The sequence below is a fragment of the Vigna unguiculata genome, chromosome 6, assembly GCF_037176805.1.
Source record: "Vigna unguiculata cultivar grain cowpea cultivar isolate G323 ecotype 2 chromosome 6, ASM3717680v1, whole genome shotgun sequence".
Lineage (NCBI taxonomy): Eukaryota > Viridiplantae > Streptophyta > Magnoliopsida > Fabales > Fabaceae > Vigna > Vigna unguiculata.
Genome location: NC_140797.1, coordinates 1879842 through 2024020, shown reverse-complemented (window position 1 = coordinate 2024020; position 144179 = coordinate 1879842). Strand labels below are relative to the sequence as shown.

Below are 144179 nucleotides of genomic sequence, written 5' to 3'. Positions count from 1 at the left end.
TTTGTCATAGTAACTTTTCTGCCTATCTTGAGAATTTTTCATCTTTTCCCTAATCATTTTAATCTTTTCAGTTGCTTGTTGAATTATTTTTGGATCCAAAACTAAGGAATTTCCATTCTCATACCAACACAACGGGGTTCTACATCTTCTCCCATATAGATCCTTATATGGGGCCATTCCTATGCTTGAGTGGAAACTGTTGTTATAAGTGAACTCTATAAGTGGTAGAAATTTCTCCCAACTTTCAGTTTGTTCTAAAACACATGCTCTCAACAAGTCTTCTAAAGATTGGATAGTCCTTTTCGATTATCCATCAGTTTGAGGGTGATAAGCTGAACTAAGCCTAACTTTTGTTCCCAAGGCTTTTTGTAAGCTATCCCAAAATCTAGATGTGAAACGAGGGTCTCTATCAGAAATTATACTAGAAGGTACTCCATGTAGCTTGATAATTTCTTTTATGTACAAATGAGCTAACTTTTCTAAAGAAAATCTAATATTAATAGGTAGAAAGTGAGCAGATTTTGTTAATCTATCGACAATGACCCAAATTGCATCATGACCAGACACAGCCTTTGGTAAACCTGTCACAAAATCCATGGATATGCTTTCGCATTTCCATTCTGGGACATCTAAGGATTGTAGTTCCCCATAAGGCTTTCTATGTTCAACTTTTGTTTTCTGACACACTAGACAACGTGCAACAAACTCCACCACTGCTTTCTTCATCCCAGACCACCAAAATATTTTCTTCAAGTCTTGATACATCTTTGTAGCACCCGGATGAATACTTAAGCTACTCTTATGAGCTTCTTCCATTATCAACTTTCTCAACTCTTCTTTTGCAGGTATGCAAATTCTATCTCTAAACTTGATGATTCCATTTGAATCCTTGTGGAATTCAGATTCCTTTCCTTCAACTTTTGCTATCAACTTTTCTTGCAAAAGTTGATCTCTTTCTTGAGCTCTCTTTATTTCTTCTAAAAATTCACTTGATATTTTTAACATTCCTAAGCATATGCTATTGGGTCTAAGCTTTACAGCTAAGTTCAAGTCTCTGAATGATTCTATGACATCCAATTCTTTCACCATCATCATAGATGCATGTATAGACTTTCGACTCAAAGCATCAGTAACAACATTTGCTTTCCCAAGGTGATATTACAGCTCAAAGTCGTAATCCTTAAGAAATTCTATCCATCTACGTTGTCTCATGTTTAGTTCTTTTTTATCAAAAAGGTATTTCAAACTTTTATGGTCACTGAAAACTTCAAACCTTGCTCCATACAAGTAATGTCTCCATATTTTCAATGCAAACACCACTACAGCTAATTCCAAATCATGTGTAGGATAATTAAGTTCATGTTGCTTGAGTTGTCGTGAAGCATAAGCTGCAACTTTTCTTTCTTGCATCAATACACATCCTAATCCTTGTCCACTTGCATCACAATACACCTCAAAAAATTTTGTAGGGTCAGGAAGGATTAAAACAGGTGCAGATGTTAATTTTTTTCTTCAACTCTTGAAAACTAAACTCACATGCTTCATTCCATTCGAAAGGTTGTCCCTTACATGTTAACTTAGTCAAAGGCAATGCTAATTTAGAAAATCGTTCAATGAATTTTCTATAGTAGCCTGCTAATCCTAAGAAACTACGTATTTCTGTGATATTCTTTGGTTGTTCCCAAAGCAATACCGCTTGAACCTTTGAGGAGTCAACTGCAATGCCATTTTGTGATATCACATGTCCTAAAAATTGAACTTCTTTCAACCAGAATTCACACTTTGACCATTTTCCATACAATTGTCTTTCTCTTAGAATTTGTAACACAATCCTCAAATGTCTCTCATGTTCTTCAAGATTTTTGGAATAAATTAAAATGTCGTCAATGAAAACAACCACAAATTTATCCAAAAATTCATGAAAAATACGGTTCATATAATCCATGAAAATGGCAGGAGCATTGGTTACCCCAAAAGGCATTACCAAGTACTCATAATGACAGTATCTTATCCTAAATGTTGTCTTTTGAATATCTTCCGCCTTGACTCGAATCTGATGATAGCCAGATTTTAAGTCAATTTTGGAATATACCACAGCTCCTCTCAATTGATCCATCAAATCATCAATCCTTGGTAGAGGGTATTTATTCTTAATGGTGAATTTGTTAAGCTGACGATAATCCACACACAACCTCATAGTGTCATCCTTCTTCTTGACTAACAATACTGGAGTACCCCAGGGGGAAACACTAGGTCTAATGAATTGTTTATCCAATAATTCTTCTATTTGTTTTTTCAACTCTGCTAACTTTAGAGGTGACATCCTGTAAGGGGCTATAAACACAGGCCTTGATCCTGGTACCAAGTCTATAGTGAATTCTATTTCTCTTTGTGGAGGTAACCCAGGAACATCCTCAGGGAAAACATCAAGATACTCACAAACAACAGGAAATTTATTAATGTCTGGAATTTTCTTGACTTTTAAAGAAGTTAAGATCATGTATACTTGAGATCCTTTTGGGATTTCATTGTGGTTGGTAGTACTCTAATTTAATTATTTTGAGTCAAAAGTTTCACCTATGTGTGATTCAAAAATTAAAGTCTTATCGTGACAATTTAGGAGAACATGGTTGGAAGATAACCAGTCCATTCCAAGAACAATATCCAAATGAGACAAGGGTAGACATATAAGATTTACAGAAAAAATTTTATTGCTTATACAAATATGATAATTTGTGCATGCAAGTGAAGTGGTGACGGGAACATTGGTAGGAGTAGACACAGTTAAATCATATGGCAATAAAGAGACTAGTAACTTTAAATGTTTGACACATTCATGTGATATGAAAGAATGAGTAGCACCTGAATCATATAGTACATTAACAAGGTGACCATTTATGATTCATTTACCTTGGATTAGATCTTCAGATTCAACAGCTTCAGTACCATTCTTCGTGAAGACTCTTCCGATTGTCTTTGGTCTTCCAAGTTGATTATTTCATTTGTTGTTGCTTCTCCCACTTCCTTGCTCCTTAATTAACTCTTTGCATTCATTACGATAATGACCCAACTTCCCACAATTGAAGCAAGTTATAGTCCTTGTGGTGCAATTTCTTGACAGATGGGGTCCTCCAGAGTGGAAACATTTGATATGGTTGGTTATGCCTGAATTATTGTTAGGAGAGGAATGTTTTTGCCCTGAAGAATTCCAGGAAGCATGAGATGGACGTTGGTAGGGTTTCTTATTATTAAAATCATTTCTTTTATGCCTTAAAGGCCCTCCTTGCCTCCACTGAGTTTGCCTTGCCTTAGTATCATCCTCATAAATCCTACAATGGTTTACAAGAGTAGGAAAGGAAGAAATCTCTAAATAACCAACTGCTTGTTTAATATCAGGTCTTAGTCCACTTTCAAACTTGGAACAACGGGAACGTTCATCAACTCTATCATGAAAGTAAGGAAAAAACTTTGACACTCGTCAAACTATGCTGCATATTCTCCTACAGACATGATTCTTTGACGAAGATTAAGGAATTCAACTTCTTTCCTCCTTCGAATATCCTCTGGAAAATATTTTTCCAGAAACTTTTGTTTGAAGACTTTCCAAGTAATTTGTTTCCCTTCATCCTCCAATTGTTGTTTTGTAAATCTCCATCAGTTCTCAACTTCTTCTACAAACGTAAATGTAGCAAATGTTACTCTATTTGCATCCGCACACGTCATTACGATGAAAAATTTCTCAATTTCTGCTATCCATGATTGAGCACCTTTAGGATTAAATCCTCCTTTAAATTTTTGTGGATTGTTCTTGCGAAAGGTTTATAATCCTTGATTTTCCATTGGTTCAACATTTTGTTTTTGGCTCATATTTTCCAGGACAATTGTCATTCTTTCCAATAATTCATTGGTAATGTTTGGTCCATTATCCATCTTTTCCTGAAAGAATGAACAATTTCCTTAGTTTTCTTTAGAATTTTTTTTTAACTATTGCTAAAATTTATCCTTACTACAAGTATTAATTTTTGTTATTACTTACTTTTATTAGTCTACTTATCTTGCATTTCTCTTTTACAAGAAAAATGTAAGAACAAACAACTTGCACCTCTACTTACTAGTAGAGACTACAAACATGGAAGACACCATACCCAAGGTCTTGACAGAAGGAACTACTCTGATACCACTAAATGTGACGCCCCGACTACTATACTAAATAATTATTATTTGATAAAAAGATATGGAATTAATTTTTTTTTTTACCATAAGATTATCCTTGAGGGAATATTAATAATAACATAACATCATATTCATATATACATTTTACATCTCCTTAATTGTTCATGAAATATTACAAAAATATATATTTGTAAAATATTAAGAGTCCTACATCAGAATAGAAGATTTATCTATATTTTTAATATCTCCTAAAGATATTAATAGAAATTATCCATGAGTCAATCTTCAGAAGATCCACCAATAATATCCCGAACAACTCTCATTGAGCAAGTTCCTCTTCTACTAATGCAACAGGTACATATGAAAGAAAAATATGAAAGGAGTGAGGTCTTTATAAGCCTTAAATATCAATCTTAATAAACTCAACAAACAATACAGACATCGGGGGCCTAGATTTGGACCTACAACCACAAAACTTGATCTTGTTTTACCAGACATATGGATCCATATTCCACTTCTGATGATCCAATCTGAACATCAAAAGTTACTTTGGGAAGTGATTAGGTAGTTGAGTATTTCTCATAAAACATTGGTACAATCATAATTATTTCTTTCTCAAGAATATTAGCCATTCATCGGCTCACAAAAGAGATATATACTCACTACCTAACCTTGGCGATGTCGAGCAAGTATCGGATAGTCCCAAGTTTGGCCTATGAATATCCTAGTCTAGTGCGCTATTCTGAACTATCCAGATATTCACCTACTTGGTAAAACTTTCTTAGACCCCACCATGGTCCCTGTCTTTCATCCCGTAGTGTACCAAACTGTGACTTCCCAAATACAAACACTTTGACACTAGTTTAATCTCAACTTATTGAAACCAGACTTAACTCTTACTTAACTGACATTTTCTTGGATATTTTCAAAGGTCATAAAATGTGATGACTATCAATTCATGTCATTGTATAAACTATACACAAAGAATATAAAACAACGATAAAATGTACATGCAATTTTCTTCTATCCAAGCTCACTGAATAACTGGATATAAATAACATAAAATAAATAAATAGAACCAGTGCGTAACTGGAGGTAAATAAAATAAAATAAATAAATAGGATCAGTGCAGAACTGGAGATAAATAAAATAAAATAAATAAATAGGACCAGTGCATAACTAGAGATTAAATCAAATAAAGTAAATAAATAGGACCAGTGCATAACTGGAGATTAAATAAAATAAAATAAAATAAATAGGACCAGTGCATAACTGGAGATTAAATAAAATAAAATAAATAAATAGGATCAGTGCATAACTAGAGATAAATTAAATAAAATAAATAAATAGGACCAGTGCATAACTGGAGATTAAATAAAATAAAATAAAATAAATAAATAGGACCAATGCGTAACTGGAGATAAATAAAATAAAATAAATAAACTGGACCAATGCATAATTGAAGATTAAATAAAATAAATAAATAAATAGGATTAGTGCATAATTGGAGATTAAATAAAATAAATATAAAAGGATAATAAATGAAAATAAGTTAAAGAAAAGTAAATAGAATAATATATGAGTCAAAATAAATAAAAGATTAATATAAAACCCATGAGTTTATCAAGCTTAATATAAAAGAGCTTAACCTCACTCCCCCTTACCTTATTGATTGAAGGGCACACTAATAATATTTGAAGAGGACTAAGATCTCTTTGAATCTTTTGCTCTAAACTTTCTTTCCCCACTTTTCTCTTCTTTCTCTTTCTCTTTCTCTCTCTTGTTCTCTCCTTTTTTTTTTATCTCTCCTTTCTTTCTTTTTTCTCTTTCATGTAACTTCACTTCATATATATATATATATATATATATATATATATATATATATATATATATATATATATATATATATATATATATATATATATATATATATATATATATATATATATATATATATATATAAGCCAAGTCATGTGCATGTGCTTGTTTTTATCCAAATCATCATGACTTTCATTAATTAAGAAATAATGTTTATCTCTTTTTTTTCTTTCCTTCTTATCTTTTCTCATAATCTTCTTATCTTCTTCATATCTCATTCATTTTTTTTTACACACACGTATTAATAATATTTTAATTTATATTTTTTTAACCTAATTTTTTTTAATATATATACATATTTTATTAGTTTTGTTTTCTTCTTATAATTATTTTTAATAAGTAAAAGGTACATCATGATAAAATATATTTTTAATGTTCAAACTATATCATAATAAAATACAAAACATTAGTAAAAATATAATATTTTCTAAGTGTTTTATTTAAAATAAATAATACAGTTTATTAAAAATAGAGATGTTACACACATGGGCTAAAGAAATCTACAAAATATGAGTTGATGCATTAAAGGTCGTCGATTAGATTTAAATTGGGTCATTTTTTAGGCTTTGCTTTCAATAAAAAGCTAGAACACTTTTGGATCAATTGAGTCGAGTCTAATTTGCTATCTTGGTCGAGAATCATTAGCTTCTCTACATTTGGATGCAAGCAAAGCATGAGCAAAGTAAGGAGCATGTGATGGTAGCATGGAGTGTGTCACTTTGGCAAGGAGAGTGTGACATGCCACTTGGCATCATCAAGACTCATCTCATACATCACATGGTCTCCAATCAAGCTTCTCCTCCAAGCTACATTTGCATTTCATCTTTGTTGCATTTTCTTCTCATTTGGTCGGCCATGTGCCTATAAATAGAGTCATTCAACTATTGTAATGGTAACTCTTGAATTGCTAATAGATGTTAGTGTTGAGATCACTCCACACTCCTATTAATTTGAGAGCATACATGGCTAACATTCTCCTTCATCTCCTCTAGCCACCTTCCATACCATAGCACCACTTCTACTCTTCGTCTTCACAAAAAACCTCCATTGCCGAGAGCTCTTCTTGTTCATATCATCAATTTTGCTGCACTTCATCTTCTTCTTGCTGTCCTCCATGGATTTCCTTCCAATTCTCCATCAAGGACGTCCATCAATAATGGAACAAGATGGTCAAAACAAGTTAAAATCTTAGGACTAGGGTTCCCAAATTGTTTCTAAGCTCTTCATGAATTGTTTTGTTTTTTACTAGTCCTAAGGACAACGTGATATGAAGCTAAGCAGACTTAGGAAGGTTCAAGGATGGATTAAAAAGGTGGTAGTTCTTAGTAATATTTTTTAGCCATTTTGAAAAACTTCAGATGGAGAACATATATTACAGGAAGAGACATGAAAAATGCACTACCTTTTAATGCATCTTCCAAAGGATAAGTGTAAGAAGGATTCACCACCTAAATTTTTTTTTCTAAATTAAGAACCAAAGCAAGAGCAGAACACTCTGAAGACACTTAATATCAACTTCCAATTTAAATTTGCATTCATTTACAAGTGTAATTTTTATATGAGGCTTAACACTTATTTATACAAAAAAGTTAAGACTACGAGCATGAAGAGTCATGATAAAATTCATGGATAAGACATGATAAAGGACCAAGAAAGAGACTTGATGTTAGAATTGAAATTTTGTATTTTTGTAGTAGGTCTTTATTGGGCCTTATAGTTGTTCTCCAAAAATCTTCACAATTAGAGTCTTTTTTAGAAATTATTTTTTTTAATAAGAGACTTATCAGGTAGGCAAGGTGACTATAATAGGATTTTCTTTAGGTCATGTATGGAGTCTTTGAGGGTTGTTGGGCCTTGGAAGTGTTTGTGACCAAAAGAGAGTTGGGCCTACCTTTGTAGGCCTTGTGGAGCGTTTCATTAAAGGATCTAGATCCTTCTTGCACAAGCTTGGACATAAAGCTACACCTTGGAGTGCCTAGATGCATGCTCCATGTGACTTGCTTAGTTCGCAAGTCAAGCCTTTCTCATGCTCTCTTTTTTGCTCTAATTACCACATTCTAGAACCTTTTTCCCTCCATTTTTCTAGCACACCTAGCTCCTTTTCAACTAAAGAGCTTAGGACCTTTTAAAAATCATTCATGAATATAGTAGAGAAACTATGTTGAGATTACTCCAGACACCTCTCATTTTGTGAATCAACTTAGACTAAAACTTCCCTTAGTGGCTTCCTCTAACCTCCTTCCTTGAGTGTTGGTCAAACCTCACTTGAAAGCATCCTCCAAACACCAAAGCTAAACATCTTCCTCCTCATTCTTTATAGCTTCCCTGCATCCAGACCTCCATGTATTCTACTCCATTCATTCTCTTAGTTTTATACTTGAAGATGGACTCATCAGATAATATATTGTAAAAATCACTTTTGAATTAAATGTATTTTCAAGCAATTGACTAGCTCTTATTGAATTTCACTTGAATGTACGTGCTTGTGTATATATAAAAGGTATGTCTTTTGTACCTAAGCTCAATATAAAATAGAAACAACATGCAAAACATGATATCACATAAAAAAAATTGCTTTATAGTTGCTTTAAATATATTATTTTACACAAAAATAGCATTCAAATATTATTAGTTTAAATAGAAAGTTTGAGTTCTGGATGCAATGTTTGAATGACAAATTAAATCCAAGTAATGTAATTTCTATTAATGGTTGATTTTATAAATAGAAATACGTTAATCTCCAAGTAATGTAATTCTTTATTATGAATGCTATGTTTGAATGACAAATTAAATCCAAGTAATGTAATTTCTATTAATGGTTGATTTTATAAATAGAAACACGTTAATCTCCAAGTAATGTAATTCTTTATTAATGACATAACGCATTATCGTGTTTATGGTCAATTATTAGATGCAATTAGATTAACATTCTATAAACAAATATGCATATGACTATCTCGAAAACAACATCTATATGATAAATAATCAATTCAATGCTCAATAATATTATATTTATTATGATGAAAACTCTATAAGCAAAGAGTTGTCGAATACTCTTAACACATTTAGACCATTCAAATCTTATCAAGAACAAGACTCACTCCTAGTCTCATCTCTCATTAAACAGCAAATGCCGAGTAAAATACCATTTACCACGTCATCAATGCTACTATCATCATCTAACCAGAGACAAAAAAACAGCATTTGCAAAATTAGAAACTAAAAAAACGAAAATTTTTAATTGGAGAAAAAGCAACATCACCAAACTAAAATCATATTTAAATCTTTAGAAAACTTTCAAAACATTATATTACTCAATTAACCATTACCTAATTCCAATGGCTAAAAATAGCCTTTTGAAAAATTGAAAGACAAAAAAAAAATAAAACTTATAATTGAACGACCAAAAAACTGAGCGCTTCCAATTTGAAAGAGTAAAAATATATCTAAACCAAGTAATTATTTCCGGCACCTCATCAAATTTCTACTCCTATCCCATCAAAATGCTTTCGGAAAATGTTTTGCGTTAAAGGAGGGTTTGATGGGCTTCCCGAAAAAAAATTCCGGAATTATTTATTATGTTCCGGAAAATAAATTCCGGAACTGGTAGGGTGCAGGAAGAAAATGGTAGGGTGTAGGAAGAAGCTGCATTAAACCAATTAATATTAATATCCTAGTTTAACATGCACTCTAGAAACTATATTAAAGATACAAGATCTACTCCAAAACAGTAATGAGATGTCAACTGATATCATTGCTTTACCAGCTTTCTCTCGAAAATGTGTTCCACTTCAACACGAAGACTCTCAACATCTATTGCATAGTCTCTCTTATACTCATCCTCCATCAAATCATGCAACAACTTCCTCATTTTGTTCAGTGCATCACCTAAAGCACAAAAGTCCTTGAAAATCTGAGCATCAGTGGTTCTTAGTTGCAAGAGACTCTTGATCGCAACAAGGGCCTGCTTAATACATCCCACAAACAAGGCCAAAAGTCAAACCAAAAGCTTAACATTAACCACAAAAAGGGTCAATCTGCCAATACAAGATTTGTCGACATTTTATTCGGATAAATTTTTCTGAGTATTTATTTATAGGAAAAATAATAAGGAAAAACGAACTAAATTTCTGCACAAGTTAATAACTTGTGCATTTTAACTTTATAGAATCTTTCACCTAAGTTCTCCAAAAAGTTGAGATGCATAACTAAAGTTTATTCATTTTTCCTTTTACTTTCCTATTCTATATCAGTGTTTAATTCAGATAAAGAACTGTACACAACCAATTTTAATCAATCCCTCACTCTTATTCCACTGAACATACTGCCTTGTATCAGATGCATAACTAAAATTTATTCATTTTTCCTTTTACTTTCCTGTTCTATATCAGTGTTTAATTCAGATAAAGAACTGTACACAACCAATTTTAATCAATCCCTCACTCTTATTCCACTGAACATACTACCTTGTATCAGATATAAATCTGAACAATTATTTCTAATTATTTCAACAAACATACCACCAAAACATTGTGGGTGAACTGAGAGAGCATAGATTGGAAAACAAAAAAGGCATCGAATGACCTCATCATCAATTTTATACGATATACTATAATGGAATAATGTTACAAAAGAGTGGCTCAAAATGAGATTTTATGACAGACATTGCACAGTGTTAGTCACAAAATAAAACAGGCCTTTCAAACACAATTTAACTACAGTGTCAAGAATCACCTTTTCCTGGATATCAAGGTCGGTTGATGCAGTTAAATCAACCACAGATTTCAAAAGATTCGTGTCATTGAAAAATGGTAGTTTGTCTTGATCTGCATTTTCTAATTGATACCCTGCTAGATCAGCCAATAGAAGTACAGCTTTCCTCCTTAGTTTGATATCGAGACTTGTATTGTTCAGAATATCCTAAAAATTTATCAGTGTTATTTGTCAATTCTGAAAATTTGTTTCAAAATAAAATTAACATAATAATAAACCTTAGGTAGTCCACCTGAAGCATCCATCCTCCAGCTTCAGCATAGAACAACTCTTGACTAGCCAAGTTATTCCGAGTCAAAGCTGAAACAGCATATAATGCTTTATTGGCTTCTTCTAGGGAATTAGAGTTTACCATTTTCATCAGTCTTGAGAGGACTCTAAGTTCCATGATCTGGGACAGTAAAAAATTTGTCAGCATTAATATATTGTTTAGGACTGTAAATGCCTAGAGCTAATGATATTCCATTAATCATAAAACAAGACCTGCTGCTGAACAATTGGATTATTTTGACTAGCTTTCCCAAGAACCCATGCAGCAATTGTCCTTATACCTGGATCAGAGTGATTAAGTTCTTTTGTAACTGCAACAAGTCCCCCAAGTTTGTTTAAATCTGACAGACATGGGAACATCTATCAGAAATGCACCATTACATAGGAAAAAACAATTCTAAGAGGTGGAAAAAAACCTAGAAAGCTCTTAACTAATGCTCGTTTGTACCACATATAAAGAACTTCACCATGTATTATACAAAGTGGTTGAACAAGTAATGCATAAAATAAAGAAGACATGCTACTGTCCGATCTTGACATATCAGTCAATCAATAGAAAAGCACATACAAAGTTAAAATCTTGCACTGTTGCTCTATTTGTTGTGCTAAATTTATGACCTGGTTTTCTTTTCAATTTGTTTTCAAAGTTTCGCAAAACAATATGAAAGAGGAAATCATATTAACAAGATTCCAGGGATAGCGTATATTGAATATAAAGGCAAATTTTGAGGCTTCTAAATTACAAAGAATATATTTGGAGATAACTACCTCGAGCAACACACTCTCTATTCGCTAACACTCTTTCCAATAGCCGGTCTTATTGGTTGAAGTTCTACTGAATTTCACTAATTTAGTTTGAGGAAGGGACCAAAATGAATTATATGAATTTGGCGCACAAGACCCACCTAATTATGGAATCCCATGTGAATTTCACCCAAATAAAAGAGTGTGTCGGAGAGACTGCTAATACAATTTTTATTTGGAGATAACTAAAAATAACTTTTCTACTGCATGCATCAAGTCCTTCAGAATTATAAGAAAGAAAAATCCTACAGCATACTAGCATTCAATTCCACCAAAATGATATGAACACTTATTGGAATGCAACTTGCAGCTGTTATACCATGGCCTGGAGGTCCCCACAACTGCATCAACACATCAAACACAGCCAATTCAGCTGCGCCTTCCGTTTTTATTCATGTGTAAGTGGTATGGTATTTGAAATAAATTCATATACACCTACCATTTGCATTATCTAACGACTCAACAAGCTCAAGAAGCTCCTGTAAAGCACGGCGCCTATCTTCTAGGGATGTAGACACATTATTCAAGTCCCCTATAGCGATCTTCATCAATTCAGCATCAGAAGGCATCTTTATTTTCTCCATTATTTCCTATTTAATCGCCAGCATAATCCCTCAGGTAAGTGAATAAAAACATACAAAGTACCACACACAAACGCACAGAAGAAAAATTAGTTGAATTAGTAGTTTCAGTGCAAGTGCCATGTACCTTGATTTTCAATGAACGTTTCTCTAGCTCCCTTGGTGAAAGCCGTTGCTGGGCTTCTGCTGATTCCTTTAGCTTTTCGGGATCAGAATGACCTTTGCAAAGATATTCAAAAAATGATTATTTAAATCAACGAATTTAAGGAAAACAAATTAATAACCGTTATCAAACCATAAGTTATTTTCTATACTTTAGAGTATCTAGAACGTGGTTGCTTGTGTGTTGGTTATGAATAAGACACTCCTTAACAATATTCGTCATTGGAGCATTTGACATAACTTTTCTTACACATGCACAATTGCTTAATAATTTATACACGAAAATGTACTTTTCCGGCCAAGAATCAATGGAAAAACAAGATAAACAACACCTTTTAAAAGTCACATAATTGATGTTTTGTAATTCGTTAAGAAGTTCTAGACTGAAAATTGAACTCATATTCAATGGAATCAAATTGCTCATCCAAATGAATTTTTGATAATTTTCCAATTATTTAAGGAATATAATAGCTACTTAAGTCTCCTTTAAACTGTTCATATAATTCATAAAGCGTGAAAAACAAGGCTTGAGATTCTGGAAGATGTATTTCCTCTGTCGAATTAATTCTTCCGTAATTAAATTATGGTTATAGATTATATTATGCGCGCGCCACTGTAAGTGAAAGAACTCAACCTTTTTTAATGTGACCAAAATAAATAAAATAAATAACTGAACTAAAAAGAAATAAGTAAACCTAGTTTTAAGTACGTACTTATAGCCCACTGCAGCATGCCGTCGAGTGAGGAAAACCCGCCGTCGGAGTCGTAGTCATCAGCCGCCGGGCGAAGATCGGACTCCTCTGTGGCAGGGGACCATAACAGCCCGCCTGAAGTGAGGTTGTGTTCAGCGCCGCCACTCGCTGCCGCTAACGCTGCGGTGAAGAGGAAGAGAAGAGAGAGGCAGAATGTTCGTTCCATTTAGAAAACGCTTGGTCAAGACAAACAGCGCCTTTACTTCACGTCCCTCCTGCTTTCTGCTGAGTATTTGTATGATTATTTTCTTACAGACACGTCATTTAGACGAATAACCGCCGTTGAGTTAAGATCCAACGGTTTCAAAGCTTTATGGATGCGTCTAGAAGGAAAATTCATAGGAAAAAGGAAATACGGGTTCAGTTACTAAACCCACCTCTGTAAATTAATTATGTGTAGGCTTAACTCTCCAATTTTTTCTTGTATGTATATGTTAAATTTGGTTCTATTTTTTGATTTACATTTTTATTTTCGTCAAATTTAGTAATTTGGATCATATATATATATTATAAATAATTAAATGTTTTAGCACTGTTATATTTTATAGTTAATTTATTAAAGTGATCTGTTAATTATATATATAGTTAATATCATGAAAATATTGAAAATATTAACTGTATAGATATATCTGATATTCTAATGTAATGAAAGAGACAAATTAGGAATATTACATTTTGTACCCGTCTAGAAACAACGCATTGATATATTATCGATGATAGGATGATGATCAACAAAGAACAGAGATGTAGAAGAATAGCATCGTCATAAGGTCAACATGGTGATGAAGAAATGTAGACATGGTGATGGAGAGATGTAGAAGAGTAGCATCGTCATAAAGTTGGCGTGGTGATGGAGAGATGTAGAAGAGTAGCATCGTCATAAAGCCGACGTGGTGATAAAGAGATGTAGTAGGGTAGCATCGTCATAAAGTCGGCCGGATCAGAACTAATAAGATTGTAAAGATGAGGCTCGTGATTGTTATAGATATTTTAGTTGTTATTTGGTTAGTTGTTATTTGGGCGGTTGATGTAATATTTTGGTTGAGATTTAGAAAGATATTGGTGATTATCTTTAAGGTTATTATTATGTATATCTACGATATTTGTAACTGATTACCTATTATAATAAGAATTTACTCCTATGGTCAAGGGACAGATTGTTTTTGACCTAAGCACATCTCAAGCTAAGGTTGAAAATATTTCCTTCTTTTTTGTTTTTGGTTAAGAATTATCCGGCACTTTTCTTGACCAGAACATTGGCGCCCACCGTGGGGTCCAGTATAACTCGATCCCAACTCCACAAAATTTCAATAGAAAAAAACAACTTCAACCACCAAGAAGAGAATGAGGACGACAACACTCTCATCAATGCAGCAGATTACGCCTTTGCAATACTCACAAGAAACTTTTGACATATACAAATCATGAGAAGATGGTGGATCTATGCTCAGTCTCCACTTACATATCAACAACTAATCATTGTGATCGAAACTTACGCTCTTTCTCGATACAAGTAGAAAAAAAAACAAAGTTCCATGTATGTTGCTATTTTTTGACATAAAAAAATTGGGCAAAAATTACAAACAGAAAATCTAAACAATTTCCTGACCATGGTCATAAATCATTCTATCCTTCTTGTATTATGTAGGGTTCACAAGCATAAATTTAATAGTTTTACAAATTTGATTAAATGATTTCTTTAAGGCACTAAAAATAAAAAGCTAAAATGATTAATTTAAAGAAAATATTAATTTTTTTTAATTTATAAAATATATGTTGTTATGTTGTTTTAACTTAAATATATTGTCGGATAATATGATCTTAATTATGCATACATGGATAATAAATTGATTTGCTAAAATATAATAAAATATATTTATATAACATAATTATTATTATCGGTTGTTCCTTTTATTATTAACCATCTTATTATCAAAAGAGAAAAATAGTGAAATTAATGAATAATACAAGTTTTATGAATTAATTACCCGTCGTCCTTTTCAATGCACAAAGCTAATGTCTTTTACATTAAAGTTTGTCTTTGAAATATTAAATGAAATATGTGTTAGTGTTATTTATATTAAAATATATGTTTCTCATGAATATTTTGTTTAGTATTATTAAATAAATAATTTGCAGTGTGAAGTATTTTATATTTGGAGGATTTTTAAGTAAGATTCTTAATAGAATAATATAGAAAGAACTATTATGGCATAAAGTAGTTTCAAAATGTCAATATAATTATTTTATATGGTGTTGGAATCATAAAATAAGATTGTTTAAATGTATATACTAAGATTTTGATACATATGGTAAAATGTGAGTATTTTAGTAAATATTGCTAGTTGTTATCTTTAAAATAAATTTATTGTTACTAGATATAAATATTTTCTAGATATAAATATTTTCTGGTACTACTTTATTCTAATAATAAACATAATTATTTTATAATAGTATGTTATTTTAATCAGCTTAAAATTTTTGATGATATCTAATAATTCATTCTTTATTTGGTATTTTTTTACAAGTGAAAATTATTTAATTAAAATTAAGATATTTATAAAATGTTTTACATATAAATATTACAATTGTCATATATATGCATGTTATATTATGTGAATTACTAACGAGGATTTCGTAGATATATTAAAAGTTCATTCATCATGTTTAAATCAATTAAGACTGGCTTCAGCATGGAAAAAGTTCAGGAAAATAGTGGAATAATCAAAACCATCAATCCAGGCCACGATGCTCGATGTCGAGCCACGATGCTCGATGTCGGGCCACGATGCTTGATGATAATTAATTCTGGGCCCCGATGCTCGAAGGCAATTTCGATACATGACGCTCGATGATAATTAATTTCTGACCCCGATGCTCGAAGGCAATTCCGAGCCGTGACGCTCGATGATAATTAATTCCGGACCCCGATGCTCGAAGGCAATTCCCAGATGCAACGCTCAATGATAATTAATTTCGGGCCCCGGTGCCCGATTCGAAACATAATATTTGATGATTTATGTAGGTAAATGAGAAGATCAATTCTATACTAGAGAGTACACGACTAAGTGAGATGATTTATGCAGGTAAATGAGAAGATCAATTTTATACTGGAGAGTGTGCGACTAAGTGAGAATATGCGAAACTGAGAACTCAGAGTTTTTCTGAGGATGTGTTGATTTACAGGTGTTGAGAAATTATAGTTGATTGTACAACACTGAGAGCTCGGTTCATGACCGAGTGATTAATTACTTTGAAGTTTTATAATGTGTTTGCAGGATTGAGAGCTCGGTTCATGACCGAGTGATTAATTACTTTTGAGTTTTATAATGTGTTTGTAGGATTGAGAGCTCAGTTCATGACCAAGTGATTAATTACTTTGGAGTTTTATAATGTGTTTGTAGGATTGAGAGCTCGGTTCATGACCGAGTGATTAATTACTTTGGAGTTTTATAATGTGTTTGTAGAATTGAGAGCTCGGTTCATGACCGAGTGATTAATTAATTTGGAGTTTTATAATGTGTTTGCAGGATTGAGAACTCGATTCATGGACGAGTGATTAATTACTTTGGAGTTTTATAATGTGTTTGTAGGATTGAGAACTCAGTTCATGAACGAGATTGAGAGCTCGTTTCATGACTGAGTGAAGATAAATAATCAACCAGCAGCAATGAAGATAAATAATCAGCAAAATAATGGGGAGTGAAAACAAAGGATTATACAAATATAATGAAAAATACCTGTGAGAGTGAAATCATGCATAGGAAGAAGAAGGATGGTGACAAGCAAAGAGTTAGATCGTGAGAGAAATATGGGAAATGAAAAGAGTAACTAGGGTCAAAAAGAAGATGGAGAGAGTGGGAAGTTGAGAAGTTGGTCGAAGGTTTTTAAAAGAGCCGTTGGAAAGTGGTGAATGACGGTTGATTTGACAACTTTTGAGTTTCTCATTTCGAGAAGAGGAACTTCAAAAAGTTTGAGAGCTATGTACCCGTCCAGAAACAACACGTCGATATATTACCGATAATAGGGTGATGATCAACAAAGAACAAAGAGATGTAGAAGAGTAGCATCGTCATAAGGCCGACGTGTGATGAAGAAATGTAAACATGGTGATGGAGAGATGTGGAAGAGTAGCATCGTCATAAAGTCGACGTGGTGATGGAGAGATGTAGAAGAGTAGCATCGTCATAAAGCTGACATGGTGATGGAGAGATATAGAAGAGTAGCATCGTCATAAAGCCGACGTGGTGATGAAGAGATGTAGAAGGGTAGCATCGTCATAAAGTTGGCCATATCAGAACTGATAAGATTGTAAAGATGAGGCTCGTGATTGTTATAGATATGTTAGTTGTTATTTGGTTAGTTGTTATTTGGGCTGGTTGATGTAATATTTTGGTTGAGATTTAAAAAGATATTGGTGATTATCTTTAAGGTTATTATTATGTATATCTACGATATTTGTAACTGATTACCTATTACAAATAAGAATATTACTACTATGGTCAAGGAACAAATTGTTTTGTACCTAAGCACATAAGCTAAGGTTGAAAATATTTCCTTCTTTTTTATTTTTGTTAAGAATTATCCGGTCCTTTTCTTGACAAGAACACCTTTAAAAAATAGTAATAATTAAAGGTTACAAAAAGGAGTGATAATCTCCGTCTCATATCTACATTAATATTATTATGTTTTTCTCTCTTTCTCCTCATTAAAGAAAAAATCAAGAGAAAACTAAGATGCTCTATAGGTTGAAGACAAACCAAAGCTCATCTTCCCAAACCTATCCTTATTTCAAGCTACACTTCGCTTTTAATTGAAAAATGTATATTTATCTATATTTATCTATGGTTTCATTCTATGTACGCTTTCATAAACCAATAATTGATATCAGAGCAGTTTATAACTAAGGTTTTAAGAATCCTAAATAAGTGAAATTGAGCCGTAATTTAGATGATCCCCAAATCTGATTTTCCAGGGTTTTAAAGAACTCTAAATCCCCAATTATTTTATATCTCTCGTCTCTCGCGTGGGTTTCAAACCCTTCTTCTTCTTCATTGTGCAGGCCAATCACGAGGAAAAAGATTGAACCCCTTTCTTGAAGTTGCATTCTCGTCTGGGGCGCTTTTGCTGGGTTCTTCTCGCGTCTGGAACGACGACGCATCATGACGATTCATTGTGGCTTCCGTTTGCGTGTGTTTGGCAAATGTTTCCTCCGTTGTTTGTGGTGGTCTGTCTAGTCCTGTTTTTCTGCAAGTGGCTTCGTCTTCTTCCCAGGTGGCAAGTGTCGAACTCTGTCGTTGAAGTAAAGCTCGTGCAGTGATGGCGCGCTTCCTCCGAACGCGCAGCAGCGACCTGGTTTCGCGATGGTTGTTTTCGTTTTCGCAGCAGCGGCGACGGCTACGAATTATGGCAGTGCTTCACCGTGGAGCTCCGATCAGGTGTCACTGGTTCATGTTGGGGATGCGTTCGCAGTGGAGGCATTCTCGTCGCACGCAATAGTTGTGGTTAGTGGTCACGATGATGGTTATAGATTTGGTTCCATGGTGGTTTCCTGTTCCCGCATCCAGGGCTCGCGATGGTAGTTTTGATTCACGATCATGGTGGCGCGATCTGGTGGTGCGTTGCTCTGACAATGGAGCTCTTGTTGCGTTGGCTCCGACAATCGGTTTACGTTCGCAGCGGAGGAGGTGTTCCGTGATAATGGTAGCTCACGGTGGAAATCATTGATGTCGCCTGGGGTTAGCTCATGCTCGTGAGAGAAGATGAAAACCCTAATAAGATTTTGTAATAAAATAAATAGTTATAAATATTTGGTTTTGGTATATAAATAAAATATTCAAATTTTTGGTAATTTAATACTTTTTTGTTAGCAAATTGAATCAAGAAGTCATCATAGTGATCTTTATTGAATAGATAGTTCGTATATATTTATGTGAGTATTAGTCGATCCAAAAGAAGATTAATATTTGACTGGATTACATACACATGTGATAATAAACATGTGATAATTATAAGCAGGGGCGGAACAAGGCTAGGAGTGAGGGGAGCCACGACTCCCCCAACCATTTTTTCTCTCTTTTTTTCTATTTATTTAAAAATAATATTTATATATTATTATTTTATTATATTAATTGATTTTTATTTTATTTTTTATATATTTAAAAAAAATATATTTATATATTATTACTTTATTTATATCTCACTACTTTATTTATATATTATTTTCTTATTTATATTAATTTAGTTTGAATTATTTTTCTTAAATTTAAAAATCATATTTCTTTTTTTTATTATAATTTCTTATATTTTTTTTATTTAGTTTTTCTCTTCCGTGCTTCCATCTTTTTCTCTCATTTTATTTCCATCTCAATTTTCACCATCATTTTCTTATTATTTTCAAGATCAAATTACACTACGACAAAATTGAAGAGTTAATAAACATTTTAGATTGAACAATTTCTTCTTTTGAGTAAGTTCATTTTTCCCTTCTTTTTTTAAAAACAATTTGTTTTCCTCTTGTATGTGACTTTTCTATGCTCTAGGCATATCTCTATTTGTTAGAGATTATAAAATCATACTTTAATTGTTTATCAAACTCTTCTTTGTGTAGATAAAACTATTTTAGGCTTTGAAGTTGTGTAAGGGAAGAACAAGATTAGGAATCTACTATAAGGTAAGGGAAGCTAATCATTTAGAAGTTATTAGTTTTCTTAAAATATTGAGTCTTGCTTTTAAGATTTAATTTGGAGTATTCATAATTTTATTTTTTTGTAAAAGAATTGACAAATTTATATTAAAAAAATTATGATAAAGAGTAAAAGAACTGATTCTTTTTTCAAAGGAAGACTTGTGATGAAGATCAAAAAAATGCTTCTACGTCATCTAAAATTGAGAAACTTCATGATAATCCAAATATTGAAGAAAACAAAAAACAACTCTCTAAGGTTCCTAAAGTTACATATAATGAATTTGAAAATACTTTAGAACGTGATCCGAGGAAGCGTCTTCAAATATGGCAATACCCACCAAATCAAATTGATGAGGTACAAAGAGCTTATCTAAAATGGGGGTCCATATTAAATGCATATAGAAAATTATCCGTTGTCTGGTAATGATAATCGCCATTAAAAGATGCTACATATTGCTTACCGTGCTATCTTTTTAGTAAAAAACCAAGGGGAGGACTTGACTCAAATGTTTTCATTCTTACATGTAATTGAGTTTATTTTCATTGAATTTTAATTTGCAATAAGTTGATTGTCATTAACATGTTTTAACTTTTTGAATATTTTTTTATAGGTTTTAAAAGTTGGAGAACTATTTTGACTAAAAGTAACTTTTGTTTTTTTTATATATATTATTGTTGACGATAAACTTTATGTTACTCTTTCATGTATATTATTTTTATATTGTTTGTATTATATTGTCATGAGTGCTTATTTTAAATAAAAAATGATGTAAAAAATTAATTTTTTTAATTAAAAAATAATAATTTATATATAACAAATATAATTTGGTCCCCCTAAAATTGTTGGTCAAGTTTCGCCACTGATTATAAGGTTTTGATTTGTCGATGATAAATCAATTCAAAGATGGGTTTGTTGTTGGACACGCTTTATTATCAATGGTTGATCATTACAACAAGATACCCTTAGCAGTTAATATTATTGTCCAAAGACTTGATATTGATGGTATATTAGGTGTCTTGAGATAGGTTAAATTAGGGATGTCAACGGAACGGGTAGGGTACAGGTAGTAGATCCCTCATGACCTACCCACTAGATAAATATTTACCTCGTACCCGTACCCATATCCGTGCGGGTATCCACATATTTTTTAAATATTCACGGGTACCTGCGAGTATTTACAAAAAAGATAATTTTAATATTTAATAACATATTTTAACCATAAATTCAAATAAAAATACAATGGATAATATTTATAAATTTCTCAAACATAGTGAAAAGAAATGAAATCTTTTAAAATTAATTGATAAAAAGTAACCTATTCAAAATCAATGTGTTAATGTTTTAATCATTTTTTTAATTTAAATTAAAATATAGCGGGCACATGTATTTGCGAGTACGGATACTATGATACCCGTACTCGCCCTGTTAACATACAGGTATAAAAAATACTCGTACTCGTTACCTGCCGGTATTCATTTACAATATTCACTTCCTACTCGTTGTAGGTTTTATCCGCGGATATTTGTGAGTACGGATATTTTTGACATCCCTAAGTTAAACCATTATTTGAATATATTTATAATTATTTATTTGGGTTAAGTATGTTTTTAGTTCCCAAACTTTGACTCAAAATTGGAATTCGTCCCTGTCTGAAACTTCGATACATTTTGGCCCCTAAACTTTAGAAATGAATGAATATAATCTTTTTAACCCAATTATGTTAACTTTTTTTTTACGTGTCGAACGCTTTTCATATTAGTATTGGAGTTTTTTTACATTGTTTGACACATTCTTGGTTCAATAACTAATGAGAAATATGTTCGACACTTCAAAAAAAGTTAACGTAATTGAGTTAAAAGGACTATATTCATTCATTTTTAAAGTTTAGGGACCAAAATCTATTGAAGTTTCAGACAAGGACGAATTCCAATTTTAGATCAAAGTTCAAGGACTAAAAACATACTTAACCCATTTTTATGATGTGAGCTTAGTTATTTTATTTCTCTTGTTCTAAATACAGCAATCGCTTTTATATCTGCTTATCTGAATTCAGATTTCTCTTGTTCTCAATTACACGAGTCTAAAGAACGGTCTTGTTATGGTTTGCTCAAAGGTCAATTAAGCTTCAATACCTACAAACACGTGGTGGTTAGATTCCAGTGCAACTTCTAACATTAGTGTTTCAGTGAAGGGTTGCATAAGGTACCGAAAGCCAATTGATTCTGAAAGATAGATATATGTTGGAGATGGCATATGAAGCATTTGTGACTGCTCCCCTGTCTGCTAGGTGGACTTTTCAATTGTGGGCAGTTCCTCTTCAAGTGCGCTCCCCCATATTGGAAACATTTAAAATCTCCTGAGGTGGTAGGAAGACGGCTATATGGCTTCTTCATCTGTCTAGCCTCGGCGACATTCTTCTGATGTCTAATAACGGGACCCGGACCCTTCTCTAGATGCTCAGTACTCTTGGCCTGTTCCACCAAGACCGGAAATCTTCTCTCCTTCAAAGGTGTCACCACCTTCTTCAGTTCATGTTTGAGTCCTCACTCAAACTTTAGGCACCTCCAATCTTCTGTAATATCCTGTGAGTAGTACCTCGCCAGGTGCTCAAACTTGTTCACATACTCATGCACTGTCATATCTCCTTGTTGTAGTGCGAGGAACTCAGCTTCCCTGTCTTGTCCTGCCTGGTCGTGTTAGGAAAGTATTTCTCTAGGAACCAAGTCCTGAAGTTAGTCCAATCCACCTGTTCTTCTCGAGTCTGCATCTGTTGTTGCATTCCCACCCACCAATACTCAACATCATCATTCAGCAGCAGATCTTTTCACATTTGCAGAGCCATGCATCCGCTTCATCAGGAGAGGCTTTGCTAGTGAAGTCTGCTAGCTTGTGATGCAGAAAGTCCTCTACAAGTGGCACCCTGACTGGCGCAATTGCGGTTCTAGGCTGCGTTGCTACAGGCGGCTGCATCGCATCCACCATCCGATGAATGGCCTCCGCGATGTCATCAGCTCTGTTTCCATTCCTTCTCCTCCTGTTAGCAGCCATAGCCTAAATACGCCACATTCAACTGTTAAGAATCAATCACTTAGTTAAACAAAGCCACTCATATCTTTCCAATCATTCAACTCAATCATACAACAATCAAACGATAAGCTCACTCCCCAAAAGCCCCAAAATATTTAAAATATTTTCAAAACTTTTGCTCTGATACCAATTATAACATCCCAGTAGGATATTACTTAGAAATAAATAAAATAAACGAGACAGAAATAAATTCCTCATTTATTAGTAAACAATTTCCCTAAAATGCGAGAAATTTAAAACTTTAAACATCCATAATAAAATATTAAGAGTCAAAATATTCCAAAATCCACCTTTACAATTTAAAGATCCAAGAAAACAGTAAAATTCCATAATTCAAATTACATGAAAATTAAATAACAGGCTTTATAAAATTCTCATGCCACTGATTCCCACTCTCCGCCACTATGTAGATCCTGGCTCACCTGCAACATCATCTGCTCCCGTATAACAAGTTACCCGATCATCGCCACACACAAACAGATAGGGTGAGCTATGCACAAAGATATAAGTACATATGAAAAATAAACCCACCCAACATTTCATAATAATCCATCCATTTAGAATAAAAACTCCCTTTTTCCCCACTCATAACCATTATGAGTCCATGCATGCACTCTATATCTTGGGATTTCATGTGCTTCCACGACCCTCCTCGCTCGTGGTCCAACCTACGAGCCTATCTCGCTCGTAGTCCTACTTCACGGACTCTCTCGTCCGTCATTCGAACCCTTTGTTAGGACCCGGACACGCATACCCGCCTTTCCTACTATGAACTCCTTCGCTCATAGTATTCTCAAGTTGAGCATGAGACGAAATCCCTCGCTCATTCATCCCCACGAGAGTACCTCCGGTGAACTAAACCGTTCACGTTCCGCATGCGGTCTACCCATCACAATCTCCTTACTCGTGACTCAAGCCAAGCACATCCCAAAATCCTATGGACTAAGTCCTTCTAGCCCAAACATCACAAACACATTCATAAAATCATTTAACTTAGGAAATATAAATCAACCAACCCAAACAGTGCATGAAAAACATGAATCCTTCCTGTTCTCGCTTAAGCTAGGAGCCTTCGCCCAAGCGAGTGGACCAGTCTCGCTCAAGCCAGTCCTCTTCGCCTGAACGAGAGCGAAAAATGGCCTAACACGAGCCCTCGCTTAGGCGAGTCCTTTTCGCTTGAGTGAGACTCTCGTTCGCTTAAACCCAAAACTCCTCACCCGGACGAGAAGTCGCGCTTAACAAGCACAGGTCTCATCGCGACCTCGCTTAGGCGAGCCAATCTCGCCTGAGTGAGAGACAATGTCACTCAACCCTAACAGTGGTCGCCTGAGCGAAAAGCTCGGACCAAAACCATGATCAATACTTTGCAACTTTCGCTTAGGCGAGAGTAACCCGCTTGGGCGAAATTAGCAGAGTTTCGTCTCTGTTCACGCGTCCAAAACACCAAAACCAACATCAAAACGCATCTAAACCATACCAAGAATAAAAATAATGTCAAACAACACTCAAAACATGTTACATAACCATTTGAAGTATCAATCCTCGAGATTTAATCAGCAGTGCCCATTCAATTTCAAAACCATCCTCCTACTCATATAAAGTATAGAAGGCTTTGCACCCAACATCAAACCAACCACAATTTTCAATCATATCATACATACTACGAAATTCACGTCATGCAGAATTCATTTAAGAATAACAATGCTCCAAAATCATACACACATCAGTTAATTTATATGCGCAAAGGACAACTCGCTTAACTTGGAATCCTTGCACAAAGATTGTAGCCTTTGAGGGTTCTTCACCAATTTCCCAGTCAACCTAATTCTTTCTCTAAAGTCTTCTCCCAATAGCACTCAATTCTCTCCTTACACTCTCAGAATTCGTGCTCCTCTCAAAAGTCAATTAACAGTATTGCCAAAACCCTTCTTTTCCCCCAAAATGGCCTTTTACAGGTGTCTTAATTAGGGGTTTAAGGGCTAAAACGAAATTTACCTTTTTTTACCTACTTAATGGTCACTTAATTGCAGTTTTATACTATATTTCCAGCCCCTTGGTTGTTCCTTATTCTAGGTTTACCTTTGCCCTTTCACATTCACTCCAAGCTAAATTTAGCAAAAATAAAGTCTAGTTTATGTCCATCAAGTGAACCCATGACCATATCAATGCCAATTCATTTCACAACCACTCAACCAACTCATATTCAGTGATAATTATCAAAATACTATGATTATACTATCACTCATTAGGCACAAATATATCATCAAAATAATAATAAAACAAATAACACACAAATGACATACATAGGACTTGAACCCAAGTCCTCTAACACAAATAAAGTATTCTCAACCACTTGAGCTAGTACTTTTCCACGTCATACCAATTGTCGCAACCGAGATCGCGGCAGGACGGCGAGAATAATTTAAAAAGGTACAGAGGAGTCGCCACCATAATTTATTATGGAAAACTATAGAAAAACCTTAAAAGAATGGTCTTCGAAACCAAATTTTGAGTCGGGAGTCGGTTACGTGTGGGAAAGGTATTAGCACCCCACAACGCCGTCTTAAGACGGTTCCCTCTTTAATTAAGTGTGTAAAGTAGAATTTGATGCTTAAGATATTTGTTATTCCCCAAAAAATCAAACAAAAAAAACACATACAAAATATTAAAGATTAAAACAAAAATATTTTTTTACTTTTTAGGCCCGACAAGGATTGTACCTAGCTCCTACGTATTTCCATTTGGAAAATCAGGGATAACGTAGTTCTTTGTACAAATATTTGTTGTTTGATATTATTATTATTTTTTTAATTTTAGATTTTAATATATATATATATATATATATATTATTAATATAATAAGAACCCGAGATTCTGCATGATAAAAGATTTAGTTACCAATCAAATCCGAGATTTGACATGATATTAAAAAGAATTTTATATTTTTATATTTATATTTTTTTATGGTTATTAATTTCTTTTTAAGAACAAAAAAAGCCTACGAAGAAATGTTTTGATTACCAAGCAAGTCCGACACTTGACATGGTATGCAATACTTATATCAAAAAAATAATATAATTTTTTTTATTTTTTTGTTTAGAGAGAATTAAAGCCTACAAAAGAAACCTTTTTATTTATCAAGATTAAAATAGAGGGAAAGAAATAATATAATTTTTTTATTTTTTATTTATTTTTGTTTAGAGAGAATTAAAGCCTACGAAAGAAACCTTTTTATTATCCAGATTAAAATAGAGGGAAAGAGAAAGGTTGAGCACATCAACGACAAACCCAAAATTATCTAACATGAGAACCCCAAACACATTTAATCATACAACAGTTCAAAATGATTATACATTTGATATTATAAGAGAATCATACATAGCATTAGGAGCAAAGAGAATTTACCTTAAGGTGACCCCTTTTGCACGTGCTCTGGTAATAATAAAGGAGAAGGGTTTTTCCATTTTTTTTCTGTGTCTTGCATTGGAGAAATTTTGTGCTTATATAGGCCCCTTGGGTACCACTGAGATCCTAGTCTTTAATTATAATAAGATATATGGGAAAGGAATTGGTCTGATTAAATTGTTGCATAATATCCACGATATTGATTATAATTATTAACGAAATATTGCCTGTAATTACTAGAATCATATTTTCTGTCACATAAATATCGATCATGATCAAATCATAACATATTATTCATATAATTGATTCTAATTATTACCAATAATATTTTCTTCTAAATATTAAAATCGTACCATTCTCTAAAAGCATTATTATCGGGAATATTTGCTTCTAATTAAAATAATACCTTCCCAGATTGACAAAGCAAAAGGACATATAAGTGTAAATGCAAGATATTTATTCAAATTATTATAAAAAAATATTGCTCCTAATATTATACCCTTCTCTAAAAACAGAAATTATGAAACGTCCTTTTCTGACATGTCATGTGGAGAGTGTAAATAGCAAACAATGGGGTGAAAATTTGTAAAACATTTGGGCTCATGAAAGGAGTGTGATAATTAAAAATAAATTAGATTCTCCTTCTCTTGGTTTTTTCTTTTTTTCTTTTTTTTTTCTTTTTTCCCATGGTAGAATTAAAGTTAAAAAAAACCTACCATCAATCAAAACATATTTTTTATTTTATTTTATTATTATTATATTATATATTATTTTTATTATTATTTTTTTTACCAAACAAATGCATTTATCCGGAGGAAATTGGGTGTTGACGGCTGCCCCTCTTTACTTAGATTTGACTAGATAATATGAAAGTGAAATTTTCATATTATCATAGTAAAAGATAAGTAAAGATAAAAACACCAATTTTGTTCGGGTTTCAAAAATGAAAAAAGAGAACTCGACCATGGCCAAAAGAAAACCTGCACTCGACCATTGCCTTGTAGAGGGCTGAGATACTAACAGAAAACTTGAACTCAACCATTGCCTCATAGAGGGCCGAGATACCAAAAGAATAATTGAACTCGACCATTGCCTCGTAGATGGCCGATATATCAAAATAAAACCTGGGCTTGACCATTGTCTCGTAGAGGGCCGAGATATCAAAAGAAAACTTGGGCTTGACCATTGCCTCGCAGAGGGCCGAGATACTAAAAGAAAATTCAGGCTCCACCATTGCTTCGCAGTGGGCCGAGATACCAAAAGAAAACCTGGGCTCGACCATTGCCTCGCAGAGGGCTGAGATACCAAAAGAAAACCTGGGCTCGACAATTGCCTCGTAGAGGGACGAGATACCAAAAGAAAACTTGGGCTCGATAATTGCCTTGCAGAGGGTCGATATTGAAATGAAAGTTTGTAACCATTATGTGAAGAGGGTTCTAATATGTGAAAGTCGAATTGAATTTTGTGAATGCATGAATGAATGAGAATCATATTTGTTCTTGACAAATCACGTGATAAGTGTATACTTGAATCTCTAGATGGACAAATAATATGAAACCCAAAAAGTTGCCCCAGGTTATATACATGAAGCAAAATAGATGACTCAAATGAATTGGTTTGGGAAATAAAAATGTGTATAAACAACGATGGCAATGTGTGAAAACTTTGACTAGGATAGAAACAATATGTAGAAACATTGGCAATGTGTGGAAACCTCGGCTGACTTAGAAACAAGGTGTAGAAACCTTGGCAAGGTGTAGAAACCTTGACTAACGTAGCTACAAGGTGTGGGAACCTTGGCAAGGTGTAGAAACCTTGACAGCAACAAGGTGTGGGAACCTTGGCAAGGTGTGGAAACATTGACTTATATAGAAACAAGGTGTAGGAACCTTGGCAAGGTGTGGAAACCTAGACTCACATAGAAACAAGGTATGGGAACCTTGGCAAGGTGTGGGAACCTTGGCAAGGTGGGGAAACCTTGACTCATATAGAAACAAGGTGTAGGAACCTTGGCAAAGTGTGGAAACCTTGACTGGCACAAGAGAACCATGATGATTAAAATTAGGTATATTACTATTTTTTCCATTTTTTTTTTGAAAAAGGAAGATTCGACGACCACTTATATAAATGAAGATAATTTCAATTCGCAAAAACATAAATGATACTCTTTGAAGTATTCAGAATTCATGACACAAGATAATGATGATAAATGTTATGAGATTTCTAATGCGGATTTTTTTTTTTGTGATATGTTGATGCATGTTTATGATTCGTGCTCTAATAATCCAAGTTATGTTCAATTAAGTATAGAGACGTAGAATAAACTTGTTTTTCTTTTTTTCATTTTTCTACAACAACACAAAGTTTAGTCAGGGTGTAGGAACCCGCATATGCATGAAAGCATGAATGCACGATGCATGTTATTTCTTTTCTTTCATTTTCCTTTTCTTTCTCTCTTATTTTGACAAAGTCAATTTGTTTTCTTTGAAATCATCAAATCCATGTGTTTTAGCTTTCTTCTTTTCTTTTTTCAAAAAAAGGGAAATGCCACAAATTCTAAAGTATAATAATGCTTAAATGCTTGACCTTTTTCCTTGGTAACACTAGTGCATACTGCTTGATTTCTTAGGTTGGTGAAAAGTATCAAAATTTGGAAAATTTTAGAGTACGAACAACCATGCAAGTATGTTGCTTCTCACAACCTCTCCTTTCTAGAGGTAAATTTTATGAATGTTAGAGTGAGACACTCGTGAGACACTCAACATTGTCCCAATTTGGTATATGGGGATATGAATCTATGCAAATTAAGCATGAGGAATTCATTTGAGAAAAGAGAGAGAAAAAAAAAGTTGCCCCAGTGTTGGTCTAAGTAGGAGAATTTGAATAGAGTATGACTTTTGTCCAGAAGATGTAATGAGTATGGAAAGGATTGCCCCAGTGATTTGTTTTTCTTTTACTTGCTTTTGGTTGGTTAAAAATGGTGCTCCCCTTCACCCAAGGTATTTTTTCTTCATTTTTTTCATTTTTTCTTCCAACTTTCCTTTTTATCTTTTTTTACTGTATTGTTAGTCACGTTATCTCATCACCAGATTAACCTTTATGAAAACCAAAACAATCATTTTTCAATCAGAGTGAACTTTATTAGGCTTGTAATGTGGTCAGGGGTTAAACGGGTTTAGAAAGAAAGGGTACAAAGACCCAAATAAAATATTTGTTGGTTTTCATTTTTGACACAAGGATTATCAGCATGATGTTATCTTTGATCATTTTTCTCATTTTTCAACTTTTTTTTTTTGTATATTTTCCTTCATATTGCCACCGCTTTATAACTCTTTTTTCATATTTCATTCTTTTCATAATTTTGACACTTTTTCACCTTTTGATTGATCTTTCTTTGCATTTGATCATTGTATCTTTAGGTGATCTCATCATGCTCTTAACCCTTGTAAAAGGATAATTTGAAAGAAAGTATTGCTTTTGGCCCAAAGAAGGTACGATGAATATCTTATTTTGTTGGAGAAGAAATATGGCCACTCATCATTTTGAATCTTGATTGCTTTATTTTTACAAAGATTAATCCTACAATGAGATCGATGACATCAAAACGAATCACCCTTTCTATTATTTCATCCATTTTTTCCTAAACCACCCTTTCGGGTTTTCAGTTTAGCGGACCTTTCATTTCTTCTTTTATTTTATTTTTTATTTACCTTGATGGATTCGGGGATAACCATCCAGCACAAGCGAGAAAAACTCAACAAATCTGCCCCAGTGGAAAACTCATGTTTATGCTAAGACAATGTCATTAAGACATATTCCTTTTATTTTAGGAATGACGGAAGACAAGGTTATCAAGCAATGCATACACAATTTGTTTCAAAAGAAAATGTCCGCCAATTATTTTTTATTTAAACATTATACCACGAGAAAAAATGTGACATCTTTTATTATTTCTTTCTTTTCTATTCATTTATTATTATTATTTTCTTTTTGAAAAAAACATGAATTTGATGATTTGCAATAAAAACAAATGACTCAAAATTTAGCGTTTTGTGTTCATTTATTTTTCTCTCTTTTTTACACGACACCCTTTTAAGACTTGCTTCATGTAAAAGATCAAAGACCTTGAGTGCTTGAAATTCATAAATGAAAACCATGAAAAAAATAATTCATCATTCTGAAAATTATATCAATCTTCAAGTATTTTCTTTGATTCTGGATGATTCTTCTGCAAAGGTCAATTGTCCCAAGTCAATTAAAAATTGCACCTTATGTATAAGACCTAGACATCTCTCAATGGAATGTTTGATAGCCCCTGCATGGTAATCACATTTCGCCTCTGGATCATAACTCTTTGGATATGGGGGTCGTACTAGTTTCATGGGACTAATAGCCACTAATTTTTTCTTGACCAGCCAGGGTAATAACTCAGTATACGATACATGAATGGGAATAAAAGGCTTTTGATTATTGGCTTGATTAGGGTTTTGACTCAGATTACGATTAGCATTAAGGTTGCATGGGGATTGTGTAACAAAGTAAGCTTTTCTTTCCTTCTTTTCCCTAGATTGAGACTCAAATTCATTAATATTGGCTATCATAGATGAGCATATTCTTCCACTCCTTATCCCAGCCTCAACTCTTTCTTCGATTATGACAATATTAGAAAATTTATATGAAACAATTCCTACCATATGTTCATAGAATGGATGTTGTAAGGTGCTTAAAAACATGGTTACCATTTCCTTATCACTAAGAGGAGGCTCCACTTGGGCTGCAAGTTCTCTCCATCGTTGAGCATACTCTTTGAAAGTCTCAACCTCTTTCTTTTCCATGCCTTGTAATTGCAATCTGTCAGGAGCCATGTCGAGATTATACTGATATTGCTTTATGAACGCATCCACCATATCCTTCCAAGAGTGAACACGAGTAGGCTCAAGGTGCATGTACCAGTTACAAGCCATTCTAGCCAAACTATCTTGAAAGAAGTGGATTAACATTTTATTATCATGAGCATGAGCCACCATCTTCCTACAATACATGGTTAAATGATTTTTGGGACAGGTAGCCCCCCTATACTTCTCAAACTCTGGCCCTTGGAATTTTGCTGGTATTACAACATCTGGTACCAGGCATAATCCTACAGCATCGCCTAAGCCATAATTCCCCACTCCTTCAATAGCCTTTAGTCTTTCTTCCAAGATATCTAGCTTATCCTTTGCTTTAACATCTTCCACTATTGCTTCTGAGTCCACGATATGAGTTCCATCTCCAGGTTTTACTCGATTTATCTTTGATGGAATAGTTCCCCGGGACCCCACCACCTTTCCATGATCTTCATTAATATTTGTGTGCGGCGCAACATTGTTCATGTGCCCAATACTAGGTATTACTTGAACTCCCTCTGAATATTCTATCGTTGGGGGAACATAGCCTGAGGGAAGGCCATATTGTGGAAAGACTTAGCCCTCGTGTTTCCCTATGTATTGACATTTTGGGCTTACACTTCATCTTTGTGAGGAACCCGTAGATAAGAAGAAACCCCTCCTTCAGTGAAGGAATTTGAGCTTTCCAATTTGCTTTTTATTAAGTTGAGAGCTTCCATCATTCCAACCATTTGCTCTTTCATAGAATACACACCAGTCTTTAGAGTCTCATGAGATTGTTCTAGATTCTCCATTTTCTTTACTGTTGTGTGAGTCTTGTAAGGGTGTCGTGAAATAAGTGTGTTTTTTTTTATCAAGACATTATTTTTTTTAACCACCAACTGTCAAATGCAAATAATATGAGTTTGCAAATGATGACAACACATACGTAGATGTTATATGCTGGCAAGATGATATGTGAATGCAAAGTAGGATTCTTTTGAAAACTAACTAAGTATATGCAAATATGGACAAAATGTGAATGCATCCTATGCATTTGACTTATGAACATGATTCCACCAATGAAAGACACAATACGAATGTAATGCATATTTGTGCCCCAAAGGGCACTTGTTTACCTGACATGTTGATTAAAATGCGATGTATTTATGCATAATATGCAACTAACTTATATCATAAGATGTGTATTTATGCTTTAAGAGGCCTTTATTTATACGTTGATGCAAATATGACACAATTGAAAATTAACTACTTAATTTTATAAAAAAAGAGAATATTAAAAAAATAAAGAAATAATGCATGCTCCCTTTGTGTCCTAGAATGTGTAAAGAAAATCTATTTTCTGGTCTATAGGCTTTTATATGATGCTTCCAAGGATAGCTCTAAATTATCTCACAGGCCTCTAGAGCTGAAGTCAACCTTAAGGCATAATCCACAGCGACCTAACAGATGTGGCATGTCAAGATGAAGCAAACTCTAGATGAAGTCTTCCCAATAGTCAAGTAGATTCGAGATCTAGCATAACAATCGTTGGACCTCCACTCCTTACGGCTAACTCAGGTCCGGGTATAGGACCCCAATATTAAAATAAATGCACTAGCCTAGCATGTGTAGTGTGTGGATGGAGCAACCTAAGACTACCCAAACCCACACATGCAAAATAACCAGAAAATTCCCAGACAGATATAGCAATTGTCTTCTACCCTAGGATTCAATAATTTCAACAATATAATCATATGAGGATATTAAAGAGTAAACATGACATCAAGACAAACAAAGATAATAAATATACATGAAATATAACAAAAGACAAGGGGAAAACGAATATATAAAAACAACATATATTTTGCACACTCAACTAATAGGATTGACTCTCAAACATGTCCCTAGTGAAGTCGCCATCTACCGCAACCGAGATCGCAACAAGATGGCGAGAATAATTTTAAAAGTTACAGAGGAGTCGCCACCATAGTTTATTATGGAAAACTATAGAAAAACCTTAAAATAATGGTCTTCGAAACCAAATTTGGATTCGGGAGTCGGTTACGTGTGGGGAAGGTATTAGCGCCCTACAACGCCCGTCTTAAGACGGTTCCCTCTTTAATTAAGTGTGCAAAGTAGAATTTGATGCTTAAGATATTTGTTATTCCCCAAAAACTCAAACAAAATAAAAAAAACACATACAAAATATTAAAGATTAAAACAAAATTATTTTTTATTTTTTGGGCCCGACAAGGATTGTACCTCGCTCCTACGTATTTCCATTTGGAAAATCAGTCATAACGTAGTTCTTTGTACAAATATTTGTTGTTTGATATTATTATTATTATTTTTTTTAATTTTATATTTTTCTATATATATATATATATGTATATATATATATATATATTTTATTAATATCAAGAGAACCCGAGATTCTACATGATAAAAGATTTAGTTACCAAGCAAATCCGAGATTTGACATGATATTAAAAATAATTTAATAATTTAATATTTTTATATTTTATTGTTATTAATTTCATTTTAAGAACAAAAAAAACCTACAAAGAAATGTTTTGATTACCAAGCAAGTCTGAGACGTGACATGGTATGCAATACTTATATCAAAGAAATAATATAATTTTTTTATTTTTTATTTTTTTGTTTAGAGAGAATTAAAGCCTACGAAAGAAACCTTTTTATTATCCAGATTAAAATAGAGGGAAAGAGAAAGGTTGAGCACATCAACGACAAACCCAAAATTATCTAACATGAGAACCCCAAACACATTTAATCATACAACAGTTCAAAATGATCATACATTTGATATTATAAGAGAATCATACATAGCATTAGGAGCAAAGAGAATTTAGCTTAAGGTGACCCTTTTGCGCGTGCTCTGGTAATTATAAAGGAGAGGGGTTTTTCCAATTTTTGTTCTGTGTCTTGCATTGGAGAAATTTTGTGCTTATATAGGCCCCTTGGGTACCACTGAGATCCTAGTCTTTAATTATAATAAGATATATGGGAAAGGAATTGGTCTGATTAAATTGTTGCATAATATCCACGATATTGATTATAATTATTAACGAAATATTGCCTGTAATTACTAGAATCATATTTTCTGTCACATAAAGATCGATCGTGATCAAATCATAACCTATTATTCATATAATTGATTCTAATTATTACCAAGAATATTTTCTTCTAAATATTAAAATCGTACCATTCTCTAAAAGCATTATTATCGGGAATATTTGCTTCTAATTAAAATAATACCTTCCCAGATTGACAACGCAAAAAGACACATAAGTGTAAATGGAAGATATTTATTCAAATTATTATAAAAAAATATTGCTCATAATATTATACCCTTCTCTACAAATAGAAATTATGAAACGTCCTTTTCTGACATGCCATGTGGAGAGTGTAAATAGCAAACAATGGGGTAAAAATATGTAAAACATTTGGACTCACGAAAGGAGTGTGATAATTAAAAATAAATTAGATTCTCCTTCTCTTGGTTTTTTCTTTTTTCTATTTTTTTTCTTTTTTCCCATGGTAGAATTAAAGTTAAAAAAAACCTACCATCAATCAAAACATATTTTTTATTTTATTTTTTTATTATTATTATTATATTATATATTATTTTTTTATTATTATTATTTTACCAAACAAATGCATTTACGCGGACGAAATTGAGTGTTGACACCAATTAACATTTAATGTCATTAAAGTTCCCCCCTCCCGCATTTATTAATTAATTAATTATTTAATTAATTAATTTTCACGGGTCTTACATTATGTACTGGGTTTTATTTGGATTTGAAAGACACTTTTTGTTGTGCCATCATTTAGACGCAATCTGGTTTTAGTTTCCTATTTGGACAAATTAGGTTATTTGTTGCAAATAATTGCAGGAATGGGATGTTACAATACGAAGAATGTGGACGACTAGATTTGTAAGTGGTGGGTTGAATTTTGTTGCTTTTTGGTGACTTTTGGTTGTTATAATTTAAGTTACAATCAATCATTAAGTAGCATGATCATTATTTGTTTAAGTGGATCATTACTAGCTTAAGTGGATCATTATTATGGTAAGAGTTACGTACCAAACAAGCAACAAAGGTAAAGCTGTCAAATTTCAAATTAACACCAAATAGTAGATTTTATGTAGAAAAAAATTTTCCTTTCATTCTACAGAATTTTCAGCAAAATTGTTCTACATAATTTCAAAGGATTGATGATTCTCTATTCTCCTCTGTGAGATCACTTTTGACTAGCACAAAACACATACTTTCATACAGAAAATGGAATATGTATCTCTTAAATTTACATCTTGTTTGAGATCTATGTGAAAGCAAATAAAAAAATGAAAATTAAGACTTTACAAAATGCAAAACTCATGCTATACAGATATGGTCTTTACAAGGTATTCACATATTCACAAAAAGAATGGTTAGAACTACCAAATACTTAAACTAAATCCCCGGCAGCAACGCCAAAAACTTGATGACTATTTCACAACAACCATTTCCCAGCAAGTGCACTGGTGCATAGTAGTATTAATAAGTGTCGTATCCACAAGGATTTAGCAAGTATATTGGTAGTTTGATTTTTGGGTTTTTGGTTTTGATAAAGAGTGCAAGTAAATATAAATAGTAGTAATTAGATAGAGTGAGTGGAGTAGGGGCTATGAATTGATTTCATGTCATATTCGTCCACTACTCCAATACCATCTTGTTTATTTACTATGCAAATCATTCAATGTCTTGGGAGTACTCTTTCTATGTAGATCTGGGTTCATCCCTGAATCACTAGAACCTAATGACTTCAAACCTAGTGTGATTCCTCAACTCTTGGTAGAATGAATCTTTGCTTTAATGTGCAAGACTCGTTGAATGAGCACCAATACATGTATGATGATTTGATAGGACTATAGTTTGAGACCAATTTCCTAACTCAATCCAAACTAGTTAAATAGATGATTGATCAAGTCATCATTAAGCATAATCAAACCACAAACAATTGAATGAAAGTAAAGATAAATACCTAAGAAGTATAAGTATATAGAATCAAAATTGATTAAATCAAACTTGGGCACGAGGAAGTTCAACTACTCATAGAATCAAGGTGTTTAAGCCACTTAAGAATCTAGAAATGGTAATGGCCTCTTCCTCAATTATCCCTGCCCTCATCATAAGTAACTCCATTTTTTGTTTATACTCTTCTACAAACAAATTTCTTTGTTGGAGTCTTTGGAGCTTGTTCATGAGCTCCCTGATGTAGTACGAGGGAATGTGCCTCCTCCTAAGGGCTAACTTGAGATCATTCCAATAATCAATTGAAGGCACATTACTTCTTAGCCTCTTTTGGACTATAGAAGTCCACCAATACATAGCATACCCTTGAAAGCTTAGGGTAGCTAGAGGCACTTTCCTTTCTTCACTTACTTGGTGGCAAGCAAAGAGTTGCTCCACCTTCATCTCCCAATCCAAATAAGCATCAACATCATCCTTGCCTTGAAAGTAAGGCAAGTCCACTTTAACTTCTTTAGGAGTAGGGTCTTTTCTTTGTCTCCTAATGTGGGAAGGTTGTTGGTAATATTCTCCTAATCTTAACCTTTCCTCTTCCTCATATATTGAAGCTCCACTTCTAGACCCTTTGTTAGAATTACTTATACATTTTAGCTTATTTTGAACTTTCTCATCTCTTTTCTTTAAAGCTTTGATTTGTTCCTCCAAAAGAGCAATTTGACCATCTCTTTCTAATTGATCTTTCACTTTGTAAATTGCCTCTTGTTGTCTCCATAGTTTAAGTGATTTGAGTTGTTGGGAAACATGTTTTAAACTATGAATTGAATCCTCATAATCACTTGCACTATGTAGGGAGGGTTGACTAGCCATGATTACTCTTTTTTTGGAATTTTTTATTTTTAAAAACTAAACTCTAGCTAAGAGATTCTAAAGAAGAAGTAGATAGCAAACTTCTTGAATTGTCTTCCAGGAAAGAGAGGTGAATCACTTGGATTGCTTACATACTAAGTCTTTCCTTGCCAAAGGAATTCAAAGAATGTTGCACAAAACTTCTAAAAAAGAATTAGACACACACTAAACAATTAAGCAAAAACAATAAATGGAATCTAAATTATGCAGCCTAATTTGGCGAGGCTTGATGTTGCAAGACACACTCATCGTTTACAAGCGCTTTTACTATTTTAAAGGTTCTGATTAAGAGATGAGAGAACACCTAAGGCTCCCCCAAAACACTTAATTAGTCCAAAGAGATACAAGAAATAAAACTTGAACAAATAAAACTCAAATGAATACAATCATAATTTTGCGCAAACTTTAAAAGTCTTCAAGTGTTTCACTCCACTCTTTTCTTTCTTCTTTTGGCTCACTCAAGTGTTTGCTTTGGATTTTCCTTTTGTGAACTTCACTTGTAGTTTGGAGTTCCATTTTGGTTTCCACCTCCTAAGATGCTACCTTGAGTATTTGGTTACCTCCAAAGAAAACTTCCACCAAGAATGTAACACCAAACCAAAGAAGCCAATAAGGAAAAACAAGAAAAGCTTAAATGAAAGAATAGCTAAACTCAAGTGAAATATAAATGAAACATACTCAAAGATTTAACAAAGAAAGACAAACTCGAAATAAGGTAAGAAACAAGATAAGCACTCAAATTAATGGCACTACAATGGATGAAAAATAATCAAAATAAACTAGAAAAGTTGCACTAGATTTAATTTTTCACTCATTGCTAGTCCATAAATGTGATTTTTAGCCTCTGCTTCAACTATTTATCACTTTTTTTTCTTTTTCGTCCATGTCTTAGCTAAAAGAGGCAAAAATCAGATTTGGATTTGCATCGGCCAATTTTTTGTGATAAATCAAATACAGAGAGTGTGCAATCAGACGAGAAAACTGAAACAACAATAACATGCACAAAATAATGCTCTCAAAGTTAAGTGATGGCAGTGATACTAGTGTACTTCCTTTGCCACTTTCTTTTGATCTTTTCTTTTGATTCTTTTTGGCACTTGCTTGTATTCTTTTTATGCTCTTTTTCCTTATAGCTCTTACAACAGCTAGTTTCCACCACAAACCAGAATCACCACCACACTATGCTTGATCATTTGCCTTTTAATGGAAACAAAAAACACAAAGGAGAAGGAAACTTAAAGGAATCAAAAGAAGATCATGAAACACAAACAACAGCAAAAAAAGAAGAAGAATGTAAACGCACAAAATGAAAGGCTAAACAAAGGAAATTAAGACATAATTGAACTACACATTACTCTAGACAAAACATATGGATGAGAAAATTAAAATGACTCAAAAAAGATGAAATAGAAGATGAACAAGACTCAAACGTAAATGTAAAAGGCACACAAATTCACCATGGTTGAGCTCTTAGGCACAATGGTCGAATGGTTCCAAAGGAACAATGGTAAGAACCATATAACTAATGAGGTGAAAAGAAGAAAAGCAACAAGACAAGCAAAGAAAGTAATGGACCACACGGAAATTGAAAGAAAAACAAGGAAGATGAACTTATCTCTTGACATCAAGCTTGATCAACCAAGGCTCTAGATACAACATGATGAGTCCATCTTCAAGAGAAAGGAAGCCAAGAGGGAGCCATGCGGAGTTGATGAGACTTCCATGGAGAAAGATGAAGTTGCGGAAGCTAGAAGATGAGTGAACAAGTGGTGCAGAAATGGTGTTCGGAGAAGCTCTCAAGTGAGGTTAGGACAACACTCAAGGAAGGAGGCTAGAGGAAACCAACAAGGAGAACTCTAGCCTAAGTTGATTCACAAAAAGAGAGGAGTCTGGAGTCATCTCAACATAGTCTCTACTATATTCATGAATGAATTTACAAGGGTCCTAAGCTCTCTATTTATAGGAGAAAATGAGAGCAAAATGGTCTAGAAAAATGGAGGGAAAAAGGATCTAGAATGAGGTATTTGGAGCCAAAAAGAGAGCATGAGGGACACTAGCAGACCTTAGTGTGGACAGAGGGGGGCCATGCCCCCTATTTTCTTTTTATATTTATATAATTTTATATACATTTTTTAAAAATTTAATATTTTAATATATATTAAATATTTATATTTTAATAATTTTTTATATATTTATATTTATAGATGAGGAGTAATTGACATAATCTTATTATAACTTTTGGTGAAAAATTCTTGTTCTGCTTTAAGAAATTTAACGAAAAAGATCAAATTGCATCAATTTTTAAAAAATAAAAACCAAATTGAGACTAAAAAACATTAGAAGACCAACTTGATATTTTTAGACGAAAAAATTGACCAAAAGAGTAATTCAACCAAATTTTGGGCACCCCTAACATATTGACTGAAGATCCGCCACTGATGAGGGAGGTGTAACTTGCCACTTAAGCAAGTCACATGGAACATGCATGGAGCCACTTAGGAGAAGCTTGGTTGCCAAGCTTTGCGCAAGAAGGATCTAGATTCTTGAGAAATGCGCTCTCCTTTTTGGTGGCCCAAATCCAAGCCCAACTCTCCTTTGGTCCAATTCATCTTCAAGGCCCCAAAACCCTCCAAGGCCCAATACATGGCCCAAAAAAAACCCTATTCTACTAGGCCTAAAATACAAGGCCCACAATTAAACCCTATTCTAATATTTACAAACAAAGAGTCCTAGACTAGGTCCTCACATCTTCCTTGGCCCATGTGAAGTTTATCTTGGGCCTTGCATGTGCATTTGAGGCCCATTCCTCTTGTATTTTTCCAGTCAATGCTTTTGTTGTAGGTCCCTTGGCTAGATGCATCTCATCAAGTAGGGAGAGGGAAGTGACGTCGTGCCAACGACCGGTCTCGAAGTAGGTGGTAAAGGATGCCATTAGTGCATCAAAGCAATCTATGGAGAAATGGGGCAAGTTGGCGAACCAATCTAGAGTTGGTCCTCGTAAGGTTGATGAGAAAGCCTTACATAAAAATGCATCGTTGGTAGAGTATAAGCTGATATGATTTGTGTACATAAACATGTACTCGCCAGGATCAACTATGTCGTTATAGCATACTGTCGGCAACTTCCATTGGTTGGAAGGGGAGTTTCTCTAATTCCGTCAACGAAAGGGTGACGACACCTGTTATGGGTGGCAGTGGAGTTGTTGATTACTCCCTGGGTATGTTGGGTCGGGTTGTATTCACTTTCTTCCTCAGTTTCATGGATTGTGGCATTTGGGCCTACATGCCCGGACTCGTCCACTCTTTTACCTTTGGTGATCTTGACTCTTTTTTTTTTCAACCTAGCGTTCTCCTCTCGTATGGCCTCTATTTCCTCATCATTTCTCTTTTTGTAATCAACAAACTTCTGTTGCATCTTGACTTGGGGCTCTAGTATAGCGACCAGGTCAGCGGAGGGCCGACTCCCCTAGCTTCCACAACCTTGCTTCTCGTGGACACCATCTTCAAAATCTCTCAAGTCTTCTAATGTTCAACATTCTCTCTTCATAGGATATTAATCGACCCCACGGCGGGCGCCAATTGTTCTTACATGGACAATATATATCCTACAAAGTCTTCTAAGTGATCCTTTTGTCTCCAAGGTCTTCGCTTCAAGGGTATCTCGTCCTCAACTCTCGAGTGCAAGAAGAAGAGGGTGCTTGCAAAAGAAACTTTGATGCTAAAGTCAATATGAGATATTGGGCTCTGATGTCAAAATAGTAACGTAAGCATATGTTTCAAAATGTGCCTTTTATAGTAGGATTCATAGGCCTTACATGTTTGGGCTTTGATCTAGCAGTCTTAATTACCTACTAATAGTAATTGGTTATGTAATTTGGGTCATTTTCCTTTGAGATGATTAGACTGACTTGATTTAGCTAACTAGTCCGAGTATAGTCGTTCTACTGAGCTGACATGTACCCGACTAGGTCGTGTGTTGGATGATTCTTCTAGATGGGTGGTCTTTAGTAGCCTTCCTAGGAACTATTTTCCCATGGAGGACAAGGACGATTAGTCTTTTGTCTAGGACGAGGATGAGTGTCTCATCAACTTTCTAGGATCACTTTTTGTGGTTGTCTGTCATAGGAGACAAGGACATGTAGTCTCTTGTTTAGGACAAGGACATGTAGTCCTTTATATGAAATGAGTAGTCTATTATCTCGAACCGTGTATTAGAATCGTGTAACCTAAGAGATGAGAACATGTAGTCTAAGAACTAAAATAAAGCTTTTTTTTTTTGCAATTGAAAAAAATAAAAATAATTAATTTTAATTTTGAAGGATACAAACAATTTATGTCAAATTTAAGAAAGTAAAGCAAATGTAACCTTTATAAAAATTCATTTCACACGAGTTTTTGTATTATGGAAAATATGACAGTGGGAATGTTCATCTTTATTTCCAGGAACATTACATCTCCTTAATTATACGACAAATTTATTCATCGTCTAAAGTAGTTATTCCGATTGAACTATTATTTTCTAATCTCTATTATAACTTTTATTATTTTATTTTTATTTTAAATAATTTAAAATTAAAAATATATTGAAAAACTTATCATAAATTATTCAAAACATATTTAAGAATAATTTTCCAATCATAGCATTGAATTAAAGAAAGGTTAAAATACCTTTTTGATCTCAATTTTTGTTAAGATTTGTCAAATCAGTTCTAATTTTGTTTTTGTGGTCAAATAAGTCTCAATTTTCGTTAATTTTATTCAATTGGGTATTTTTTGCTAACACTGTTTAAATCATTAACAACCATGAACAATGACAGTCATGTGTCACTTTGTGTTTTTTTTTAATCTTTTTAAATTTGTTTTTAATTTTTTAAAATCTTTTAAATTTTTTTAAAGTTTTCTAAATGTTCACGTGTCAACCCAACCGCGTGTCACGTGTTATAGTCAATGTTTTATATTCAATTTGGTCTCTATATTTGTTATTTTTGTTCAATCGAGTCCCAATTTTATTTAAAATTGAGCAATTTTGTCTATCTTCACCAAATTTACTTTTTATATTAAAATTCACATTTTTATTTAATATATTAAAATTTACATCATTATAACTCATATAAAAACTAAATTTGACTAGAAATAAAATTGTTCAATTTTAAATAAAATTAGGACTTAATTGATAAAAAATAAAAAAAATTAAAAAAAATCAAAAAATTTGTGAAATAATAAGGTCACTATTTATAACAGTTAATAATTTAAATTATATTTTAAAAAAATCAAATTAAATAAAATTAATAAAAATTAAAATTTATTTAAAAAAACAAAATTAAGATTAATTTAACAAAATTTCACGAAAATCAGAACACGAATATATTTTAACCTTAAAATATAAAATCATTAAAGAGTGAGTTCCCAATTTGTTAGGACGCAACAAGATATCACAAGTTCACTGTCACGACCAGAATAGTTGGTCACGGGTTTACTGCGGAGAACCGGCTTAATCGGTCATCCATTGCGTTAAAAAACACGGCTTTCCCTTTCAGCCTCTTGTCGAGTTAGGTTTCTTCTGTTTTCCTCCTTCAGATCATTGCTTTGTTGAATCAATCTCATCAATATTATTCGATCTGCCTTTTGGGTTCCTCAGGACAGTAAGCTCCTCTATTTCAAACTTCATTTCTTCTTTTAACTTTTGCATAGTCTGTTAGTTCCAAGCCTTGATTAAGGGGAAGCTAGTTTCAGCTGTTTAGGGTGTGATTCTTATATCTGTGTTCGCACGGGAACGACCAAATCTCGCAGTTATTTGATTGAGTAAGCAAATTTACTGATTTTCATATTAAGGAATTAATTGAGTAAGCAATTAGCTTCAGAGTTCATATGTTGGTGTTTGTAAGATGTCGAGCTAGATGAGAAGCATTTTATCTTAGTCTTGATTGCTAGCTTTATGAATTTATTTTATTATTGATAATTTACATTTGCAGTCGGATCTTCATCTATTGAATGGTAGCAAACGCTGATAGTTGACTAAATCCCCAAATTAATTCAACTAACGGAGGGTTTTTGTAAGCCCTAATTTTGGGTTTACTGAACAATGATTTCCCTAAACTGTGTTGTGTTTTATAAATGTCCATGTAATACCTTGCGCTAGTGATTGCATCAACAGTGTAGATCTTTTAAATGATATGATCTTCTTCTGTAGCATCGACCAGGGGTCCTCTCCAAAAATGCTCCCTCTGCGTTCGCAATCACAGGTTGGGGGACTACAAACATCACTGTCTCTTGTTTCTTCTGATCCTGTTCTGTCTCCTGATGAACCAAGATCAAACTCTGACAATCTCCGTCAATCTCCGGCTGAAAGTGCAAGTTCTCAAGAAACATGGCCTACAGCGGATGCAGCTACAACAAAGAAGACTGAGAATGGAAAAGCAGAGATTAATTGCCTTGAGCAGAATGTGATTCACCGTTTTTCTAGTGCAGACAAAGTTACTCTTCAGGACATTGCCAGAGAAAGTATCGGTACAATATGTGAAAAAATGCATCGTCTACCTGAGGAATATCTAGAAGAGTTGAAGAATGGGCTTCGAGTTATCCTTGATGGAGGGAATGGTTCGCAGCATAGAGAAGAATTTTTCATTTTACAGAAGTTTGTTCAGGGCAGAACTGATTTGACAGCCAAGACACTGGTCAGAGCACATCGGGTGCAACTTGAAATTCTTGTTGCAATAAATACTGGAATTCAGGGATTTTTGCATCCAAGCATCAGTCTTTCACAGAATTCCCTAATTGAGATCTTTGGCTATAAGAGATGCAGAAACATAGCGTGCCAAAACCAGCTTCCAGCTGATGATTGTACCTGTGAAATATGCAATGGCACTAATGGTTTCTGCAATCTTTGCATGTGTGTGATCTGCAACAAGTTTGACTTTGAGGTGAATACCTGCCGCTGGATTGGATGTGATTTGTGTTCTCATTGGACTCACACAGATTGTGCCATTCGTCAGCAACTTATTTTCATGGGCCCTTCTTCAAAGAGCGGGGCAGGACCCAGTGAAATGGTTTTCCGGTGTCAAGCTTGCAATAGGACTTCAGAACTTTTGGGTTGGGTAAAAGATGTCTTCCAGCACTGTGCGCCGTCATGGGATGGAGAGGCATTAATGAGGGAACTTGATTATGTTAGCAGGATCTTTCACGGGAGTAAAGACCCTCGTGGGAGAAAGTTGTTTTGGAAGTGTGATGATCTGAAGGAAAAATTGAAAACTAAAAAAATAGATTCAAAGGCTGCTTGCAGGGCAATTTTGATGTTTTTCCAAGGTACTGGAAATCTTGTTTTTATGTCCTTTTATATAAAAGATAAGGAACTATCATGCTTTTACAATTTTGTCTTCTTTATATCTATTGAATTCTATGTCTACATTTTTACAAGGTTGGTTAAAAAATAAATTGCACAAAGACTATAGTAGAACTGCTATGTTTCACAACACTGGATATTCTTCTGTATTGAACACGGGTTATTTTCTTATCAATGTGATAGGAAGAATGACCAAGAATACAACGTATGTTTACACGAGATACCACTCTAGAATTCTGAGAGACCTTCTCTCAGCACTTCCCAACACTTTACAAAACAACCGAACGACTAAAAACACCTAAGCCTCTAACACTTATACAAGTCTGTAACAATTATAATTTCTAACTTTTTCAATTGTCTGTTTTCTTCCTTCTTTTGTAAACAATACCATATCTATCATTATCCCCTCCATAAAGTTTCACCTTGTCCTCAATGTGAAATTTAGGAAATTCCTTAGAAATGCATTCCACCAATTCCCAGCTATTCTCGGTAAGTGGAAGTTCTGCCACTGAATTAGAACTTCTAAATCTCTATTGTTGGTAGTCCTAATATCCAGTAGTTCTTCTGGATAGACTGCTAAAACATATTTTTCAGTTAATGTTGGAGGCAAGGGCTGAGGCACATTAGGGGGTTGAATGGCCTTCTTCAACAAAGTAACATAGAAAACTAGGTGGATTTTGCTTTGAGGAGGTAACTCCAATCTGTAGGCAACCTGCCCAATACGATTGTTAGAATTATTACCTATTGTATCATTAACCCTATGTGTAGGGTGTTGAGTGTGGGAAACTATTTACTGCCGTATCTACTGTTGCATGTAATCATGCCTAGTATCTTAGAGTAGTCTTTTCATATGTACTTGCTTCATTATAAATAGAAGAGGAGGAGAGTGGTACTGTTGTCCAATACTCATATATTTTAAAGTCTCAGTCTCAAGTTGGTATCAGAGCGGGTCGATCCCGATCTGGTTTCTGTCTCATCTGGTCCGTCACCGCTGTCCGCGGTTGATCGCCGTTAGCCACCGCGTCCGCGGCTGTCCAAGTTCGTTTAACCTCGTTTCTGAACTACCCAACACTGTCAAACAACATTTCAACACTGTCCGCCACTGTCTGCAGTCCTCCGCCGCTGTCCGCCGCTGTCCGCCGCTGTCCGCTGCTGTCCGCCGCTGTCCGACGCTGTCCGCCGCCGTCCGCCACCGTCCGTCGCCGTCCGCCGCCGTCACCCACGCAGTTCCGTCCGGAAACCATCGGATCTGAACCGCCTCTCCGCGCGACAGCCAACCCCGCCGGTGTCGCAGGCAGCGCCGTCGCCACGCGCCTCCACGCGCGTCAACTCTGTTCGCTGCAGTCAGGCGCGTGCCGCCCACGCGCCGCCTTCCAGTCACCAGTTCGTCGTCGCGCCACCTCCGTCGCCATTGCCGGAGCCTCCTCTACCCGTTTTGACCCTCAAATCTCTGTTCCGGTGAAGTCCAGTAGCACCTCTTGTGGAAATCGACACCTTCAAATTCGAAATCATCACTGTTTCACTGTTTTCCGGGATCCTTTCTGTTTTTGTTTATTCTCTTGATCATATCATGGCCACTGGAGGTACTGGGAGTGCTATTTCATTCTCCGGAAGCCCCTGCATCACGTCCGAGAAACTAAATGGCCAAAATTACTTATCTTGGTCCGCTGTCGTCGAGATGTGGTTTCTCGGTCAAGGACACCACGAACACCTTGAGAAAGATGGCAGTCACGTACCTTCTGAAAAAGCTGAACAGTGGAAACAAGCAGATTTCCAACTATGTGCGCTATTGTGGCAGCCGGTGGAACCACGACTTTTGATGTCTCTACGGGCCTTCAAAACTTGCCACTCGTTTTGGAAGCGAACTCAGAATATCTATGCAAATGATATTCAACGCCTCTATGATTCGGCGAACAAGTTGGCATCTATGAAAATGACTAACCATGATATGATGTCATTCATGAATGACGCTCAAGCTGCTGTGGAAGAACTTCGAATGTTCTTGGAAGTCGACTCTCTAGATGAAATGAAGAAAAAGCTTGACAAGTACTATATGGTAATGATCCTCCGCGCTATACACCTAGACTTTAATCATATCCGAGATCAGCTTTTGACCTCTCATGAGGTTCCTTCCATGGAAACTTTGATCTCCCGCATGATACGTGTTCCAACTCTTCAAACTCCAGAAACTCTTGCTGTAATGGAACCATCTGTCATGGTCGCCACCCGAGGAAGAGGAGGTCGTGGAACTAGAGGAGGTGGACGTGGAGGTCGTGGGCGTCCTCAGTGTACGTATTGTAAAAGGATGGGTCATACCCAAGAAAACTGCTACACTTTACATGGATTTCCTGCCAAAACAGCCAATGTCTCCCAGGCAGAGACTACTGACTCCAAGTTCACTGAGGACGAGTATCAAGAGTACCTACGCCTCAAATCCAACAGCTTGGCACAGTCATCTCAAGCTCCAAGTACATCAACTGTTTGCATCTCTCAATCCATGGAAGGTCACAATTCATGGGTAATTGACTCTGGTGCTTCTGATCACATTTTTGGTAATACCTCCTTGTTCTCAACCATTTCATTCCAAGAAAAATCTCATTTTATAACCCTCGCAAATGGTTCTAAAACATCCTCAAAGGGAGTCGGTCAAGCCATCTTATCTCTGTCCTTAAATCTAAAATTTGTTCTTTTTGTCCCCAATTGTCCTTTCAATTTAATTTCCTTAAGTCAGTTAACCAAAACATTGAATTGCTCTGTAACCTTCGATAACAAATCTTTTGTTATACAGGAGCGTGGCTCGGGGAGACAGATTGGAGAAGGATATGAAGTAGGCGGATTATACCATTTTGGATCTCGTCCACGTGTGTCATGTGTTGCAGCTCCCAATCCTAAAATGTTACATGATCGGCTTGGTCACCCTCACCTGTCCAAGTTAAAGAAAATGTTTCCTGAACTTAGTCGTCTCCAGACTTTAGAATGTGAGTCATGTCAACTAGGAAAACATGTTAGATCTACCTTTCCTAAAAGGTCTCAATCAAAGTGTACTTCTAGTTTTTCTGTCTTCCATTCCGATATCTGGGGACCTAGTCGTGTCTCATCTTTTGGCTTTAGGTATTTTGTTACTTTCATTGATGAATATTCGAGATGTACTTGGGTTTATCTTATGAAAGATCGTTCTGAATTATTATCCCTCTTCACATCCTTTTTGAATGAAATCAAGAATCAATTTGGTCAAGTAATTAAAGTCTTAAGAAGTGACAATGCCAAAGAGTATTTTTCGTCTGCTCTATCTAATGTTTTGAGTTCCTATGGTATCCTGCACCAGTCTACTTGTCCTCATACGCCACAACAAAATGGTATAGCAGAAAGAAAAAATAGACACTTAGTTGAAACTGCTCGTACCCTTTTGCTTAGTGTCAACGTTCCTGTCCATCACTAGGGAGATGCCATCTTAACTGCAGGTTTTCTTATTAATCGGATGCCATCTTCCTCTCTCAATCATAAGGTCCCTTTCTCCATTCTGTTGCTAGAAAATCCTCTCTTTCACACTTCTCCTAGAGTTTTTGGTTGTGTATGTTTTGTTCATGACATGTCTCCCGGGTTAGACAAGCTTTCTGCTCGCTCTCTCAAATGTGTTTTCTTGGGCTATTCACGACTTCAAAAAGGGTATCGATGTTACTCTCCTGAAACCAAGAAATATTACATGTCTGCCAATGTTACATTTTTTGAATAGACCCCTTACTTCTCTCCATCTGTTCAAGATGTCCATGTCATACAGCAGGTTCTTCCTATTCCCGTGGTTGAGTACAATATTTCCAATGTCCCTGTCCCTCCGAGTCTCGACCAAAGTCCTCCTGAGCCATCATCTCCACCTATTGATTCTCTCCAACACAGGACGCCGACGAATAGTCCAGTTGTTCAAGAACATGGTGAATCCCCTACTTCAGATTCTTCTCTCTCGTCTCTTGATCCCACGACTCCTGGTGAAGGTGATTCAGGTTGGCCCATTGCTCTCAGAAAAGGTACTCGTTCCTCTCGAAATCCACATCCCATTTATAATTTTCTTAGCTATCACCGATTATCTCCTTCCTATTGTTCACTTTTATCCTCAGTGTCTTCTGTTGTTATTCCCAAAAATGTGAATGAAGTACTTGATCATCCTGGATGGCGACAAGCCATGATTGCAGAGATGCAGGCTCTTGAAAGCAATCATACTTGGGAGCTCGTGCCCCTCCCTTCGGGTAAGAAAGCTGTTGGTTGTCGATGGGTGTATGCACTTAAAGTTGGCCCCGATGGTCAGGTTGATCGGCTCAAAGCCCGATTGGTTGCAAAAGGGTACACTCAGGTTTATGGCCTTGACTATTGTGATACCTTTTCTCCCGTGGCCAAGATGACTACTATTCGCCTCTTCTTTGCCATGGCAGCAATTCGTCACTGGCCGCTTCATCAATTGGATATCAAAAATGCCTTCCTTCATGGTAATCTTGAGGAGGAAGTTTACATGGAGCAACCTCCTGGGTTTGTTGCTCAGGGGGAGTCTGGTATGGTATGCAAATTGCATCGATCTTTATATGGCCTCAAACAATCACCACGAGCTTGGTTTGGAAAATTCAGCTCCATTGTTCAGAAATTTGGGTTAAGACGCAGTGAGGCAGATCACTCAGTTTTTTACAAACACACCTCTCCTGGGAAATGTGTCTACCTAATAGTATATGTTGATGATATTGTTATTACAGGAAATGATACTACTGGAATATCTCAATTGAAGGAGCACTTGTGTAAACATTTTCAAACCAAGGATCTCGGAAGCCTCAAATACTTTTTGGGCATTGAAGTAGCTCAGTCAAAAGATGGAGTTGTAATCTCTCAAAGGAAATATGCTCTTGATATATTACAAGAAACAGGTATGATTGACTGCAGACCAGTAGAGAGTTCTATGGACCCAAATCAGAAGTTAACAACAGAAGAAGGCGAATTATTCTCCGATCCAGAGAGATATAGGAGGCTCGTTGGAAAGTTAATTTGTCTCACTATTACGAGGCCTGATCTATCTTTCGCAGTTGGAATTGTTAGCCAGTTTATGCAGACTCCATGTCTTGGACATTGGAATGCCATCATCTGTATTTTGAGGTACCTCAAGAAGGCTCCAGGACAAGGTTTGCTATATGGAGATAAAGGAAATGTTCAAATCTCTGGGTACTGTGATGCTGATTGGGCAGGCTCTCCTATTGACAGACGCTCTACTACGGGATATTGTGTCCTCCTTGGAGGAAATGTTATCTCTTGGAAAAGTAAGAAGCAAAATGTAGTGGCTCGATCCACCGCTGAAGCTGAATATCGGGCAATGGCGTCTCTCACGTGTGAACTCATATGGGTAAAGCAATTTCTTCGAGAGCTTAACTTCTGTGAAATTCAGACCATGAAGATGTACTGTGACAACCAGGCTGCTCTCCACATTGCATCAAATCCAGTGTTTCATGAGAGAACTAAACACATAGAAATTGACTGCCACTTTGTTCGAGAAAAAATGATGACCAAGGAAATTTGTACTGAGTTCGTTGGGTCAAATGACCAACTTGCAGATGTGTTGACCAAGTCATTAAGGGGACCTTGGATTGAGTTCATTTGTTCCAAGCTTGGTTCATACAATTTGTATGCTCCAGCTTGAGGGGGAGTGTTAGAATTATTACCTATTGTATCATTAACCCTATGTGTAGGGTGTTGAGTGTGGGAAACTATCTACTGCCGTATCTACTGTTGCATGTAATCATGCCTAGTATCTTAGAGTAGTCTTTTCATATGTACTTGCTTCATTATAAATAGAAGAGGAGGAGAGTGGTACTGTTGTCCACTACTCATATATTTTAAAGTCTCAGTCTCAAGTACGATCAAGCACCGGATAGTGGCCATAGAATCGAGGACCAAGCTTTTCATTGGTTCGTTTGGCTAAAGACTTAAGCCTATAGGGTTGTAGCTTAAGATATACCCTATCTCCCACCTTATACTCTACTTTCCTACGATGTTTACTCGCCTGTATTCGATTCTGGTCCTGGGCTTTACATAGATTAACTTTGAGGTCATTAAGGATATCATCCCTTTCTTGTTGCAGCTGATTGACACTATCAATCTTAGACGGAATGGTAGTCCCCTGAAGAAGGAGAGGAGGATCCCGACTATAGAGAGCTTTGAAAGGAGTCATTGTTGAGGAAGCATTATAAGTGGTGTTGAACCAAAATTCCGCCCACGGTAGCCAATGGGGTCATGTGTCTGGCCATCCGTTTGAGGATGGTAGGTTGAACTAAACTTCAATTTTGTCCCTGCTTGCTGAAACAATTCTTGGCAAAAAATTGCTCAAAAAGAGTTGATCTCGATCTGAGACAATAGTGGAAGGAAATTCATGAAGTTTGACCACCTTCTTAAGAAATAAATGAGCCACCTCTGCTGATGTGTAAGGGTGTGATAAAGGAAAGAAATGTGCATACTTCGTTAATCTATCAACTACTACAAAAATAATATCTTTTCCTTGGGCCTTAGGTAATCCCCTATGAAGTCCATGGAGATATTGGACCAGACTTGAGTGGGAATTGGTAGAGGTTGAAGTAACCATGCTGGAGCCAAGGTTTCTGTCTTATTCCTTTGACAAATTTCACATTGCATGACAAATTTTTTAATCATGCCTTCCCAATACACCACTCCCGCCACTCATTTGAAAGTTCTAAAGTATCCACTGTGGCCCCCAACTGGAGATTCATGCATATCCTTAATAATAAGGGGAATGCATGAATACCCTTTGGGTAACACCAATTTGTCTTGATAAAACAATCTGCCTTTCTTCCATTCGTACCCAGGGTGAGCTTTAGAATCTAAAATTAGATCCGGTATTAAAGAAGTGAGCTTGGAATCTTGCTGAACTTCTTCATTCCAAGCTTCTCATTCATCAATTTGGAAACTAGATAAAGCTAGAAAAATATCCTTTTCTAGATAAAGCATCTGCCACTGTATTTTCTTTCCCAGGTATCTACTGAATTTCAAAATCAAACCTAATCAATTTAGAGGCCCACTTAAATTGCTCCTCTGTTAATAATCTTTGGTCTTTGAGAAACCGTAGACTTTTCTGGTATGTAACCACTATGAAATGGCCCCCCATTAGATAATGATTCCATTTATGTATGGCCTGGACCACTGCCATCAACTCCCTTGCATAAATTGATTTTTTATTTTGGCCCCATTCTGACAGAGTTTGGCTCCAAAAGGCCAATGGTTTGCCCTCCTGTAACAACTCAACTCCCAAACCCTTGCTACATGCGTCTGTTTTGATGATGAATGGCTTGGGGAAATCTGGAACAACTAGGATAGGAAGTTGAGCACAACCCCTTTTAATTCCTCAAAAGATTGTTGAGCCTCTTTATTCTAGTGAAACCCCCCTCGTTTATTAATAGTTGGGTCAAAGGTTTAGCAATCTTCCCATAGCCTTGCACAAACCTTCGATAATACCTAGTCAACCCCAAAAATCCCTTTAAGGCCGTGACATCCTTAGGTACAGGCCAACTGCACATAGCATCCACTTTCCTGGGGTCTGCTGCAACTCCTTGACTTGAAATGATATGGCCCAAGTACTCCAGGCTTGGCTGTCCAAAACTACATTTTTTTCTATTTAACTTCAAGTGGTGGCCCTTTAGCACCTTCAGAACCTCCATTAAGTGCTGCACATGCATGTCCAAACTGGGGCAGTACACCAGAATATCATCAAAGAACACAAGCACAAACTTCCTTAAAAAAGGTTTAAGGATTTCATTCATTAAAGATTGGAAACTTGCTGCTGTATTAAGTCAGCCCAAAGGGCATGACATAAGTCAGCCCAAAGGGCATGACTAAGAACTCGTAATGGCTTTCATGAGTCCGAAAAATAGTTTTCTCAACATCACATTCCCGCAGAACTTGATGATACCCGGATTTCAAATCCAACTTCGAAAATATGGTCGCCCCTACTAATTCATCCAATAGTTCCTCAATTACTGTAATTGGAAATTTATTGGGTATGGTTATTTTGTTCAAGGCTTTGTAATCTACTCAAAATCGCCACCTTCCATCCTTCTTTCTAACCAATATTATCGGGCTTGAATAAGGGCTTATGCTAGTCCGAATGATCCCTGTGCGAAGCATGTCAATTACTAGTGTCTCAATCTCATTTTTCTGTTGATGAGAATATTTATAGGGTCTGAGGTTAGGGATAGAAGCTCCTTGTTGTAGGTGAATGGCATGGCTGCGGCTAGGAGGTAATCCCACTGGGTCATGGAAAACTGCATCATTCAACTCCAAGATGTTGAGTAATTCTGCAGGAATATTTTGAATGTTATGGACCTCCATCTCTTCTCCCCATTTGAGCAGGTAACAAGAACCTTCATTCCTCCTTTCTTTGCAAAACCTTTTTGAATGAAGTTTGTGATTTGGACAAAGTGGGATCTTCTGTTATATTCTATATCACCTTTGCTAATAGTTAATCTTAATTGACCAAACTTTGCCTTAACTTCCCCCAAACTTGCCAGCCTTTCAAGACCCAACCAAAACAATGTCAGCTCCACTCAAATCAAAAACAAAAGATTATTGTTGAATCCGAAGACCCTGCAGATCCAAGAGAAATCCCTGACATTTCCCTTGGCAGTGTACCTTGTGGCCATCACCAGCTTCCGCAACAAAAGGAGGTGTGTCTTCATGTTGCAGCCCACACCTAGAAATAAGGTTGGATGAAATAAAGTTGTGAGATGCCCCACAGTCCAACAAGAGCACCACCTTTTCTGACCCAATACTACTCCAGAGTTTCAAGATTTCTTTGTTGTCAACCCAACCATTGTGCACAAGGATAATTATAACACTTGCTCCCTCTCATCCCCATTTCCTTCACTGCCCCCTGCCTTATCTTGAATATCTTCTAACCCTGTGATCTCTTCCTCAGTCAGTAACAACATGTGTAGCTGTTTGTTTCTGCAAATATGGTTTGGACCATATTTCTCATCACACCTGAAACAGAGAGACTATGGTTTGGACCATATATCTTGCAACTCGGTCTCTCTGATAATTTTCTAAAGGGAGTGTGCCTCTAGAACGCTGACCTGCTTACCACACTGGCTGTCTCCATAGTTTTTCCTTTTCCTTCATTGAAATTGACCGATCCCCCGAACCTCCAGTTCCTCTGGAAAGACTTTTGGTGATTGTATAAGGCTTGTAGCTAGCTGTAGGGCGAGCAACACTAGATGATCCTCCTTTAGAATTAACACGAATCTTATCTTCTACCATTTGAGCTTTAAGCATCAAATCAGCAAGCGTATCAGGTTCGTATAACTTGACTTCTGCCTTAATTTCCTCCTTTAATCCATTGAAAAAAAGTCCCACTAAGTATTCTTCCTCAATCCCCTTCAAGAATCCCACATATTGCTCAAACTGTTATTGTTCCACGTTGTGTTAATCCGGTCAAGATTTCATAACATGTTTGGTTAAAACCTCTTTACCACCACCACCTTAAACGCCTCCCAAGAAGGATTCTGAGTGCATGTCTCCCACCATTGAAACCAATTCAGTGCTTTCCCCCCCAAGGCCACCCACAACTTGCATTTTTTTCATCTTCAGAAACTTCCTTTAATCTAAAATAACATTCCAGCCGATTTATCCACCCATAGGCTTCCTCACCTGCAAAAACTGGAATATCCAGTTTCCTCCACCGCAACTGACACAACCCTGATCTGTGTCCACCCGATTCCGTTCCTCTGTATGAGTATTCCTTATGGAAGATTGATCCTCTGTCTTTGCTCCACACGACAACTTTTCGACGACCCCTGTTAACCTCGCAACAAGTCCTCCAAACGTTGGAAGAGATCATGATTTTTGTTTATCAGTTCTATCACGATCTTGCGCCATTTCTTAGATCATCTTTTCCGACCCATCCAATTTAGCTTCCATCCTTCTATTGACCATACCCTGGCTTTACCCCTCCATTGTGCCAACCAGCTCTTGATAACAGTTTGATAGAACGCCTATGTTTCACAACACTGGATATTCTTCTGTATTGAACACGGATTATTTTCCTATCAATGTGACAGGAAGAATGACCAAGAATACAATATATGTTTACACGAGATACCACTCTAGAATTCTGAGAGACCTTCTCTCAGCTCTTCCCAAAACTTTACAAAACAACCGAACAACTAAAAACACCTAAGCCCCTAACAGACTTATATAAGTCTGTAACAGTTATAATTTCTATTCTAAGTGTTTCAACTGTTTGTTTTCCTCCTTTTGTAAACAATGCCATATCTATCAGACTATATATAGAACTGATAAATGACGCTGTTAGACTACAGCATTGTATATGTTTTCTTCGTTGCATGTTTTGAAATCATTTCTGCACCATCTAATTTTCTCTTTATTGAATCCCGAAGTCTAATTTATAACACCCATGGGAAGAAAATGGGTAGCAATAGCACGCTATCATTGTAATTATAAAAGCAGATATCATCAATAATGCCAATGCTACATCATCATTATATACTTTTTGTTTTTAAGCAAGGCTATTGTTTTTGTTTTTGTGTGTGTTTGACGTGGGGTGTGGGTGGGTGGGTGGGTGGAGGAGGGAGTTGGGAGGGTTGACATGCTATTACTGCCCTCTTGTTCTTGGGAGGGTTGACATGCTATTACTGCCCTCTTGTTCTAATCAATGTTTGTACTATTTGAAGAGCTTGAGGTAGACTCTAAAAAAGGCTTGGAAAATGGAGAAAACGGAAGATTGATTGCTCCACAAGATGCATGTAATAGAATTGCTGAAGTAGTGCAGGAGGCTATAAGAAAGATGGAAATAGTAGCGGATGAGAAGATGAGGATGTTCAAGAAGGCTCGCATGACCCTTGAAGCTTGCGATCGTGAATTAGCTGACAAATCCAGGGAAGTGGCAGAGCTCAAGATGGAGAGGCAGAAAAGGAAGCTGCAGATAGAAGAGTTGGAGAAAATTGTAAGGCTCAAAAATGCGGAGGCTGATATGTTCCAATTGAAGGCTAATGAGGCTAAACGAGAGGCTGAGAGGCTCCAGAGGATTGCTCTTGCCAAGCAAGATAAATCAGAGGAGGAATTTACTAGCAACTACCTGAAACAACGATTAAACGAAGCTGAGGCAGAGAAACAGTATCTTTACGAGAAGATCAAATTGCAGGAGAGTTCTCGTGCTTCACAGAGCAGTAGTGGTGGTGACCCCTCTCAGATGCTGATGTATTCCAAAATCCATGATCTGCTGTACAGTGCTCCTCCCAAACCAGACACTCAGGGACACCCTTTTCGGACAAATCCGTGAGACTGTTTGTGATTCCCTGTTATAGCTAAGTCATTCCCCTTGAACAATTATGGATGAGCCCCTTCCATGACAATGTAATCATCAATTTTATCTGCTCTTTGTACAAGGCTTGTTCTAAGCGTTATTATTATGCTTTTTGTAAGGAATTGTTGACTCTTGCATAATTTGTCAGTTACTAATTTCTCAGCAAGGATTTATAAAGGAAAGATAAAATGAATTAAGGCAATGTTAGTTACAATTAACTTAAGAATAAGTTGGGGAGATTTCTTTTATCTATTATTTTCAATATTCGATTTTCATTTATATATAAGATAATTTTAATTAAGTTTGGGGTCTTCCTAAATTTAGGTGTGTTTTTCAAGTTTAATTAAGTTCTAAAATTTAGATATTTTTGATTGAGATTTTGTTAAATTCTTTTTATCTAATTGTTAAATTTTTTATTTTTTTAATCGAGTCTTCATCACTTGATTTCTTTTGTTAATTAAATAATAGTATTCTTATTTTATTAATGAAAAATATTAAGCCATAAAAATTTAATTAAAAATATAAAAGTTTTTGAATACTTAAGAAACTCAAAAAGTTTAATTAAACATACCTGAAAGTTTTAAAACGATTAATTTTTTTGTTTTATTAACATTTATCTTATATGTCCAAACAATTAATGAGTGTAATCAATAGGAAATGTAACGTCCCGAAAAATTATAACATCAAATTTCTAAGGCGTTGCATACATAAATAATCAGAGAGTACAGAGTTTGAGATATGGAGATATATAATACTCCAAACATATCCATAACAAGTAAAAAGAGGCCCCACATGGCCCAAAACAAAGTACAGAGTCTCGTCCAGAACGAGAGGATCTTAAACTACTAAAACTCCATTAGTTGTGGGCTCCATAGTGAGCCCGATACTCGTCCATAACCATCAAGTTGCGGCATCCCTATTATCGTTATCACTGCCAAGGGTTCTCACACCTACTCACATCAATAAGATTGATGATCATCGCAATGGAGGAAACCACACACACAATCATACAAACAAGCAAAAGGGTAAGCTAGTGTAAAAGATTCTTATATCACAACACTCAACATGCAAGTTCAGAGTCAATCATAATTAACAGACATCTACACATGAGGTACCAAACCATATAAGACACCAATACTTCACTATTTGGATACGTATCATGAGGCACTACCACGAGATCCATGGAATTATGTCCTAGTAGTGAGACACCACCACGAGGCCTTCATGGAATTACGTCCGTTCATGAGGCACCACCATGAGGCCTTCATGGAATTACGTCCTGGCCTTGCGGTACCACCACGATACCCTCGTGGAATTACGTCCTAACATTGAGGCACCACCACAAAATCTCACTAGGAGGGTCCATGGAATTACGTCCATGTGATGAGGCACTACCATGAGTTCCCACTATAGGGGTCATGGGATTATGTCCTACCCAAACCTTATCCATGCCTTACCAACAAATCATGAATTTCCCATGCACACCAATAGCATGTCATTTCATATAAATAACCAATCATCAAACATATCTCATGCCAAGCTCACCACCAACTCATTAATTCCAACCCATAACATACGTAGTACATGCATATCCACCCTCTCTATGTTTAAAACCAAGCAAACCAGCCAATCAAACAACCAACAACATTCATATAAGGAAAAGAGCAAGAACCCGAGCTAGGTCTCGCTCAAGCTGGGAGCCTTCGCTCAGGCGAGAGGAGTGCTCTCGCTCAAGCTGTAGACTCTCGCTTAGGCGAGACTGCGACAGTGTCACGGCAAGATTTCGCGAGCTCTCACTTAGGCGAGGCTGTCTCGCCTGAGCGAGACAGTTCGTCGCTTAAAAACACAGCCCCTCGCCTGGGCGAGCACTCGAGCAAACTGCTATTCTCGCCTAGGCGAGATGAGCTCGCTTGGGCGAGAATATCAGTTCTCCCCCACTGTTCCACACATGTTCAACCATAAACTCATTCACAACAACACCCAAAGCATTTTCACGCTATCATAAGCAACATACTATCACCAGAAACATGAAATAGGACCAAAGCATGTAAAAAGTGAATTAAAAACATGAATCCTAACTTCCCTTATCTCGAGTGGGGTTAAAATGCTAGCATAGAAGTCCACTAAGAAGAGGGGAGTACGACGACTCAAACAGTGCAGTAAAACTGGAAACAAACGTACAATACTAAGCATAAGGTTTTAGATTCAACTCAAAACAAAGACTAAGGTACTGGAATGGAAAGGGAAGGGTAAAGTCCAAGTTCAACTTACCTGGATGAGACTTTAGAGTGAAACAATAGTTGCTCAAATGATGCCCTAGTAGAGCTCTACGTTTTCAACTACAAGGGAGTAGGGGAACAATCTTCTCTGAAAATTTGCAGAATGAAGGTGTTAGGGTTGGTTTAGGTGGTTTTGGGCACCTCATGGACCAGTCTTAGGCCCAACAGATTGGGACAACCCCTTGGTTATTAGGACAGAAAATTAATGGCCTTTACAGTAAACATGTAATGGTACCAATATGCAAGAAGATAAGAACATTACGAATATAATACAAACAATTAATATGAGTGTAATCAATAATAAACATGTGATGGTACGAATATGCAAAAGATGAGAATATTTTGAATATAATACGAAATAGTTAAAATATAATTTTTTTTCTAGAAGAAGTAGCCTTTGAAAATTTAAATAATTCTTTTTAATAATTATATTATAAATTTTCAATCTTAAATAAACAATGATTGAATGAAAAAAATAATAATCTAAGTAAAAAAAAAGTTTAATATTTATCTTTTTTTAATTACGGTTAAAAATTAAAGTTTTCTCTTAGATGTTATTTCAAATTATTAAAATATAAAATTTCTTATGTATTAAATGTTTAAAACAATTAAAATACTATTATGAAAATTGAATGATAAATATTAATAGAAGATTTTGTTTTTTAATTCTATGAATTTAGAAAGTAAATAATAAAATAAAAAAGTATATATTTTGTTTAATTTTTTACTTATTTTAATTTTATATATTATATTATTTCTCTTTGACATAAAATGAATGTATAGAAATTACTTTTATAATATATAAATATATCATTCAATTTATGGATATTTGACCTAAATATTTATATTAAAAATATTATTTTATAACTTTTTCACATGCACAAATATGAATTATTTTCCTCTTTCTATACATACATCTAATTAAATTTATAAATATTATACTTTTTATTACAGCTCATTATATAGTTAGATTTATTCGTTTTATAAATTATATATAAAATAAATTATTTGAATGAATAATGTATATAACATTTTTTATTTAAGTATATATCTTCTAAAAGAGATAAAATATATATATATATATATATATATATATATATATATATATATATATATAAAAGAAAAAAAAGAAAAAGAAGATAAGGTCATGAGAAAAGATAAGAAGGAAAAAAAAAGAAAACCTTACCTCCACCTTCCCCGTTATGATCAACCATCCCATCCCACCTTATCTGCTCCCTCGCCACCAGCCCAGACGTCGTCACCCCTTCACTGACTTTATCGCCAACACCCCCCTTCCTGCCCAGTGGGAACCCTTCACGTTGGACCGCTACACCGGCGAAATCGACCCTGATGAACACCTCAAAGTATACATCACCCATGTCGCCCTGTACACGTCCCAAGACGCAGTCTTCTGCAAAGCCTTTCCCACCACCCTCAAGGGCCCTGCTCTGGAATGGTTCACAACCTTTCCGCCTTACTCCATCGACAACTTCGACGTTCTTTCACACATGTTCTCCACCCATTTTGCTGGCAGTCGTCCACACCAAACTACCACAATCTCCCTCCTAGGCATTAGACAGGAACAAGGCGAACCACTTAAAGCGTTCACAGATCGCTTCAATAAGGCAGCTCTTCGCACCCCACACCTCAACCAAGAGATGATCCTCCAGTGCATGGCACTTACCCTACAACCCGGCCCCTTCGCCAACAACGTCTACCTCCATCCACCTGCCTTTATGCACGAACTTAAATTGTGCGCGGCCGACTATGTCCGCATGGAGGAGATGCAGACCCTCCATACCAAATTCTGCAGCGACTATGTAGCCACCATCGCCAACCCTACCCTGCAACCTCCCCGCCTTGATACCCGCCTACACGAGCCCCGCCAACCCCACTTCACCAGATACGCCCCTCTTACCGTAACCTGCTTCCGCATCCTTGATGAAGCCTTACAAGCTGACCTCATCCCTCCACCACGTAAGACAACCACACCTCCTAACGCTGATATGACCAAGTATTGTCGCTACCACCGCAACCATGGCCATACTACAGAAGACTGCAAAACACTCCAGGATAAGATAGAAGAACTGGTTTGTGCTGGTCATTTTCGCCGCTTCATCTGACGAGACGATCATTCCTCTCGATCCCGCCACCCCCTCGATCCGACCACAAACGCCCTCCACACGACTCCCGTCACGACAGACGCCTAGCTCAAACCGCTAACCAGGAACCCCAACCGGCCCGTACCGACATCACCCCCACAGATCCTCCACTACGTGCCACTATCAACACTATCTCTGGTGGCTTCGCTAGTGGAGGATCCACTTCTTCTGCCAGAAAGAAACACCTCTGCCATATTCAATCCATCAATCATATCACCCATTCCCACCACAGACGCTGTATGCCTCTCATCATCTTCACAGATGACGACTTTCATGGCCTCGACCATCACCAAGATGACCCCATGGTCATCACCGTTGAAATCGAGAACTACGCCGTTAAGAAAGTCCTTGTCAACCAAGGCAGCTCCGTTGATATTCTCTACTGGGCCACCTACCAAAAACTCCAACTCCCAGACACCGCTATGGTCCCGTATGACGAACCCATCTATGGCTTTTCTGGCGAACAAGTATCCACCCGCGGCTACATCGACCTTCACACCATGTTTCGCAAAGGAACCCAAACCAAAACCATTCCAATCCACTTCCTTATCGTCGACGCACCAACATCCTACAATGTCCTCCTGGGTCGTCCTTCCCTCAACACCCTTGGCGTTGTTGTCTCCACCCCTACTTTGGCCATGAAGTTCCCTTCTCCTTCCGGTGACATCCTCACTGTCCACTACAACCAACGCCTGGCACGCGAATGCTACATGGCCAGCCTGCGCCCACAACTCCCAATTCAACAAACCAACCACATTGAGCGACCACCTGGCTCCGGCATCGCCCTATCAGGCGAAGATCTCGACCCCAGAGTAGGCCGGGACTTTCGTCTCGAACCAGTTGAGGAGACCTCCCCTCTAGAGCTTCCTAACGGTCACTCCATCAACCTCATCCTCATCAGCAACACCGACCTTTTCGCCTGGTCAGCCGCTGACCTACCTGGGGTGGACCCTCTAGTAGCATCCCACAAGCCATTCATCTATAAAGAAGCCCGCTACATCTCCCAGAAGAAGCTAAAACTTGGCGAAGAACGTCGACTAGCGGCTAAGGTTGAAGCCGAAAAGTTACTAAACGCAGGATTCATAGAAAAAGCTCAGTACACCACTTTGCTTTCTAACGTAGTCTTGGTGAAGAAAGACAATGGCAAATGGCGGATGTGTGTAAACTACACGGATTTGAACAAAGCTTGCCCTCGCGATGCCTACCCCTTACCCAATATCGACCGACTTGTTGACGGCGCGGCAGGGAATAAAGTGCTTAGCTTTTTGGATGCATATTCTGGGTACAACCAAATCCCCATGGCCGTATCTGACATGAACAAGATCGCCTTCATCACGGATGATGCCAACTACTTCTATAGAGTTATGCCTTTTGGTCTTAAGAACGCTGGAGCAACCTACCAACGGTTAATGGACAAGGTTTTCATTCATCTAATGGGACAATGTGTCGAAGTATATGTTGAAGATATGATTGTCAAGTCTCCAAGCCACCACCAACATGCCGAGGACCTCTCAACGGTCTTCTCCACACTACGCCAATTCAACCTTCGCCTCAACCCTGACAAGTGTGTATTCGGCGTTGACCGTGGTAAATTTCTTGGGTTTATGTTGACCCAACGCGACATAGAGGCCAATCCCGAAAAATGCAAGGCAATTATCGAGATGCGCAGTCCCGCTACCATCAAAGAGGTCCAACGCCTCATAGGCCGCTTCACAGCCATTTCCTGCTTTCTACCCAAACTGGCTGAACAAACCCAACCCATAGTCCAACTCCTAAAGAAATCCACCTGATTCACGTGGATTGATGATTGTGAACAAATCTTTCAAAAACTAAAAACTACCCTAACCTCACCACCTATCCTCCACAAGCCGGACACCCGCCAATCCCTCATCGTATACATCACAGCCACCGATCACACCGTCAGCGCCGCGCTCGTTCAAGAGATAGAAGGCACGCAGCATCCTGTCTACTTCGTTAGCAAAACGCTGCAAGATCCTGAAACCAGATATCAAATGGTAGAGAAGTTGGCCCTATCCTTAGTCCACGCAGCTCGCCGCCTACGCCCACTCTTCGAAAACCACAGCATCATCGTCAAAACCGACTACCCCATCCAAAAAATATTGCAAAAACCATATCTACCCGGACGGATGTCATCCTGGGCCGTCGAGCTGTCGGAATTCAACATTCGCTACGAACCCCACGACCCCATTAAAGCCCAATGTCTCTTAGATTTTGTCAATGACCTCCAGCACACACCCACAGAGGACCAGTGGACACTTCATGTAGATGGTTCCTCAAATCCATAAGGTGCCGGTGCTGGCATTGTGTTAAAAGGGCCTAACGACATCCTCATCGAAAAATCCCTTCACTTTGCCTTCAAAACATCAAACAACCAGGCCGAATACGAAGCTATCCTCGTCAGCTTTACCCTTGCCCGCGAAGTAGGTGTCAAGACGCTAACGTGCAAAACCGACTCCAAGCTTACTGTAGGGCACCTAAATGACGAGTTCCAGATTAAAGACCCCATCCTTCTACAATATTATCATCTGGTCCATGCAGTCATTCAATCCGCCTTTGAACGAGTCCGCATCGAACGCATCCCAAGGACCGACAACATCAGAGCCTACATCCTCTCCAAATTGGCCAGCACCAAATTAAAAAGCCGCCACCGATCCCTATTACAGCAAACATTATCTACACCCTCCATCACACATACCTGTCAAAACCTAACCTACGCCCCAACTGACAACACCACCCCTTCCCAAAACCATAACTGGACCACCCCCTATATCCAATACCTAAAAACCGGTAACCCCCCACAAGATGCGGACAAAACTTGGCTGGCTAAGGCCGCCAGGTATACCATGATAGGCGATGACCTTTACAAACGCAGATACGGCCAACCTCTCCTCAAATGTGTCACGGTAGAGCAAGCACAATATATTATTAAAGAGCTACACGAAGGCATTTGTGGCTACCATTCCGGCGCACGTACCATGGCTACCAAAGTCCTTAGAGCCGGGTACTTCTGGCCGACTATAGAAGCAGATTGCCAAGACTATGTCAAAAAGTGCAAACCATGCCAAAAACATGGTAACCTCATCCACCAGAAGCAAGAACAACTCCATCACATACTATCCCCATGGCCCTTTGCTAGATGGTGAATGGACATCCTTTGCCCCTTCTCACCCGACAAGGGGTAAGTGAAATTCTTAATTGTAGTCGTCGACTACTTCACCAAATGGATAGAAGCCAAGCCACTAACCACCATCACGGCCCAACAAGTTCAGCAGTTTGTTTGGAAAGATATTATATGCAGATATGGTGTTCCACATACCATCATCACAGACAATGGTCGACAATTCATAGATAAGGAGCTAGCCAAGTTCTACACTGGTCTGGGCATCAAACACATCACAAGTTCTGTAGAACACCCACAAACTAATGGACAAGCAGAGGCGGCCAACAAGGTTATCCTAGTGGAACTGCGCAAGAGATTAGATAGCGCCAAAGGCTGGTGGCCCGAAGAGTTAGTAGAAGTACTATGGGCTTACAGGTGCACCCCTCAATCATCAACAAACGAATTCCCCTTCAGCCTAGTTTAAGGAGCAGACGCCATGATACCAGTCGAAATTGGCGAACCCTCCCTACGCCGAGAACTGTACGACCCAACCCACAACCACCAAAACATGGCCACCCATCTCGACCTCCTACCCGAACTCAGAGAAAAAGCCCAGATACGCAACTTAGCCGCCAAACAAAGAGCTGCCAAAAAATATAATGCAAACCTATGTCCACGATCATTCGTAGCCGGGGACTTAGTATGGAGAATGGCCAGCAGTGCAAGAAAGAAGGATGGCAAATTCTCCGCCAACTAGGACGGGCGATACCGCATACGTGAAGACGCGGGAGGAAGAGCTTATCGCCTTGAACACTTATCTGGGGAAGAGATACCCAACACCTGGAATGTGTCCCACCTCAAATTCTATTTCAGTTAAATGTATACTGCACTAAACCGAATACTTGTAACCCTGGGTGTACTCTTTTTCCTCACTTGGTCTTTTTTCCCTAAGGAGGGTTTTGGCCAGGGAGGTTTTAACGAGGCACCCCATATTCAATAAATAAAACGAAGGGTTCTCAACTATACGACTTTCCTATGTCTTTATTTTCATATTCGTTTAAGTTCCCCACCCTTACCACTAGTAAGCGGCCTGGGTCGAAAACCCTTTACTCGTGGTTAATTCGTTTAAGTTCCCCACCCTTACCACCAGTAAGCGGCCTGGGTCGAACACCCTTAACATACAATCAATCGCGCCATACATACACCACAACTCATCAAAACCCAACATACACAATAACATATAGAACAATAATCGCATTAAACACAAAGGAAAGAGTGTACGAACGTAACATAATGTACTGACTATTACAGACATAGGCTCAAATAATATTTTCGAATCAACAAAAATCAAAAGTCCTACTATGCTGCATCAGGGGCCACCTCCTCGTCATCACCCGCTTCCCTCTCCTCTTTAGTTGCCTTCTCCTCTACCTCCTCATCTGGACTGCTTCCATTTTCCTTAACAAGCTTCCCATCAATAACGTCCTTGTTCACATCAAACGTCGAGTCCGTAATGTCAACCTCCTGATGGAAAAAGGATGCTTGACATAGTCCCTTCTCAAATTCGTTGATGTGCTCTTGTATAATGCAATTCTTCAGGTCATCAAGCTCATCTACAGCACCATCATACTTGTCTTTCAGATCATTGTACTCTTCCTCCAACTCCCTTATTCTCTTGTTCAATTTTTCCTCTGAATCCAAACATCGAACCCTCCACGTTGCCAACCTCTTTCTCTCTTCCTCCCAACCCTCATTTTCCTTCTTCCACGCAGCCCTCTCTTCCTCAAACTTGTCGACTTTCCCCTGCAACTCTTCTACCTTTTCCTGACCTCCCTCATTCACCTCCCGCCGATATAAAGACCCCACACGGCGGCTTAATATCAAGGTTTTGCTTCCAAACTCCACCATTGTCCTCACTATATGATCCGCCTCAATGCTATCAATGGAGTTTATAATGGTATTTGGGAGATTGATCGCGATATCTTTCCTGACAGATATTTCCAGCAACTCAATCAACCCAGATTCCGGCCCCTTCACTTCGCTAACCGACCCCCACTGGCCGACCCCGCCCCGAGTAAGGTTGCCCTTACTTTCTTCACATCCTTCCCCTTGTCGTGGCGAGGCGGCAACTCGGTCTTCCTCTTCGTTCCGTCATGCACGTGTACTTCCACCACGGACTCTTTCAGGTTGGGAACATTAGTCTTCCCAACCGCCTTCGCTTTAGCGGCCATCTCCTTCCTCAACGACTGGAATAGCGCCAAATTCTTCTTCCCCGATTGCGCCATGTGCCCTACAATAACATATTAAACCCCGTTTAAAACAACTTAGAATCAATAACACATTTTAAGTAACAAACAGATACCTTCAATATCTATAATCGGATGCACCGAATTATAAACTCTAACTAGGCCCTTAGTGGGCAACTTATCAACAAACTTCATCAATGTCTTCACCACCTCCTTATCCCTTGCCGACAACTCATCGATCCCCATATCCTTGTACCGAGAAGGAGTGCCCGTCCAGTTAAATGGGAACTTTGTACTCCCATCTGTGTTCAAGAAATAGGGCTTTCCCTCTTCCTTCACCACGACTTTGAAGTACCCGTACTTAAAATGCTTGAAGGACTGGGAAAATGCGTCCAATCTACTAATGCTGGGACGACTTATCAGAGACAGCCAAGTTGTCGGATGGCGGGGTCTAGTATCATAGAAATATAGGAAGGCATAAGGCGAAGGCTCCAAATATAAAGATTGACACAAAATGCGAAAGGCTTGCATGTAAGCCCAACTGTTTGGGTGCAATGGCGTAGGTGCTACGTCCAGCACGCGCAACACACCCATAGTGAAATCATCTAACGGCAGCCGCACATGCAGCTGAGAAAAGTGACACATGTACATGTAGAAGAACTTCTCTGTTGCCCCCTCCTGCCCGTGACACACACGGTCAATGGCGCTAACCCTCTCCAAGGAAATGATACTTCTGCTTACACTCTTTGCGATGACAGGCGTACAATTCAGCCAAGAGTTCAGAAGGCGAGACCACCAGAATAAGGATGATTGATTACGGACATCAGCAACTACCCACCTGTAACCGCCCTTGGCCGGCCAATTACTCTCGGCCAGCTCCTCTAGGGGATCTTCTCGGACCTCCCTCACCGTTTCCATAGGGATTCCACTTACATTACCACTAGAACTGGTACACTCCTCGTCAACTTGTCTACCTATACTCCTCCCCGACTCTACACTCTCATTACTAAACGTAGATAACGACATGCTATCACTACTAGACATACCTTTACTCGTGTTTCTGGAAAGATGTCGGCTGGAATTGGGAACTAGTCGGACAAGAAAACGCACACAAGATCTCTGAATAGGAAATTCTCGCAAATGAACCAGTAAACCCTTACTTGTTTTGAAATCCATATTTATAGGCCAGAATTCCAAATGGCAAAAACCCCTTCCCACCAAAACAACAACCCATACCAATCGACACAATCATTACAAGAGACATAACTTTTAAAAACGATGGTGCCAAAACCCCCTAATTTGACCCCTAACACTTCTTCACCTACCATCAACCTTTCATCACCATTAGCCTTAACATTGTTCATCACACTTAAAGGCTGAGGGACTGATGTACCACACCCAGCCGATCCCGTTAACATACCAACATATATCACCCTTGACCGACACCTATATCGGCCAAGGCTGGGGGACTAGTGTACCACACCTAGCCAACTCGACCAAATAGTAATAAAACGATACATATATTCCAAAGCAGTCAAGTAATCAACCTAGGCTGAGTTGGCCTGAGCCTTACCAGCCTAAACCGATAACCTGAATGTCTAGAGGGACAACCTGCAAAAGACGACACATGACCAATGTAAACCGCCAACAAAAGTAGTCGGCCTAGGCCGGCTACTCCAAATATATTTAATAAAATCCAAGCCCCCCTAGTGTTCAGTAGGTCCTCCTAAGGGCCTGGGTTAGGGCCCAGGCCCACTTACAGCTCAAACTAAAGCCCAAGCTAGGGCCCGACCCATGACATAACCAAAAATGGTTAATGCTCTATAAATACATGTGGACCCCAGTAATTAAAGGTACGCATTCATTACTTCATTAATCACTAATTTGACCTTCTGAGAGCTTTGACTTACTTGAGCTTCAGAGTCTCTTTTGTAGGTAACCCCTCCTAGGTCCAAGCTGACATGTACCAACCGGGAAGAGGCCAACTGGGGAGATAGTGGACTACATGGTAAGGTGACACTTGTGCCTAACTCATCTTATTTGTTCTTTGTAGGAACAATGGTTATGTGAGAAGAAGTGAGAAGGAAAGAAAGAAAGAAAGAAAGGAGAGAGAGAGAGAGAGAGAGAGAGAGAGAGAGAAAGAAAGAGAAAGGAGGAAGAGGGAGAAAGAAAAGGAGAGTGTAAGACCCACAAAATTTAAATAATTAAATAAATAATTATTTAATAAAGGCAGGTAGGAGAAACCTTTATGGCATTAAATGTTAACTTTCATAACGTGGAAAAGTATTAGCTCAAATGGTTGAGAGTACTTTATTGTGTGAGAGGACTTGGGTTCGAGTCCTATGTATGCCATCTGTGTATTATTTTGATATGAGATTGTGATTAGAGCGTGATAGTAGGATATAACCTTTGAAGCATGAATTGTATCACGAAATATGATGTGGTTGAATTGGTTGTGCACTTGAAATTGAATTGTGTGGTGATGGGTTCAAACCTTGGCTTGGACAAAACCATAGACTTTCTTTTTATCAATTTTATTTTTGGGTAAGAATGTGAAGGGGCGGGAGAAACCTAGCTAGAGGAACAACCAAGGGTGCTGAAAATCAAATAGAATGGCAACTTGAAGGATCAAGGGGAGTTCATCAGGGATCCAAGGAAAAGCTTCAGTTTTCAAGCCTAAGCGAGGGAACCAGGTTAGGGGAGTTCCCATGATTGTTTGATATTGTATTTTATTCGTTATTGACTGGGTTATGATGTATGAGGGAATGGGGGTTGTTATTTTCGTGAAAATCAGAATGGAAAATCGGGTTTCTGGGATTTTTCCAGAAACCGCCTGACGGGTCGCGCGTGACCGCCAGGCGACACACGCACCAGACCCAGTTTTTGGGTATCAACGATGAACCGCCTGGCGGTAGAGGATGAACCGTTAGGCGACACGAACACAGTTTCACGATTTTTTGGTTATTTTTGATGCTTTTGGAATATCTGTGGGGTGGTCGTGATAATTGTATGTTCGGGTATGAACTTTGATGTTGATATACGCTACCTATGTGGATTTTGCGACAAGACATTACTTTTGATGTGAAATTGTGTAATTAGGGTTTATGTGGATGGTTGGAAACAATTATGCATGTTATGAATTCGTGATTCGATATGATGTTACGAAATCCGATTATCCTATGATTTACTGATGTTTGTTGATGAGTATGAATATGTGAATTGGTGTACCATGAGAATGGTTGATGTTTTGTTGAGTCCTCACTATGATTTCATGCCAAGAGAAGTATGAGGAATGTGTGAGTGTGTGTGAAATCTCGAGTAGGAACAGTACGAAGGGACAAACTTTTACTACAGGTTATAAAAGGGTGGGTGTGAAATGTGTGATATTGCATGTTGGTGTCATGTGTTAAAAGTAGATAAAGGTGGGAGTTATACGAAAGATATTGCATATGCGATATATATATATTACATTAATGAATGAAAGTACTTGCATGATAATATGTTACATTATGCTGGTAAGAAAACTGTTGTGGCATGAATCCTATAGGTAGTAAATGGTAGGACCAAAGCCAGTGAGCTTGTATGCATGATGTTGAGCATATTGGTTGGGTTGTGAATAGATGTGATGTAAATTAGTTAAAGGTTGGTGTTTGGAAAATCATACTATGATGCAATTCCCTGTGTTGAGTGTTTTGTTATCCTTTAGAACCAGTTTTAGTGTCAAAAACCAGTAGCATCGGGCTACTGGTATAGCGCCTGGCGGCGTAAGCGAGCTGCCAGGCGGACGAGAGTTAAATCAGGGACAGTAGTCACAGCGGACGCGGGGTGCCTGGCGGTGGGTGATGGTGGGGCTAGGCGGTGACAGCGGAACAGTGCGCCTGGCGGCGTGGTGATGTCCGCCAAGCGGTGGCGGTACTGAAAGGGTACTGCAGGCGCGTGGTGCTTGGCGGTGTGTGATGCCCGCCATGCGGTCTGGAGCTAAGTTTCGCCTAGCGGCGTGAGATGCGCGCCAGGCGGTTTGGGTCCAGTGATGGTGCGCGAGGAAGGTTTTCTACACTGCTTTAGGGGATGTTGTGATGCGATGCTTTGGCTGGGGGCCCAGTTACGAGTGTATCTTGTATTGGGGTAACACGTGACCACTCTAGGTTGTAGCCTGGTGGTTTAGGAAGTCCAGTGGAGTGTGCGAGTTGTGGCTCGTACGGCGAGGTTTCGGATGATTGCCCTCTTCAATGGATTCTGATAGAGATTTGGTAGTCTGGGAACAACTACAAACTTATGTTTGTTTTGGGGAACTCCACTTGGTGTCACGGTGAGATGTTGTTGCAAAGTCATTCCCACGTGTGGACTATCAGGTGGTGGCCTGTAGTCGGAGGGGCGAGTAGACACTCGTGCAGCAAAGATCGATCATTTATCTCACCTAAAGGGTATAGAAAAGATAGACGTCTAAAGGTAGTTGAAGGAAGTGAACTAGGAATAATAAGGAAAAGAGAAAACGGTACTAACCCGAGTTTACTTTTGTTAATATGGTATTGATTATGACATTGTTGTTTTTATTTAAATGAGCTCACCCTATCTGTGTGAGTGTGGCGATGATCATGTAACTTGTTACATGGGAGCAGATGTTGATGCAGGTGGATAGACTGAGACATAGAAACGGAGAGGGGATCCTATGGGAGTTTACTGATTTTTATTTTTTGTTATGATGTGGATTTGATGTAAAAAAATTTTATAGACATCTACTTTACATTTTGTTTTTGCCGCGCTGTATGGTTAATTGATTTGGCGCGTTGGACTTTGAATTTAAATCTACTCCCGCGTTTGGGAAATGTTTCATAATAAATGAGGTTGTTCAGATAAATATTATTGTTATTTATTTTATAAGTAATTTCCGACAAGGACGTTACAGAGAGAGAAAGAAAATAGAGAAAGAGAAAGAGAAAAAAAGAAAGAGAGAGAAAGATAAAATAGAGAGAAAGTTTAGAGCAAAGATTCAAAGAGATCTTAATTCTCTAACCCTATTATTAGTGTGCCCTTCAATCAATAAGGTAAGGGGGAGTGAGGTTAAACTCTTTTTATATTAATCTTGATAAACTCATGGGTGTTATGTTAATCTCTTATTTATTTTGAATCATATATTATTTTATTTACTTCCATTCAACTTATTTTCAGTTACTATCCTCTTATATTTATTTAATTTATCTCTAGTTATGTACTGATTTGTTCCTTTACTTTATTTAATTTATCTCCAGTTATACATTGATCTTGTTTATTTATTTTATTTAATCTTTACTTATGCATTGGTCCTGTTTATTTATTTATTTAATCTCCAGTTATGCACTAGTCCTGTTTATTTATTTTATTTAATTTATCTACAGTTATGCATTGGTCTTGTTTTTTTTTTTATTTTAGTTAATTTATCTCCAGTTATGCACTAGTCCTGATTATTTCTTTTATTTAATATCTAGTTATGTACTGATCCTGTTTATTTATTTAATTTATCTCCAGTTATGCATTGGTCCTGTTTATTTATTTTATTTAATCTCTAGTTATGTACTGGTCCTGTTTATTTATTTCATTTAATCTATCTTCTGTTATGCATTGGTCATGTTTATTTATTTCATTTAATATATTTCCAGTTACGCACTAGTCCTATTTAATTTATATTTTTGTTATTATATTTATTTATAACATTCTAATCCTTATCTTGTTATTTATTTAAAGTTCTTGCTTTGATTCTTATTTTATCATTATTTTATAATAAATAACTAAATAAATAAATGTAAAATAAAAGTAAATATTATTTTATTCAGTGAGCTTGGATAGAAGAAAATTACATGTACATTTTATTGTTATTTTATATTCTTTGTGTATAGTTTATACAATGACATGATTTGATAGTCATCACATTTTATGACCTTTGAAAATATCCAAGAGTATGTCAGTTAAGTAAGAGTTAAGTCTAGTTGCAATAAGTTGAGATTAAACTAGTGTCAAAGTGTTTGTATTTGGGAAGTCACAGTTTGGTACACTACGGGATGAAATGGATGAAAGGCAGGGATCACGGTGGGGTCTAAGCAAGTTTTACAAAGGAGGTGAATATCTGGATAGTTCAGAATAGCACACTGGACTAGGATATTGATTGGCCAAACTTGGGACTATCCGATACCTGTTCGGTATCGCCAATGTTAGGTAGTGAGTATATATCTCTTTTGTGGGCCGATAAATGGCTAATGTTCTCGAGAAAGAAATAATTATGATTGTACCAATGTTTTATGAGAGATACTCAACTACCTAATCACTTCCCAAAGTAACTTTTGATGTTCATAATGGATCATCAGAAGTGGAATATGAATTCATATGTCTCGTAAAACAAGATATCAAGTTTTGTTGTTGTAGGTTCAGATCTAGGCCCCTATGTCTGTATTGTTTGTTGAGTTTATTAAGATTGATATTTAAGGCTTATAAAGTCCTCATTCCTTTCATATTTTTCTTTCATATGTACCTGTTGCAGGAGTAGAAGAGGAAACTGCTTAGTGAGAGTTGTTCGGGATATAATTGACGGATTTTCTGAAGATTGACTCATGGATAATTTCTATTAATATCTTTAGGAGATATTAAAAATATAGATAATCTTCTATTCTGATGTAAGACTCTTAATATTATACAAATATATATTTTTGTAATATTTCATGAACAATTACAAAGATGTACACTATATATATATATATATATATATATATATATATATATATATATATATATATATATATATATATATATATATATATATAAATATAAAGTTATGTTATTATTAATGTTCTCTCAAGGAAAATCTTATGGTAACAAAAATTAATTTCATATCTTTTTATCAAATAATAATTATTTAATATAGTAGTCGAAACGTCATATTATGGGTCGGCCTTAGGTACAAAGAAGGCTAGACCCTTAAACATTAAGACAGAAAATAAAGCGAGTCTTACACACACAAAAGTAAATGAATCTTTATGATTTTCTTTTATATTTTATTATAAATGGATTATGTTACTATAAAATTTTACCAACATTATTAATATCATATAAACTATAACATTGTCATGCATTAAATTTTTTTATCAAACTTGAAATATATTAAGAAAATAAAAAAAACTACGGTTTCATCAATTTTTTTAGTACATTCAATAACACAACCAAAATCATATATATATATATATATATATATATATATATATATATATATATAAAACTCTGATAATTTCTTTTATTTAATATTTTAATTATTATTAATAGTATTATTTTGATTCAAAAATATAATATATTTAAAATCAATCAATTCTATCAAGTTTATTTTATTAATATTTAATATAATTAGAAAAATATTCATAGAGATTTATCGTAAAAATACTAGTTTTGTTCAATTGAAAATGAAAATACTAAAACATTTTTTGATTTTATGAATTTTTCTGATTAAAACATAAGACAGAATAGTAAGAAAGAATAGTATGAAATGAAAATGTCATGTTCCGTTCTTGAGTAGAAATTCTTTGAACCAATTGACGATAGTAATGCATGCAAGCAATCTAAAATATAACACCCCATTTAATTAATAAGGTTAATTAAAGGAATGTCACGTAGAACAGTATTAGAAGTAAGCTTCTGAAGTATAGACACTACTCCTTACAATTTTCAAAGAGGAATTCGAATAGGAAAAAGGTACACCACGATGCTAATAACATAGTAAAAAGATAACTCAATAGTAATCAAAAATAAAGTCCAAAGACAAGAAATACATGGGCCATAACCCTAATGAAAATCCCAAACAAACAAAATTCCAGTCCAAGCAGACTATGCAGCGAAACCTCCATCACCCTGATGATCACGGGGAGTTCTCACATCTGCTCACATCAACAAGTTGATGATCATTGCAAAAAGAGAAAACCACACAATAGAACATACACAAACAAGAGGGTAAGCTAGAGTAGAAAACAATTTTCCATACAGTTATATAAAATTTCACAATTCAAGATGCATATGCCAACCAATCATGTTATGACTCTTCAAACAATACACCAAGACTCAGACATGACACATCCAGATACATATAATTTAGTCGGATTCAGTGGATGCTTGCACTTATGGTGGATTTCCCTACTCACCCCCGAACTAAGTGTTACAATGTTTCAACCCCACACACAAGGTTAGCCCTTAATGAATTTCAGGCCTCCTGCTACTCTCACCAGAAGAGTCAGTCTGCTCTATGTGAGACTAACTAACTCTTTAGAGTGTCAGGATGCAACATTACCCTGAATCCTTACTAAATTATATAGATGGGGTACCACCATGAACTCCCACTAACAAGGGTCATGGAATTACATCCCGATCAACTGAGGCACCACCATGAAGTCTCACCTAGAGGCTCATGGAATTACGTCCTAACCAAATGAGGCACCACGACGAAACTATCGTGGAATTACGTCCTAACCAACCCAATCATCATGCTTCCAACAATCAATATATAATCATTTATCATGCCAAAACCAAGCCACTTTGATAACCAACCATCCCATACAAGTCCATTCCAAGGTCATGTTAAATTTATCAATCACAGACCATAAACCATTCTACTCATACCCATTCACCCAATTCATGCTTTTTAAAGTAATTGAATCAATCCACAAGTTCAAGTTATTAAAGTAAGGAATTAAAATTCTGCAGCAATTCTCGCTTAAGCTAGACTGGTCTCGCTTAAGCTATAAATTCTCGCTTAAGCTAGAAATTCTCGCTTAAGCTAGAAATTCTCGCTTAAGCTAGATTGATCTCGCTTAAGCTAGAAATTCTCGCTTAAGTTAAAATCCCTCGCTTAAGCTAAACTGACAGATTTTCACTGGTTTCAACATGTAAAAACACAAACTCCCAAACAACAAAAATTTAAGAAAACACAAGCATGTTGTATAAAATGTTGGCATCATATTTCATGCTTTAAAAGAGTAAACAAATCAATCATGGGAGCATACAAGCATTTAACAACTATCAATCTCGCTCAAGGTAAGGAGCTCTCGCTCAAGCGACAGGGGTCTCTCGCTCAAGCGAAAAGCTTTCGCTTAAGTGAGATTGAAAACAAAGAGTACTTCAAGTTCTCGCTCAAGCTAGCCCATCTCGCTCAAGCGAGAGGCCTTAGCTCAAGCGAGCACTCGAAACCAAAGGGGGCGAGTTACTGCCATTCTCGCTTAGGCGAGAGCTTCCTGTTTGGGCGAGAAACAACTTGCTTAGGCGAGCATAATAGATGTCACCTACTCTCACGCATGCAAAGCCAAAAAATTCATCCAGAAATAGTACACATATTATTTTCACACCATCAAAAGCACATCAAATCATCAAGAGCACCCCACAGTACCAAAACAGGCACATTATTTATAAAAGCATGAAAAATCTCAGCTTCCCTTACATGGACATATGTTAGTGGAAAGCACAGACACCTACGACAACGAACCCAACAGCTCCAGGAGCATACTCAAGAGTTGAGAACAGTGACATAGAATTAAAACAGGATTACTACGGTGAATCGTAATACGAACCACGAAAACAAGCTAGAAAATAAATAGCATGAGCGGAAGAACAACTTACGTGGATTAGAGAATGAGGTTAAGTTGACTTGAATCTAAATGAGCTTTGAACCCTAGCAGAGCACTGTTTGAGGGGAAAAGAGAAGAGGAGTAAGGTGGCTGATTTTGCAAAGTGGGCAGAACATGAGAGAGTTAGGCTAGTTTAGGGGTTTTGGGATGCCTTATGGACCAGCCTTAGGCCCAATTGACTAAGAGAGGCCCTTAAATTTTAGGACATAATTAAAGTGGATTTTACATAAAGAAAATTATGCAAAATGTTTACAGAATTATTAAAGGTTATTCGAACGAGAAACACAAATACATGTAATAGTATTAATTTGCTAACTAATTTTGAATTTAAAATAATATTACAAAATGCTGCACTTATAAAAAATTTACATTAAAAATTTAAAATGAAAACAAAATTGTAAATTAAACTTTTTATGATTATTTGTAATGTTTTTAAATAATTTTCACATATTTTCAATATTCATAATAGTTGATAAATAAAGTGAAAACAAAATTTACCAGTAAAATTAAAAAAAATTGTCCGTCCTTAAAAATATAAGAATATATTATAATAAATAATAATATTTAATAATAATGCGATAACATAATATTACTAATATTAATGAATTTATAATATTACATTAAAAAATAATTAAATATTGATATCACCATTAAATTAAATAATGAAATATTAAAAATAATATTATTTTGAATTATATTTATGATTGTTTAAAATATAATTTATATTTTTAATTTGTTTATTTACTTTTAATTCTTGTGGAAGCAATTCTTGTAGAAACATAATATTAAAAATAATTCCGTGCGATGGACTTGTGAAAATACTAGGTTTCCTACGAAATGGTGTCTCCTTAAAACCCTAAGTTTCCTCTCCCATATCGCTACCTATCCTTTTAAACTAAGAGAGCATGTCCTCCAACCGTGTGTTCCAGCTTAAGCTTCATCCCTTAACAGGTAACTCTGAATGGATAGTCATTGAAGACAATGACGAGAGCTTCGACCAGAATTTCCACAAGCCCTTCCTTGCCACGACATCGTATTTGGACATGCTTAATGACTCCACCAGAAACGAGGCATTTCGCCAAGCCATTCAGAAAACCATCACCAAACCTTGCCATGTCCTCGATATCGGGTACTCTACATTCATAAATAAAAATATAGGCGTAGCTTAATTTGATTTTAGTCGCTGCACTTATTTGTATAACTTGATACCATACGGTCAGTGCTGGAACTGGGTTGCTTTCGATGATGGCTGCACGTGCCATGGGTGACGAAGGGAAGGTCACAGCTTGTGAATCTTACCTTCCCATGGTGAAGCTGATGAAGAAGGTGTTGCGCCTTAATGGCATGGAGGGAAGAGTCAAAATCATCAACAAGCGCTCTGAGGAACTCCAAGTTGGTCTTGATATCCCTTCGCGAGCACATGTTCTTGTAAGTGTCATTTTCAAAATTCTCATCTTGATGAACTTGTTTAAGTGTCCTTTGCAATTCCCCTATCATCACTTGACACGTTTTGATTCTCGATAGCCAAATGAATAATAGGAATGTCTGGATACAAGTTAGAAGTGCTTATGAGAACTTTTGTGCTTAAAATTTTTTTCTCAGTACATAAGCTCTCAAGAATTCCTTTTTAAGGTATGAAAATAGATTCATAATCATTTAGAAAGTTAAACTTTAACAACCGAGCTTTCAAAACAACATATTGATTCACTCTTTTAGAGTCAGTAAGGGTAAAGTATGCAATCTAAGTTATTAGTGACCAAACCAATGCTTGACATTTATGTGAGTGTGCATAAATTATCAACCTTTGATTTCCTTATCAACGACTGATATTAATCTCACTTTATTGGAGAAGTGAGATCCTTTGAGCACAAGCTAGTGCCATTGATGTCATTCCTCCTTCAAAAATAAAAAAGTTGAATTGAGATAATTGTTATAGGTAAGCGAGATACTTGATTCAGAGCTACTGGGTGAGGGGCTCATACCGACCCTACAACATGCACATGACAATTTGTTGGTGGAAAATGCCATGACTGTGCCTTATCGAGCAACTATATATGGACAGGTAATCAGGGGACATGACATACTACATTCTTCTGGGTCATCATTTAGGTTTTTGTTTTATTGATATTCTGGTTAAAGATGATATTTTATATGCTTTTATCATTACAGAAATGTTAGTAACGCACCCCATACCATATTTTGTTTGAACAAATTTTTACTATAAAATTTATTATAAATCATCAATTTTTGTTGGTCTCACATATTATTTGATGAGTCTCATAATTTGTATTTTTCAATAAATTTAACCAATGATAGATAATGTTTTAGAAGCAGTAGGTTAGAGAGTATGTTGCTAACACTCTTCTTATCATTATGAAGATCATTTTCATTGTACTCTTTCCTTTCTTTTGAGTTTTGACTTGAGTCTAACAGAGATTTATGCCTCCTGTTCCTTTGTATCTTTTCTTCAGCTGGTTGAAAGCACATTCTTATGGAAGTTGCATGATTTTCATAACAACGAGGCTACTGTATCTGATAGCATTCGACTTACTCCTCCAGGACTCGATAGTGTGCTAAGTATCAAACGTCAGCAATATGCGATGCATGTCGATCCTATACAGGAAGAAATAACATTGGTATGTTTAATGACAATTCTGTTATTAAATTAAACATTATTAATAGTAGTATATTTCATGCTCAAATTAAGATCCTCTAGCTTTCAGAACCCTTCAAAATTTTTGAATTTGATTTTTGGAAACGGCCAGAGAGTTATGGAGAAACTGAGTTGTGTGTAAAGGCAACGAATGATGGGAGAGTTCATGTTGTGGTCTCTTGGTAATCATTTGTTTTTTAATTCTATTTTAATTATGTTATTTGAGTATTTTATTTCTTTCACAGTCCTGTGTGTGATTCAGGTGGGTACTCCAACTTGATCAGGAAGGGACTATCTATTATTCCACTACTCCAAGGTGGATAAGCTCACCGAAAATTACAAGTGAGAGTCTGTTATGATTTCGTTTATTAGTTAGGGTGCATTTACTTCAACGTTACAAACTACATTATTATCATACATTGGTTTGATATTGTTTGAAAGTTATATGAAATATAAAGTATATTATTGTTAATCATAGGATATCTTGTGAATATTTACAATTTTTATTGTTAATTGTTAATATTTTAGAGTCTTCATTAATGATGTTGCATTGGTTCTACCCTAGGTCCTGTTGGTTGGTGTGACCACTGGAAACAATGTGTTTGGTTTGTTCCAGGCAGTGGTATTTCCATACTCAAAGGGGAAGAAATTCATTTACTTGCTACTCATACTGAAACTAGTTTCTCATATAATTTTGATACCGTAGTACCAACTACTGAGACTTTGAACCATAGGTGCATGACAGGAGATTTTCAGCTTGTACTACCACCAGAAAGAGCTGCAATTTATGCAGATAAAGAATGGAGGTTTTCAATGTTGAAAGCAGTACAAAGCATGGTAAAGTTATTCAAACTCCTTCCCATGCCATATGATTGAGCTTTCACTTGTATAGGAAACAAATTATAGACTAAGACTTCTTTTAGCTCTTCATAATTCAAGTTAACATATTCTATTTACTTTACCATAACTGATTATGTTTGCAATTGCAGGGAAAAGATCGCTTGTTATGCTTGGTTGTAGATGATAGTGTCTTTTTACCACTTCTTGTAGCAAAGCTTTCAGAAGCAAGTGTAATGTCATTACTTCCTGGGTTGAGGGAAAGGGGCCTCCAATACCTGCAAGCAGTTGCCCATGCAAATGGTTTGTCACATAGTTGCATTGAAGTTCTTGAAAAAAACGTGCAACATTTAAACATGCATGATATACATCAGAAAAAGGTTGAATTTTCTTGATTCCGCTTGGTTAATTTATTATGTCTTCAATTAGAAACATATATCATAGATACTCCACTTATGTCTGATGGATAAGTCCTAAATTTGGAATAACTTTGCAATTGAACCGAGAGACTTGGAAGCAGTGAAATGGACATTAATTCAGAAAATATTGTTTTACTTTGCCTCTTTTATTTTTTATATGGAACTTTATTACTTAATTTTTGAGCTCGTGAACACTTACTCATCTTTTTAAAATTAGTAGTAAATGCATAGATTTTATTATGTGATTATTATATTTAAACAATATCTCCTATTTCCTCCTAGTAATAAACCTGATGTAAAGTGGACCACTTTCTTTTCTATTTATTTTTTTATGTTATCCAGAAATTTTCTGCCATTTCACGTTATCATATTTCAGCTTAGAGTATGTGTTGAGTTATGAAAAAAGATATTGAGTTTTGAAGAGATATTATCATTGTCATTATGAAACTTAGGATCTTGTAGGATCCTATAAGGGATACTGTAATCATTATTCTAAGGTGGTTGAGTTCCATATATGCCCTCTTGTACGGGTGTACAAAATACAATTTTTATCTTCCAATACCTATGTTTTCTTATTATTTTTTCTAGTGTATGACTTATTAGGGTGTTTGTCATTGTTGGGTCGATAAATAGATCTTCCGTGTAAGCATGTAGAACTCTCTTAGTTAATATATGGTAGTACTTGAAATAAGAATAGAGATTTAGAGTGAATATGAGAGTGTGTTAACCCCTCTCAAGAGTTTCATATTTATAATATTTTCATATACATCACATAAAATGAACATAAGAGAATTCTAGAAGACATTTTTAGGAACTAGGATCAACACAAAGTACATAGCACCTAATAATAAACCCTATTAAAGGTCATTTATTCTAACACTCCCCCTCAAGGTGGAGCATACAAATCGTATGTACCAAGCTTGGAGCAAATAAATTCTATCCAGGGATGGTGACGGTGACGGTGTCTGACGGCAGCTTTGGCAGTGGATCCAGTGACAGTGGCGACGAAAATTTTCCTTAACGAACCTTAAGCTCTAGATACCATATTAAATACACATAGGGAGTTGTATTTATAATAATGAATATATGGGCTAAGCCCAAAATACACATAAAGAGTAATAACAATAGAAACTGAAGATAGGGATAAGATATCTAATGATCTATCTAACAACTACTATCAAACACCACATCCCAGATTTCAACCTTGAGGACAAGTTGCTTGTGCAGGAGAGGGTAATGTTAGGAAATTAAATGTCAATGTAAGAAGGAAGAAAAGAAATAGATAGTTGGGGTAGTTGGTTGGTTAGGAAGGTAAGGATTGATAGTCATCCTTATTGGGAGACTATATATAGCGGGCCTTTGGTTTGTAAGGGGTATGTTTTTGATGTTGAGAGATAGTAACAGGATCATTAGTGTCCTGTGAGAAGGGAAACATTATCCCTTGGCAGTGTACATGTTGTGGGTGTGTTGAAGACCAAATAAAACGAAGTATATTCAGTCTTATCTGGTGTTGTTTGTGTTGTCTGTGAGTGGAAGGTTCTGTGAATCGGTTTCTTTAATCTAGAAACCTAACAGATTACAATAGGTTTTTCAAGGAAGCACCCTGCCAAGGGTACTATTCAGTTATCCTCCTACAAAACCTTATTATTTTTTAATCTTTTGGTACATATTCATTTCACCTTAAGAAAGTAGTTTGTCTAAACGTATGTTGGTTTCTGTAGAAAACAATATCTATGCTGTACATGTGACGTTGATTCCTTTTCTTTGAAAGTTTAAGCAATTTCTCCGTTTTGTGTAGGTTGATCTGTTAATAGCTGAACCTTTCTATGTAGGACACGATAGTATGCTGCCATGGCAGAACCTACGATTTTGGTATATTTTTTATTAACTTTTCTTGCAATGATCAATTCTGTTTTATTTTTATTTTTTATTTTTATTATTTATTTATTTTTATTTTAATATTAGTTGTGTTTTAACAATTATAAATGATCAATGACAATATGATTTTAATTTGGCATTTAGCATTCTGAAGTTACTTTTGCTCCTTTTAGGAGGGATCGCACTACACTTAATGATATACTCTCTGAAGATGCTCTGATAATTCCTAGTAAAGGAATATTGAGAGCCTGCGCCATGTCTCTTCCTGTAAGTTATTGGGCATTAATCAAAGCTCAAATTTGTAGCTTAGGAAATTTTCTTTTATTTATGCATTGGATTAAGAGAACATAAATACTCTTTTTTGGTTGGTAATGGAGCCGTATACATGGATTAATGGGACACAATTTGCAGGATCTTTGGAAAAGTCGTTGTTCTCTGAGTATTATTGAAGGTTTTGACCATTCGGTTGTAAATGCTACATTGGGGGCCTGCGGTCATCTACCGGAACTAGAAGAATGTCCCTGTCTCCCTTTTTTCATCTGGCAGTGTGGAGAATTTGATGTAATTCATGTTTAGCAATGAGCTGGTTCCCTCAGTGAAGAAAGAAAATTCCACTTATCAAATAACAATAGTTTACTAGTATCAATTTGCTCTTATTGTGCATACTGTTTCAGGTGCTCAGCGAGACATATGACGTGATGGAGTTTGATTTTTCAAAACAAATATGCGAATGTCAAGGAAAATCTCAGGTATTATGACATATCATCATGTAAGTTTTGGACGCATTGGCATTATCAGCAAGTTTGGTACTTGGCGTTGTCAGGGACTATGATGTCTAGTTATCAGATTTCAGTTTCCTTTCAACGAAGAATTGCACAATAGTTAGTCCCTGGTGTAGCTTACTAACTGATTAGCTCGAGAGAAGCATGCTCATAGGAAAAACTTGACCTAATTATTTACCAGTTATTAACTGGAGATTGCATTGGCGATTAATTGACTAATTATATGGCCTATATATATATATATATATATATATATTACAGAATAGTAATTTGCAAATACAAATCATTTTTACATAATGAATATTGAAAGTTGTCTGTTGCAGGTTAAGTTCACCAAGAGTGGGGTATGTCACGGATTTGTATTATGGATTGACTGGGTGATGGATTTGCAGAATTCTATTGTGATTTCAACTGGTCCAGGTCCCTCTCACTTACCTTTCTAATATTATCAAAGCCTATGAAGCTCCTCTCTTCCATAACACTGCCGAATTATAATTTATATATGAAACACTATATCTAGACCTAAGACTAAACTCATTCTTGTAAAGGATCTAAAACAATTCTATGTGCTGTACTTTATTGTTCCCATTTTAAGATTGCAGATAGGAAGTATTGGAAGCAGGGAGTTAAGCTTCTTGGAACACCTAGAACAGTAGACCCTCAAAGCTTGACAAGTGTCCAACCTTGTTCTGCAGTTGTCGAAGCTTGTTTTAGCCCATTAAAGGGGGAACTCAAAATTATACTTGATTTTTTATGAAACCTTTGCAATCAATGGCACAGAAAATGTGTGTAGGGAACCGTGACATTGACGTTTTAGACACACATAAACTTCAACGCTACTAAAAGTAGCTTTTTGCATAGTTTTATCTTTAAGTTAGAATGTTTCCATGCTTATGTTTTTAACGTAGTTCCATGATCGGATATATTATTTAATTACAACAATTTAATGGCTTAATACAGGAACAAATATCAAATATTATTTAAAAGACTAAAATTTAAGACTGTAAAAAGGCTGCTTATAATAGGAGACTTATTTCCTTTCAACTTAAATATCTTAGTTAATTGTCATTCATGTATGTTTATTTTTATTCTGATACTGCGAGTATTTGAATGTCATTACATTTGTTGAGTATCTTTAACATGTGAACTTCTATTTGGTTTTGTTCAATTCTTTATATAGTTAACACATGGACTTAAATTTAATGAGATAGAAGGATTGTTGTCTTACAAAGAGTTTGGCTCTAAGATTGTTGTCTTACACATGTACCAATACTCTACCCATGGTAATAACTTTGCCTAGTTTCGAGGAGAGTCTTAAGTGAAGCATCTTAAATACATTTCAAAGCATTGATTCAAAACTTCGGTGCCAAAATTTTGCTTGTAAAAACCTTATCTCTATCAAATCCAATTGTCTTTGGAATGTCATGTAATTTAACCACCATTGTCATGAAATTTTCAACCACTGGTTTACTTGTGTAATTAGTCTTCAAAGGACAAAAATGGGAATACTTGTATAATCTATCTATCACAACTAAGATAACTATATTGCCAGGTGAAGGAGGGAGTCGTGTTATGAAATCCATTGTCAAATCTTTCCATATTTGTTCTGGTGTAGGGAGTGACTGTAGTAACCAATCAAGCATGGTTGTGGCAATTTTAGCTTGCTGACATATCTTTTTGCATACTCTGCCAATAAAATTGACGGGTGATGTGGGTTTTGATTTTGGTGTAAATCGAATGTCTACCGATCAATGAAATGTGAAATTCATGTAAAATTTGTTGAACTAGGGAATGATGGGAAGAAATCTCCTATTTCCCTTTTTAGTATAAAAGCTTGTTTTGAGTTGTATAATTGGGATCTGGAGGCTAATTATTAGAGCAGTATTGCAAAATCTAGTTCAACTTTAAATCTTCCTTAACAACGGACTTTAAAAATAGAATAAGCTCAAACTTGGGTTGAGATTAGAGATGGCAAAATGAGTTTTAACCTGTGAGCCAACCTGGGTCACTATGGAGTCGGGTTGGGTTGAAAAAAATTCGGTTTTTCCAAAAGTGGGTTGAATTCAATCTAACTCACTTAATCCACGAGTTAAATGTGTTCGAGCTGGATTGAGGGTGGGTTGACTCACTTAACTAACCAATTTTTTTTTACAATTTTTTTTTAATAATTATTTACTACTACTAATTATATATGTTCACAATTTCATATTTTTAAATGTTAGAATGTTGTTCAATAATATTTGAATAGTTTGAATGTTTAATTAATTTGATTGTTAAGTTATATACGTTGATACTTTAATCTTTAACTATAATATTTATAGTAAATTACTCAAGCAACCATCTTATAAACAATTTTTTTCTAAATTAGCATGGCAAAAATGTGTAGTTTTTTATTTATATTTTGTTGAATAGCATAATAGAAAATATATAATATTAGCCATGTTTTCTTGGATTATATGGACACTTTCTTGGAAACAATTCATTATATATTGGTGGTGAGCATGATGAAAATATTGGCTCTTGATTTTACTGTGATTGTGATCTCATGGGTTGCTTAAAAATTATTTAAATATTTTAATGCTTAAAAATAAATACATAAATAATTTTTTTATGTGGGTTGGTGAGCCAACCCATTTAACCCAGCAACTTGTGGTGGGTTGAGCCAGGTTGCAAAATTTCTGGTTCACCATAAAGTGAGTCGGGTTGGGTTTACTCATTTTCAACCCGAGTCGTGGTGAGCCAATCCGTGTGAGTCGGATTGGCTCACTTTCACATGTCTAGTTGAGACCATGCCATGAAGAAGCAACAAAATAATGCATCAACAACTAAGTTATCTTTTCCTGGTTTGTACTCAACAATAAAGTCATAACCAAGTAACTTATGCAACAATGCTTGGTGTTTTGGGTTTTGTAGAGCTTGTTCTATGAAACTTTTCAAGCTCTTTTGGTCTGTTTTGATGACAAATTTGTGGCTTATCATATGGTGCCTAAATTTAGCATTAGCCTTTGTTATTGCATAAAACTCTACGTAGACTAATTGTTGCATTTGAGGTGTCAATTTTTTTGAAAAGAATGTAATGGGATGATTTTGCTAACTGATAACAGCTCCTATTCCATTTCCAAAAGCGTTTGTTTCCAACACAAATGGCTTGGAAAAATCAGGTAAGGCAAGTATATGTGCTTGTTTAATTGCATCCTTTAGAGCTTGAAAAGCAGACATATTAATAGGACCATGATGAAAATTTCCCTTCCTTAAAAGATCTTTAAGAGGTGCTACTATATAAGCATAACCCTTTGTAAATCTTCTATAATACTCGAAAAGTCTTCAAAAAACTCTCAATCGCTTGAGGTTAATATGTCATTGTGTGACTGCTTGTACCTTCCCTTGATCCATGAACACTCCTCTAGGTGAGAATTGATGTTGACCTTTTGTAATCCAAAAAAATATTTTGATAGCTTGGCAAACAATTGATGTTGTTGAAGTATTTGAAGAACTACTTGTAAATAATGCAAATGTGTAGACTAATAGGGGCTATAGATAAGTATGTCTTCGAAAAAAACAAGGACAAATTTCATTAAGAGTCCTTTGAATACTTCATTCATCAAACTTTGAAACGTTGCAGGGGCATTTGTAAAGGCGGATTTATACATGTTCGCTAGGTTCATCAAGATTTGAGCACCACATAATTCATCTACCAATTAATCAACTGTGGAAATAACAAAATTGTCCTCAATTGTAAAAACATTAAGGACTTGATAGCTAGTACAAAATCTGCATGTTCCATCTTTTTTATTGAGGAGAATGATTAGAGAGGAAAAATGGCTTGTGCTGGGTACAATAATCCCCTCTTCTAACATATTTTGCACCATTGTATCAATTTGGTGTTTCTAACTTAGTGGATACCTGTAGGGCCTGACTTTAACAAGTCTAGTACCATTCATCAAGGGGATATGATAATCATGGGATCCTTTAGGTGCTAACCCCTTAGGGACAAAAACATCTTCATAAGTATACATCAAAACAACCAATTTGGGTACCACAACAGTGGACAACTTTGCCCAATGAACCTTCTTTACATCTGGGTGTTGAAGTTGCATAGTGAAACTTTCTGCTATATCATGCATATTGCACATCTTCCTATATTGATTAAACTATGCTAGAGATGGATGTCCATGTCTCTCCTCTATAATATCACAAATTGATTTGCCAATTGATATTTCAATGTCATATTCCTATAATGGAAAATATGAGGTTCCAAAGTTGGTAACCAAGTAGCTCCAAGAACTAAATTAGCCCTAACAATGGGTAATAGGTGTCAACACTCAATTTTTTCCAAGTAAATACAGTTTATTTCAAAAAATTAATTAAAATGTGTTTAATTTATTTGAGAAATTAAAGACAAGTGAAATAAAAATAATAACAACTAAAATAAAAAGATAAAAAAATATATTACTTTCTACACCTATGTTTTCTATTTATATTCCTTTCTAAAATGGACTATTAGCTCAAAAGATATTTTCTACATCAATACTCCCTTATTTTTCTTTTGACACCACCTAAACTCCCAATCAGAAGATGACACTTGTCCCACCTTTTATTTGTTTCAACTCACTCATTTTTTTTCTTTCCCACTAAGGATGGCAAGAAGGTCTGGTAGGGATGAGTTTCACTCTTTCATACCCACCTCCATAGAAATAATTTATTCTCATCTCCATACCCAAACTCAATGGTATTAAAATTTTGTCTCACCCCCACTAGGCAACGATTATATTCTAGTACCCATACTCATTTTCTTACTTTCAATATTAATTAATTTTTATAAAATAATAAAAAATTACGATAAAGGAGACGTATTGTAAGAAAAGGATATTAAGAAGAGGATAGTTGTTCTTTGATATCAAATATTCAATATTAAGAAGAGGATAGTTGTTTCTTGGATATCAAATATTTAGAAAGAAATTATAATTGTATACATTTCAAATTAGAATACTAAATAAAATTTCATGAGAATCAAAACATTTATTAAATTTGCAAACATTAATAGAACCTAATTGATAAAATTATAAAATATTTTTACAAAGATATAAAAGAAAAACGAATATTCAAATTAAAATATATTTTAAACGTCTATTTACTCCAATTTTTTAAATTCTAATGAATATATTTTTTATACACTAATAATAAAAATTATAGTACATCATTTGATCAAAATCACAAAAAAAATAGATATTAAACTAATAATAATAAAACTTTAACATAGATTTTGTATCTTTTGAACTTCAATATATGTTGGATGATGATAAAGTAAAATTTAAGACAATTACATTATATTTTTATATTATAGTAAATAAAATTTATTTATATAATTATAGTGACAAATTACAATATGATTAATAATGAATATTAGAAAATAAAAAATACTTATATAAAATATATCAAAATAGTATTCTACAAAAAATAAACAACAAATAAAAATATTAAAAAATTATCAAATGTGTCTTAGAAATGTAACTTAGAAAAAATTTGAAATACTATTGAATGAGATCGTACAAAAGAAAATAAATGTATAATTAAAAGTATAATAAAATGAAAAATACCTTAGAGATTTAAAAAAACTTTTCAAATATAAAAATAGTCAATGGTTGAGTGTAACACCCCAGATGGATATTACTAGATAAAACTGATTTTTCACAAAATATACTTTAAGAAAATCAGACATTACAATAAATTCCCAAGCGCGGGAAATTTCAAACTTGTCTCGCTATAATCCATTCGTACTATCTCATCTTTATTACAAGTTCATAATGGATAAAACATCATAATGTCTATTACAAAAGGTAGGAAAGCATAACATAAAGAAAATCCCCCATCGGTAGCCCCGCTCTGTTGCTAAGCATCAGCATGATCACCTGAATTCACGTCTGCTCCCACGTAACAAGTCACGTGATCATCGCCAAACACAAACACACAAACAAGCAAGGGTGAGCTGAAAAGAAAAATAATACAAACAATAAAATAATAAGAATTGACCCTCACCCAGTCCAACTTAATCAATTTTAGATTATTGACCTTTCTATAACATTATACCCCAATCTCATAACCTATATGAGAAAGATCCATTCACAACCTTGGTCCTTAGGGATTATCATGCTCCCACGAACCTACCCGCTCGTGGTCCAACTCTACGGACCTCCCCGCCCGTAGTCCAACTCTACGAACCTGCCCGCTCGTAGTCCAACTCTATGAACCTGCCCGCTCGTAGTCCAACATGCGTGAACACCTACTATGAACCTCCCCGCTCATAGTAGCCTCAAGTGTGAGCACGGAACATACGAACCTCCCCGCTCGTATCCCCACACAAGAGTACCACAGATACGGACCTCCCCGCCCGCATCAATCACGCATCTCAAATCTCCGTTACGAACCTCCCCGCTCGTAACTAATCCAGCATATCCTGAACCCACTAAGAACTTAGTCCTTAAAGCCCAAAGGTTAGCACAACAACCTGCCGCAGCAGAAAATAAAACACCGACACTGCCTAGGCAATTGTCAAGTGGAACAACTTCACTGACCGCCTGGCGCCACACTCAGCGCTGCCAGGCGCCACATTACCATTTTGCCAAAACTGTCATATTGCGTGACTTCCGCCTAACGGGTCTATTTGCACCGCTAGACGCCACACCAGTAATGTGATACTACTGGTTTAAAGTGCTAAAATAGTGTACATATAACAATTAACCAAACAAGTTCTCCGCCAATCCGAAACATCATCTTCATAACCCAAAAATCTTCAGAGTATTATAATATAAATTTCTACAAAATATGCTTTGTATAATCGTCACCCCGCTAATCCGCAGCATACGCATATATATAAAACTCATGCTATCTATGGCAACACATATTCATACATAAATATTAAAATCATGTAAATTAAAATATTACACCAAAAAAAACATTAAATACACCTTATAAGGAATCTACGGCCCCGTAACTAGGGATGGCAACGGGGCGGGGCGGGTACGGGTATCATGATCCCATCCCCATCCCCATAATAAAAATTCATCCCCATCCCCATCCCCAAACTCAATGGGTATACAACTTTTGACCCATCCCCATCCCCACCGGGTAACGGGTATTTTCTTATACCCATACCCATACCCATTTTTTTATTGTTCCATATATCAATTAAATATTTTTTATAAAAAAAATTTAAAAATCACACCAACGGAATCATGATACTATCAAAATATTCAATATTAAAATAACATACTCTTTTTGATTTTCATGATGTCAAATATTAAGAAAAATATTATAATAGTATAAATCTCAAATTAAAGTATCAAATAACAACTAAATAAAATTCAAATAATTATATAAAAGCTAAAAAATTACACATTACTAAAATTTTATAATAACCAAAATATTTATTAATTTTACAAATGATCAGTGGTTTCATTTGCATTCGATCCACCTACATAGAAAAAAAATGAAAAATTAGATATGATATAATAATTGAAATTGAAAATTTTAATTACTAGAATATAATGTACCTTCTTCATCAGATTCATTTTCACTCATGAGAACATCTTTTCCTTTTAATTTTTTAACACCTACAAACACCAAATGTAGAATATTAGATGAGAATTCACAAAAAATACTAACAAAAAATATTAATAAATTTGAGTAACTTACCTAGATGGTTTGAGTTCCATATCCAACTTCTTGTACACATCAAAGCCTCTATAGTAATATGATGAAGTCGACTACGGTGAGAAGTTAATATCTGACCACCAGTACTAAAAGCAGATTCAGAAGCTACAGTTGTTATTGGAATAGCTAAAACATCCCTTGCAATTGCTTGAAGGGTTGGAAACTTTAACCCATTTGTTTTCCACCATGATAGGATATCAAATTCTTGTGTAACCGGCAAATTATCTTCTTCCAAGTAATAATCCAACTCTGTTTTCATAACTGTAGTTCTAGATTTTTTCTTTTTTGCCATAAACTCTAAAAATTCATTCGCATCATTATCAACATCCTTTCCCAACTCCAATGATGTAGCTCTATAAGAAGAAGTTTCATTCTTTTTTGATTGATATTCCAAAACCAAATCATAGCATATTTGACGAATCCTACTAAGTTTCAGATCAAAATCATTACCATACAATTTATAAAAATAATATTCTAACATGTCCATCTTGTACCTTGGATCTAAAACTGAAGCAATTGCCAATATGTTATATAACAAAAAACAAAGAGAATGAGAAATATGTTATATATATATATATTATATATATAAAAAAGTATATTTTATTTATATGTATATATACTATATTATATTATATTATATTATATTATATTTTATGTGTAAATATATTATTTATTTATATATATTTTTTAGATTATTTAATAAATTATAAATAATTTAGTAATTTAAGCGGGGACGGGTATTTGGGCGGGTATATATATATCCCCATCCCCATCCCCATCCCCAGTTGAAAATTTCGGGTATTACCCATACCCATACCCATACCCAGTCAAAGCGGGGATTCCCCGTCAAAACGGGGACGGGTTCGGGTGATACCCACGGGCACGGGTTTATTTGCCATCTCTACCCGTAACCAAACTTTTCTAGAAATTCCATTCGTGCATTAATTCACAATTTAAAACATTCAAGGATACTCATTCCATATATATATATATATATATATATATATATATATATATATAGCCCGCTGCATATATAACACCAATATAATTCTTCAAACTCAAACTATTTCCTTATTTATTTCACAACATCATAACCCCTGGACTCTCGAACATTAACTTATTCCATTTAATTTTGATAAAAAAAAATAAAAGGAATTATTAGAATTGTGAATGCGGTTATAATATTAGCACAACCCATATGTTTCAATACATCTTTAACTAAAATGAAACAACACATAATAATTTCCACATGATGAAATATAAAGAATCCAAAATTTCTCTATAATGCCAAGACATCCAATGAAAATTACTAATCCCGTAAAAATTTGCATTCATACCATACATTTTTGAAAGAGAACCAAATCCGCACTTATACTTATAATAACGCCACTGCAATCTATTTGGCCACACATCAACTCAGAAAACAATCACCATTTACCATCCAATCAAATGAGTTTATTGTACATCTTTTACCCAAAACTCCAGCCACAAAGGAAACATTGGTAAACTAGAATAATATTACTTAAATATTAAGGTGTATTCAATCTGCCATGTTAAAAGCAATTCCCCATTTCATTAGAATCTTCACGGCCTCGGAACATAAAACTTAAATGTCCCAACCCCTAAAGAAAAATCCCCTTTTGTATCTTTTCATAAAAAAATGGAAAAGAAACAAAATAAAAATAACAACACAATAACACATCAATTCTGCACGTTTATTGATAAGAACCCACTCGTAAATCTATTCGTAATAACCCGAGAATAAAACCAAATTACCAATCTTCTCATGGCAATATGCTTTTAAACTTTAATAACGAAACCCATTCCAGAAAAAAATATGGTAGCTCCTTTACGCCCAACAATATTTGAACCAACAATACGAAATCTAAAAAAAACCATACGAAATATGGAGTAGGTATCTTATTGACAAAAAGTGCAGTAAAACTACACCAGTATCACCATATAAAATCACAATAACTCCTCTTACCGGTTCACACAGAAAATAAAAGATATTCAAACATTTTGAATGTATTCATACAAAGAGCAAACAACAAGAATCATTGCATCAAACCACAAAAGAGAAAAGAAACAAATTCAGTTTCCCTTAACACAAATAATCTAACTCAAAAAGTAAATTTCACAAATTTACCATCCCATAATCACTTTGAAATCTTAATTTGAACACAGTCAAACAATAACAAAAAGAAGGTTTAGCCCCCCTTACCTCTGATCCTCGCTCCAATTGAAATTTAATGAATTGTGCTTGTTGTTCCAGGCCCCCTCTATAGGTATCTTCTTCAATTCCTTCAACCCTCACTCACTCCCTCTAGACCACGAAAATTCCCAATCTCTTCTCTGTTTTCCTTTGCTATCACTCACTCTCACTCTTGGCCTTCTCACACACTCCTTTCCCCCTCCCCAACTCAGCCCAATTTAATAAATTAAAAGAAAAACGAATTAAATTTATTTTTAAGTTTTATAACCATTATTCTTGTTTAGTGCACCTAAACTGACACCCCTCTGTTTTCTCATGGAATTCCTATAGTTTTTCAGATTTTCCATCACCTAGCAAAACAAAAATATAAATAAAGTCCATTTCCTTTAACACAAGGTTCAAAACCCAAGACCTCCCAACTACCAAGTTCTTGCCCAACCACCAAACTAATTCATGTTCCCTGTCAATTTACTCCTTCGTATGGATTTAAATCATGCTTTCACATTCACAATATAGTAGCAAAGTAAAACAAAATTAAATAAATCTACTAATGACATACTCAGGACTTGAACCCAAGTCCCTTCAGCCTAATTAAGTACTCTAAACCACTTAGGTTCACGTTGTTTCTTGTCTAGGATTTATCAAAGAACTCTCCTAAGGTAGTCCCAACCTTTTATTTCTTATATTCTTTTAATTATTTATTTTTATGAATTTCCTGGATCTCACATTGAGAAATAACGAAAATTATTTTGGCAAAATAAAAGATTTCTTCAAATGAAACAAAAGTTAATAATAATAGAGTAGAGGAGATAAATTTTTTATATTACCTAGTAAATAAAAGATTTATGCTATTAAATACTTAAATTGAGAATTGTGCCCTCCTGGATGGAGAAGATCTCCAATAAACCGTGGTATTCAATAGGCCAAGGAATAAGGCGAAAATTCAAGTAAAAAACCACATCTCCATAGAGTCGAGGTCATTGTAGGAATCTAGAAGGATGTCTCCACAAAGCCGAGGTCATTGTAGAAATCCAGAAGGATGTCTCCACAGAGTTAAGGTCATTGCATGAATATAAAAGGATGTCTCCACAAAGTCGAGGTCATTGCAGGAATCCAGAAAGATGTCTCCATATAGATGAGGTCATTGTAAAAAACCAGAAGGATGTCTTCCTAGGACCGACGCCCCTTAGGGTAGCTGGTTGATGGTTCAAGATTTACGAGGATGTCACCCTAAGACCGATCTCTCTGTAAGAAGCTAGGATTGAGGAGATGGTGCACGTGAAGATAGAATTTTAGATTATATAAAGTGATTATTTTGGTTAAGAAAATATTTAAAAGAAGGTAATTTAGTTATTATTTAGGGAAATATTCTAGTTGTTATTTAGAGGAATATTTTAGATTATCTCTAAGGCTATTATTATGCTTAATTAATTATGTATATCTATAATATTTGTAACTGATTTACCTTCTATAAATAAGAATGTTACTCCAATCGTCAAGGGACAAATTTATTTTGGCCTAAGCAAGTCTTTAAACTAAGGTTAAATTATTTCTTTCTTTTTGTTTCGATTAAAGGTTATTTTACACTTTTTTCTAGACCGGGACATTGGCACCCACCGTGGGGCTCGGTAAACGAGATCCCAACCACACTTACCATAAGAAACTTACCACCGTGAGGAATAGAAAAAAAAACCCCAACGACCAAGACGAGAAGGAGAACGATAATACTTCTAACAATGTAGCAGATCTTGCCTCCGCAATACTCACAAGAAACTTTTTACATATGCAAGTCATGAGAAGATGATCGATCTATGCTCAATCTCCGCTTACAGATGAACAATCAATCCTTACGATCGAAGCTTACACTCTCTCAATACAGGAAAAAAAATCCAAAGTTCCAAGTATGTTTCTATTCTGGTCAAGAAAAATGCCAGATAATTCTTAACCAAAAACAAAAAGAAAGAAATATTTTTAACCCTAGCTTAAGACTTGCTTAGGTAAAAAAACAATTTGTCCTTGACCATGGGAGTAAAAATCTTATTTATAGAGCAATCAGTTAAAAATATTAGCTTGTAGATACTACATAATACTTAAAGATAATCTAAAATATCCCCACAAAATAGCAACAAAAAAAACCACCCTCAAAGTAATCACTCGAATATTAAAGATATTCCTCAAATCTTCCAAAATTCAGATCTCTCCCGAATATCGGATATTTCTTACCTTGAAATCATATCCTAAATCCTCTACGAAAGCCTCAAATTTATATTGAACATATACGATCTCGTCCTCACACCGATCCCTTTCAACTCATCTTCATGTCGTTCTCTTCCAACTCATCTTCATGCCATATTGCATCAGTCCCCCAATCCATACACAATTCATGTATTCCAAGATAATAATCTCTATGTACTCGGTTTATGGGCGAGAATATTCTCCACCTATCCGGTAGGATGACGAACCGCTCCTTCCAGACTGGTAGATAGCTCTCCAACTTTTGAGCTTCTTCTTCTTAAGAACGAGGAACCCAGAAGTTGTCTTATCACCAACTATCTTTCACCACTTCCCATACAATCATCATTGTTTCTCAACTACCCCCTGCCACATGTCAACCATCAGACGACTTCTTTTCAAATCATGATCTGCATAACCTTCTTCCCTCTTTTATCTCCTTAACGTATAACCCTAAAACAACTATTCAACTTCCCACTTCCCACGACCCTTCTGCTTCTTCCTCGTTGCTTCCATTTCCTTTGCGACATTTTCTTCTCCAAGTACCCCTTCTCTCCTTTCTCTTACTTCATTTTGATTTTTGTAATTACTTTGTTTTATTGTTTATTGATATACCTCCATCAATTTTTTTCTGTTGATTGTCTTCGCCTTTGCTGATTGTCGAATGCCCTTGCTTTTGTTAGTTGTTAAGTACTGTGACTGCTATTTTTCCCCATGTTTGCTCCTAACTTATTCTGAGAAAAATCCTCTACCATATGCCCTATTTTTTCATCGCACACAATGTCTACCTATTACGACTCCCTTTACTCTTGGGTTCCTCTGGCTTTGCAAAGGGAAACCTCCTCCATGACCACCTTGACTAGAATTAGGGCGTTTAGACGCCATCAAACCTTGTGCAAAAGTAACAAAGCTGACGTAGCTATTACTACTTGCGACAATGATGAACCTATTTGTAGAGATGGTATTTTGTTTCCACTACCCCCACAGAAATTCAACTATATGTACCTTACTTTGTTTGAAAAATTAGGGTTAAGACTCCCCTTTAACACCTTTGAGAAAGAACTCCTCACAACCTTAAACGTACCCCCTTGTCAGCTACACCCCAACAGTTGGGCCTTCATCCGTGCCTTCCAAGTGATATGCACTCACTTCGGCATTACGCCCTCGGCCAACATGTTCCTTTATTTCTTCGAGTTAAGAGCCCCACCCAAGCAACTGTGGGCATCCCTTAGTGGGGTCAGTGGCTGAGGCTTATTGACTCCATTCAACTCATTCTACAAGGGTTTTAAGGGGGTCTTTGCAAAAATAGTAGCTCCCGATCATAATCCTTCCCTCTTAGAAGGCTTTCCCTTATATTGGTGTTAATCCCCAAATTTACAAACCCCTCGACAGTTAGGCGACCTGGATCCTTCCGAGAAAAGAGACTGCCTGATGCTAGAACAACTGGATATTATTTTTGATACTCAAAAACTTTTAGAGCTCGAATTCCGAGTAGTGGATACTTTTGATCGGTACATACTTTTACTTCTAATTTCCTTCCAATTTTATGTTTCTGCCTTCTTTAACCTTTTAATTCTTGTTTTCACAAAGAGCTTAATGGCGATGTCACAAGAGGATATGCTGAAACGAGCTCGACAATTGAAAAAACAAAAAACCACCACACTTGGTGCCAGCCCCTCAGTACTTCTTCCTCACACTGAGGTCCATGAAGAGGTATCTGAACCCGATCCCGAGCCCTTGACCCAGAAATTTAAATCCCGAGGAAAGAAAATAGTCAAGGCTACCTCTCAAAATTCTATTTCCCAAGCCCAACTTGCTCCCCCACAAACAGTGGATGACATATAAATAAGGTTTTGGCATCCCCAATTCCTACATTCTCAACACAGTCGAAAAGACAACCTCCTTCGCCATGATGTTGATCTCCTGAAAACCCAAGACCTCAAAACTCTTCATGAAAGCGCTTTAGCCAATCTTAATAAGGCCAAACGTATACTTTTATGTTAATGAAGCAATTTAACAACCTCTCTGCTCAGAAAACGAAGGATCTAGAACAGAAAGAAAAGTCACTTGACTCCTCTCGAGCTGAGATCTCTCGCCTGGTCACCGAGGTGGCCGAGCTGAAGTCCCAAGTGAAAGAAAGAGATGAACAGCTGTTTGATATGAACACCCAACTGAAAGACCTCGAAACCGCAAGAAAATCCTGGATTTCCAAAGAAAAAGATCTACTTAACAATTAAAAGGTTCTTAAAGATTAGATCGGTTCCTCTCTCAACAAAGGCTTTCAACTAGCGCTTGACCAAGTCTGCATCCTTTGTCCCGATGCTGATTTATCTCAAGCAGACATCTCCAAATCCATTGTTGATGGGTGACTTATGGAGACCGAGGATTAAAAACCTTTTATTAACTTAGACTTTTTGCAATTTTACCTTTCTAGTTGGCTTGTACTCTGAACCTCTTTATTTATTTTTGTTCCATTTTGAATGTTTATTTACTTAAAACCGACTATCTATTAATTACTACCTTATCTCGTTTCTTCAAAAAATTTTATCTTCATTATACTTTTTACCACTACTTCCCACGCTTCCCTTGATCTCATTACTCAACACCACCGCCTATCATGCTTAACATCCTTATATACTCACCCCTCATAATCGATCGCACACCAAACTCTCAATTCTTAACACAATTTAATTTAAAACACTCGATCACACACTAAGCTCTCAATTCTTAATACTTAATTTGATTTTAAAATACTCTACACACTCGGTCACGCATTGAGCTCTCAATTCTTAATGCTTAATTTGATTAAAATACTCTACACACTCGGTCATGCACCGAGCTCTCAATTCTTAATACTTAATTTGATTTAAAATACTCTACACACTCGGTCACGCACCGAGCTCTCAACCCTTAATACTTTATTTGATTTAAAATACTCTACACACTCGTCACGCACCGAGCTCTCAACCCTTAATACTTAATTTGATTTAAAATACTCTACACCCTCGGTCACACAGCAAGCTCTCATCCCTTAATACTTAATTTGATTTAAAATACTCTACACCCTCGGTCACACACGGAGCTCTCAACATGGAATAGAACATGAAAATTCTTCATCAAGCACTTCAGCTTGAAATAGAACACGAAGGCTCTTCATCAAGCAACTCGGCTTGGAATAGAACACAAAGGCTCTTCATCAAGCAACTCAGCTTGGAATAGAACACGAAGGCTCTTCATCAAGCAACTCGGCTTGGAATAGAACACGAAGGCTCTTCATCAAGCAGCTCGGCCTAGAATAGAACACGAAGGCTCTTCATCAAGCAATTCAGCTTGGAATAGAATACAAAGGCTCTTCATCAAGCAACTCGGCTTGGAATAGAACATGAAGGCTCTTCATCAAGCAACTCGGCTTGGAATAGAACACGAAGGCTCTTTTTAACATCAAATAACTAATGATTTATATAAAAGCAAAGTACAAATAACTTAAAGAATAAAAAACAATGTCACCTTTTTAACTAAAATAAAAACGCAAATTTTATGCATTCCATGTTCGTGGTATCTCTTTGCCATCCAATGTTTCCAACTTATATGCTCCTTCTCCCAATACCTCTTTGACATGGTAGGGTCCAGTCCATTTCGGTGCTAATTTGTTATCTACCTGAATCAGCTGGGCTTTTCTTAACACCAAGTCCTCTTCTTGAAAACTTCTAGGTACCACCTTGGTTTTATACTTTCTTTCTAATCTTCTCTTAATTGCCTCTCCCGAAATCCGAGCTAGTTCCCTAACATCCTCAATGGTGTCGAGATTTGCACGAAGTCTAGTCTTAGAAGCTGTAGCCACAAATGATCTGACCCTCTCGGTATTTTCAGCAACTTCCACAAGTATCACAACATCCATACCATACACCAAGCTAAAAGGAGTTTCACTTGTGGATGACTGAGGAGTGGTATGATAGGCGCACAATACTCAGTGTATCTCATTCGGCCATTCTCCTTTTGCTGTTACCAACCTCTATTTCACTCCACTAAGTATTACCTTGTTAGCTGCCTCTGCTTGACCATTTGTCTGAGGATGTTCCATAGAGGAAAAAACCTATTTAATCCCGATTTCATCGCATAATTGTCTTACCTGTGAACACGTAAATTGAGTCCCATTATCTGAAATAATACGCTGAGGAACACCAAACCTACATATTATATTCTTCCAAATAAAATCTCTAACTTTGTTTCCCGAAATCAGAACCACGGGCTCAACTTCAATCCATTTTGTGAAATACTCAACAACAACAATCAAGAACTTAAGTTGCCTTACTCCCCTAGGAAATGGACCCAAAATATCTATCCCCCAAGTATGAAACGACCATGGTGTATTAATGGAATGTAATACCTTAGGTGGCGCATTACTCTAATCAGCATGTTTCTGACATTGCTCACACTTCCTTACATACTCCATACAATCATGCTTCATAATTGGCCAGAAAAATCCTCCACACACAATTCTTAATATTAATGCCCTTCCACCAATATGACTTGCACATAATCCTTCATACAACTCGGTCATAATCCGAGCAGCCTCCCTCACATCCACACAAATTAACAAAGGATGAGAAAAGCCATACCTAAACAAATTGCCATCAATCAACGTATATCGACTCGAGTTCCTCTTTATTCACTTTGCCTCCTCTACATCACTAGGTAATTGATTATCAGGAAGATACATCTTTATCGGTGTCATCCAGGATTCCTGAGCTGTTTGAATCTCCATAATCTGATGCTTTTCTCGTACATCCACATGAGGGGACATCAATGTTTCCTTATCACCGACTTGTGCTGACCTGGCTTTGTGAAACTCGCTAATTTTGATAACAAATCTACTCGACAATTTTGCTCCCTGGGTACATGCACAAACTCAAAAACCATAAAATTCTTTGCTATGGCCTGAACAACCTCCAAATACCTGGCTAACTATGGATCTCTAGCTTGAAACTCGCCTTTTACTTGTCCTGCCACTAACGTAGAGTCACTTTTGACCAGCAACTTGGAAACCCCCATCTCTTTAGCTAAAAACATACCAGCTATTAAAGCCTATACTCTGCTTGATTGTTGCTAGCCTTAAATGCAAACCTCAATGATTGGTCAATCAAAACCCCTTCAGGTCCCTCCAACACTACCCCAGCTCCACTTCCCTTTAAGTTAGAAGCCCCATCCATAGATAAAATCCATGACCATTCTCCACTTTGACGATCGCTAATCGGATCAGAAAGTTCTACTAAAAAGTCAACCAAAAATTAAGCTGTAATCGGTCCTCTAGACTCATACTGTAAGCCATATTCCGAGAGTCCTATCGCCCATTTGACCAATCTGCCTGATATATCAGGCTTTTGTAATATATACCTAATAGGTAGGTCTGTCATCACCTTTATGTGATGATTTTGAAAATAATACCTCAAACGTCGTGTTGACACAACTATAGCCAATGCAGCTTTTTCTATCATCGGATATCGTACCTCAGCCTCATGAAGTACCTTACTTATAAAATATACTGGCTTTTGTTCTTCCCTTGATTCTCGTACTAATACCAAGTTGACCGCTTATTCGGTAATCGAGATGTATAACGTCAAATCACTATTCCTTTCTAGTTTGCACAACACTAGAGGCTTACTCAAGTATTCCTTTAATTTCTGAAAAGCTTCTTCACATTGATTAGTCCATTAAAATTTATCATTTTTTTCGCAAACATTGAAAATATGGAAAACCCTTATCTCCACTTTTAGCAAGAAAACGAGATAGTGTCGCCATTCTTCCTTTTAACCTCTACACCTCTTTCACATTGCTCGGACTCCTCATATTTATAATAGCTTGACATTTGTCTAGATTAGCCTCTATCCCTCTCTTAGTAAGTAAAAATCCTAAAAACTTTTCAACTTTCACACCAAAAACACATTTCTCAGGATTCAGTTTGAGTTGATATTTGTTGATGGTAACAAATAATTCTGCCAAATCTTCTTGATCTTGCCTTTCTTCTACCGAGGTCACTACCATGTCATCCACATAGGCTTGTACATTACGTCCCATCACTGACACCAATATTCAATCCATTAACCTCTGATAAGTGGCCCTGCATTCTTTAGCTCAAATGGCATCACTTTATAACAATAATTTGAAGTTTCCCCCATGAATGCGGTCTTGTCTTCATCCTGTGAATGCATCTTTATCTGATTATATTTTGAATAAGCATCAAGAAAACTCAGCAAAGCGCAACCTGACGCACTATCCACCAATGCATCTATGTTAGGCAAAGGATAAGAATCCTTCAGACATGCATTATTCAAATCAGTGAAATCAACACACATCCTCCATTTGACGTTCGATTTTTTGACCATTACTACATTTGCTAGCCATGTAGGATACTAAATCTCCCTTATATGAGCTGCTTTTAAGAGTTTCTATACCTCCTCTGCAACAGCTTAAGCACGTTCCCCACTTAAAATCGTCTATGTCTTTGAACCTTGGGTTTGGCCGAGGGATTTATATTGAGCCTATGACATAAAAAATCAGGATCTATCCCCACCATATCTGAAGTAGTCCAGGCAAATGAAGAAAGATTATTCTTTAATACTTATGTGATCCTTTGCTCTTGGTCTAACTTCAAATCTCCCCCTATCTTCAGTTTTCTACCCTCTATTAATATCTCTTTCACCTCTCCCACAGGCCGATGTCTCCTTTCTGGATGCACCAATCTAGGATCCATTTCAGATTCGACAGGTGCCCCTGTCGTAGTCACAATGTAAGTGACCTTTCACCTCGCCTTGAGACTATCTTCATAACATTTACGATCTATTTCTTGATTCACTGCCATTGTAACTACCATCCCATCATCCGTAGGGAATTTCATCTTTAGATGAACAGTAGATATCACGGCCCCCAATTTGTTGGTAGAAGGTCCGCCTAACAACAAATTATATGAAAGTGGAGCGTTTACAAGGATATATCTTACAAAAATTGTTTTAGTAACCTCTTTGTCTCTGAAAGTTGTCCACAAATCCACATATCCTCTGACCTCCACCTGATCTCCCGAGAACCCAACGAGCACCCCATCAAAGGGTTGTAGATGATCGATGGGAATTTGCAACCCTACAAAGGCATTCCAAAAGATCACATTTGCCAAACTCCCCTTATCCACCAAGACCCTAAGAACATTCCTTCCCATTGTAATGACAAATAACACTATCAGATCATCTTCATGGGGTACTACTCCTTTTAAATCTTCGCTTAAGAACATATTATCAGGGACTTTCTTTGGTCGTTCAATTTTAGTTGTCGTCATAATACTCCTCACATATCTCTTTCGAGCTAAACTAGTTTGTCCACCTCTAGCGAATCCTCCCGCAATTATATTGAAATCTCCCAGAATAGGTTCTTCATGGAGCTCGGTTGCCGAGGACAGAATAGGCTTTTCTTTAATGTTTATCTTGACATATTTTTTCATTAACCCCCTATCCAGTAAAGTAGATAATTGATTAGCCAAAGTATAACAAGAATCTGTATCATGTCCCCCAACCTGATGAAATCTGCACCAAGAGTTCGGTCGAGAGTTGAGAATCTTTCCTGTATTACTAGGATAACGTAAGTGCTTAGTTATCTCAACATATTCTAGTACCTCAGACGGAGCAACCTTAAGAGTGGGCATCCTCCGAACCCTATGAAGCTCATTTCTTTTTTGTGCTAAATAGGAAACAAATTTCCTATCTAGCATTTTCCGAGGAGGAGTTCTTTCTTTTCTGAATGGCCTAACAGTTCTTTCATTCTCATTATTGATCAATAGCCTCTTATCTCCCGATCTTTTGTGTCGCAAAGCTTCCTCAATTTCGATCTCCACTGCTGCCCTTTGCCGAATCTCCATTAGAGTTTTTGGCGAAATCCGATATAGTGATTCACTAAAAGGGCTAGCATGAAGCTCCTTTACAAAGGCTTTCACAAGCAATCCTTCATTCGGATCCACTATCTTCATTCTGATATGGAAAAAATCGATTGAGAAATTGTTTCAGTGACTCTTCCATATTATGACGTATGTCAAACATGTCTGCCATCTCCAAGGGTTTAGCCTTATTGGTCGATAACCTTTCCAAGAATGCGCGTGAGAATTCAGCAAACAATTTGATTGTGGCATTGGGAATAATACTGAACCACTTGAGGGCGATCTCCGTTAACGTGCCTACGAACATCTTACATCGTATCGCGTCAGTTCCACCTGAAATTAGCATTCGCGCTTGAAATGTCTCCAGGTGCAATTCAGGGTCCAAATTTCCCGAGAAAGGTGTGATCTTGGGAATCACAAAGTTTTGGGGGATCAGTTCATCCATGATCTCCTTTGATAACAGGTGGACTTCATTCACATCAGTGGTTAGACGACTAGTATCTCAATAACCGATCCTGGTTGCGTCTATTCTACTCCGCATCTCCTCATTTGATTTCCTCAACAGTTCTTGTTGTTGGAGAGCCTCTTCTAATCGCTGATGTGTTTCCTCAGCTTCTTTTTGAAGACGTTCTCTTTCTCCCAGCACCTAGTCTCGGAGGAGTTGAAGATCCTCTTCAGCCTTCTTGCGAGCTTCTTCCCTTTCTTTTTCTAACTGCGTTTGATCTTCCTCCGCTTTCAGCTTTATTTCTTCATTCTGCTGTCGTAGTTCCATAATGCTCTGCATAATCTGCTGCCTGTTGGTGCTTCTTGTGCTGCTTTTTTGTTCCTGTTCATTGTCACTACTTCTAACGATCTTTGCCTTTTGTCTGTTGAAGTGGAGTCAATATCGAGTTTTACCGTACCCCACGGTGGGCGCCAATATTATGGTCAAGAAAAGTGCCAGATAATTCTTAACCAAAAGCAAAACGAAAGAAATATTTTTAACCCTAGCTTAAGACTTGCTTTGGTAAAAAAACAATTTGTCCCCTAACCATGGGAGTAAAATTCTTATTTGTAGAGCAATCAGTTACAAATATTAGCTTGTAGGAATGGAATTTGGAGTGGTGAAAGAAGACTAGACTAGAAACTAGACTAGTGGAAGGTGGCTAGAGGAAATGTTGGAAACCCCTAGCTTAGGTGCTCTCAAAATAATATAAGAGTGGAGTGATCTCAACATAAGCATTCTATTAGCAATTTCAAGAGTAACCTTACAAAGAGTGTGGAGTCTCTCATTTATAGTAGAGAGCATATCCGAAAATGAAAACCAAATACAAGACTAAATGAAAAGCAAATGCAAGGTGGCCATGTGAAGCACATGTGTTTAGATCTAGATCTAGATCTAAGATCCACAAAAAGTGGATCACATGCCATGTGGCATGTCACACTTTCCTCATTTAAGACATGTGCTAAATGTGCAACTCATGGCTAAGGCTAGATGCAAACTTGGTCTAGATTTTTGTAACTGGGCTTGAATGAACCCAATTGCAAAAGCTAGATCAATTTTGACCCAAAACTACTTCTAGTAATATTACAATTTATTTTTAAATCATGGCCTAAACAATGGGCCCAACAATAAAGTCTAATTTTATGTCTTGCCATGTCTCTTGTTATTGGACCTTTGATTGGACTTGGGCATTGAGGTGCATGTGGGCCATGGAATGGGCCTTGACGTTGGCCTAAGCTATAAGCCTTGTTGGGATCACATTAGTAAGTCCCCTTCGCAGCTAGGACCTGATCAAGTCAAGTGGCTAAGACTTCCTACATTTCTTCACGACATAACTTACTCTACTCTATTTGAGTATGAGCGGTTATTAGAGAAAGGATATCACCATAAAGAATCCTTATGCCAATGCATACACTAATAACTACTTCCACCTAGAATTTCTCCTTGAAATTGTATGATTCACATCTCATTCCATGCTCTCATAAACACTAGTAAAATCGACTTATTTTCATTAATCATGTGTAGAAAACATATCAATCATTCTATTCAATTTAACTGATAAGTGTGCAGAACCTAAGACACTTGCCCAACAAACACATCCTCTCATTGGGCAAAACACACATTTCGACCAATGACCAAGTTGTTGGCTCAACGAGTGTTTCGTTGGGAGTCCAAGGAAATAAATCTTGAATAATTCCTCTGGCAAGAAATACTCGCCCAACGACTCCCAAATCAGGGGTATCACTGTTTTGGAATTCACCCAGCGAGAATTATTCGCTCAGCGACTCCCAAATCAGAGGTATCTCTGTTTTGGAATTCGCCTAGCGAGTCCCAAATCAAAGGTATCCTTGGTTCATAATTCGCCCAGCGAAAATTTGCTCGTCCAGCGAGTTTGCATAATTTTGCAAAACAATAATTCTGTAGAATTTTGCAGTCTCAACCACACCATACGGCCTAAGGATCTTCACAAATATCAGTTTGCATACAAAATCTTATTTCATCATTAACATTAGTGGAATTTGAACTAACAGAACACATTAGTTTCACAACATTTCTAAGTAATTCACATTACAATTAACATATCGATTCATACACACAAATCAACACAAAACCACTCAATTTTACAAACCAAAAATCCAATTCAGTCATGCAATCCATCAATTAAACAATTTCACATGTTCTAAACAGTCTAATTAGCTTCCCTTACCTGTACATGACTCAAATGACCTAAAGAGTTCCAAAATCCCCTTTTCGCTCACGAAACTCACAACTCAACCCAATAGAAACATAAACACGATCAGGAAACATCATCGGAACTGTTGATCAACGAAGATTCATCTGAAAAACTAAGAAGTCACATGCGATTCAAGATTGATCACATGTAGACATAATGACAATTGACCAAGAAATGAGTAGAAAATCCACTTACTCAAATGAGGAAACTAATAGGACAAGGTTAGAGAACTCGCCACCAACATCATCCTAATGATCTTTGATCGTCAAACAGATTAATATATAGTAAGATACTATAGGGAGAAGGGAGAGAACTCCTAAAAAAGTGTTTCTAGAGGGATGAAATATTTTTAAGTAATGGAATCTTTTTATGAAATTATTTTTTACAGAAACCTTTTTATTATTAAAATAATAATAGGATATCATTATTTAAAATATTGTTATTCTTAAAACAAGATTTTCTATGTTGTTACCATTGATCTTGGTTAATGTTATTTTTCGGTCAAAGTTTATTAATTTATTTTATTGATTTTTGTAAAACTTTACTCGATTGACTTTAACCGATATTCTTTTCACTTGATGCCGAATACAATTATTTAAAGTAACACCAATCAAAGTTATTTTTACGATATCGATGATTGAGAGTTTTTGCCAACTTTTTCTTTTATCAATGTTGATTGGAAAATATTTTCAATAGAAAATGATAAAAAAAAATCCTAACTAATTTTGGTCGAAAATTTTCATATTCAAACACAACGTATTTGTTAGTGATAAAAAAAACCTAAATATACATTTGGTCCCTATTTTTGTTGATTTTATTCAATTTGGACCCTATTTTGGTTTTATGTTCAATTAGGTCCTCATTTTCGTTAAATTATGGTCAATTTGGTCCTTTTCACTAAAGGTGTTTAAATAGTTAACGTTTTTGAACAGTACATGCCACGTGTCAGCTCCTTGTTTTTTTTTGATTCCTTTTTAATTTTTTTTTTAAATTTTTTTAAACTTTTTTTAAATTTTTTTTAAATTTTTTTAATTTCAAAAAAATGGTCCACGTGTCAAGTCACAGTTGTGTCACGTATCAATGCTAGTGCCACGTGTCAGCTTGTGGTAGTATTATTTTTTTTTGTTCAATTTAGTCCCTATATTCGTTATTTTTGTTCAATTTAGTCCCAATTTTTGTTCAAATAAATCAATTTTGTCCCTTTGAAATTGACACTAAATTTAATATCTTTTATACAAATTATATTAATATCTTTTATAAAATTGACATTTGAATTTATTATCTTTGAAATTTAATTATAAATTATATAAATTCTTATATTTAACTGCTAAATAGAATATAATTATTTAAAATATTATAAGAATATAATTATTTTTTTTCTAATATTTGTATTCTAAAATATTTTTAAAATTGATATATACAAATATTTTAAATATTCAAAATATTTTAGAAAAATAAACTAATATTTGTAAAAATAACATTTACATATAAAATATTTTAGATTTTAATATCTAAAATGCAATAAAAATATTAAATATTTTAAATTTAAATGTGAATTTTACAAATGTTAGTATATATTTTTAAAATTTTAATAATTATATTTTAATAATATTTAAATAATTATATTCTATTTAACAATTGAATCTAAGAATTATATTCAATTAATAATTAAATATTATAATTTATAATTAAATTTAAAAAATAACTAATAATAATGTCAATTTTAAAAATTAAATGGTTTTATTTTAATAAATTTTGGGACTAAATTAAACAAAAATAACGAATATAGGGACTAAATTGAACAAAAATAACGAATATCGGGACTAAATTGAACAAAAGTAAATGATACAACTACAAACTGACACATGACACTAGTATTGACACGTGGCACAATTGTGACTTGATTTCAAAAAAAAAAAGTTTCAAAAAAATTTCAAAAAAAATTTAAAAAAAAATTTAAAAAAATTTAAAAAAATTAAAAAAAACCAGGAGCTGACACGTGGCATGTACTGTTCAAAAACGTTAACTATTTAAACACCGTTAGTGAAAAGAACCAAATTGACCACAATTTGACGAAAATGAGGACCTAATTGAACATAAAACGAAAATAAGGACCAAATTGAATAAAATAAAAAAAAAATAGAGACCAAATGTATATTTAAACCTAAAAAAAAGTTATTGTAGATCGATAAAAGAATAATCATGATAAATATCAATTAAGAAAAAAATAATATACATCTACGAAAAAAATACTTTTCAATATTGACATAAAAGAAAATTTAACTAATATTGAAAAAAATAACGGTCTAAAAAGAATTTAACAACTATTAACTCAATAAAAAAAACCAGTCGACATCAACTGAAAAGTAATCCTCTCGACGGTATCTCGATCTTAATTAAGTCCATGATGTCCAAAACAAAAATCGAACTAAGAAAGAATAAAATATAAATTTAAAAATATGAAAAATTCTAAATTTTTACGTTTCAAGAAAAGTTGAAAATTCTCTAATCACAATAAATCCAACTACTTGAATAAAATTATAATATTTTAATTCTTTATAAAATTATTTATCTAAACATTATATTTTACCATTAAACATTTCAAATTATCAAAACTAAATAAACTGTCCTATTAAAACATTAAGATTAACAACTAAGAAGAGTGTGAATAACAAATCTAAGATATAACTTGGACTGGGCTGGACTATCGTGGATGGTCCAATTCCAAAAGAAGTACTGAATTAGGGTTTTAGGGGAAGAACATAGCTGAGGGGTTATTTAATAATTGTTTGGCTTGAGACATACATGTTAACTCTGTTTGGCGGCAGACATAGTGTAATCATAACTTACTGATAAGCATACAACTGAGTGGAAAGCAATGGATTCGTTCTCAAATCCATCGACTGGGTCGTCGCAGCAGTTATCTGCGCAGGATATCAGAAAACAATTGAAGAATCAACTCGCCTTGGAGTATGCTCAACAATTTCTTGAGGTATCTACATTCCCCTTTTACCTGCTTATATGCATTTCATTGCACGATTCTCGGCCCCCCATTCTGTTCATGGGGTTGGCTTTGTTAATATAGCGGAAGGCACTCTCGGACAGAACTCGTAAGAATCTGACTCATAAGCTAATAGTCAGATTCGTTTTCAATGAAAGCAGTTCGAGTGTGAGGAGAGTAGGAAGGACGTTGCGAGAAAGGAGAAAAAAAATCAGTGCCAGGAAAGAATAAACAACATGTGCATATGGTTGAGAGAATTGGTCCGATGTGGGGACTAGAAGATTGACATAAGAATTCAGGAGTGTATACGTGGATTATGCTATGAAAGGCACAGACTCTGGATCTCTTAGTATTCTTCTTTTTTCTTTTATAATTTGTGTTCTAGCATGCGTTTCTGTTTGTTATGCAGTCTTTTCTCATGTAAAAAATGTTTCTTTCTCGAGTTCTATACTTACTTTTAGTACTAACGCCAGCTCCTATTATAAAGAAAGTAACCACTTTAATAAAAATCCAAATTATAGTTTTTATCAGTTCAATTTGGCTAATGTCAAAAGTTCGATCTTTATATATCTTTCAACCTACCATACAGGAACAACGACAAAAGAAACATGTAAGAAGCAAATTGGGTAAAATTCAATTATGTAGGTCAATAAGAGGCAATTAATTGTGAAATTTCAGTTAATGCAGGTCGATTATGATTTTCTCATTTCGTAGAAAGATGCAATTGAATTTAGTGATATATGTGTTTCTTGTTCATGAGTCGTTTTTCTTTCTATTTTTTTTTTCTCAACACCGGAGAATTGATGCCTTAAATTATTCGTGCAATTGATTTGTTCTGTTCATGGTTTGCCTCTGCCAATTGAAAATTCTTGGAAATATATTCTAGATTGGAAATGGTAGGGGATTGCCATTTATTGTTAACAGGGTTAGGATAAGGTTTCAAATGTGGGACTTGAACTCATTTTAATTCCTAACACTTATTAGTCAATTCAGTTTGTTATTTACTATTAATAAAGCCCCGAATATTAGGGACATCTCCACGAGTAATTTAGGGGTTGGTAAACGTTGTTGCTTAATCTTTTCACCCTAGTTATTAAAAGGCTTATGTGAGTCCCAGTATGTTAATAAAGAATGTGTACTGTTCTGCAATTTCTGTGACATTAGTTTAGTAGCTAACAAACACTGCTTAATTAGTACTCTTTTGTTCAGTGTCTTAATTTCCAGTTGTACTCATCTTCCAGATTGACATTTATTTTGCAGACAGTGGGAAGAAAGTGTTTTGAGAAGTGTATCACGAAACCAGGTTCAAGTCTTGGTGGAAGTGAAAGCAGTTGCATCTCTAGGTGCGTAGATCGATATATTGAAGCCACCGGCATAATTAGCAAAGCGTTATTTACTTCGCAATGAATTTCTCAGTATAATTGCTCTCAACATTTTGATTACCAATTTATAGGCGTTGGAGATTACGTGTCTTCAGGTTCTTTTCTTTTTTTGTCGACAATCATGCATTTTAATATATTATACAACTAAAGCATGTATGACTCGTGAAGTTCAGGCTTATTTTCAAATCTGTTTTCTTAATAATTGTGTATATTACTTCTACCTTCATCAAAGACATCGCATGAAGCTGTCCGGTATCTAAAATAAGTTTTAAAATAGTTAAAACATGTCATTGTGGAGAAAATCAGAGATTTTGTCTCTTGGTTCCACTTCGCAAATAGAGGGCGGGCTTATAAAGTTGTGGTTGATAATTGATGTATGATTCTCGTAGATTGGGTGATGATTTGTTGGATTGTTTAATGGTATTTCTTTTATTTCTTACCCTTAAAATTCAATTATAAATATAGTGGTGGTTAAAGCTAGTTACTATCTGAACTTGAAAACTCCCACGGGCTATGAATCTAACTTTTTTAGCCCTCTTAGACATAAATGGCCGTTAGTAATTTTTTAAAATTAAGGAAGTTCATTAAATTTTCTATTAAAAGTGAAATTGAATTGAATAAAATGAATTAATAAATAAATATGTATGTAATTTAGTCCACAAGAGCAAATAATTTAATTTAGACATGCGCAAAGGTCACTTTGGGCGTAAGTGTTCGTTCGTTTTCAATATTTTGAAATGATTTAGTCGTTGGAGACGTGTGAATAATATATATAGTCTTTCAATCTATTATGATGTATAAACTATATATTTAACAAATTATTCATCTATAAATTTATATAACAACATTTTGTAGGTATACTTTATATTTATTTTGACTATTTTTTATTTTAAATAATATTTAGACCAGCATGCATATTTTGTAGGTATACTTTATACTTTTAGTTGGCCTGCCTGGACTAAGATTTTTTTGATGCGATCAAATTAATACTATTAAGAAAGAAAGGGTAAAATTAACCTTAAGTCGTCTTCCAATGAACGCGAAATTTATTCTTGACAAATTATTTATTATAAAAAGGTTAAAATATCTTCTTGGTCCCAATTTTCGTCAAGTTTTGTCAAACGAGTCATAATTTTGTTTTTGTGTTCAAATAGGTCCCAATTTTTGTCAATTCTGTTCAATTTGGTCCCTTTTTACTAATACCGTTTCAATCATTGATGATAATGAACAATGATTGTCATATGTCACTTCGTGTTTTTTTATTATATATATACATTTTTTTGTACTTTGTAATTTTTTTAAATGTCTACGTGTCAACTCAGCAGCGTGTCAGAGTCAATGTTTTATATTCAATTTATTCCTTACATTTTTTTTTATTTTTATTCAATTTAGTATCAATTTTGTTTAAAATTGAATAATTTTGTCTCTCTCGAAATTGAGACCAAGTTTAATTTTTTTATATAAAAGTTATAATGATGTTTTATTTTAAAATTCACATTTTTATAAAAAATTTATAATCATGTTTTTGTTACAATTAGTTTAAAATTAAAATGAAAATTTTAAGGATGAAAACTAATATCATTGATATAAAATTAGAGTTGTCAAAATGGGTTGGAACCCGCGAGCCAACTTGGCTCACCACGGGTTCGGGTTGGGTTGAAATTTTTTTACAAATTTCAATACAGGTTGATTTTTGACCCAACTCATTTAGAACTCGTGGTGAGCCAGGTTGGTGAGCCAACTCGCAGATAAAAGGGTCACACAAATATTTTTATTTATTTTTATTAAGTTGGGCTTTACATTTGGGTCATGTTAGGTTGTTTTTTTATCCAACATAAATAATTTGTATTATTTTATTTTGGTTTGTATTTGGATTGTATTAAAGTTTATTTAGATTTTAATTAGAATTACAATTTAGTTTTGACTGAAAAAAATAAAAAAAAATAAAATATTTTTTTAATTAAGTGAACCTGTGAGCCAACCCGTTTAACCCGCTAACCTGTCAACCCGTGGTGGGTCGGGTTAGGTTCAAATTTTTTTGACTTGCTAAAACGTGAGCCGGGTTGGGTTGACTCACTAAATCATCAACCCGTGGTGAGTCGGGTCGGGCCGGGTTACCCGTTTTGACAGCTCTATATAAAATTTTAAAATTCATCTTTATCTTTAAAATTTTTGTTATAATTTTCAACTAATTGTATCCTAAACAAAAATATTTAATAAAAATTCACATTTTTATTAAAAAGTATATTTGGTCTCAATTTGAAAAGGGACAAAGTTGCTTCATTTTTAAAAAAATTAAGAGTAAATTGAACAAAAATAAATAATATAAGAACCAAATTGAATATAAAACATTAATTTTGACATATTGTCAACATCCAATTTCGTCCGGATGAAGAAATTTATTTTCAAAAAAAAAAATGAAATGTTTTTTAGTTAATGGTAAATAAAAAAAGGTGAAATAATTTTTTTTTCAAAGATTTTCAAACTTTAATTTTAGTAAAAAAAGAAAAAAATGAGAGGAAAAAAAAAAGAAAAAAGAAGAAGAAAAAGTCCAGTTTGTTTTTAATTATCACACCCCTTCTCATGAACCCAATAACTCAACATATCATATCATCTACCTTTGTCTCCTGTCCTAATAGAGAAAATAGTGATATGATTCTAATAAGTAGAAGCAATATCTCTTATAATTGATAGAGAAAATAGTGATATGATTTGAATAAGTAGAAGCAATATCTCTTATAATGATTAGAATCAATATTATTAATGATGATTGATAATGTGCTCTGAGTTGATACGATCTGATTCTCATAATGTACTGCTATCATGACCAATCTCTTTCTTAAATTGTTCATTACAATTAAGGGTAAGATTGCATTGATATTGCAATGTGTGAATATAAATACGCAGTCTGTCATGGAAAAAAGGAAAGAAAATATTCTTTACTCTTGCTCTCTCCTTCTCATTACCACCCATACATACACACCTCTTTTATTTTCTCTCTTGAAAAAAAAAATAGAAAAGGAGGCAAGAATAAAAAGGAAAGAAAAGGTAGTTATAATATACAAAATGAGAGGGTGAGATTGATACAAGAGAAGAGGAATTGAAAGTGTAGAAGGTATGTCACTGTCATTATCTTTTTTTATTTATTCATTCCCTTTTTCTTATAATATTATTTTAATATTGAACGCGTTTTTGTTTTACACATAACTTCTTCCTTTTGCTTAAGGGATATTATTTTCTATTGTTCATAAATATTTTATTTTAAAAATCATAAAAAATAGTTTTCTTCATTTCTTTTAGTATTTGTCCGGTCGTTCGTGTCACATGACACCAATTTTTCAAATTTCTTTTCCTAAAATTTAAAAAATATAAAGAACTACGTAACTCTGATTCTCCATCGTGAATGGAGATACGTAGGAGTGAGGATTAATCCTGGTCGGGCCCAAAAGACCAAAATAAATTATTTTTGTTTATTTAGTAAATTCATTTATTATTATTTTTGGGGAAAATAAATATTTTTAAAAACTACATCCTTTTGCACGTTTAGTTAAAGGTACTGTCTTAGGACGGGTGTTGTGGGGGTGCTAATACCTTCCCCACGCGTAACCGACTTCCGGACCCAAAATCTCATTTTTTGCAGACCTTGTCTTATCTTTTTGGTTTTCCGTAGTTTTCCAAAATAAACTATGGTGGCAACTCTAAATTCAGTTTTTTCAAATTTTATTTTTGGTTTGTCATCCCGTCGCGATTTTGATCGCGACACATGTGGCACGTTGTTGGATTGACACATGAACATTTTAAAAAAAATTTAAAAATTAAAAAAAAAAAAACCAAAAAAATCACGTCACACGTGGTAATCACTGTTCATTACTGTTAATGATTTAAATGGTTTTAGCAAAAAAAGACCAAATTGAACAAAATTGACAAAAATTGACACCTATTTAAACACAAAAACAATTAGGACTAATTTGACAAAACTTGACGAAAATTGGGACCAAAAAGGTATTTTAACCTTATAAAAACTATACAAAAGGGGTTAATCAAATAAAATAATATTGGAAAATGATAAAAGGATATAAAAACAATTATAAAGAAAATAGATTTATTCCACTCATGTTTTTAAAATAGATTCATTATCGATTATCTAAAGATTATTGCTCAATTAATTATGATTGTAGATTTGCAAATTAATCAATGTAAAACCTCAATCAAAGTAAAGTCTTGACTAATTTTAGTTAGAGTAAATACCTTTAACCAAAGTAAAGTCTCAATTATTGGTAAAAACTTATTTAATCACATGAAAGTTTCTAAACAAAATCAAAGTAAAGTCTCAATTAAATTTAAAAACCATTAAACTCATACGATTAACATGCATATATATATATATATATATATATATATATATATATATATATATATATATATATATATATATATATATATATAAACACTTTGCTAATTAGCTAGCATGCAAAATCATCAGTTTTTTTACGTGATTTAAAGATAAAAGACATAGATGAATGAAAAACACAACAATAATAAAAAGAACAAAAAATAAATTATTTCATTCTAACCTCATACTCCAAAATGAAATTACCGTGGAACTAACCCTCGAAGCTTAGCACTTCATGGAATCAAAATATTTTAAAAATAAAAGAAGAGAGGGTGGAAAGTGAGAAGGAAATTAGGCCCCATAGGGGTTCCTAAACTCTGAAGTTTCGAGCTTCCCTTTTCTGTTTCCCCTTGGTCTCTTTATATAGGACTTGGACCAGGTTTTTTTATTGTTGAAATCTCTTAAATATCTTTTAAAATAAAGGTAAAGATAAATATAATTTATCTTTATAGTGATTATGAATATCTAAACATATTTTGAAAGATGTTCTTGCAGAGAACAAACAAGATATGTCAGACACAAGTATTACCTTACCTTGGTCCGCCATCTCCTCAGTAGGCTTCTTCCCGGTTGATATATATCGCTTATGGGTATCTCAGAGTGATCAGTTTGGACCTGGGAGGGGTTACCTGCAGAAGGGACTCCGAAGTTCAAGTCAGCGAAATCTCTTAGAAAGTCAAATCTGGTGATTAGGGAAGTAATGAATGCGTACCTTTAATTCATGGGGTCCATGCATATTTATAGATTATTAATTATGTCTGGCCACGCCATGGGCTGGGCCCTTGTTTGGGCTGTAGGTGGGCCTAGGCCCTAGCCTAGGCCCTTAGTTCGATTATTGTGGGCTTGGTGAATCTTATTGAAACGTTCTATTTTTGCCAAGTCCTTGGTTAGTTTCGTGGAGTTATAGGCCTAGGCCGGTTACCCTTTAGCGGCTTAGGCCGCTATTATTGTTTTGGTTTGTTTGATTAATGTCGCTTCTTAGCGGTTTAGTCCGGGTACCCTAGCATGTGTATGGTAATTGTTATTTATTCGGCTAGGCCGAATAGGTGTGGTACAAGAGATATAACTAGTTTTAAAATTATTTGACAAATATAGTTGGTTAAATATTTCTAATATAATTAATTAAATTAATTATTTAAAGATATCTAAGAAATTATCGCCAACTAATATTTGCATTAATTTTCCAAATTTGCAATTTGTAATATCATCCATTTAGCTTCTAAATAATCCAATATCCTCAAGATATATTTGTTTGTTGTGGAGATCTAAAAAGATTTAAGAAGATCTTGTCATATTTAAAATTTTTTGATAGTTATTATCTTTTGATATTTGTACTATACTAGTCCTTCTACCCGTGCAACGCACAGGTTTTTTTTATATGTAATAATTGTGGTAATAGCAATGGGTTTTTGGATATTTAATAATCTATATGATGATAATCTAATGTTTTAAAAAGATGTTGACGTGTATCAATGGAATAGATCAATTTAGAATGTAATTAAAGTTGTATGTCAAGTTAAGATTTGATTTCATTGAATATTGTCGTCAAGCACCAACAACAAAAATATGACTAATACACTACTTTGTTAATATAAGAATTAAAAAAGAATAAATTACATACCTAGAATGTATCCTTTGGTATTGAAGTTCATAAATTCCTTTTGTACATAATTTCCTTTTGTACACAATGACTTCTTTGTTCAACTTTTTCAGTACAATGATTTTCCTACATGGCAGAAAATAACATAAATCAATTGATATATATTTATAACAGTTTTGAAATGAAAAATAAAATTCGAAATGACATACCTATAATTGATTTCTTTTCAAAGAGTTTCAAAAATTTCTTTGTACACAACGTTTTTAGTTGTGTTTGTTACCTTTCCATCTTCATCCAATATAAGTATTTTCAATCCTCTTTTGGTTTTGACTCTAGAAATAGCAACATATAGTTGGCCATGTGTGAATACAGGTTGTGGAAGATAAAGGCCGACTCTAGAAAGTGTTTGTCCTTGACTTTTGTTAATCGTCATTGCAAAGCATAAAGATATCGGAAATTGTCTTCTTTGAAATTTGAAAGGCAACCCTGAATCAGATGGCACTAAATCCATTCTTGGTATAAAAATGCTGTCACCAATGTTTTTTCCAGTAATTACAGTTGCACATATTACATTCTTGCCTAAATGTTTGACTTGCAATCTTGTGCCATTGCATAAACCTTTTGCTTGATCAATGTTTCTCAAGAGCATAATTGGAACACCTGTTTTCAACTGCAGTTTATGATTTGGTATCCCTGAACATTTGATATCATTTAAAAATTCAGATGTAAACCATTTAGATTGCACTTCATCTTGTTCATCAGATTGGCAAGGTGTATCTGAACTTAAATAAGTCACCTCATCACCACCAATTAAGGACAACATGAAATCATTTACTTGCTCTACAGAATCATTTGTTGGGCACAAAATTGCTCCATCATCAAAATAATTAGGATTCAACATGTTAACCACAAATTGAGGATACACAAATTCAACCAATGACAATAAAGGTAAATCTGTGTTTCTAATCAGGATCTGTTCGGGAATTTCAACCATGCACTCACCATTCTCATTTAGATCCATTTTTGCGTCTCCAATCTTCAAAATCCAATCAGCAAATTCTTGAATATCATTGGCTGTTTCAGTATTTGATGTAGTACTTAATCTCATGTTCTTGGATAACTTTAGCACTTTACAACAATTCCATAACTCTGAATAGTTGATTGATGATTTTATGATATCAAACCTAGATCCTTTTTTGATAACTGGTAGAATTTGTCTAAAGTCACCTCCTAACACAACTGCTTTGCCACCAAATGGTTTGTCTTTATTGGCATCATCAACATTTCGCATAATATCTCTTAGTGTTCTATCAAATGCCTCAAAACACATTCTATTCATCATTGGTGCTTCATCCCAGATAATCAAACTGGTAGCCATAAGAAGTTTTGCCCTAAGACTACCTTGTGCTATGTTGCAAGTTGATTCTTCATTAATTAATAGTGGGATGCAAAAGGTAGAGTGTGCTGTTTTTCCACCAGGAAGTAATAAAGAAGCAATTCCACTTGATGCTACGTTCAAAACAATCATGCCTTTGCTTCTTAGACCAGCCGACAATGTCTTCCACATAAAAGTCTTACCTGTACCACCATAGCCATATAAGAAAAAGAATCCTCCCTTCTTTGAAAGAACTGCTGTCATGATATCTTGATATACATCAATTTGTTCATCATTCAGTGCTTTAAACAAACTGTCATGTTCTTTCGCCATGTCTTGTTTATTATATTGCAACTCATCAACAATAAATCTATTATTGAATGTATGTACATCTGAAAGATCAAGTTGAGGTAATGAAGGATAATCTTTCAAACTTCTACCATTTGACATTAGCATTTCCTCTATTTCCAGCAGACATAGTTTTTGTAATTCAGCAGTCTCCATTTGAAGACCTGCAAATACAGATATATAATAATCATATACATATATATAATATAATAATAAACAACTAAACTTGAGAAGATCTGTAAATAAGTAAACAACAAAAAATACAGATTATCAATCTGTAAAGTAATATTGTTTATAGATTGAGAAGACCTGCAATAAGTAAATAATACAATTAAAATATATATGTATACGAAATTAAAAGAAAAAATATGAAGTACCTGGTAAGTTCATCTCCTTCCTTTTTTGGTACAAAATTCCATCACATAAGATACTCCAAGTAAAATTCCAAACTATATCTGGTTTAGAAATTGTATTCATGGACAACAAAGTAACAAATAATCTTCTAAGTTGATACCCACAAGCAAATTCACTTGCTTCTTTGATTGCATCAATATATTCTTTGTCGTCAGCCAACAATCCCAAAACATAGCAAGCTTCTTGGTATGTTTCATAATACTTTCCATCAATTGTCTTAATGCTTTCATAATCAATACAACCTTTTTGAATGGTCAGTAATATCCTCAAATAATAAAGTTCTCCAGACCCAGGAGGAATATAAGTAAGTCTACCAATGTTGTAGCCTTTCTTCCTTGGTTTCCATTCTTTTTCTTTTGCAAACCACACAAATTTGCTTGGAAATTCTGAATAAGTCAATTGTTTTCCTTCCTCATAAACTTTGTTAGCCTCAAACCAAGCTAGAAACATTGTGTTAGCATTTTCGTATCTGTTGAAGACCACATTAATATCATCATCATCTTTAAATAAAGCTGATTGTTGGCCAGGAAGATGAAAGGTCAATCTCTGAACAGGAGGCCATCTGTGATGGATGTCAAAAGCAAATATTCTCCAAGCAGCTTCACATGGTGATAGATACCTACAGTCGTAATAGCTTTTGATCTCATCAATAATGGTTGATTTTTCAGACTGTGCAGAGTTGTTGCTTATTTTAAGAGTAGCTCTGTCCGGACCTTTGTTCACATATTTGAACAAATATTTGATTGAATTGGTCTTGTTGCAATACTCTGTATTGACGTGTGCTTGATACCTCATTAGAAGTGGTGGATTGTAGGGAACAACACTTCTATTGTCCAGCTTAATTCCATTCTTCTCAACAAATCTACCATTATCAAGTCTTCTATAGCATGGATATCCGTCTTCATCAATTGAAGTCGAAGATGTGAATTTTTTTGGATAAAATTTAGAACATCTTCCTTCCTTCATGCAAGGTGAATTATGTCTTGCATGTCCGCATGGTCCATGAATCATGTAACTTGGGACAACTTTTTCCAATTTGGGGTACAAATCAGAATTTGGCAATTCAGCTGATATTACTTTATCAATATCAGTTGAATTCTTCAACTTGCTTTCTCCATCCAACCATAAAAGTATATGTGCATGAGGTAGACCTCTTTTTTGGAATTCTACTGTGTACATTCCTGCATATATAAATAAAAAGTAAATATAGTTGTGAGAATTTAATTTAAGATAAAATTATATAATGTATATAACTTCATATATAACATACCTGCAGTGCTTTTTCCAAAGAAGTCCTTTTTCTTAAAATCTGTCATCATTTCATCCAGCTTCATTTTGAACACTCTACATACAATATCAGGTCTATCCGAAGCTGATAAGCCTTTTGCTAAGACAAATTCTTTTATTTCACTCCAATTGACATTGCATGTTATAGTAATGAACAAATAAGGATATCCAAATTTTTTACAAATTGCCATAGCATCTTGACAATTGTTGAACATGTATCTGGTACCACCAGTGAAAGAAGCAGGCAAGACAATACGTCTTCCAATTAAAGAAGGATCTGTCTCTCCTCTATTAACAGCTTCTTGTAATCCATTAAGAATATCACAGCGAATTAACTTCTGATTCGCTCTGATGAATGACAACCTTTGCGCTTCAACCATTGTATAGCAATCCACCAGAAACTGTTGGAACAATCTGCATGCATTCACAATATTTCCTGCTTCTACAGCTCTTTGTTGTATTCTAAAGGCAATAAATTCTCGCAAAGAAATTCTAACTCTTACCCTGGATTTTGTTTTTGAATGACATTCTCTTATTGGTATATCCTCTTGATAACCATCTTCTCCATATGGAAACATGAGAGGATATTGTAGTGGAATGAAAGCTGTGTGAGTTTCGTGCAGTCTGGTTAATTCACTAGAACATTTTTTGACCACTATATCTCTGCCTACATCCATATTGCCAAAATCACCAACTATAAGTGCAGCTATTTCATCACATGAAGGTGTATTGTAGACTCTAGGGTCTTTGTTTCTGCCTCTAAATAGTCTTAGCGTGAAATCTGATTCCATATGTTCCAGTGACAAATCTCTTACTCTTCTAAAAGTTTTCGTAAGAACATTGTGATTGTCAAATATTTGAATCAAATCAGCAACCAATGATTCATCTATAACAGATTCCTTTGTGTTTGAACTAAAAAATAATAAAGAGAAAGCATGTCAACACATTTATTTAAATATTTCATATAATGAAATTATTTAATATATTGACTGACCTGAAATGCTTGACTCTGTTAGTCATTTCATTTTCGGTATCATATATGTAGAGTTGTGCAAACTTTGGCTTTGATCCATGCTCTGGCAATAAACTGCCAATACGGTGATAGTTTTGTCCATTCAGAATAAATTGTGGAGGAGCAGAACCATTGTTCATTGAATTATCAATCTTACCACTAATTGAAGTAAATGAAAACATGCTATTGTATACTCTTATGTTTTGTAAAAATGATTTGCTTCTCTGATCTTCACCATTTAACAAACCTTCAAGAAGATTAGGTGGTCTTTTTAATAGTGGAATTTGTACTTTTCCCTTTTGACAACACAATGAGAATTCAACTCCCTTTCATGTGTTACATTTTTCTGCTCTTTCTTCATACCAAAGTTGAGCTTTACAGTATTGGCATTCCAAGCAAGGTTCTCCAATATTGAGCAATTCTGAAAATCAATATAAAACATTAGAATGAAGCTGCGAATATTTTAATCTGCAGTTATATACAATTGTGTTGGACATTATGTACCTTGTAACTCTCCTTTGCAATACAATTCGTTTGTAGTTGTAGTACTTGTATGATGTTCTTCAATATTAGTAAGATGAAAACTAATTAATGATTTAAAAGGAATTTATATTAACATCAATAAGTTTAATATCAGAATTACCATCATCTGTTATTGTTGCTGAATCATCGTTTGTTGTGTCTGAATAATTATGTTCTCTTGTTGTTTCATCATCAAGATTGAATCTGTTTTGAAGTGATTGTATGACTTGAAAAGGATATTTCACTACTTTATTCTTAGAAACAGAATGCGACCCAGTTACAACATCTGATCTCCCACCTATGAAAAACAACGAAAAACAATTGTCCTACCTGCATTGGCATTGTGAGTATGAATCCAAATGTAATTACCTGCACTGGAATTGTTCTTATTTTGTCCATAATTTCTCTGACTGTTATTGTTAAAAGCTGCAGTCATTCAAAAACATTGATATAAAATCTAAATTTGTCATCTCAACATGTATATAAGAAATTAAGAATAATGTACAAATATACCGAAAGGACTATGGTAAGTTAAAGTAGAAGTTGCAGATTGTGAAGTGATTTGTTGTTCAACTAAAGTACTTGAAAAACTTGAGAATTTGTTGACAGTTTCTGCATTGAAACGAAGGTTAGTTTAAAGTGGTACGAAATTAATATTATTCATAAACAATGTTAAAATTAAGTATTGGAAGAACTTCACAACTGACCAATTTGTCTGTGAAATAATGAATTCATATTGTGAAGGTTGTTGTTGTTGTTGTCAACATCTGGAAAAGGATTATTGTAGAAGCATTGTTATTAAAGAAATAAAAAAAAAAGACTTCATTGATTCATTTAACAACATTCTTTAAAGATATAGATTAGAAAGAAAAGAACTTACTAATATCCAACTGTTGTAATGGATTCCTGTCTATATTTTGGTGAAATGATGTTTGTGATACAGTTGGTTTATCTGTGAGTAAAACAACAAAGATGATTGAGTATGCATCTGTGTTGTGAATTTAAAATCCAAAACATACTGAGATTTATTTACTTTGAGACGTATGGTTTGCAAATTTAGTTTTCTTTCTTGCATTCTCTTCTTTGTCATCTACAACATAAAAAAACATAGAAACATACAAGTGCATCATTTATAAATAAATGATTGATGAAGAATTAGAAAACATAAATGGATTAAGTAAGATGTTAATGACTTACATGAATGTTTATGATTTTTTGCATTGAACCTCTGTTGTAGCAGCAGTTTCCTTCTCAGCCTTGCATTTTTACAGTCGTTATGCTCCATTACAGTACAGAAATGTTATGGAATAGTTTCAAAGGTTACAATGGAAGAAGCAAAAATAAAGGTAAGTTGACTCAATGGATGAAAAAGTGTTTACTGTTTTATTCCTATATTGGTGAATGTCTTTGTTAAACTTTTTTGTGTAGCTTGTACCTCTAATCACAATTGTGGAAACAGAAATATATGTAATTATAGTACGAAGCAGTTTTTTCAGAAGAGAAAAAGATAAAAATAGAAGACAAACATAAAAAATAGAAAGAGCATGCAGTACTGAGTGTTACTATATCAGAATCATTCATATATATAGCACTATTTCAGAGTTGATTTGTTCTTGCAAATAAGAAAACATTTCCTTTTTATGTAGGTACAATCAGACATTTTTTTTATGCAGTACTATATATAGTAAAACAAAGAGAACTTTTTCAAAGGAATTATGTACAATCTTAACCTCATTATGTATAAAAATGATAACTTACAGTGAGTGTATGCACATACTAAAGCAACATACATCCATACATATGATTATAGACATGATAACTTTTCATTATTCGTCCAACTATATATGTTTCAATTTCATCATATATATTTCATTTCAATTATAGAACAAAATAATTTTATTTCTGAATATGATACCATAACATGTATGAATTTTCATCTTTCAGAGTAATTCAGAGAAGCTTCAAAGGGATTTCATTGATAAGAAGGTAGAACTATACATATGCATTGCTGAAAATAAAAGAACTTGTAGGTTGAAAACTACATAAGTGGCAAAAATAAAAACAAAACTATTTATTGTAACTGTAAATTAAAAATTACAATATGTTAGCACTTTGACATTCTGATTGCTTTTCATGTGGTCCACTTCAAACACCAAGTCAATAGTTTGATGAAATCCATGAGCAGTACAAAATTCCTTCCAGCCACTTCTAATTTTGCTAGACTTCTTAGGATGATTTCTCAACAGTAGTTTGCACTTCACTGTTTTACGCCGTCCATAAAGATAAATGTATTTAAAACTTCCTTGACGAAGATAATTGCCAAAATCAGCTGGCAAATCCTAAAAAAATACATAAAGTATTAATGAAATTAGTATATGGATTAAATTTTAAAAATAATTTCGAAATATAAATCAAAATATGATACAAAAATCCATTTAGTAAAAAATATGAAATTAATCTCACCAGATGGCTAGCATTGCATTGATTTGGATTCAGAAATATTTTGAAATGCAACTTCGGTCCATTGAAAAGGGGTTGATCTGCGTGAATTCTTTTAAGAAAACGTGCAATAGACAAAGGTTTGCATTTACTGGGAAAAATAGTGATGTGGAAGCAAGAATCACCAACATATCCAAAATAAATAGTGTGAAAATCGTGAAGATCATATATGTGCCTTAATTCAGTCCATCCTCCAATTAGCATTGGTTTTTGTAAATTCTTGTTATAAGCAACCACATGTCTATTGCCTTCTTCATCTCTTAAAGTCCATTGACGCTCAAGATCGTCATCATAAAGAATGGCGAATGCACGATCAACAAAACCAACAACCTCGAAACACAGAATTTGTTTAAGAAAAAATTGGATTAGTTAAGGTTAAAAACAGGATATTGTAAAAGAGAAGAAGAAATCCGTCTACGAAATAGAAAGAGTAGAAGAAATCTTGTAAAAGAAAATATGTCTGAAAAATTTGACAATGAACTTACCTCGTCCTGAAGGTGAATAATAGAGAACTGGTACCTACTCATTCTATTAATAACATCATCTTCATTGAAGTTGTTTTCCATTTGCTTGGACTTTGAGAGAGATAGTACAGTAAAAGTTTGAAGAATGTAGAATATCCTTGAACTGATCTTGCCGTTTAATGTTCATGGTAGAATGGAGATGAATATTTATTTATAGAAGACAAATGACAGATGAAAAGACGGGACGATTACAAATAGATTCTTCAACAGTAATGTAATTATTACTGCATTGGAAAACTGGAAGAAGATAATAACAGAATAAAACATTAAAAATATATAACGTTATTAAAGATATATTAAATTATTCTATTATGCTACAAATATAATAATATAATATATGTAATATAAACCAATAACAAATTTCCAAAAATAAACTTCTGTAATGTATAATATTATACGTAAAAATATAATATTTCATTCCTACTTATTGTATAAAAAAATGTCAAATATATCGTAGAAGGTTTAAAAGTTAGTAATTAACAGAAGATAAGCCAAAAAAAATATACAATAAAAAATGTATATGGCATCCAATTCTGTTGTCAAAACTTTAAATCTGTCAACAGATAATTCCTTTGCCATATTTATATTATTTATGAAAAGTAAATATTATGAAAAATAGACATTTAAAAATAATGTTATGAGAAAAAATATAGATATGTTATTTATTAGTGGCACAAGTTTAAAGAAGAATTCTTTTACACAAAAAAGAGGTTATTTACGACTTCCATTACATGATGCTACAAAATGAAATCAATTTCAGTAAGTTTTGATGTAGCTGGTAGTCATCTTTGTTGACAAAAATTGAAAAATGTCAACAATATCTTGTGCACCAGCATATAAAATAATTTAAATTCTAAATAATTTAACTCAAAAGCGCATAATATTGTTATCATGAAATTGAACATAGAAGTTGAGGTTCAGATGAAATTAAAGATGAAATTTAACATAGAAGTTGATGTTCAGATGAATTTAAAGACAACAAATAACGTAGACATATTACATCCCCAAAATGAAAGCCATAAAAATAATAGTATTGAAATAGAATAACTAAAAGTGGATCTCAAATCGCTGATTTTTCCTTCTTAATATTTCTTTTTAAAAGCTTCAATGGAACATTGTCTTCTTCGATGGATTCAAGTGATGCAGTCTTCTTTCCAGATTCTCTCTTATGTGAACTGCTAGCATCATCGTTGGTTGGATTATCTTGGATTAGTTCAGGTGATTGGGATCCAGACTCAATTGTTTCTTTGGTAAATCGGACTAATAAATCCTACAGTATTAAAAGTAAATTTATTAAAACAAAATCCACATACCAAAATGATAACATTATTAAAATTATTAAAGAAATCATTGATTTTAAAAACATTAATATAAGTTGTATACCTCTGAAATATTAACGGTGGACTCATTCACTATACGCATTTTTTCCCTGCTAAACTCACCATTCCCAGCATAAACATCCTTCAAATAGGTAGAAATAATGAGATTATAAAAAAGAAAAAGATGACTGCATTATAAAGAGATTATAATGTAAAAAATATTATATTAAATTACATCTTACCACAGATTTCAACGAAGAATCATTGAATTTGTCAATGATATCATCATCAACACATATTTTCTTCACTCTGAAAGACTGTTCAAGTTTGAAATTCTGATCGTTCCTACTTTCCACTTTAAAAAGCAGACTTCTATCAACTAACTCATCAAACTGCTTAGGCAAATTTCCAGAAGAATTCATCTACAAAAAAAAATAATTAAACATTGTGTAATTAAATATATAAGTGGACATATTGAAGAGTATACCTTATCATGAGCGTCTAACATATCAGCACAAGTTTTTTTGAAAAGGGTAGTTGCATCCCTATCAAAGAGGACAAATGTGGTTGAATCGGAAGAGTCCATAACTCGGATCTTAATCCTATATCTGAAAATTGATAAATAAATTTCATCAACCAAAGTTGTAATTACCATGTTGTTTTAAATTGACATTAATATTAAAAAACAATTCGTTAACCTTGGAAAGACTTTTATAACATGCTTGTTACACTTCTCACAAAAGAACATCTTGGAATCTGGATAAACAGCTTTGTTGCACACACAAGCAGTATACCACCAGTCATCGTCAACCAAGATATGCTTAATTGTTCCAAACAATATGAAAGTGGCGACCTTTCAATATAAAAAACATTAATGAATGTATTATTGTGACTAAGAAAAATTGCACAATGATACAAAAATATATTCTAACCTCTTTACAATCTTTTAGACCTTGAATGTTGGTTCTAGGTGTAAGTGTTAAAAAGTCCTCTTCGACAGTATTTTTTGAAGTCTGAGAAAGTTGCGTTAATCCTTGAGAGGGAGATTCATTGTTCTCAAACATTCTGTGCAAAAGGAAATATAGTTATACTCATAAAAATTAAATATATTATTGAATGTATGTATATCTGAAATATCAAGTTCACACAATCAAGGATAATTTGCATTACAAAGTAAAGAAAAAATTGTTAGTTGGAATAATATAGTGTATGTGATATCTGAAATATCAGATACACTATATTTTTAAATATAAATTTCGAATAAAAATTACCTTGATTTAAGTTCAGATGCTTCCTTGAAGTTAACATTGTACTTAATACGGGTGCAGAACTTACAATTTTGAACTTGAACCTTATCTATATTTAAAAATATAGTGTATGTGAGAGTAACATGGAATAAGTAGTACAAACTACTTTGTAAAAGTATTAAGAAAATTTTACCTTGAAAAGTTTTGACTTTCGCAAATTCTATACTTACAGCAGTATTTTGTACTTCTCCACTCGAAAGAAATACATTCAGTTCATCCACATAAATACCAAACAAAGTACACTCTATTCGAAACCTAAAAATTAAAGTGCAATATAATGTCATGTAGTTATTTGGAAAGAAATATAAAAAGAAATTTAATATAGTATAGATATACAATACCCATCAGCTTCTATTGCTATGACATTTAATTTTGTTGTCTTTCCATCAACTTGCAATTCTCTTTCAGTCCCCACTCCGACCAGTAATCCCAAAATATCTAAAATGCATTGTATATGTGTTAAATCATATACTTTAACAAAAAATGTTTATTAATAAAAAAATTAATACTTACGGAACTAAAAAGATTTACTTACCAACCAAATAATCAGTATCAAATGCAGTGGTTGTCAATAAAGACAAAGGTGTGTATTGTGGTTTAATATCAGGAACCAAATTAACATTAACCAGAGAAACTTTTGTACCAAACTGGAAATTTATCTTATAAGGGTGGTGTGTTGTTCTGTATATTCCAGAATTCGGAGCAACACTGAAGTTTTGTATGGCATAAACATGGCCTTCAGAAATGTCATTTTGAAATTTGTAAATTAGAGTACGTCTAATTGAAGCATGTATTTTAGAACTCTGAAACAGATAAAAAGAACATTTATAAATTTAAGTATAAATATGTTTAGCATACGACTATTTAATTCATAAAAATTTGTAAAGGAAAGTAGGTGTAATGGAAGAATTTCAAGAATAACAATAATAATAACCTCTTTGTCTTGAATAACGAACTCCATGGAAAAAGGACACCTCTGTTTAGTGAAATCAGGAACAAACCATGAATGAATGACCCTAGCGATAATATTCCAATTTTCCTTCTGGGGGCTTACTTCGCTTATGCTCTGGCTTTGGTTTGGAACTTCACAGAGAGACATGTTGAACTCACAAGAACAATATTGAAAAGTGAAAAGTAAAAAAGACCGGATTAGATTGGAGACATATTTATACTTACATAGATAAATAAGGAAGTAATAAGACAAAATTTTTATGCATACAACTGAAGTAAAGAAATACCAAAAAAAGGTTGAAATAATACCTTACTTATCAGAATGTATTTTTTATTAGTCAAAGAAGAGTAAAAGAAGTTAAACAATTAATCAAAACGTGGATATGGAAATTTTTGAAATGCTAGAAGAAAGCAAAAAGTAGAATATATTCAAATAAGGACTCTTCAAACATGGAGTACGAACGTTTTGACAGAAGTCATGGGAATATATATTGGTCAAACCTGCAAATAACATCTATTGATGTCAGAAGAAATAAAGTATTGATATTCATTTATTGAAAGGTTTCATAGTAAAGGAAAATTCAGAGAAAAGCATTCTGATGAAAATAAAGCATGAAGCAGATTACTTTGAAAGTGAATAAAAAAAGGGTTGGCGTGATGGAGTAAGCAAAATGAAATTAAGTGAAACAGTAATGTGGAAACAATGAAAAACTGCATATACATGCATACATGCTGGTTTCTTATGCATTCACGAAAGAGGAAATGTAGAAAAAAGTGATACCAAACGATAATGTCTTAGACGAAATTTCAGAACTGCAAATGTCATATCATTTCGTCTGTAAAGCAAGACTACTATATTTGTACATAAAACAAATGAAGTACATACCTGTGATGACTGGGAAACGTTAATGGCTTGTAAGAATACGTTAATGTATGTGAAACGTCTTCTGGATGAAGAAACTGTGTTGGATCTGTACAAAAAGACAAATAAAAGTATGGTGCAGAAGCCAAACAATCTTCTAAGAGAAGGAACTTTGTTAGAAACTTCGAGGAGAAGGCACTCGTTTGGATTATTTAAGTTAATAACGTGAAAAAATAAAAAGAAATATATATCAATAGTACAATAAAATATTTTATGAAATGATGGATGCTTACAGCAGAAGAAATGTCGTGGAAGGTGGAAGATAAAGAAACATAATGAAGCAGTGCAATATGTCATATCAATAGACATTGAAATCAAATATTAAAAAAGTATTATAAGGGATGTGTATGAAAAATGTTCTGGAAAGTTATATATTTAAATATATATAAAAAAAAAATTAAAAAGCAGAGACATGATATGATTTGTGTCTGACAGTAATTAAATGCCACAGATTTACGTATATGGAAGAAGATATGGAGCAGGTATGAGTAAATAACTTTGCAGAAGTTCAAAATACACCGACTAAAACATATACATATATATAATATAATAATAAACAACTAAACTTCATACAAAACATACAGATTATAAATCTGTTAAGAAATATTGTTTATAGATTGTTCATAGCCGATGATAATAATCATTTATATTAAGAAGAACATTGACATCATTGCTTGCTTCTTGCTTGTTGACTGTCAACCTCAAAAAGAATTAAATCTTTTTCCTCGAGTCCATGAACTTCACGAAAACGTTTCCATCCACTTCCTATCTTGACTGATCTAGGTCTAATCAACAACTTGCATTCAACTCGTGCCTTTGGACCGTAAAGAACAATGTGTGAGAACTAAGTGTTGGCAAAATATTGTCGTAAGTCTGAATTTAAGCCCTGAAAATAAAAAATATAAAAAATAATATCCACAAAAATTAATTTTGTAGGTGTCAAGGTTAAAGAAAATAAATGATGGAAAAAGAAGATAAAAAAAATCACCAGAAAGCTTGCTTTGCAGTTGTACTTAGAAAGCCGGAACTCAAAATGAATTAACTTGGTCCTTATGAGAGGAGCATTTGTTCTAACATGACTTAGGAATTTATGGACAGTTGATTCTGAACAATGATCGTAAAAGTGTATTTCAAAAACAGAATTCCCGGTATGCCTTAAATAACATAGTTTCGGTGGTTGAATTTGATAAAACTTTCTTATATCAACCCAGCCATCAGTAATTCGCGGACCATAGGTATTCATGTTGAAGGTAACATGGTGAACATGGCCTTTTTTATCATAAATAGTCCAACGTGGACCCAGTTCAATGCCTAATTGAATGACAAACAAACGATTGACGAACGCAAAATCCTTCATAATAAAACCAATATAAAAACAGAATTAGTAAAGGATGTCGGAGAACACTGATGGTAAATTTTTTATAATAAGCAAGTTCGCAAAAACCTGGTCTTCCATGAAAATAGTAAAGAATCCACCCTTCCATTTTGAGCCAAGTATGGATTGTTCACCAAGGATGCATTGCTTAGTGGTCATCTGTAAAATTGGAAAAATAGGTTTTTTTTTGGAAATATAAATTAAACGGACTCTAACAGTGTAGAACAAATTGTTGAACATGATGAAAAATGAGAGAAAGATAATGAATAGAACCTAATATAAAAAAGACTGCTTAAAAAAATCAAAGAAAGATGAAGAAAAAATATTATAAATACCACTGCTTATAGAAAGGTCTTCTTAGAAAAATGAAAGGAAGATGAAGATCAAAATCGATTATAAAAAAGGCTGCTTATAAAAACATGCATACAATATGGCGAGAAAGATGAACAGAAAATATTATAAAAACCACTGCTTATAGACACGTCTGGTTAGAAAAATGAAACGAAGATGAAGATCAAAACCGAATATAAAAAAGTTTGTTTCTAAAAACATGCATACAATCTGGCGAGAAAGAAATATAGTGAGAAGATATAGGAGATGAAGAGAAGTAGAGTTGATAAAAGGGTTTAACATCATACCTTTTTGTAATGAATAAGAACTTCTTGAAGTGGAAGAGGATGGCTTGTTATCGCAGTGTAATGGTGTTAATGTCAAGCAGAGAAGATAAGTTAATTACTTTCATCCTGCAAAAAATATTAATGAAACAAATATATACCAGACAGTGGAAGAGTCTGGAGAATGAGATAAGTATGACACGGCAACAGACACTGCAATCATCATTCTCGTGAGAGGTGAAAAAAATAATGAGAAAAACGTTTCAAATTTCTAAACGTCTCTTGGAAAAAGAAATGGTAATTAATTTAATCGGCTGAATGATTTGAAATAATGAAAGAGTGTTGCAGATGATCGAGGAGTTCAATCATCATTACCTCGAGCAGTGGAGTAATTAATGCGGGGAAACCTGATAGACTGGGTGATTTGAAATTAATAAAAAGGAATATTTATTGAAATATTAAATAAAATGAATTATACTAATTAAAAATATAAATATTGAAATGTTGCTCAGCAAATATATAATGATTAAAATTTAATGTCTTTTAATGACATGTATGATTAAAATTATAATTGTAAAACACATTAATTTATATTTTGTTTAAAGTATTGATTTAAATGTAATAGTTTAATTTTATAAAAATATATTAGTCATTAATGTCTTTGATAAAAATGTACAAAACTCGTAAACATAAGAAAAAATTAAAAATATCATACAGACTAAATGTATAAAAGCAAACACATAGACTAATATATGTTATAAGTGCATACAAAATATAATTGACCTAAAAATCTTCTTATAGATTGATATATATATATATATATATATATATATATATATATATATATATATATATATATATATATATATATATATATATATATATATATATATATATATATATATATATATATATATATATATATATATATATATAAAAGAAGATTAACAAAAAGACTATACAACATGTTATAACTTAAAACCAGATTAATGGATAAAACACTTTGATATGGTTGGTTGTTGTGTGTCCTTCAACTTCAAAAAAAACCTCACGATGATCATTTGCAGAAAGTTGATGAAGATTACAAAAACTTTTCCAGCCAGTTCCAATCTTAACAGAATTACGTCTTATGATCAGTTTACATTCGACTTGTCCCCGTGGTCCGTGTAGAACAATAGATCTAAGACCACTGTTTTTAAAATAAGTGGCAAATTCTTTTTTCAAATACTGCAACAAAAAGGAAAAAATATCTTACTTATTCAGAATCCATGTAAATAAATAATCAAAGAAAAAAAAAAAACTAACCAAGTGGCTGGATCGACAGTAGTATGTTGATAGTTGAACTTCAAAATGCTTTAAGTCTGAAGTATGTAGAGGACGACGAATAGAAAGATGGTTGAAGAAGTTGGCTTTCAATGTTGAGTCACAAACACGTTTAGAGACGTGTAGTTGGAAGGACGAATTTCCAAAATATTTGAATACAACCAATTTGTCAGACTCATTTGCATAAAAAGAGATTAAATCATTCCAGCCTTGGGTGATCATTGGAGTGTGAATATTCATGTTGTACGTAACAGTATGAACATTCCTTTCGTAATCAACAATGGTCCACTGTGAACCAAGGTCCTTCAAATTACGTATTATGAAGAGACGGTCGACGTACCCAAAATCCTTCAAAATAAGGAAGTTTAGAATAAAGAAATACAAACCAAAAATAGAAAGGAGTGTGAATGAATAAAAAAAAAACCTGGTCTTTCAAAAACATAGTGACGAAACCACCAAGCATTTTGCCAGAAAGTATGGCTTGTTGTGTGCGCACAGATTCCATTGTTTGAGTAAATAGTGGGTATGAAGAATAATTTGAAGAGAAGATAATGGGTCACACAAAAGAAATAACTTTTGTCAGTATGTAGACGCCAATATATAGAAAGAGAAAACGAAAGGTCATTACTGTTGCAAATATATAGAAAGAGAAAAGGATAAGTCATTCCTTTTGGTAGGGTCCGTACTTACAGGTGAAGCGTGCATCACAATTTATTGAATTAATTGTGAATATAAAAGTGAAAAAAAAGGACGACTTAAAAGATAATAGGGTTGAAATAATAAAATAAATATAAATAAATAAATAATTACAATTACAAATTTAAACTTTGTGAACTGTTATTTTGAATACACAGAGAATACACAGAGTTTTTAAAAATTAAAAGAAGAAGTCGAAATAAATTAAAAATAATAACAAATTATGACATGAAAAAAGCTCACATCTATGTGTCGGTAGTATGGCGTTCAAAAGAAAAATGATGAACATAAGAATCGTTATTTTGCGGTTTAAAAAACATGTTTGTGTTTTAATCTTCATTTCAAGAATTAAAAAAACTCAAACTTAAGATGAAGCAATATCGAGAAAAGAAGAACAGAAGAATATGATCTGCAGAAAGGTCAGAAAAATAGATAAAGAATCGCCATACTCGATTTTTTGGTGGTTAAAAAAGATGTATGTGGTTGTACTCTTCATTTCAACCTTGTATATACCTGGAAAATAAGATGAACAAAACAAACCATCAGATCTTTGCAAAAAACATAAAGAACCATAACAGTTCGGTTGAGAAACCAAAAAAAATAAAAGGTTTCGACAAAAACAAAAAAATCATAGGAAAATATAACATGAATGTGTTTGTAGTCTTCATGTTGAACGCAAACCCCTTCAAGGAAGATGATGAAGAGAAGAAGATGAATAGATGAAATGTAAGAAAGATATAAAAAGCCTCGCCAGAGTCGAGTTTTTGCTGCTTTAAACAGAAGATTGTGCTTGTACTCTTCATTTGAAGCATTTAAACACTGAAAAATAAGATCAAGCAAAGAACCAATAGATATTTGAAAGAAACATAAAGAAAAATACCAGTTAGGTTCAGAAACAAAAAAGTTAAGACATGAACAACAAAAATGGACAGATGAACGGCAAATCTGACATTCAGATTTTAAGAGTCAGTTGAAGCCTGTAAACCAAAAAAAGATGATGAACAGAAGAAGACGAATGCTTCAAATGAAAGAAAAATAGAAAAAGCAACTCCAGACTGGTTTTTTCGCTGCTTAAAAAAAACCATTGTGGTTGTAGTCTTCATTTCAAGCATTTACACTGAAAAATAAGATAAAGCAAAAAAACCATCAGATCTTGGTAAAAAAAATCAAGAAAAATACCAGTTAGCTTGACAAACCCAAAAAAAAAGATATCCACAACAAAAATGGACAGATGAACGGGAAATCTCAGATGCATGTCTTTTTAAGCTTCAGTTGAAGCCTGTAAACAAAACAAACATGATGAACAGAAGAAGATGAAACGATGAAATGTAAGAAAAATAGAAAAAACATCTCCATAATCGGTTTTTTGGTGGAAAAAAAGATGTCTGTGGTTGTACTCTTGATTTCAACCATTTATATACCTGAAAAATAAGATGAACAAAAGAAACCATTAGATCTTTGTAAAAAAATTCAAGAAAAATACCAGTTAGGTTGACAAACCCAAAAAAACAGATATCCACAACAAAAATGGACAGATGAACGGGAAATCTCAGATGCATGTCTTTTTAAGCTTCAGTTGAAGCCTGAAAACAAAACAAACATGATGAACAGAAGAAGATGAAACGATGAAATGTAAGAAAAATAGAAAAAACATCTCCATAATCGGTTTTTTGGTGGTTAAAAAAGATGTCTGTGGTTGTACTCTTGATTTCAACCATTTATATACCTGAAAAATAAGATGAACAAAAGAAACCATCAGATCGTTGGAAAAAACATCAAGAAAAATACCAGTTAGCTTGACAAACCCAAAAAATTAAACATCCACAACAAAAATGGATAGATCAACGGGAAATCTGAGATGCATGTCTTTATAAGCGACTGTTGAAGCCTGTAAACAAACCAAACATGATGAACATAAGAAGATGAACAGATGAAATGTAAGAAAAATAAAAAAAGCATCTCCAGAATGGTTTTTTTCCTGGGTCGGTCAGAGAGAATGAGAAGATAGAGAAAGAAGAAAGAAGCCGCTGCCAGAGAGAATGAGAAAGATAGAGAAAGAAGAGAGAAGGTGGTCGCAGAGAAAATGAGCAAGAGAGAGAAAGCATTGAGACAGAGGAAGCTGAGAAGACTCCGGAAGAGAGAGAAAGAAAATATATACTTCAGATTTTCAGACGTTTTTGCAATTATTTTTAAAACTTGAAAACGCTGAGAGAGTGACACGTAAGCTCATTTACCTTTTGTAGATAAAAATTTGAATTATGAAGAAGATCAGATATATTATTCAATGTAAAAAGTTGCCTTTTGTTAGTTCACAATTGTATATAGTATTAGACTAGGCAGTCGGGACCGACATTGATAAAAAAGAATAAAAGGAATACTGGCTAACTACGCAGAAAGACAATATACATAGCGGTAAAGCTGCCTACCTTTAGCATATCACATGAGTAAGGGCCACCTACTCCAAACTTAGGAAATAACAATTGGATCTCTAGTATCAATCCACAAACTTGGCACTTGGGCATGGACCAAGCGCACACAAGTCCTAACGGTGGCCCAATAGGACAAACAAGGGCGCAATGCTGATGAGATGGAAGTATTGAGACAGGAGAACTCACGGCTGAAAAGGAAAATAAAAGTAGATCCCACCTAGAAGGGAAAGGATAAGGAGGTGCCGGAGGACTCCAAAACCCCCATCCACCAACCTACTAAAGAAGAAAGCGAATATAATCCTACCCCCATACCTTTACGACCACCCACCACACAACATCACAAGCCACCCACCACACCACCACCCTTCCCAACCACCATACAACCAACCTCCCAACCACTCACATCCTACCCCATCACTTCACCTCAACCTTCACCACCATTATCCGACACCCTGTACCACCACAAACACACAGACGTCGCCATCCCTTCATTGATGGCATCATCGAAACCCCTCTCCTCCGACGAGCATGTCAAGATATATGTCACCCATGTCAGCTTGTATACGAATGAAGAGGCCATTATGTGTAAAGCCTTCCCCACCACCCTCAAAGGACCAGCTCTGAAATTGTTCAACTCCTTGCTCCCATACTCCATTGACTGCTTCGACACTTTATCTCACCTCTTCACCACCCAGTTCGTCGGAATCACAAAACAAGTGCTGGAAACAAGAAAATGGAACATAAAAACACATTTACACCATTGAAGCAAGGAGTACTACAATTTGAATCAACAAGATTCATGTAGCCTCAATGACAATCGGTAGAAAACAGTAAGAACTTGAAGAAACAATAAAAACTTGAAGAAGACAATGGAGAAGAAGAGAACAACACGAAAATTGAAGACAAACACAAATATGGACCAAGAACCTTACCCAAACCAAGAAGATGGATGCATCAAAGGCTTGGATGGCTCTAGATACCAATTGATGGACGTCCTTGGTGGAGAAGTGGAAGAAGATCCATGTAGAATGCTTAAGATAAGTGGAGATGCAGCGAAAATAGAGAAGGAGATGAAGCTTGCTTTTAGAAATGGAGGATTTGTGAAAATGAAGAGTAGAATTGGTGCTATGGTATAGAAGGTGGCTAGAGGAGATGGAGGAGAAGGATAACCAAGTGTGCTCTCAAATAAGAGTAGAAGAAGTGGAATGCTCTCAATAACTATGCTTCTACATTGCAATTCAAGAGTAACCCTTACATGTGTATAGGAAGTTATCCTTGATAGTAGATTAACTTCTTTAATGAAATTCAAATTAAGCACAAATGTGATGGAGATGTAGCTTGAAGAGCAAGCACAATTCTTGGCTGTGTGATGTATGAGATGAGGTATGATGGCGCAAAGTGGCATCTCACACACTCCTTGCCATTGTCACATTCTCCTTGCTTTGGTCATGCTTTGTTGCTTATCTCCACATTTAGCACATTGCCAAGGATTCTCGACCAAGAAGGAAATTGGGCTTGGCCCAAGTTTATGCACCATGTAATCACAAATGTTCTAGCTTATTTATTAAAAGCAAAGCCTAAACAATGGCCCAATTTAAATCTAAACTACGACCTTTCATGTATCAACTCATATTTTATAGATTTCTTTGGCCCATGTGACTAAAGTGAAAATCCCATGATTGACTTGATCATCTTGTGAGAGGCCCATGTGCATCTTCTTCATCATGCTTCTAGTGATTGGGCCTCGAGGTGGGCTTGAGCTTGTTGATGCATTTGGGCTTAGGCTTGAGGGGATCACATTAGATACGCTCCCCTGAGCGTTCCACGATCCCACATTTTGGATGAGGCCCTCCAAACGAACTTCATCCATACACCTCGTGTTCCCGCGGAGAACAAATAAGAGATGTCAGACACGAGTATCACCTTACCTCAATCCGCAATCTCTCTAGTAAGCTTCCTTCCGGCATGTATATGCTACCTGCTGGTGTCCCGGGTTGGACCGATTTGGACCCAGGAGGGGTTACCTACGGAGGATACTCCGACGCTCAAGTCAGCTAAGAATTCTCAGAAAGTTAAATCTCGTGATTAAGGGATTAATGAATGCGTACCTTTAATTTGTGGGGTCCATGGATATTTATAGATTATTAATTATGTTTGGCCACATCATGGGCTGGGCTTTTGATTGGGCCGTAGATAGGCCTGGGCTAAGCCCAGGTCCCACAGTTTGGTTATTGAGGGCCCCAGGATCCTGGTTGGTAGTGTTTTAGGTTTGTCAAGTTCTCGTTCAATTTTCTTAAGTTAGCGGCTTAGGCCGCTTACTATTGATTGTTCGACATACATTATTATCATTTGCGTCCTTAATGTAGGCGGATCTTATGGTTGTAGTCAGGTGAGGTCGCCTAGGTGTAGTACGCGAGTTCCTCAGCCTGTGCCGGTGCATCTATAGCGGCGAAGGATGGTAGGTTAGGCCGCCTAGGTGTTTGTTGGAACACCTCGCAAAACTCTCAACCCTCCCAACGCGGACATGGCAAAATACTGCAAGTACCATCACAACAATGGTCATACCACGACATATGTAAGGCACTGCATGATAAAATTGAAGAACTGATATGCGTCAACCACTTAAGAAGATTCGTTAAAAGAGAGGGGCAACCCAGCTCTAGACCAGCGAAAAACCGCGAGTCCACGCACACCCGTCATAACGACCACTGCCATCAATAAGATGACTGTAGAGACCACCCTAAGCCCGTATCGATATTGCCCACATAGATTCTCCCCAGCTACGTGGCACCATAAATACCATATCTTGTGGATTTGCGGGCGAGGGATCAATTTCCTCCGCTAGAAAGAGGCACCTCAAAAGCATTCAGTTTGTCAACTCTGTTTTCACTCTCATAGAAGGCGTCGAATGTCGCCAATTACCTTCACTGATGCCGACTTCCAAGGCATAGACCAAGAGAAAGATGACCTTATGGTAATGACCATAGAAATAAAAAACTTTGCGGTCAAGAAAGTACTAGTTGACCAAGGTAGCTCAGTAGACATTATGTACTGGGTAACCTACCAAAAACTACAGTTACCCGCTGAGGCTATGGTCCATTATGATGAGCCCATTTATGGATTTCCCAGAGAAAGATTATGTACACACGAGTATATTGATCTTCATACAATATTCCGCAAAGGAAACCAAAGCAAAACCATCCTCGTTCGCTTTTTGGTAGTCGAAGCCCATACATCATATAACGTCCTTTTGGGACGACCCTCACTAAACACACTAGGTGCAATAGTATCCACACCCCACCTTGCCGTGAAGTTCCTGTCCACATCCAAGGACATCATCACCATCCACGAGGATCAGAGGCTCGCACGCGAATGTTATATCGCAGGTTTGCGACCCAAGGAGCCCGTCCTCACTAACTCTAACCGACGAGGAACTAGACCCTAGAATAGGTTGTGGTTCTTGCATTGAGCCGGTAGAGGATACCAAACCTTTGACCATATCACCCAGAAGAAACCTCAAACTTGGCCCAGGTTTGAGCCACAACAATCAAGACCTAATCGATGCAACATTAAAAGATAACACAGATTTGTTCAGTTTGTCTGCAACATAGTTGCCTGGTGTTGATCCGCAGATTGCCGTCCACAAAATATCCATATACAGAGAAGCCATGTACTTCTCCCAGAAGAAGAGGAAGTTAGGAGACGAGCGAAGACTGGCAGCTAAAGCAGAAACAACAAAACTTCTAGAGTCCAATGTTGTCCTCGTAAAGAAAGCCAGCGGCAAGTGGCGAATGTGTGTTGATTATACTAACTTGAACAAAGCATGTCCAAAGGACGCTTACCCCGAATCCAGCATTGACAGACTAGTAGACGACGCGGCCAGGAACCGTGTATTGAGTTTACTCGACGCTTACTCTAGATACAACCAAATACCCATGGCCCCATTCGACAAAACTAAAAACGTCTTCATAACCGATGATGCCAACTACTTTTACAAGGTCATGCCTTTCGGTCTCAAACGCAGGTGCAAGCTACCAAAGGCTAATGGATAAAGTATTCAACAACCTGATGGGAAAATGTGTCGAAGTATACGTAAATGACGTGGTTGTCAAATCCCCAAGCTACCTACAACACTCAAAGGACTTGCCCGAAGTGTTCGTGGCCCTTCGAAAATATAAACATAGGCTAAACCCTAAAAAGCTATAATCCAAATGCGCAGCCCAACGAATGTTAAAGAAGTACAACGTTTAGTAGACCACCTTACCGCTATATCAACATTCCTCCCTAAGCTAGCTGACAAAACCCGACCCATTATCCACCTCTTAAAAAAATCCACAAAGTTTTCATGGAATGAACAATGCGAGCATATTTTCCAAGATCTCAAGAAAATCTTGGTGTCCCCTCTGATCCTACAGAAACCAAACGTAAATCTTGCACTACTTGTATACATCACAACCACAAAGGGGACAGTCAACGACACCATTGTCCAAGAATTCACTAACATTCAATGCCCGATATACTTCGTCAGTCGATCATTGTAATACCCAGAAACCAGATATCAAATGGTCGAAAAATTGGAGCTATCTTTGATAAATGAAGCAAGGAGGCTCCGACCCTAGTTCCCACCAAGTTCTTTTTAAGACAAACTACCCTATCCAAAGAGTCCTTCAGAAACCCGATTTAGCTTGACGAATGTCTTCATGGGTCATGGAACTATCCGAATTCAATATCTGCTATGAACTGCTTGGACCCTTCAAAGATCAATGGCTTATAGACTTTGTCAACGATCTCCAACACGCGCCATAAGAGGAACAATGGACTTTGTATGTTGATGGATCCTCTAACCATAGAGGAGCAGGTGCCAACATTGTCCTAAAAGGAGTAACCCAGATATTCATCGAAAAATCCTTGCACTTCGCCTTCAAAACCTCCAACAATCAAGCTGAATACGAAGCCATCCTACTCGAACTCTCTCTAGCAAGAGAAGTTGGAGTATGCGTCCTAACATGCAAAACCGATTCCAAATTGACCGTAGGCCACCTCAACGACGAGTTTTAGATTAAAGATGCGACACTCCTACAATATTACCACCTAGTCCATAATATCATAAAATCTGGGTTTAATGAAGTAAAAATAGAACACATACTAAGAGGAGACAACATGTGAGCTGACACTCTATATAAACTAGCAAGTACAAAGCACAATGTAAGATACAAATTCCTGTTGTAGTAAACACTAGTGGCACCCTCAACAACAAACACATGTCTAGCCCTCGAAGGAACCGACAACGAGATATCACCATATGAGCATTACTTAAAAATTGGAAAGCCACCTAATAATGCTGACAAAGGATAGCGGTCAAAAGCGACACGATTCATGTTGATTGGTAATGACCTATACAAATGAGGATATGGACAACCATTACTTAAATGCGTTACGAAAGAACAAGATCAATACGTAATAAAAGAAATTCATGAAGGAGTATGTGGATATCATTCTGGATCACGGGCCATGACGAGTAGTATCCTAAGGACTGGTTACTATTGTGCTCGACCCGCTTCTTTCACGACGACCTTAAAGAAGCCATCTTTGAAGTGTTTAAAATATTAAGAAAAGGCATCCAATATGCTTATGCCTGGCCGACTCACCAACGACAACCAGGTGATTGGATTTTTTGGCCACGTATCATAAAAATACAAAAAGCATTGAGGAGAGGGCTCAAGGTATAACGACCGACATAATACTCGAAACACTTGAAGATAACCCCAGCTGTTCGGATCTAAGTAGGTAGGCGCAATATTAAGAAGCTTCAACACCCCTATTGTGAAATCATTAAAGGGGATTCACATGTGCAATTGTGAAAAATGGCACATGTACATTGGACAAACACATTGGACAACATTTACCTGCTCCAATGACACTATATCCAGGGAAGTGCCCCTTTCGAAGACTCGAATACACTTCAGCCACGAGTTAAGTAACCAAGACCATTTGAAGAGAGAATATTGGGTTTTCACGTCTACAGCCACCCACTCGTATTCAACCCTCACCGGCAAACTACTTTCGGTTACTTTCTCAGGTGGATCTTCCCTTGTATCAACTATAATTTCCATTTCAATTCCTCCCTCACCGGCCAAATGGCTACTACCCTCATTCCCCAATTCACCACTACTATTACCTGACCCCGATGAAGATGAACTACCATTATCACTAAACATACCTTATATGAATGAAAGATGACGGCAGAAAAAGGGAATATATCGGACAAAGACAAGCACAAATGATGCAGATCTCTCAGAATTACACAAATGAGGCAGAATGCGCAAATCCTATTCTCAACCATTATTTATATGATAAACCACACTCCCAAGGAAATTTTACCACTCAAATATTAAGAATGTGAAGCATCACAATTGATGATGATTATGCAACCCCTTCTGATGCAATTCCTGACAACATAAGTCCCTTCACCTGATCCTATAACCTTTGACAAAGTCTTGGCGACGTTTCCACTTCTCAAGACTGGGGGACTACCATACCCCAAGGAATACTAAGAAAAGAGTAAATTTTCTTGGAAAAAACACTATAACATAGAAATCCTTGACATGACTTATCCTGCCAAAGGCTGTATACATAGCGGCTAAACTGCCTACCTTAAGCATATCACATGAGTAAAGGTAACCTACTCCAAACTCAGGAAATAACAGTTGGATATCTAGTATCAAGTCACAAACTCGGTGCTTGGGCCTAAGCCTGGACCAGGCCCACGCAAGTCCAAACGCTTGGGCCCAAACCATAAAACTAGGTCAACCATAATTAATAACTCTATAAATACATGTGGAACCCAATAATTAAAGGTACGCAATTCATTAATTCACTAATCTATGATTTGACTTTTGAGAGCCTACATCACAAGGACATACCCAACCAAGGAGTAGAGAAGTATCCATCCTAAGGAGTCAAGGATTGGGTAAGATTTAATTTATGCTCTCTGATATTCTGTTATTGTTGTCGTAGGAACAATATTTTATGATATAATTAAATAAGATAATTATTTAAAAATATAAAATAAAATATCTAAAGATATATTTTCCTGAAATTATCATTTATCATAAATATTTATGAATTATCAAACCCCTTTTTTGTAAAAAAAATAGAGAAAATCACAAGGTCAAAATTTTGTTATCCATTCCCTCTTCTTTGCTTAACCAAACTTCTTCACTTTTTCAAGCTTTTCTTGCCTTCTTCTTGTAATATTTGGCTTGAATTTTTGTGATTTTGATAATGATCTATTCTTGGATTTATCTTTAAGGTGTCATGAAGCTTTAATTAATTTATTTCCACACCTCCATGAGCTCAACTTAATTGTAGCTGCACTAACACACCTCAAAATATCCTTAGAACATTTATGCAACTAAAAAGTTATTTTTAACATGTTTTTGCATCTTATGCTCAATAAAAAAAATTATAAGAAATCTCAATTAAATCAATCTTTTAAGAACAAAATTCAATTAAAAATCAAGAATTAAACATTAAATGAGGGCATAAATATGAACTCATCAGTTGGGTTGCCTTTTCAGTAAAAGAATAAGCGTATAAAGAAGAGTTCATAGACAGGTCAAACTCCAAGCAAAGTTTAAAGCATAAGGAATTCAATTAATTAGGCTATGGTCAATCTTCAAATATTGAATAGGTACCAAACTGGAGTCAGAGTCAGCTGTAACATTTCATTCAGTCAGCTTGACTTTTTATCTAGTTTCCCTTTTCCTTGGTGCTTTTCTTTAGTCAATCTTGCATTGGTGCATTCCAGTCTTTAGTCAGTCAAGTCATTATGCACCAAGCAAGTAAGCAAGCTAATGAATTGATATGAGGATGATTAGACAAAGGTAGTGAAGTCATTCTAGCTCAATGCTTTCCTATATGGTACTGGAGCTTTAAATTAAAAAAAAAGACCTTACGAAATGGAAAAATGGAATCCTATAAGATAGGTTGAGAAAGCGCGTTAATATCCTATTGAGAAGTCATCTTGCCACTAAGATAAGGAACTAAGTGAAATAACATTAGGAATGATGGTCATTAGTAAATAGGTCCTTGTAATCTCGCACGATGTGACCGCCAAGGATATTGGTGTGATTAAATATCCAATTTGTAGTCCCAAAAGGGCTAAAATCATATGACGTCTTCCGCCTTGGACTCCTTTTTATTTTAAAAAAATCCAATTGATACAGGATTTAAGAAACAAAATTTCCTCTTCCTCTATAGTTCAATGTGTTAGGCAGAATCACATATGAGGCAAGGTTTCTCTCCCTTAACCTACCTTTCTCCCACCAATCAAGCAGAACATAGTCAAGGAGGGGAACTACAATTAAAGTAAGCACATATGTCATTCGTTTCATCTTATCTAGCTAACCCTATTTTCTTTTTAAAAGGCTTTCAATCAGGTTGTGTTGTCCTCCCTCCCATCACCTTGATGAATAACATTTATAACGAGAATTTTTGGTTATACTCGGTATTCCCCCTAACTCAATCTAAACCTAAAGTCTAGTAAGGACAAATTCACTTTTAAAATTGAGTATGTACATATTAGTTAAATTTTCGTCCCCATATCTTTTCCTATAAAGTTTTTGTTTTAAATTACTAAAACACTTAGTTTATAAAGTAACCTAAGAAATTTATCTTCGCTGTTCAATCTTATCCTTAGTTTCATTTCATTTGTAAAACCCTTATTTCTTTCTTTTCGATGCTCATTCTCTTCTTCAACTTTTGTTCGACTTGCCCAATATTTATGAAATTCACTCATATAAGTTACTTTCTTCTCTTCTTCTAATATAAGTTACACATTTTTTTTCTTTATGCAATTTTTAATCAAATGATGTATTGCAATTGATTGAACACAAACCTTAATTTCATCAAATCAAATAATTTTTAGGTCACACATTTCATTATTTATACTTCGTTTTAATATTTTTATTTTTTCACATGAATATATCAATTTCAAGTGTTCAATCACGTAAACTCTTACAATATGGGTTATTTTGATATCGAATCACTGATAATATCATTTTTTATGTGATTTTTAGTTTTTTGTAAGAGAGCTATTTAATTAAATTTGAAATAATAAGGGGGCGGGTACGGATAATACCTGATAATGATGGAGACGAGACAACAAATTCATACCCATTAGATATAGAGATGAAGATAGAGACACATATTTATTTCGAAGATAAAGAAGGGATAGTCAATCCTGAACCCACCTTTTTCATTGTCATCCCTATTAATAAGATACAATTAGAAAAACGAAAGCAGAATTTCACAAAATATTAAATATATAAATAAGTTATATTACTAAATTTAGTTGAATAATAGATAATAAAAAATTATTTGTTGCCATTTGATTAGTTTTCATGTCTTTTATACTAATTAATATATATGAAGTCGAAGTGACAATTTAGTCATGATGTGGCTGATCACTTATCAAGATTCACTAATCATGAGGTTACAAGTAGAGAGGAGGAAATCCTAGAATAATTCCCAAATGAGAAGCTATTTGCAATGAAATATTGGATAATATGAGTGCTTAGTCGTGCCTTTTGGCTTGACCAATGCACCTAGTACCTTTACGAGGCTTATGTATCATGTGCCTAGAAAGTCCATAAGCAAATTTGTAATGGTCTAATTTGATGACATCCGTATATATATTTTGTTTAGGGAAGAACATATGTATCTGATAAAGCCTTTTTATCGCCTAAAAGACTCAATCAAAACCAATTTCCCCTTAAAAATGCAATATAGGGAGAACCTTGGGAATCAATAAGTGGAGATGGCTAAAGTCAAATGCAGTATTTGTGCTTGAATTGTGATGGGGAAATTTATTCAAAATCAACACTTAAGAAACAGAAAACAAAAAATCATCAAATGCAAGAAATGCTATGAATTATGCATGAATGCATGACATGCAACGTACAAAATGGTAGCGAATGATGAATTAGCTACTCCTAAATGCTAAAA

General features: G+C 35.1%; 9 protein-coding genes and 1 pseudogene across 14 annotated transcripts in view; 3 read left to right on the top strand and 7 right to left on the bottom strand.

Moving 5' to 3' along the window:
• LOC146885376 (uncharacterized) overlaps positions 1-177 on the bottom strand; it is a 627-nt gene extending 450 nt beyond the window's left edge. The window contains exon 1 of the mRNA XM_085674670.1: positions 1-177. This exon is cut by the window's left edge and continues 450 nt beyond it. Within this exon, the coding sequence (XP_085530796.1) occupies positions 1-177 (177 nt within the window).
• Positions 178-9684: 9507 nt separating this feature from the next.
• LOC114186757 (ARM repeat superfamily protein) lies at positions 9685-13615 on the bottom strand. Its single transcript, XM_028074761.2, has 7 exons — positions 13355-13615; positions 12607-12698; positions 12338-12488; positions 11308-11435; positions 11057-11215; positions 10786-10971; positions 9685-10015 (listed from the first exon to the last, which is right to left on the bottom strand). The coding sequence occupies exons 1-7, from the start codon at positions 13557-13559 to the stop codon at positions 9803-9805; spliced, it is 1134 nt and encodes a 377-aa protein (XP_027930562.1). The 5' UTR covers positions 13560-13615; the 3' UTR covers positions 9685-9802.
• Positions 13616-42813: 29198 nt separating this feature from the next.
• On the top strand, positions 42814-56242 carry LOC114188661 (OBERON-like protein). 2 transcript variants are annotated; one of them, XM_028077237.2, is made up of 3 exons: positions 42814-43024; positions 43573-44684; positions 55449-56242. In XM_028077237.2, the coding sequence occupies exons 2-3, from the start codon at positions 43598-43600 to the stop codon at positions 56054-56056; spliced, it is 1695 nt and encodes a 564-aa protein (XP_027933038.1). In that variant the 5' UTR covers positions 42814-43024; positions 43573-43597; the 3' UTR covers positions 56057-56242. The 2 variants fall into 2 exon arrangements, with proteins under 2 accessions (XP_027933038.1, XP_027933039.1); XM_028077238.2 differs by having other exon boundaries at positions 42835-43184.
• A 20102-nt stretch (positions 56243-76344) lies between these two features.
• Positions 76345-82944, top strand: PRMT7 (protein arginine methyltransferase 7). Of its 4 annotated transcripts, none has more exons than XM_028076348.2 (14): positions 76346-76646; positions 76738-76945; positions 77454-77579; positions 77989-78153; positions 78234-78352; positions 78433-78512; positions 78736-79007; positions 79160-79310; positions 81259-81298; positions 81478-81571; positions 81716-81865; positions 81979-82053; positions 82410-82506; positions 82689-82944. In XM_028076348.2, the coding sequence occupies exons 1-14, from the start codon at positions 76423-76425 to the stop codon at positions 82841-82843; spliced, it is 1956 nt and encodes a 651-aa protein (XP_027932149.1). In that variant the 5' UTR covers positions 76346-76422; the 3' UTR covers positions 82844-82944. The 4 variants fall into 4 exon arrangements, with proteins under 4 accessions (XP_085530992.1, XP_027932149.1, XP_027932150.1 ...); XM_028076349.2 differs by having other exon boundaries at positions 79160-79387; positions 81225-81298; positions 82682-82944; XM_028076347.2 differs by having other exon boundaries at positions 76347-76646; positions 79160-79387; positions 81225-81298.
• A 14834-nt stretch (positions 82945-97778) lies between these two features.
• On the bottom strand, positions 97779-98324 carry LOC146885375 (uncharacterized). Its single transcript, XM_085674669.1, has 2 exons — positions 98280-98324; positions 97779-98180 (listed from the first exon to the last, which is right to left on the bottom strand). Exons 1-2 carry the CDS (start codon positions 98322-98324, stop codon positions 97779-97781), a joined length of 447 nt encoding a protein of 148 aa, XP_085530795.1.
• A 2718-nt stretch (positions 98325-101042) lies between these two features.
• LOC114187754 (uncharacterized) lies at positions 101043-102606 on the bottom strand. The gene is made up of 2 exons (XM_028076104.2): positions 102365-102606; positions 101043-102255 (listed from the first exon to the last, which is right to left on the bottom strand). The coding sequence occupies exons 1-2, from the start codon at positions 102604-102606 to the stop codon at positions 101043-101045; spliced, it is 1455 nt and encodes a 484-aa protein (XP_027931905.2).
• Positions 102607-107575: 4969 nt separating this feature from the next.
• TIM13 (translocase of the inner mitochondrial membrane 13) lies at positions 107576-109463 on the top strand. 2 transcript variants are annotated; one of them, XR_014995683.1, is made up of 3 exons: positions 107576-107870; positions 108041-108207; positions 109140-109463. XR_014995683.1 is itself a non-coding variant. In XM_028075288.2 (2 exons), the coding sequence occupies exons 1-2, from the start codon at positions 107757-107759 to the stop codon at positions 109284-109286; spliced, it is 261 nt and encodes an 86-aa protein (XP_027931089.1). In that variant the 5' UTR covers positions 107598-107756; the 3' UTR covers positions 109287-109463. The 2 variants fall into 2 exon arrangements, 1 of the variants encoding a protein (XP_027931089.1); XM_028075288.2 differs by lacking the exon at positions 108041-108207 and having other exon boundaries at positions 107598-107870.
• A 5891-nt stretch (positions 109464-115354) lies between these two features.
• LOC146885374 (uncharacterized) lies at positions 115355-123277 on the bottom strand (annotated as a pseudogene).
• A 968-nt stretch (positions 123278-124245) lies between these two features.
• LOC146885373 (uncharacterized) lies at positions 124246-126657 on the bottom strand. The gene is made up of 9 exons (XM_085674348.1): positions 126397-126657; positions 126203-126299; positions 125995-126116; positions 125826-125910; positions 125253-125619; positions 125042-125162; positions 124797-124976; positions 124619-124696; positions 124246-124505 (listed from the first exon to the last, which is right to left on the bottom strand). The coding sequence occupies exons 5-9, from the start codon at positions 125300-125302 to the stop codon at positions 124296-124298; spliced, it is 639 nt and encodes a 212-aa protein (XP_085530474.1). The 5' UTR covers positions 125303-125619; positions 125826-125910; positions 125995-126116; positions 126203-126299; positions 126397-126657; the 3' UTR covers positions 124246-124295.
• On the bottom strand, positions 125664-126960 carry LOC114187454 (uncharacterized). Its single transcript, XM_085674668.1, has 6 exons — positions 126796-126960; positions 126397-126664; positions 126203-126299; positions 125995-126116; positions 125826-125910; positions 125664-125682 (listed from the first exon to the last, which is right to left on the bottom strand). Exons 1-6 carry the CDS (start codon positions 126958-126960, stop codon positions 125664-125666), a joined length of 756 nt encoding a protein of 251 aa, XP_085530794.1.
• Positions 126961-144179: the final 17219 nt, after the last annotated feature.

What these genes read in the sequence shown, in the direction of transcription:
- LOC114186757 (XM_028074761.2), bottom strand. Translation starts at nt 13,559, where the DNA reads ATGGAACGAACATTCTGCCTCTCTCTTCTCTTCCTCTTCACCGCAGCG. An exon ending in AACGTTCATTGAAAATCAAG is followed by an intron (nt 12,489 to 12,606) that starts GTACATGGCACT and finishes GCGATTAAATAG; the next exon opens with GAAATAATGGAGAAAATAAA. An exon ending in ATCCAATTGTTCAGCAGCAG is followed by an intron (nt 11,216 to 11,307) that starts GTCTTGTTTTAT and finishes TTACTGTCCCAG; the next exon opens with ATCATGGAACTTAGAGTCCT.
- LOC146885375 (XM_085674669.1), bottom strand. Translation starts at nt 98,324, where the DNA reads ATGGAACATCCTCAGACAAATGGTCAAGCAGAGGCAGCTAACAAG. An exon ending in AAGCAGAGGCAGCTAACAAG is followed by an intron (nt 98,181 to 98,279) that starts GTAATACTTAGT and finishes ACCACTCCTCAG; the next exon opens with TCATCCACAAGTGAAACTCC.
- LOC146885373 (XM_085674348.1), bottom strand. Translation starts at nt 125,302, where the DNA reads ATGTTCTTTTGTGAGAAGTGTAACAAGCATGTTATAAAAGTCTTTCCA. An exon ending in GTTATAAAAGTCTTTCCAAG is followed by an intron (nt 125,163 to 125,252) that starts GTTAACGAATTG and finishes ATCAATTTTCAG; the next exon opens with ATATAGGATTAAGATCCGAG. An exon ending in CCACCGTTAATATTTCAGAG is followed by an intron (nt 124,506 to 124,618) that starts GTATACAACTTA and finishes TTAATACTGTAG; the next exon opens with GATTTATTAGTCCGATTTAC.
- PRMT7 (XM_028076347.2), top strand. Translation starts at nt 76,423, where the DNA reads ATGTCCTCCAACCGTGTGTTCCAGCTTAAGCTTCATCCCTTAACAGGT. An exon ending in AAGCTCACCGAAAATTACAA is followed by an intron (nt 78,513 to 78,735) that starts GTGAGAGTCTGT and finishes GTTCTACCCTAG; the next exon opens with GTCCTGTTGGTTGGTGTGAC. An exon ending in TGTGATTTCAACTGGTCCAG is followed by an intron (nt 82,507 to 82,688) that starts GTCCCTCTCACT and finishes TTAAGATTGCAG; the next exon opens with ATAGGAAGTATTGGAAGCAG.
- TIM13 (XM_028075288.2), top strand. Translation starts at nt 107,757, where the DNA reads ATGGATTCGTTCTCAAATCCATCGACTGGGTCGTCGCAGCAGTTATCT. An exon ending in ATGCTCAACAATTTCTTGAG is followed by an intron (nt 107,871 to 109,139) that starts GTATCTACATTC and finishes TTTATTTTGCAG; the next exon opens with ACAGTGGGAAGAAAGTGTTT.
- LOC114187754 (XM_028076104.2), bottom strand. Translation starts at nt 102,606, where the DNA reads ATGGATGAACTGATCCCCCAAAACTTTGTGATTCCCAAGATCACACCT. An exon ending in TCACGCGCATTCTTGGAAAG is followed by an intron (nt 102,256 to 102,364) that starts GTTATCGACCAA and finishes TTTCCATATCAG; the next exon opens with AATGAAGATAGTGGATCCGA.
- LOC114187454 (XM_085674668.1), bottom strand. Translation starts at nt 126,960, where the DNA reads ATGTCTCTCTGTGAAGTTCCAAACCAAAGCCAGAGCATAAGCGAAGTA. An exon ending in TGATACTGATTATTTGGTTG is followed by an intron (nt 126,300 to 126,396) that starts GTAAGTAAATCT and finishes AATGCATTTTAG; the next exon opens with ATATTTTGGGATTACTGGTC. An exon ending in GAAAGTCAAAACTTTTCAAG is followed by an intron (nt 125,911 to 125,994) that starts GTAAAATTTTCT and finishes TTTTAAATATAG; the next exon opens with ATAAGGTTCAAGTTCAAAAT.
- LOC114188661 (XM_028077237.2), top strand. Translation starts at nt 43,598, where the DNA reads ATGCTCCCTCTGCGTTCGCAATCACAGGTTGGGGGACTACAAACATCA. An exon ending in AATTTTGATGTTTTTCCAAG is followed by an intron (nt 44,685 to 55,448) that starts GTACTGGAAATC and finishes TACTATTTGAAG; the next exon opens with AGCTTGAGGTAGACTCTAAA.